A 144,179-nucleotide genomic window follows, 5' to 3' on the forward strand; every position below is an offset into this window, starting at 1 on the left:
TACATTAACCTCACGTCAGCTTCTTTCCTGCTTAGTTCACAAGGGTTGTTGTGTTAGAGGCTGACCAACAAGCCACTTTTCTGTATATTCTCTAAATGGCATATTGTCTGTTCATCAGACCTTTTACTCTGGTTAAGTCTAGGTTAATTAACTGTGTTCCTTTTTCTAAGGCAATAAATCTCAATCATCTTGTTTTTCTGTTGTCTCAGCTGTAATTTTGATCTTATAGTTAAAAATTTCTATAAGATCTTATAAAGATCTTACAAAAATCTTATAATGTCTTATAGATCTTATAGTTCCTTTAAAAGGAACTGTAATTTGGAATGCTTTTCTCATAAATAAACACAAATTAGAATTTACTTCAGATGATGACAAGATCTCAGATTGAGGTCTGTAGATAGCATCTTGAGTGTCCAAAATAGCTTTCTATGAATTCTGCATCATTTAGATGCCAGTCTTATAATGGATCACTCAGTCACATCAACGCCCGAGTCTATGCTGGGCGCTGACAGTGTTTGTGCAAAGCGGATGCCAAGTGACTGCACAATAAACGTTTCTGAGTAGTTGAAATAGCTAAGTCTTGAGTCAATCAGTGCATCTGGACCACATTCATGTGGCAAATGCTGCTTTATGGAGAGGTTTCTAACACTGGCCTGCAATAATAATTCAGCTGAGGTAAGTGAGCTCTAAATATGCAATAAAGAAATTTGATGCTTTCAGTTTTAGCAATCAATAAAATAAAAATTATTTAATGTTGATTTCAACAAAGCCACAATGCTAACTGAAACGTTAAGCAAACAAATAGTCTTTTTCGTTTTTCATGTCTTACATTGGCACTTGAAGACTGCTCGTTGGGTAAATTGTGATTATTCTGAGCTAACTGTCTTAACAATTCTGCTTTATATAGTATATGAATTTAAGACACACTTCTTACATTAGTAGGATTCGTGTAAATATACATAAACAGATCAAACATAAAACCAGATCTAAGACTATATCTGTCTGTCATCAACTCAGTATCATTGATCACATTGAATTATTAATTTGAATATTTCATTTTTTTTGCTTGATGATTCTTGGAATTTTACTTGGTTTAATGGATGCAGTTATGTTACACATTTAAAATATTCTTGGTTTTATTTGTACTTAATATTATACTTAAGGGATTTTAGTCTAAGCATTTTTTCTTTAAATTGGATCTAAATATTATTGATAAATGAAAGTTTTGCAAAAAATCCTCATGAAAACAACAACAAAAGATTCCTCTCCTTTATTCAAAGGATCATGAAGAAGAAATTTCAACTAAAAAAAATCCTTGAGAAATATTCCACCCATTCAAGCTGTAGTAACACTACTGTTAGCCAGATAAAACATACACTTTTGAAAATAAACATTTTATTTGGTGATTTCCCAATACCATAAGAGTAGGTGATAGAAGCCAATGATTCATTTTTACTGCTTATTTTCAAATGAAAGCTGTAATCTTCATATCTTATTTTAAGAAGTACTGAAATCTTGCATTATGAAATACATCCATATAACTGCTACACCATATTCTTAGAAATGTTCTTACTATAAGCAGAAATTCTTACTTTTCTTGTCTGCCTTTAGCTATGTTTTCAAAATGTGTGCCTTGTGAGGATGTTGCAATAGGAATACTAATATTATTACTGCTACTAATGCTAATGAAGTAGAGCTGATAAAGCTTTGGGATTTTGTAGGGTTGAAAACCTTATAAAATGCTTTCTCCTACGTTAATTCTCACAATGGTATTTTGAAGAAGGTCTATGACTCAATTTACGGGTAAAGAAATTGAGGCAAAGAGGCTTACCCAAGGTCATAGAGTTAGTAATTTAGCAAAGGAGACTTTATCTTGGCAACTTCTAACAATTAATTATTGCCTCTTCTTTTTCTCTTATTGCGCCAAGCCTTTCTGACAGCCATCCTTCTGTCCTTCCTACCCCCAGCTTCTCTCCGCTTCCAGATGATCCTTCATGAAGCTACAAGAATCCCTTCTTTCCTTCCTTCTTTCCTTCCTTCCTTCCTTCCTTCCTTCCTTCCTTCCTTCCTTCCTTCCTTCCTTCCTTCCTTCCTTCCTTCCTTCCTTCTGTCCATATGTGCATATGTGTGTGTGTGTGTGCGCGCGCACGTGTGCATGTGTGTGTCAGACTCTCACTCTATTGCCCAGGCTGGAATGCAGTGGTGCAATCTTGGCTCACTGAAGCCTCGACCTCCTGGGCTCAGGTGATCTTCCCACCTCAACTTACTGAGTAGCTAGGGCAACAGACACACATCACCATGTCCAGCTAATCTGTTGTATTTTTTGTAGAGACGGGGTCTTGCCATATTGGTCAGGCTGGTGTTGAACTCCTGGACTGAAGTGATTTACCCACCTCAGCCTCCCAAAGTGTTGGAATTACAGGGGTGAGCCACCACACCCAGCTACATTATTTCTTATAGAAATAAACCTGAGTCTGTCTCCCCTTCTCATTAAAGAGCCTCTGCTAGCATTAATTGGCTGAAGGGCAGAATACCACGAGCCTGACATCTCTCTTCATCCTCACCCTGTAGCCATCTTTCATTACAGTCACTGCAAGTTGCATAGGATGGACAAATAACCCAAGAATGTTCCACTGGGTGGGCAATAGGCGATTATAGCATTGAAGAATAATGGTATTGTCAAAATTACTTGAAATCAATTTCACGTATTGTTGTACTATCTCAAGCAGTTCTTTTTGCTCTCACATAAATTCCTATTTGCTTATTTAAGGTCCTCTTGTGAAGAAACTTGCTGTGATTATGAGCTAATAATGCTTCCGATATTTCAGTCAGGATACGCTTAGGCCAAGTACAGAACACACTGCCATCACTATGGAAATTACCAGGTACTTTTTATTTTTCTATGTCTGGGATGTCCTCCTTGCCACAAATTGCCTGACAAACCTATTCTTAAATTTTAGCTCAACTGTGTTGTGATGTCTTGCTAACTTCCTTGGGCAAGGTTAGGGTATTTATCTCATCCTCTTGTCTAGCATTCTGTCCATTCCTCCAGAAGATCAGCCATCCTCTTTGGAATGTTTTTAGAAAGCTGATACACGTAAGGAAGAGAAACAAAATCACCTATAATTCTATTACTTATTTAAAAATTAGTATAATTTTGGCTTTACTCGTTGCAAATTTTTCTAGGATCTAGTTGTTTTTCTCCTTTTGTTTGATAATTCAGTAATCCTACTATACGTATAAGTGCCTTCTGCTTCCTTTCGTTATTTCATGTCTTTGAAACCATCAGTTTTAATGTCTGCATACTGTTCAGTTATGTATCATCAATTATTTATCACTTCCCAAATCTTTCAAAATATGTTAATTTTTTGTTCTTCTTTAATCATATATATCTGCAGCTCCAATTCTGTCACTGAGCTTGGCATGTTAAATATTCAGTAAATGAGTGGTTAAAAAATCTTCTGGCTGTCTGGAAACTGATGTGATTTCCCTATTATCTTACTATTTTGATGATAATCTCGAATACCAATTTGGGATTTGGGACTAATTTCCCCAATATTAGTTGAAAATTTATGATGAGGTGGGAAATGAAGTAAGAAAGGTAGAAAAACTCTCTGGATATTTTAGTTTGGAAAAATGCAATATTACACTTCCTGTAGTTATCATGACCATTCTAGGTAGACGATTGTGTTTGTAAGTGTTGCTCTTTCCTGAAATATTTCCTTTGACTCTGTCAATAGCAAACATTATTTATCAATGCCACTAATTGAATAGAAAGAAGAAGATGCCAACATCTTTAAAAAAATATCTAATGGTTTATGCATGGATAGATATCAAGCATGTGGCATGCAAATATTTTTAAAAATATTAAATTAATAGTAAACTGAAAAGGTTTACTCCTTCAGAAAGGGGAGAACTGTCTTGTGGCTCAAGGAAATGTCACAGAATGAATAAATGAGAGTTAATTATAGAAAGTTGTGCCTAAGTTTTTGGCCTTTTTAACCAACATCAGGATTTGCTTCACCCATCAGTGGACAGTGAGAGTGGGGAATGGGATAACATGTGAGTGGGTGAAACACCTTCCATTTGACCATATATATATATATACACACACACAAAGGGTATGTGAAGCTAGCTGATATGGTTAGGCTGTGTCCTCACCTAGAATCTCATCTTGAATTGTAATAATCCCCATGTGTCAAGGCAGAGACCAGGGGGAGATAACTGAATCATTGGGGCCGTTTCCCTCATACTGCTCTCGTGATAGTGAGTGAGTTCTCACGAGACCTGATGGTTCTAAGGGACTTCCCCCTTCATTTGGCTCTCATTCTCTCTCCTGCCACCATGTGAAGAAGGATGTGTTTGCTTCTCCTTCTGTCATGATTGTAAGTTTCCTGAGGCCTCCCCTGCCATGTGAAATTGTGGATCAATTAAACCTCTTTTCTTTATAAATTACCCAGTCTCAGGTATGTTTTTATTAGGAGCATGAGAACGGACTAATACACTAGCTGACTCTGACAAATAATTGTTTGCTAAAATAGGTGATGGATTTGGAAAACTGTTGACACTGGTGTTTTACACATTGGCTTTCATCACATAATAAGAAACACAATATGGAAACAGTCTAGTATAGAGGAAGAAACAAGGAATTTGGATTCAGACATGGGTTCAAATTTTACTTCCATTTTTTATGACGTATGAGATCTTAGACAAGTTATTTAACCTCTTTGATCTTTAGATTTCCCATCTATAAAATTGTCAAGTTGATATAAAAGTAAAAAGAGGCAAGCATTTAGCATCTGACACACAGTGGGCATTCAAAAAGTGTAAGCTATTGTTATCATATTTTCTTACATATTGGCATATAAAAACAAATAAAAAAACTTGGGTTTTGTCTGAAATAAAAAGCAATTGACATGAGAAACATACCGGAATAGATTATCACAGGACTACTGGCATTTTTTAAATAACATTTGGAACCTAGTTTATCTGATATTGTTTTAAATCTATAAACCTCTCTATTTTGGGGCACAGTTCCCCTGAAGGACATCTGAAAACTTCCAATGCACCTATCATTGACTGAGTCAATAAACTTTGGGTTTCTGGGCCACAAAAGATAGGAATCTCCAAAATGACACCTGCAGTTGCATAAAATTGGGGGCAGTATCTGCTCTGAAATTCTACCCTTGAATTATTCCATCTGAAGGCTCTAATCTGAGTCCAGTAAAAACCTCTTGCAAATGAGATCTACCAACCAAAGAACATAACTGTGCTCAGATTCTCCTTTACACTTAGAATATTTTTCTTCCCAAAGATATCAGTAGAAAGAGCTTTGCTTATTCAAGAGAGAACAGCAAGCTCACAAATAAAGACTCTTCCTCCATGCCCTGTTCTTTTTTCTGGACAAGATACTAATGAACATATGAAAACATCAAACCCTTTTGGAAGGAAAGACATATTAATGAAAATGGGAGGAATAAAAAGGGAGGTTGTGGAAAGAAGAGAGGGGAGGTGAATAAAGTATTTAATTAAAATATATAGGAAGACTATATTTGAGGTTCATGAGATAGATATAAATTAACTACCTACCCAAAATGGAATTTGGAGAAAGTAAAATCATAGTAATTTGGCTGGGGTTTGATTAGTACTGTGTGCATGTGACTGATTCAGGAGAATGGTCCATTATTTATGCCCAAGCATAGGCAATATCTCTTTAAGAACTACCGTTTCCTTTTGCAAATTGGCAATTCTCTTTCCTAATACATTTATACCAAAAAAGAAGTTTGCTAGCTGGGATACATGGGAAGGTACAAAACATTGATGGATGAATCCTCTGTTTAATTTGAAAAGATAATCAAGTCCCCTTTTCCTGAAGAACGCTTTCTCTCGGATTTTAGTGAACAATTGGTACCGCCCCATCCTGCCCATAACTTTTCTCCAGAGTAAATAGGAAGGGTGTCATTTTCACTGTTACTGTTAGACTAATAGAGTTCTGCTGTTGTCTTCAATCAAAACTTCTCGTTTGTGAGCAGACAGAACCTTTTTACACCTGCCCCTCCTAACCATCTGTGAAGATGCTTTTCTCTATTCCATGACCGAACTAAATGAGTTCAAGGGTTTTTAAGTAACCTGTCCAGTGGCACACTATTGGTGAGTAGAATGGAAATGGAGGTCTCAAAAATCCTAGTCTATATTCTCGTGAACTCATTAAATCAATTCAATGTCATCTTGGAAGGCCACAGACAACTGTGGCAAGGAAGGCAGGCAGGTAGGCATTCATATTGGGAGACTGGCAGATAAGATGCGCAAGAAAAAACTTAGTAGCAACAAATGCTTTATGACCTAAATTGGTATAGGTAGCCAGAAGGAAGGTAATAATTTTGAGAACATCAGATCAGGACGTAGAAACAAGGTGTTAGAATGAGGGAAAGGTCACCTGGAAGAAGCAGAATATAAACAACAGAGAAGATAATCTTTGAAAACACTTCATTTTGGTCTCAGACAGGCATGCAATGAGATAAAAAGATTGCTATGGTCTGAATATCTGTCTCTCCATAATTCATATGTTGAAGTCCTGACCCCCAGGTGATGGTATTAGGGGGTGGGCCTTTTGGGAGGTGATTAGGTCATGGTTATGGAGCCCTTGTGAATGGGATTAATGACCTTATACAATAGGACCCAGGGAGTTCTTTTAACCCTTGCCACCACGTGAGACACAGTAAGAAGACGCCATCTACAAATAAGAAAGGGGACCCTCACCAGACACCAAACCTGCCAGAGCCTCAACCTTGGACTTCCTGGACTCCAGAACCATGAGAAATGAATTTCTATTGTTTATAAGCTACTTTGTCTATGGCATTTTGTTATAGCCAGCAGCCTGAATGGACTAAGACAAAGACTGTATCTATTTTATACTGTGAATGACTGTCATGTAGAGTCTTAGCGGTTAAGATGATTTTGACTCTTACGTAGTCATCATTTATTCTACATTGTATTCAAGTTTGAACTTTCTATTGAGGGCCATATCTCACAAACATCAACAATTTTTTACCACTCCTGGACATTACCATAAGAAGTAAAAACTAAAAAGGGAAAAAGTAGAGACGGGAGTGCTACGTAATGAGCTAGGATTACTCCCCAGATATGGGGCTGTCTGAATTTCCATTGTGTGATCACATTCTTTTTCTGAAGCACTGGGATATAGCCCTTGTTAAGGTCAAGTTGACTATATAACCATCTAGAATATGCACCAGACATCTCTGGATTTGTTCAATTTATATAAGGCCCTCTCTCTTGTACAAAGCACAGAGGCTCCAGGACCTATAGCAAAAGACAGAAATGAACTTCAAGACCCTATGACAAAGTCAAGGACGTATCTGCTTTAATGACAATCACCCTGCAGAGTCTATAATGAGTGCTGTATGATCAGGGAGCTGAAATTTCTATTAAAAATAGCCTCCTCTAGATAACCTATTATATATTAATGTGAAAATTACTTCCTATATCCCACTTAAGTTACTTTGATTCAGAAGATGACTAATTTCTGCTCTCAGTAACCAGACATGCTTGATCACTGAAAGACAGCCTCCCTCCCAGTACACTTCTGATGGACGGCCAGTGGGCTGTGGCCTGACAGTGCCTCCACACGGCCACCTGGACTTGCACTGACCCTAAGTAGGTCAAACTGAAGTCTTAGAGGCTTAGAAAACTAGCATATTAAATGTTTATTCATAATTTTTATTTGAAGGATATCTATTAATATGAATAAAATTGAGACACAAGGGACGAGGAATACCTGTTTTCCTAAATTCACTGTGATATAAAAAGAATTTTCTGACATGTTTTAATTCAGAGAATTGCTGTTGGTGAAGTGTTCCCTTAAAAGGTGATCAAACAGATGATGGGATTTAGAACACAATACACCCTAAAACACGATACTTTGGCATCTTGATTTTTTTTTTTAATTTAAGGAATTTGAGAAAGGACAAGTATAGAAAGGATTCTCTGACCTCCCCTGAGCAGATCATGCATGTCGGGAAGCATGTTGTGAAAGCCTGTAATCCCAGCACTTTGGGAGGCTGAGGTGGGCGGATCATGAGGTCAAGAGATCGAGACCATCCTGGCCAACATGGTGAAACCCCATCTCTACTAAAAATACAAAAATTAGCCAAGTGTGGTGGTGTGTGCCTATGGTCCCAGTTACTTGGGAAGCTGAGGCAGGAGAATAGCTTGAACCCGGGAGGTTGAGGTTGCAGTGAGCCGAGATTATGCCACTGCACTCCAGCCTGGGCAACAGAGCGAGACTCCATCAAAAAAAAAGAAAGAAAGAAAGAAAGAAAGAGAGAGAGAGGAAGGAGGGAAGGAAGGAAGGGAGGAAGGAAGGAAGCAAGGAGAGAGAGAAAGAAAGAAAGAAGGAGAGAGAAAGAGAAAGAAAGAAAGAAAAAGAGAAAGAAAGGAAGGAAGGAAGGAGGGAAGGAAGGGAGGGAGTAAGGAAGGAAGGAAAGAAAGAAAAGAGAAAGAAAGAAAGAAAAGAGAAAGAAAGAAAGAAAGAAAGAAAAGAAAGAAAGAAAGAAAGAAAGAAAGAAAGAAAGAAAGAAAGAAAGAAAGAAAGAAAGAAAGAAAGAAAGAAAGAAATGCCGCTTCTCTGGAAAGTTCACCTTTGTCAGTTGTTTGCATTGCAGACTTGTTTGAACTCTTGGACCCTAAGATGAAGATGAGGCTGGGTGCGGTGGCTCAAACCTATAATCCCAGCACTTTGAAAGGCTGAGGCAGGTGGATCACCTAAGGTCAGGAGTTCAAGGCTAACCCGGCCAACATGGTGAAACCCTGTCTCTACTAAAAACACAAAAATTAGCCGGGCGTGGTGACACACTCCTGTAGTTCCAGCTACTCAGGAGGCTGAGGCAGGAGAATTGCTTGAACCCTAGAGGCAGACGTTGCAGTGAGCTGAGATCACACCACTGAACTCCAGCCTGGGTGACAGAGCAAGACTCTGTCTCAAACAAACAAAAAACAAAAAGAAAAAATGAAGATTATTGTTTTATTGGAGCAAAAACTACTGCTGAATTAGAGGTTAATGTCTCTTCCAGGCATTTCTGGAAGCTTTTCTTCTAGTAACTTCTATGTTACTTGATGGTGAGCATCAGTTAAATGAAATCTTAAGATTCATTTAAATGTTATACGTTTCGAGAGTCCAAAAGCTAAAAGTACCTATTCCTCCTACTGCAAATGTTGACCATGGTTTAGTTCTCTTACCATGTCCCTTTGAATATGAAGTAGGAATGATATGTTTAATGAGATAAACAGGTAGAATGTGATATTTCACTTACTATCCCTGATTAACAAAGTACATGGAATAGTGTCTCTTAACTTTCTATACACTAATCCCAACAAAGCAAAATGACATATTGTGAGTCAACTTGAGTTACGTAAGTATGTGCTCCTTGCAGTGATAATCTTTTGTATCCATAGCATATCTTCTCTCTCAGATTAGAGGGAAAATGCCTTACTCCTAATTTCTTAGCTTATTTTACCTTGTTATTGAGGGCAGCAGATGATAATTCCTCAATATTAAAAATAAAGTGAGTTTCTTACACTCTTTAGGAATCAAGCTATTGCTATAAAATTACCTGGAAGATTACTTTGAAGTTCAGGAATAGATGGGGCTTTATGTTGTAAAGGGTTAGTTTTTGAACACTGTTTGAACTGAATTTGAGCACTATTTTCCTTCATAATGGGTGTGGATGGGAACAAAAACCAACTTCTCATGATGACCTCAAACATCCCAGGAATGCAGTCTGACCCTTCCCAAAGATGGGATGGCCAGCAGGGTGCATGACCATGTGGGATGAGGATTCTTTACTTCCCCAGAGGATATGAAATGAATGGTTCATAGGATTCTATTTTCAAGGGCTTTGTTTGGCTCATTTCAGGGAACTCCCTTGTACAATGATGTTGGCGTCTTTCCAAAAAATGTTGATGTTAAGATAAGTTTATAATATCTTATCCCAGGAAGTGATTTATGTCTCCTATATTGTGAGAACTGTCTGTTCGAGTTAACTGCTCCTATGTTGTTTATATGTGGGAAAAATTTTGTAACACTAGGAAAAAATTAAAAATGGCACTTTTGGATAAGCAGGGCCTTAAGAAAATCCACAAAATCCTGGTTTTGAGTTCTGTCTGCATAATAAACCAGCTATATAATCCTCAATAAATCATAATCTCTTGACCTTTCAGTATCTAATTTAAAAATGAGAATAATAAAACATACTTAGTAGATGCTGTAAGTAGTCAATAATAAAAGTATGCTAAAGAACCTATAATCTTTGGGCACAGTATACTCAATACAGCTTGATTACTAGTTTTCCTTCTATCTTAATATTTGTGAATCCATAGTTTATTAACCTATAAGTATGGATTTGGCTGAACAAAGTGGCTCATGCCTATTATCCCAACACTTTGGGAAACCGAGGCAGGAAGATTGGTTGAGGCCAGGAGTTCAAGACCGACCTGGACGACACAGCAGGACCCTGTTTCTACACAAAAATTAAAAAATTAGCCGAATGTGGTGGTGCATGCCTGTAGTCCTAGCTACTCAGAGGGCTGAGGCAACAGGATTGCTTGAGCCCAGGAGTTTGAGGTTACAGTGAGCTATGATCGCACCATTGCATTCCAGCCAGGGTGACATAGTGATACCCTGACTCAAAAAAAAAAAAAAAAAAAAAAAAAAAAAAAAAAAAAAAAGGATGGCTTTATTTTTCACTAGCATTCTCTGACATATTGAGTCATTTTAGATTTTCAAGAAAGTGATGAGGTAAGAAGATATTGAAAATAATATTTCTTTAGAAAGTTAATGTTTTTATTTCTAGAGTTAATACACATTTATATTAGACATCTATGAATAAGCACTAGAGTTATTAAGAAAGATTAGTGCAGGCTTTGAAATTTAGATTCTTTCTGTTTCAAAGAGTATCTGAGCTCAAAATGTGATGCAACTTCTGTGCATTAATCCATCGCCTACTCCCACAGAAGCCTCCTATTATGCCTTGATAACAGCTTGTCATCCATTTGGCAGAAGTTTTATCCTTTGAGAACAACCAAATTCCAAATTGTGGAGGTGTTTTTTAAAATGGTAACTTTTGTTTTATTCTTTTTTCCCTGTGTTCATAAGAGTAAAAGAAAATTCTACTCTTTAAAAGTAAAGAATTTAATGAGGCTAAATTTTATATTAGATTTAGTTATGCCTTTAAAGCTTAATATTCAGAGTACATTGATTTACAATCTTTACAACAAAGAGATATTAGATACTGAATTCAAATTGAAAAATCCTTTTTCATGAGCCTGGCAACACGTTCCTCTTTGGGAATGGTTTTGGAATTCCATGGGTTTTTGTGCAATTCTAAATTTTAAATCTTTGGTAATAATATATCACTCATCTTAGTTTCTCTCCAATTATCCTCACTTTTACACTTAAGAATTAAAGAAGCAAACACAAATACAGCAGGATGGCATGGAATAAATAAGAATACCTGGGAACTAGGTGACTTTTTAATTAGTTTTTTCCTTGTAGACCAGGCACAAACCTGCAGATCTGAAATTCTAACTTCTGAACTAAATATAGTTCTATATTTTGTCTTTGAATGGTTAATTTCATACCTATGTTACTATCTTAGTGTATTCACTTATTTTGATGCTACTGTATAATTGTGACTTCTTTGAATAAGAGAGACTGATTTTAAAACCCAAGTTAGGTAAATGGCTTAAGCTAAATGATTGAAGGAAAACATTTCAGAAATACTACTATTTTAAAGGGAAGCCCGAAGTCTCATCTAGGTTTGCCTACCCCCATTGCTTTTATTTGTTCTGCATGATCCATACTTTGACATAGACAATCAAGCTGAGAACTCTTCCCTCAAAAGACATCATTTAACAAGAAAGACAAACATGTAAACAACCATTTATAATGTACTTGTAAGCAGAATACACTTTACTAGTTTCATTGAAATTCTGTAATGGAACCAACTCAATCTGTCTGGATACCACCGAGGAAGATTTCATTGAGGAGCAGGACTGAGGAGGAACAAACTTTCAAGACAGAGTAGGAATGAAGGCATGAGAACAAGAGGAAATAGCACATGTAAATGCTTTGAAACATACAGGAATGGCTCAAAGTTAGGGAATCACAAAGAGGAGAGTGTGATAAGAACCTAGAAAAGAGGAGGATTCATGAAGACTTGAAGTCTCAGACACCATGTTAAGGAATTGAAACTCTGCAGTATAAGAAAGTAGAAGCCATAGGAGGGATTTGATCATAGGAAGAAACTTCATTTACTCAGCAAATATTTGAGTGTCTATTATTACCAGGCACTAATCTCATTCATAACTTGGAAAGATCTGACAGCAATGTAAAAGACAGACCAGATATAGGAAAGACTGGAAGCTATTTCAAAACCTTCAGGCAAAAATGATGACACAGAATTGAGGTAGAGACTAAGTCTGTTTCACCTTTGGGTAAACTATTGTCAGGTGGTAAAATAATAGCAAGTATCATTTTAGTAGCCTTCCCCTCTCATCCCCCTACCTGCAGGTCCCCGGAAGACATCTAAGGATCAAACAAGTTTGTCTTGAACATAGATAGTACCACTTGGCTTGCTCCAGTCACCACTGTATTTCACTACCATGCCTAAGACACTGTCTCCAGTGGAAGTCAAGTTTAAGAAAGGAACTGTTGAGACAGTTTAGCAGTATAAACCCCCCTGGCTTCTGCCTATAGCCCAGGGCTTCAGAGCTCTCCTGCTTCACATAGCGAAATCTTTTCCTAGTTGCTTATGTTACGAAGGAACACTGTAGGTTTGGCTTGGTTCCTGGGCCTTTTATGTACAAACTCATTAAGAAACGAGGAGGACTCTTCCCTATTTTGCCAAGCATCTTACGCTACCAACACTTTAACATATCTTTTCCCCTCTTTCTTTTTGTCCTCTTCACATTCCAGCTGTTGAATGTAAGTTTAGAAACACCAATTTAAGAAGAAAGGTAGAAATAAGCACCTAGGCAGAGTACTTCAAGTAATTGAGCTTTACTATAATGCTAGTGTAATGTATGTAGAATTTGCTTAAAGAAATCTTTATCCATTCCCCCCAGGTCTGGAACCATGTTTCACAGTGGAAGGTAATTTTTAGAATTACTATTTCTACTGGACTTTTTGTTAGAACAGTTTTAGATTCACAGCAAAACTGAGTTGAGGTACCAAGATTTTCCAAATACTTCCTGCCCTGACACATGCACAGCCTTCCCCATTATCAACATCCCCCATGAGAGTGGTACATTTGTTAAAACTGATGGACTTACCTTGATGCATCAGCAGCTCACCAGCCAAAGTTTATAGTTTTCATGAGGGTTTCCTCTTTTTATAAAATGTAGAATGCTATGTGAATTTGCATGCCATCCTTGTGCAAAGGCCCTGCTAGTTTTCTCTGTGTCATTCCCGTTTCAGTGTATGTGCTTCTGAAGGGAGCATATCATCGGTCTTTTTACTATTTCCGTAATTTTGCCTTTTCCAGAATTGAAACCATACAGTATGTTGTCTTTTCAGATTGGCTTTTTCACTTAGTGATATGCATTTAAATTTCTTCAATGTCTTTTTTATGGTGTCACAGCTTATGTCTTTTTAGCACCGAACAATATTCCATCATATGCATATACTATAGTTTGTCCATTCACCTGCTGAAGGACATCTTGGTTGCTTCCAAGATTTGGCAATTATGAATGAAACTGCTATAGACATTGTGTAGAGGTTTTTGTGTGGACATAAGTTTTCAATTCTTCATTAGTCAGAGTTCTTTTAAGAGATAGAACCCATAGGAGTAGATAGATATATACATAGATTCATAATGATAGAGAGATAGTAGACAGATTGATAGACGAGAGGAATTTATTAGGGCAATTGGCTCATGGGATTATGGAGCCTGAGCTCTACAATAGGCCCTCTGGAAGCTGGGGAACCAGGAAAGCCAGTCCAAATTTAAAGGACTAGAGCCAACAATATAACTCTCAGTCTGAAGCTGAAGGCTTTAGAAACTGGTGGGCCACTGGTGCAAGTCTCAGATGGCAAAGGCTGGAGAAGCTGGAGTTTTGATGTCCCAGGGCAGGAGAAGAAGTGTGCCTCCATTTCAGGAAAGAGAGAGAAGTCACCTTTCCTTTGCTTTTTCTTCTGTCTAGGCCCTTAGTTGATTGGATGGTGTCTGCCCACAACAGGTGAGGGCGGATCTTCCTTACTCAGGCCACTGATTCAAATGTCAGTTTCTTCCAGAGACACTCTTGCCAACAAACCCAGAAATAATGCCTTACTAGCTATTTGGACATCCTTTAATCCAGTCAACTTGACACCTAAAATTTACCATCATGAACTCTTTTGGATAAATACCAAGGGACACAGCTGCTAGATCATATGGTAAGCGTATATTTAGTTTAGTAAGAACTGCCAAACTGTCTTCCAAAGTGGCTATACAGTTTTGCATGCCCATCAGCAAGGAATGAGAGTTCCTGTTGCTCCTCATCCTTGGCAGCATTTAGTATTGTCAGTTGTCTGGATTTTGGCCATTCTAATTTGTGTGTAGTGGTATCTCGTTGTTTTAATTTGCATTTCTCTGATGACGTATGACATGAAGTATCTTTTTGTATACTTATTTGCCATCTGTATATCTTCTTTGGTGAGGTGTCATTTAAGGTTTCTGGACTATTTTAAAATCATGTTGTTCGTTTTCTTATTTGTGAGTTTTTTGTGTATTTTGGATAACAGTACTTTATCAGGTATGTCTTTTGCAAATATCTTCTCCCAGTCTGTGGCTTGCTTTTTCATTCTTTTGACACTGTTTTTTACAGGGTTGAAATTTTCAATTTTAGTGAAGTCCAGCTTTTGATGTCATATTGAAAAAGTCACATATTGAAAAAATCTAGAATAATCCAAGGTTTTCTAGATTGGTATGTCTAATCTTTTGGCTTCCCTGGCCACATTGGAAGAAGAATAATTGTCTTGGACCACAAAAAATATATTAACACTAACAATAGCTGATGAGCTAAAAAGAATCGCAAATAGAAATCTCATAATGTTTTAAGAAAGTTTACAAATTTGGATTGGCCCGCATTCAAAGTAATCCTGGGCCACATGCGGTCTGTGGTTGGATAAGCTTATTCTAGATTTTCTGTTGTTATCTTCCAAGAGTTTTATAGTTTTGTGTTTACATTTAGGTCTGTGATCCATTTTGGTCATTTTTTGTGAAGGGTGTAAGGTTTGTTGTAGATTAATTTTTTTACATGTGGCTGTGCAATTATTTCTGCACTATTTGTTTAAAACATTATCAATTCTCTATTGAACTGCTTTTGCTCTTTTGTCAAAGATTAATTGACTAATATATTTATGTGAGTTTCAGGGTATTCTATTCTGTTCCATTGATCTTTTTGTTTATTATTGCCATACTGTCTTGATTACCATAGCTTTGTAATGCATCTTAAATCAAGTAATGTCTGTCCTCTGACTTTGTTCTTCTCCGTCAATATTGAGTTAACTATTTTGATCTTTTGCCTCTCCATATAAATTTTAGAATCAGTTTAGTGCTATCTACAAAATAACTGATGGAATTTGATAGAGATTGCATTGAATCTATACACCAAGTTGGGAACAACTGACATCTTCACAATAGTGTCTTCCTATTCATTAACATGCAATTTGTATTTATTTAGTTCTTTGATTTCTTTCATCAGAGTTTTGTAGTTTTCCTAATACAGATCTTGCATATATTTTGTTAGGTTTATTCTTAAGCATTTTGTTTTTTAGATGCTAATATAAATGGTATTGCATTTTTAATGTCAAATTCATTTGCTTACAGGAAATACAGGAAAGGAAAGCAGGAAATACAGGAAAGCAATTGACTTTTTGTATATTAACCTTTTATCTTGCAACCTAGCTATGATATTAATAGCTTATTAGTTTCAAGAGTTTTTGGTCAAACTCTCTTAGACTTTTTCTACATAGACAATCATGTCATCCACAAATAAAGATATCTTTATTTATTCTTTTACAATCAATATTCCTTTTATTTCCTTTTCTTGTCTTATTGCACTAAGACTTCTAGTACAATGTTGAAAAGGAGTGGTGAGGAGGGACACTCTTGCCTTGTTCCTCATCTCAGTAGGAAGGTTTTTCTCTTCTTACCATTCAGAATAATAATTTTCATAGATACTATTTATCAAGTGAGGAAGTTTCCCTCTATTTCTAGTTTACTGAGAGTTTTTAACATGAATAACTGTTGGATTTTGTTAAAAGCTTTATCTGCATCTATTTATATGCTTATGTGATTTGTTATCTTTAGCCTGTTAGTATGATGATAACATTAATTAATTTTTGAATGTTGAGTCTACAGCCTCGCATACCTAGGCTAAATCTCACTGGTCATAGTGTATAATCGTTCTATATATTGTTGGCTTCAATTTGCTAATATTTTGTTGAGGATTTCTGCATTTACATTCACAAGAGATGTCAGTCTGTAGTTTTCTTTTCTTGTATTGTCTTTGTCTCGTTTTACTATTAGGGAAATGCTGGCTTCACAGATGAGTTAGGAATTATTCCCTTTGTTTTTATCTTCAGAAAGAGATTGTAGGAAATTGGTATAATTTCTTCCTTTAAATGTTTGATAGAATTTACCAGTGAAACCATAGTCTGGTGCTTTCTGTTTGGTGATTTAATTTTTTTAAATAGATATAGGCTCATTTAGCATTTTTATTTCTTCTTTGTGAGTTCTGACAGATTGTGTCTTTCAATGAATTTGTTTATTTCCTCTAGAATATCAAATGTATGGGCATAAAGTCATTCATAGTATTTCTTTATTATCATTTTAATGTCCATGGGATTCATAGTAATGCCCTCTCTTTCATTTCTGGTATTTATAACTTGTGTCCTCTCTCATTTTTAGTAACTTGGCCTAGCTAGAGGCTTATCAATTTTATTGATCTTTACAAAGAACCAGCTTTTGGTTTTGTTGATTTAAAAAAATTGAATTTCTATTTTCAGTTTCATTGATTCCTGCTTTAACTTTTATTATTTCTTTTCTCATGCTAACCTTGAAATTAATTTGCTCTTTTCCCAGTTTCCTAGGTTAAAGTTTAGATAATTGGTTTTAAATCTTTCTTCTTTTGTAACATGTGCATTCAATGCTGTAAGTTTACCTCTAACACTGCTTTCACTGTATCACACAAATTTTAAGTTGTGTTTTCATTTTTGTTTAGTTCAAAATATTTAAATTTTTTGTGGATATTTCTTTTTTGACTTACGAGTAATTTAAAAGTATGCTGTTTAATCTCCACATATTTTCAGATTTTTCAGCTACCTTTTTGCTATTGATTTGTAGTTTAATTTCACTGTGGTGTGAGAATGGAAATAATATAATTTCTATTTTTTGTTAATTTGTTGAGGTGTGTTTTATGGCCCAAATTGTGGTCTCTTGTGGTTTCATGTGAGCTTAAGAATATGTAATCTACTGTTGTTAAATAAAGTAGTCTATAAATGTCAATTATATCCAGTTACTTGATGGCATTGTTGAATTTAACTATGTTCTTATTGATTTTCGACTGCTGGGTCTGTCCCTTTTCTGATCAAGGAGTTTTGAAATACATACCAAAATCTCCCACTGTGTCATATTTTGACACCGTGTTATAGGCAAACACATGTTCAGGATTATTATATCTTCCTGGATAAATGACCCCGCTATCATTGTGTAATGCCCTTCTTAATCTCTGATAACTTTCCTTGCTCTGAAGTCTGCTCTGTCTGAAATTAATAGTGACACCACCTTCTTTTCATCAGTGTTAGCATGGTTTATCTGTCTCCATCCATTTACTTTTAATCTGCATGTGTCTTTACAACTAAAGTGTGTTTCTTATAGACAACGTCTAGCTGGGTCCCACTTTCTGATTTACTCTTGCCATCTTTGTTCTCTAATTGGTGCATTTAGACCGTTGATGTTTAAAGTGATTATTAATGTAATTGGATTAGTATCTATTGTATTTGTTATTGTTTTTAATTTATTGCTTTTATTGCTTGTTCCTATTTTTGTCTTCCAGTGTTTCTTGATCTGTTGGTACTGCTATAGCAGGATATCACAGCCTGGGTAATTAAAAATGAATAGGAATCTATTGGCTTGCAATTGCAGAGGCTGATATTGCCTAATATCAAGGCATCAGCAACTTTAGTATCTGCTGAAGACCTGGCTTCTGCTCCCAAAATGACACCTTGAATGCTGAATTCCCCAGAGGGGAAGAACATTGTTCTTCACACAGCAGAAAAGCAGAAGAGTTGAGAGACAGCCCACTTCTGAAAACCCTTTGATTAAGACATTAAACCCACCCATTAGAGTGGCACCCACATGGCATAACCACCTCTAAAAGCTCTCACGTCCTGATACCATCACATTGGCAATTAAATCTCTAAATACGTTTTGGAGGGGGACAAACATTCCATCTACAGCACACTGTTTTTCTGTCTTTTGTCATTTTAATTGTGCATTTTATATGATTTTAATTTTTCTCTTTTCCTAGATCATCAGTTACACTTTTTTAAAGGTAGTTTTCCTGAAGTTTGCCATATGCATTTATAACTAATTCAAATCTACTTTAAATAAGACTATATCATTTATTTTGGGTAGTATGTATATACCTTATAATAACAAAATAATCTTAATTCTTTCCTCCCATCATTTGCCTGATTGCTGTATTTCATTTAATTTATACATAAGCATAATAAGTACATATATACACACATACATATTGTTGTTACTATTATCTTAAAGACTGTTATTCTTTAGATCAATTAAGAATGAAAAAATTAAAAATTTTAATTTTACTTTCATTTATTCATTTTCCTATGCTTTTCCTTTATGTAGATCTGAGTTTCTGACCTATGTATTTTTTTCTTCTTGCTAAAAAACTCCTTAACATTTCTTGCAACATATGCCTATTGGAAACACACTCCTTCAATTTTTGTTTATCTGAGAAAGTTTTTATTTCTCCTTCACTTTTGAAGATAATTTCACAAAGTTCTAGTTCGGTTGATTTTTCTTCCCTTGAACATGTTAAATATTTCATTCCAGTCTCTTTTTTCCTGCATGGTTTCTGAGGAGAAGGTGGATGTAATTCTTATCTTTCCTTCTCTGTGGGTAAGGTTTTCTTTTCTTTTGGCTTCTTCTGGGATTTTTTCTTTATCTTTGATTTTTCTATAGTTTTAAAATGATATACCTAAGTGTATTTTTTGGGGGGGGGAGGTGTATTTATCTTCCTTAGTGTTCTCAGAGTTTGCTGGATTGGTGGTTTAGTGTCTGATATTAATTTGGGGAAATTTTCAGTCATTATTGTTTCAAATACTTATTCTGTCCCTTTCTCTCTTTCTTCTTCTTCTGGTATTTGCATTACGCACATGTTACACCTTTTGTAGTTTTCCTAGCCCTTGGATATTCTGTTCTGTTCCTGTCAGTTTTTCTTTTCTTTGATTTTCAGTTTTGGAGGTTTCTATTGAGATATCCACAAGCTCAAAGATTTCTCTATGGCCATTTTTAGTCTAATAATAAGCCCATGAAATGCATTCTTCAATCCTGTTATAGTATGATTGATCGTTAATATTTCTTTTTGGCCCTATTTTAGGATTTCCATCTCTCTGATTACATCATCTGTGTGTCCCTGCGTACTATTTACTTTATCCATTAGATCCCTTAGCATATTATTTATTGTTGTTTAAACTTACCGGTCTGATAATTCTAACATCTTGGCCATATCTGAGTCTGGTTCTAATACTGTCTCTGTCTCTTCAAATTCTGCTTTTTGCCTTTTAGGACAGCTTGTAATTTTTTCTTGATAGCTAGACATGATGGATAGAGTTAAAGAAACTACTGTGAAGAGGACTTTAGTAATATGGTGGAAAGATGTGAAGGGAGGAGAAGTGTCCTGTAGTCTCATGAATAGGTGTCAGTGTTTATTGAGCTTTTACCCGGACTGTGAACTTCACAAGGGCTTTTCAGTCCCCTTCCCTTTCTCATGAGGCACAATGGCTGGACTGGGCTGGAGTTGGGTTTCTCTTTCCCCATGTGGAACCTAGAGGGACTGGGATTGGGTATTTCTCTTCTACCTGGTCACACAGGCTCTGAGAAAACCACATTAAGTTAGTCTCTGGTTAAACAGCTTCTCCCAAGGGCAACCTTGTTAAGTAGAACAGAATGCTCTAGAATGCTCTGGTGTATTTCAAGGTGGTACCTTTTCCCCTCCCCATGCTGGAAGAATGAGATTTTTCCTCACTATTCACTGAGAGAACCTGTTAGGACTCCAGGAGGCAAAACTCACAAAATTGTGGGGACCCTACAATGATTCGGTTGCCCTAGAGATTTTATCTATCATATTTGTCCATACTGAGCCTTCAGCAATCCATAAATGTCAGTTCAGGTTTTCCTACTGGTTTCCAGGGAGATTTTTGCTCTGGTAAGCTGTGCTTCTCTATAGTCACTTGTCCATCTCTCCAATTTTAGGAGCAGCGATTTGCTCTGTGACCTCACTTTGCTTACAGACCTGACAAAAGTTGTTGATATTTTCAGTCTGTTTAACTTTGTACTTGTTAGAATGGAGTGGCAACCTCTAAACTCTTTACCTGGTATTGAATCAAAACCTAGACACCTCAGCTGAGAGGTTTTTTTTTTTTTTTTTTTTTTTTAAGTGAATTTTATTAAGCAATATCTTAGGAGTAAAGAATTAGAAATACGTGTACAATTTAGTGTCATTTGATACCCCCAAGCACCTTCAAATTTCTAATTACTTGAGAAGGGCAAGATCATGTCACAAACCATACCCCCTTCGTTCTTTTTTCTAACTCCCCTTTTCATATTCTTCCAAAAGACCACACTACTTCCTCCCCTGGATGACCCACTCCATGGCAATCAGGGACAAAGAAAATGCAGTGTAGGTTTCTCCTCTTACTAATGCTATTGCTATCAAAGAACAGTGCCAAAAATTCTGGGAATTCTGTTTCCTTCACTTTGTTACTCCATGGCATTTTATGTTTAAAGGCAAGTCTTGCCAAGAGTCGTGGCTCACACTTGTAATCCCAGTACTTCGGGAGGCAGAGGCAGGCAGATCACTTGAGGTCAAAAGTTCAACACCAGCCTGACCAACATGGTGAAACCTCATCTCTACCAAAATATACAAAAAAAAAAAAAAAATTATCTGGACCTGGTGGCATGCACCTGTAGTCCCATCTACTCTTTTATTTTATTTATGAATAAACAAATTTTATTTATAAATTTAATTTTGTTTATGAATACCTTTTATTTATAAATTTTATTTTATTTATGAATAAATATATTTTATTTATAAAGTTTATTTTATTTATAAATTTTATTCATAAAGTTTATTTTATTTATAAATTTTATTTATAAATTTTATTTTATTTATGAATAAATAAATTGTATTTTATTTATAAATTTTATTTATAAATTTTATTTATAAATAAATACATAGAAATAAAGGAGAATCTTTATTGTACTGTGGATTTGACAGAAAAAATTTAGAGATGATACTATATTGTAGGATTCCGGAAGTTTTTTTTTTATGAAGTTGTTATTTAAGGAAGGAGTTTCTAACCCCATGAAAGGAATTCAGGGTTTGTAAAATATTTTGGAAAAGTCCCTTCCTTTCCATACTCATATACCCAGAATATGTGTAGATAGTGTGCAACACTGGGGAATACTCCAATGTTAGTGTGTTTCAAACCTGTCAGGTGCTGTGGATTTGTGTGAACCAGTCCAACAGGACTTCATTGTCTGTTCTTTTAAACTTGTAAAACCAATTCAGGAGGGATATAGGAAGGGTAACTGGAGTTTAAACTGGGAAATCCTATAGCACCATTTTATTAAAAAGATTATTTCTTTCTCTGTTTAACTCTACAGTTTTGCCTAAGCCACAGGCAGTCCTCTACAATCATCCATTTTATAGGGATATTAAGTTCCAGATGGAAGTTGTTCTGAAAACACATGCAGGTCCTCTCAGGGCCTGGGCAAAAAGACGTGATGCCCCATGTCACATTCCTAAACATTTTCCCTTGGACATAGCAACTCAAAGATTTCCCCCCCAAGATCTAACCTTGGGTTCAGTGCAAAATTATACATGTTTAAGGCTGCCAACCCAGGGATCCCATGTACCAGATTCAGGCTTGGGGTCTAAGTCTTTACTTTGGGTTTGAACAGTTATTTGGGGTAGTAGTGGAATAAGTTTACGCATTAGTATCTTCTCCTAGGGGAGTGGAGGCAAAAATATTTACCTAGTAGTAGTACAAATTAAAATAATTTTTTTGGTTGATTTATATCTGAACATAGAACAAATTAAACCTGTTCTCTGTGATGCAGAACTTGGGGGAAAAGGATAGTTCACCATTCCCTCTGCCATGACCGCCACCAAAGTTCTTTCTTACTCCCTTTTCTGCCTATACTATTCATTTGGTTTTTATCATTTTTTTTTATTATCACTTAACTTCTCAATCATATGTTTCTTCATCTTTATCAGGGACGTGTGAAGAACAAGATTCACTTGGTATTCTATCTTGTGGTGAGAAAACTTCATTCTCAAAATGTCAAAACCAAGTAAACAAAGGTGCTTTAGTTACTTACACGTTTACTAAACATAACACATAAACTGAAGCCCAGAGTTCAAAATTTTCCCACCCTTCATGAGGGCGTATATGAAAGAAGCTTAGCAAAATGTCATCACTCAGTTTCTGGAATTAAAACAACTGAGCTGTTTGCCACACCCCACAGCTTGGCATGCAATCAGGAATTGAGGAATGTCAGGCTCCACTCAAATTAAGATGATGCAAAACAATTGCATTAGGGCGGTCTGCCCTCCTCCTACTCAAAATGCCTGGGAAGCAGGAAATACAAGTTCAGTTAAAATGGCCTTTCTGTAGTAGAAAAGTAATTGTCTCATGCCAGAGACAAATGAATAAATATTATTGATGATTCTACAATCAAAGGAGACTGGCTTTTGTTATTGTGACAGTCATTTGGCTGCCGCCTTGCAAATCAACACAAGTTAATAGACTGACGATGACTGAACAATTACAATGAAAAAAATAAAGCTTGCTTTTGATCCTTTCTAGGGGGAAAAAAGAAGCCAAGACATGTCCAGGGTAGAAGCAGTTCAGAGTTCTCTAAGAGGCAAATACAAGTTATCTACATTAGAGGGTATTTTAGTCAATGGTGAAGATTATGCTGCGTATAAGGATAACAACGTCTAAGGATAAGGAACTTCAGTACCCACTTGTATTTTGAGCTGGCATGGTGTCCTATTTGCAGGTAATTTCCCACCATGGATAATTCCTTTTGGAAGGCAGTATCTTACTTCCCACTGCAAAGGGCAAAGAGAATAAGGAATAGCCTGACGGCCAAGCAGTTACGATGATTTAGTTCTCTCAACTGGATTTTCCATACACGGTTTGGAATCTTTACTTCGTGATGCATACAAGAATGATAGCAATTCATTCTCAACAGCAGTGCCCACATCTGGGCCAGATGAGATGCTAAGAGATGCCGCTTCAGACAAGCCTTCTATTAATATAGTGAGCTTTGATATCCTTAAAGTATATGTATTGAAGCTATTCACAATATGTTTCTGTTACTTATTGCAAAACAACGCCTTAATTGATACAGAAAGCAAAGCAGATAGACACAAGCAAAATATTCCTGGGAAAATACAGAGAAAATGGGATTGGTTATCTGGTCTGAATGCATCCAGTTGAAGTTCCCTAATATTTTGGTTTTGGAATTCAGCAATCCATGACAAAGAATCAGCATTGTCACCACCAAAGTATGGTAGCAAAAATGGAAGACCTGTATGGTGGCATGGCTCTTTCTAGTAGAATTAGATGGTGTAAAGAAAGGGAATTATAAACCCAAATATCTAAATTCAAGAACCAGAAATCAGATCTATAGGTAGTTTTCGCCCACCTTCCACGAAGCATCTCCTACCCTCAAAAGCAGATTTCTTTCTCTTGTCTGAGAGTTCTTTCTCCATTGCTTGAGGATTATTTTGTTATCACCTCACCATAGTGATTTCCTTAAAGAAACAGTCCATTACCCACATGTCTCTCCTTATCCCTCCTTAGTCCACACCTGTCACTAGAGTTAGGTGTCAGTATAGCAAAGGGGATAAACTACAAATTAAAAACTTGCAAGTTTGGTTGATGTCATATACATAAAAAGAATCAAAGACTTGCCAATTTATATTGGGAAAAATCTGGAGGGCGTGTGTAAGAACAGATTTTAGGGTGCTCATACAAGGGTGAAACATTTTTAGATCACTAATACCAGTTGCTAAGATAAAATTCTCCTGCCATACTGTGAACACTGGTACTTATATAACTTCGTTAAAATGTTCCCAAGTGTGTTTTGAAGAAACTAATACAGTTAATCATCATCTCCAAGTGACTATATAAAGAAAGACATTTGAAAAATTATAAGTTTAATGTACGATGCAATTTTGGATATTTTATCAACTGTTCTTTTTTTGTTTCTTTTATCTCCTTCCCTTAGCTGCCTACACTTTTTTTTTCTTTTCCATGACAACTATTTGTGATATAATCAGTCTGATTAGATTATGAGAAAATATTAAGAAATTCTTAAATGTACCTTTTAGAATTCTTCCATTTGATTGTCTGAAACTGAAGTCTTTTCTCCTACTTGCAAGAAGAGAGAGCTGAGAATGAAAATGTCAAAATTAGTCTTCATATACTCATTGAACACTTGTCTTCTAGACTTCTCCATGACTAACTCACTAGTCTTCATATACTCATTGAACACTTGTCTTCTAGACTTCTCCATTACTAACTCTTCTTCTGTAACAAATTAGTTTTGTTTCCTCCCAACTAGTTGTTGCCCTGAGCAATGGCCCTAACACTCATGCCTTTCATAAATTGCGCTTAATTGTAATTCTCTGGCAACTGTTTTATAAAAATCAGCAGTATTTTTTCCCGTAGATTTAAATAACAGTTGTTTAAATAGTTCCGTGCCAATAGTTGTTTTCATGAAAGGAAAGAAGAAATTGGCCTAAAATCCACAAAGGGCCACAAGATGTCATAACTATATTGCTTTTATTTACTCAGGGAGGAAAAGAATAAGCTTTTATGCTCTTTAAGGATTAGAATGAAAGCAAAAGTAGGGTGAAACTATGGGAAGAAACCTCGGAGGGTCAAAAGAACATAACCTCCTGGAAAGTATTAAAACAGCCATCCATAATAAATGGGTTATAAGTGGCTACTATCCATTTGGTTTTAAACAAAATGCAAAGGCAATATTAAAATGCCACTCTAAAATGTATGTTAGATGCATTGAAATATTTACATGGAATGTTACAAATAACCATTGGAAACTTATTCCTTCCTTGGAAGGTGTAAGAATTAGTCAGGGTTCTCCAGGGAAACACACACGAGAGAGAGAGAGAGAGACAGAGAGAGAGAGAGAGAGAAAGAGAGAGAGAGACCTATTTTAAAGAATTGACTCAATTATTGGGACTGGCAAGCCTGAAATTCATGGGACAGGTGGAAAAACTGGACTCAGATTTCAGATAAGAGTTGATATTGCATTCTTGAGTCTGAAGGGTGGAAATTCAGGCAGAATTTCCATGTGGCAGTCTGGAGACAGAATTCTTCTACTTAGGAAAACCTCGGTCTCTACTCTCAAGGCCTTCAACTGGTTGGATGAGGCCCACTCACATTATGGAGTGTAATCTGCTTTACTTGAAGTCAGCCAGTTGTAGATGTTAATCACATCTAAAAAATACTTTTCAGCAACATGCAGACTAGGGATTTACCAAACAACTGGGCACCATAATCTAGCTAAGATGATACATAAAATTAATTACCATGGAAGGTTTGGAGGAAGAGAACATTTTGCTTATGATGTGGTTATAATTGCTTTCATTTTTTTTAAATTTCATGGTTATTCTCTGCTGATTTTACTAAAAATTTAAAATAATTTTGAATATCTTAGACACAGATTCCTGTTTAATATTTTGTACTATAAGACTTGGCTGTGGCAAATTTTACCACTGGATTTACTGGAGTATATTAAGTTCATTTTTTTTTTTCCTGCAAGTCAGCATCTGGTGGCTCAGGCTTTGCTTAGTCACTTAACAAAGTGGCCCACATGTAAAAATACTGTAAAGAACAGAGTAGACAAGTGATAATTAAAATTACAGAAATAAAAATTGTGTCCCCCAAAATGAAAGAAGGAGGACATCTTGTTCTGACATATTGGGACTCAGAGAAATGAATTAAACAGGAAGATGTACCAAAACACTTAAAGTTGAGTAGCAGATTATATTCCTCCAAAAATAGCACCAAAGCCTGCTTTTAATTATATCTTGAGACTATGTATCAAAAACTGAAAACATCCATATCCCACAAAAATCAAACTCCATCAGAGCCAGTGGTACAAGGCTAACTGTATTATTTCTTCAGAAACTGGATTTAGTTCTCTCAGCTATGACTTGATAATTCACATGTCACTCAGAATTATTTTTTGTTCTAAATCTTGCAACCAATTTCCACACATAGCACATTAGAAAAGCCTTCTAAATGGATTTTCAAGTAAAGGAGGTGTCAAAAGACAGCCAAATATATGAATGGTCCTTATTTGGCCACCAATAAAAAAGTTTAACTTTAACTTTTATTATTTTTTAAAATAAACAAAGCTGCAATGTTTTCCTCTAAATTCCTTAGCATCATAAACAAAATTCCCTTTTGCAACATGCATGGTACATCATTTTATATTTCCTTAATAGTCTCACGAATATCTTTTCTCATTGAGATTCCACCTGTGTCCAGTAGAAGGAAAACTTAGCTGAAAGGAACATGAAATAGGCTGAAATACAAAATTTCTAAATTGCTAGTAGCCTTAGAACATCTTAACTCAATTTCAGAGATTGAGCTGCTTTGAAGCTGGGCTGCAGTCTATGTGAGGGCAGTGCTGCTTGAGGTTGATTCAGAACGTAGTCTTCAGGGCCCCAAGCTTAAAATGTGGGCCTAGATTCCACCGTCTTTACCCTGGGAAGCCGTCAAAAGCCCTGGCCAGGTCCTCAGCAGCTAATGTCCCCAAGGGAAAAATTACCCTCTCAGCTGGATTCACTTTTCTGGACTTTAATCTTCTTTTGGATCTTCACCTGATAATTTTTCACCATTTTTCTGAGCTTTTTGGTGTCATTAGGCTAATGGCTTTGATGAAATGTCCGTTTTTCACCTTGTCTTTAGTAGGAATATTCGTTCAAAGTATGCAGCCCTACCTTACCAGAAGTAGAATTCATCCCCATTTCTCAACTCTTTATATGTTTCCTGTCTCTCTTAATTTCGGATGTGCACAATGACTACCATATTGATGACCCAAACTAAGTATTATATAATGTCATTTACATACCGTAATGTGAATAACGTTGGTTTTAACATTATGTATCTAATTTTACTGACTTCTAACTGTGGTTTTTTATTTATTGTCTTTGAGCCTCTAGCCGGGGCTTCTTTCCAATTTAAAAAGCCTCCCTACCTTAAGGTTATCTATTCTTCTCCTACCCACATTTGACGGTCTAGCTTGAAGCCAATTCAGTCCATGATTCCTTCTTCTATCCCTCCTTTCCATTTGATCACCTCCTTTTCCAAATACCACTTTACTTATTCTTTGTATGATAGAGATAGGGTTTACATTCCTTATGGATTGGCTAGTATGATAGTGGGCAAGATGATTCTGTTGGCCACTCTGCATTGCAAACTCCCCTAGAACAGGTTTTAAGTTCTTAGTCTTTTCGCCTAAGATGATCAGGAAAATGCAAATCAAAACCACAATGCAATACCAGCTTACTCCTGCAAGAATGGTCATAAACAAAAAAATCAAAAAATAATAGATGTTGGCATGGATGTGGTGAACAGGGAACACTGCTACACAGCTGGTGGGAATGTAAACTAGTACAACCACTATGGAAAACAGTGTGGAGATTTCTTAAAGAACTAAAAGTAGAACTACCATTTGACCCAGCAATCTCACTACTGGGTATCTACCCAGAGGAAAAGAAGTCATTATAAGAAAAAGATACTTGCACATGCATGTTTATAGCAGCACAATTCGCAATTGCAAAACGTGGAACCAACCCAAATGCCCATCAATCAATGAGTGGAATAAAGAAACTGTGGCATACACACATACACACTCACACACAATAGAATACTACTCAGTGATAAAAAGGAATGAATTAACAGCATTTGCAGTGGCCTGAATGAGATTGGAGACTATTATTCTAAGTGAAGTAACTCAGGAATGGAAAACCAAACATCACATGTTCTCACTCATAAGTGGGAGCTAAGCTATGAGGATGCAAAGGCATAAGAGTGACACAGGGGACTCAGGGGGAAAGAATGAGAAGGGGGTAAGGGATAAAAGATTACAAATTATGTGCTGTGTATACTGCTTGGGTGATGGGTGCACCAAAATCTCACAAATCACCACTAAAGAACTTAATCATATAATCAAACACCACCTGTTCCCCAATAACCTATGAAAACAAAGAACAAAAGACAGATTTCTGAAAGAAAAAAAAAGAGAAAAAAAAGACCCCTGAGGTCTGTCTGAAACACACTGCTCCACTGCCTCTCGTGGTTGCTTATGCCTAATCATGCCTTAGCCCAGTCTCCTACTCCAGATCGCAATCTCTCGAATTGTGGTTAGGTGTCTTATAACACTCACGTTTAACTCAATTATGGTACTTTATTCATTCATCCAGTAACATTTGGGTGTTTACCATGTGTGAGGTGCTTGCTGACTTCTAGAGACACACATATGAACAAGGAGACATTGTTCTTCGCTCATTCCTTGCAGTGCCATGTAGGTGAAAAGAAATATCTTTCCTTCTCATCTTAGGTTCATGGTCAGGACCATGATAACAAAAGACATATTAACCAAAAAAAAAAAAAAAAAGCATACAATTAATTTTTTTAAATTTTACTTAAAAATTTTTGTGGGTATATAGTAGGTGTACATATTTTTGGGGTACATGAGACGTTTTGATACAGGCATGCAACGTGAAATAAGTACATCATGGAGACTCCCCTCAGTTGTTTGAGTTACGAACAATCCAATTATATTCTTTAAAGTTATTTAAAAGTTATTTAAAAATATAGAATTATTATTGACTATAGTAACCCTATTATACCATCAAATAGTAGGCCTTATTATTCTTTCTATTTTTTTTTTTTGTACTTATTAACCATCACCACCTCCCTGCAAATCCCCCACTACTGTTCCTAGCCTCTGGTAACCACCCTTCAAATCGCTATGTCCATGAGTTCAGCTGTTTTTTAGATCCCACACATAAGTGAGAACATGCTATGTTTTTCTTTCTGTGCCCAGCTTATTTCACTTAACATAATGGTCTTCTTCAGTTCCATCATGTTGTTGCAAATGACTAGATCTCATTCTTTTTTATGGCTGAATAGTACTCCATTGTGTATATGTTTCACATTTTCTTTATCCATTTATCTGTCGATGGGCATTTAAGTTGCTTCCTAATCTTAGCTATTGTAAACAGTGCCACAACAAACATAGGTGCGCAGATATCTCTTTAATATAGAGATTTCCTCTCTTTTAGGTATATACCCAGTAGTGGGATTGCTGGATCATATGGTAGCTCAATTTTTAGTTTTTTGAGGAACCACTAAATGCTTCTCTATAGTGGTTGTACCAATTTACACTTCCACCAACAGTGTACAAGGGTTCCCTTTTCTCCACATCCTTGCAAGCATTTGTTATTGCCTGTATTTTGGGTATAAGCCATTTGGACAAGGGTGAGATGATTTCTCATTGTAAGGTGTTTTTTTTTTTTTTTTTTGGCGTATATCTGATGATCAGTGATGTTGCGCACCTTTTCATATTCCTGTTTTCTATTTGTATGTCTTATTTTGGGTAATGTCTATTCAGACCTTTTGCCCATCTTTTGATTGGAATATTAGATTTTTTTTTTTTCCCTACAGAGTCGTTTGAGCTCCTTATGTATTTTGATTATTAATCGCTTGTCAAGTGAGTAGTTGTAGTTTGCAAATATTTTCTGCCCTTCTGTGGGTTGTCTCTTCACTTTGTTGATTGTATCTTTTGCTATGTAGGAGCTTTTTAACTTGATGTTATCCTATTCATCCATTTTTGCTTTGGTTGTCTGTGTTTGTGGGGTATTGCTCAAGAAATCTTTGCTTAGATCAACGTTCTGGAGAATTTCCCCAATGTTTTCTTGTAGTAGTTTTATAGTTTGGGGTATTAGACTTAAATCTTTAATCCATTTTGATTTGACTTTTGTATATGGTTGGAGATAGGGACCTAGTTTCATTTTTCTGCATCTGTAAATCAAGTTTTCCCAGCACCATTTATTGAAGAGACTATCTTTTTCCCAGTGCATGTACTTGGTACCTTTGTCAAAAATACTGTAGGCACGTCTTACTTCTGGGTTCTCTATTCTCATTGGTCTATGTGTCTGTCTTTATGTCAGTATCCTGCCATTTTGGTTACTACAGCTCTGTAGTATAATGTGAAGTCAAGTAATGTGATTCCTCCAGTTTTGTTCTTTTTACTCAGGATTTCTTTGGCTGGTCTGGATCTTTTCTGGTTCCATATAATTGTTAGGTTTTTTTTTCTTTTTCTGTGATGAATGTCAATGGTACTTTGACAGAGATTGCATTGAATCTGTAGATTGCTTTGGGTAGTAGCGATATTTTAACAATATTGATTCTTCCAATCCATGAACATGAATATTTTTCCATTTTTTGGTGTCCTCTTCAATTTCCTTCATTAGTGTTTTATAGTTTTCATTATACAGATCATGAAATATTTGGTTAAGTTAATTCCTGGATATCTAATTTTATGTATTGCTATCGTAAGTGGGATTGCTTTTTTATTTCTTTCTCACATTGTTCACTGTTGGAATATAGAAATGCTACTGATTTTCATATGTTGATTTTATATCCTGCAACTTTACTGAATTTATCAGTAAATTTAACAGTTCTTATGGTTTTCTTGTGAAATCTTTAAGTATTTCCAAATATAAGATCACATCATCTGCAAACAAGGATAATTTGATATCTTCCTTTCTAATTTGGAGCCCTTTACATCTTTCTCTTGTCTGAATGCTCTGGCTAGGACTTCCAGTATTATAATGAATAACAATAGTGACAGTGGGCATCCATGCCATGTTCCAGATCTTAGAGGAAAAGCTTTCAGTGTTTCCCCATTCAATATGATACTAGCTGTGGGCCTGTCATATACGGCTTTTATTGTGTTGAGGTAAGTTTCTTCTATACCCAGTTTTTTGAGGACTTTTATCATGAAGAGATGTTGAATTTTATCAAATGCTTTTTCCACATCAATTGAAATGATCATATGGTTTTATCCTTCATTCTGTTGATATGATGTAGCATGCTAATTGATTTTGTGTGTGTTGAACAATCCTTGGATCCCAGGGATAAATCCCACTTGGTCATGATAAATAATCATTCTAATATATTGTTGAATTCAGTTTGCTGGAATTATTTGAGGATTTTTGCATCAATATACATCAGAGATATTGACCTGTAGTTTTCTTTTTTTTTGTTGTGTCTTTGTCCGGTTTTGCTATCAGGGTAATACTGGTCTTATAGAATGAGTTTGGAAATACTCCCTCTTCAACTATTTTTAGGAATAGTTTGAGTAGGATTTAAATTTATTTAATATAAATTTTATGTAACATAGGAGCCTTCAGAAATGAAGATCCCCCAAACAGGTAAGCTTGCGTATTTTAATGCTTCAGTTTGATTAAGAGTAAACAGTTGTCAAGAATTATGATTGGACAAAGAGGGCATAATCTAGTGGTAATAAACTGGGCTGGGGGGAGGCAGGAATTTAGTAAGTTCTGCTTGTTCAGATTCTTTTCTGTGTCCCTGTTTCTCTCCTCCTGGTATAGGGAGGATACCTCTGAAATGAGGGTGTAGAGAAGGTCAAAGAGTAAGCTTGCTGGGATTTGTAGCCTGCTTTAGGAGAGAAGTGTGATGGGAAAGTGAGAGTGACCTTTCTGCTTCTGCTGTTTTCTCAAAAGTCAAGGTGTCACATGTTGGGGTAACATGTCCTCAATCCCACTAACCACATTTTGTCTTGTGTTTGCCTATCTGTGTTTCAGCTTTCTATAGTTACTTGATACGTCTACAATTACTTTGAAGGCAAGAAGAGTATGCCATGTTTACTCTGTATGCAACACCTAACCAAAACTCAATAAATATTTGCTAAATTTAGAATAGCTGCATGTTCTTCAAACTCATGATTCTAAACATATCTGAATCCAAAATCTCTAGTGTCTGCACTCCAAAATGGACAGCCATCTCTGGCACAAGTGGTTTAAATAAGCTAACAAACAAAGAAGTGTTTGAACAAATTCGCAAACAAAACAAACGAAAAATGAAGTGTTACATTAATCTACATGCAATAAAAATTCAGAATGCTGTATCCAGTAGCACCATCCATGCTCCTATGGACCAAAACACCAGCTGGTTTTGCTCAGTGTATGTATCAGTCACCAAGCACAGCACGGCATTCACACAGCTAATTCCAAAATGTTTTTGAAATATACAGATGCGACTTAAAATTGTGCTTACCCCAAAAGTTTACAGAATTTAAAGCAAAATTCCCACCTGCACATGGCGTGTTCACTTTTTACAGTTCATGGTTTACAGGCCTCTAACACTAGCATTTACTTCATGACACACGCAAGAAGAGCTACAACTGTGTATTTACTCTTGGGATGGCTCAGATCCAGAGTAAGTAATGAAATCAAATTACACTACTCCAGCATTCCCCTTCAAACTCAACCTTGCAGCTCCATATTTTAATAATTGTACATTGGTCATTTTCGGTCATAAAACATTTGCAATTTGTTAGTCTTAGCGGCCATTAGATGGCAGTGGTAAACCATAATATCCGTGGCATTTTGTTTGGTTCTTGTTTTCTTAGGCATAGTGCAAATCGTTTTTCAAAAAGCAAAAGGCTGAAGAGAATTTTCAAAATAGAGATAAGCAGCTAAATCTCCTTGAAAAATACAAATTTAATTAAATCCCCCCTACTTGAAATAAAAGAAATTTTAATATATATTTTCTTCCTGAGGCTTAGATTTTTAAATAGTGGCTAACAGCACACTCTGTAGTTACATGGACAAGGGATTGAATTTTTTCCTTCAAAACTCACCAACAAGTTCATTGTAGGCAATTACTCTTTGTTTTCAAATCCATAAACGCTATTCTTATAGTGCCAAACCCTACAGTGCAGTTTAGGCCACATAATTCTCAATAAATGCAAACTCTAATAAAATAAAAATTATTTTATTACCAGAAGCTTGGTAGGTGGAAGAAAATTAAACTAAAAAGCCTTCACCTTAAGTTTAAAGATGGAGAGAGTGATCGGACACTGTGGTTCACACCTGTAATCTTAGTACTTTGGGGGGCCAAGGTGGGCAGATCACTTGAGGTCAGGAGTTCAAGACAAGCCTGGCCAACATGGTGAAACCCCATCTCTACTAAAAATATAAAAATCAGCAAGGCACAGTGATCCGTGCCTGTAGTCCCAGTTACTCTGGAGGCTGAGACAGGATTGCTCGAGCCAGAGAGGTGGAGGTCATATGAGCTGAGATCATGCCACTGCACTCTAGCCTGGGTGATGGAAGCGAAACTCTGTCTCAATCAATCAATCAATCAATAGAGAGAAAGAAGTATGAAGAACAGAAATAAAGGAAACATCTAATAGGTTTTGCAAGAGAAGCAGTGACAGAGTGAAAACATCAATTTTAGAGCTTCATAGACTAGTGGTGGAATACTGATTTTGCTGTTGACTACCTGTCACAGAAAGAAAGAGTCAAAGGAATAATCCTTACATTGCTAAGCCTCAGTTTCTTTATATGTGAACCAGGACTCATGACACTTTTAGGGGTAAGATAAGATAAAGCAAGCTAATATACATAAAGTACTTGTCAAATAGTAAGTGCTCAATGTTGCTCTTTCTTTTCCTTGCAGATTTTAATAAAAAACTACTAATAAATTTTGGACACTAAAGTTGGATTTCATTATTTTCCTCGGGCTTAAGCTCTCTCAGAAGTCTGTGGAACATACGGATCTAGTAACCCCACTCTGTGTTTCTCTATGCAAAGGTTAATGTTACAGGTCTTTACAATTTAAAAACCTTTGGCCAAGCACGGTGGCTCATGCCTGTAATCCCAGCGCTTTGGGAGTCCGAGGTGGGTGGATCGCCTGAGGTCAGGCCAACACAGTGAAACCTCGTCTCTAAAAAAATACAAAAATTAGCCAGGTGTGGTGGACACACTTGTAATCCCAGCTACTCCAGAGGCCGAGGCATGAGAATCGCTTGAACTCGGAAAACAGAAGTTGCAGTGAGCTGAGATTGCATCACTGCACTCCCACCTGGGTGACAGAGCGAGACTCTTGTCTCAAATAAAGAAATAAATACAATACATTTTAAAAAAACTTCCATCCAAACCTACAGATTATCTTAAATCTTCAACAGCTTTCTTTAAGCTTCCGTTCTCTGGGTGAGATGTTAATGGGTGTTGAGATGATAAGACAAGTCAGCCTAAGGAATTAGAAAACACACAGAGAATTAATCCCCTAAATGGAAACACAGTCACTTCATGATCTATGTTTTAAAAGATTATGAGAAATAAACTCCTTCGAAATGATGTCTATGGTTTTTCTCCAGGGCAGGGGTGGGGTTAAGAGAATTAAATTATGGATTAAAGAAAGCAAAAATACAAGCAAATTGTGTTGACTGGTGGATCAATGTTGACCTAACAGGTGATGCTATCAGTCCCCGTAAAGAATACTAACAGTAGCAATGTGAACAATGTTCTGTGTCCTTACTCTTCAATATGTAAATGGCATTTCCATGGATTAGAATTTGTGTGTTCAATAGTAGAAAAACAGATGCTATCAATTTGTAAACAGGCCGGGTGTGGTGGCTCAAGCCTGTAATCCCAGCACTCTGGAGGCCGAGGGGGGTGGATCACATGAGGTCAGGAGTGTGAGACCAGCCTGGCCGACATGGTGAAATTTCATCTCTACTAAAAATACAAGAAGTATCCAGGCAGGGTGACACACACCTGTAATCCCAGGTACTCAAGAAGCTGAGGCACAAGAATTGCTTGAACCCAGGAGGCGGAGGTTGCAGTGAGCCGAGATCGCATCACTACACTCCAGCCTGAGAGACAGAGTGAGACTCCGTCTCAAGAAAAATAAATAAATGAAATCTGTAAATAGATCCCCATTCATAGAAGAAGATATATGCCCAAGAAAGGATACATTTTCTTGGGCATATATCTTCTTGGGAATATCTGTGCTCTCTTACCTACTCATTCTTTGTTTTTAAAGAGAGCAGCATAGTTAAAAATGTTGAAAAATGTAGCCATCCTACAGTCTGACTGATTACCAATGGAGAGACTGAGGCTTTGAGAGACCAGATTTTTCCAGGCTGCACAGGTTGTTAGTGGCACTACTTGCCTAATTCCCAATCCGGTACTTTTTTTTTTTTTTTTTTTTGAGACGGAGTCTCGCTCTGTCGCCCAGGCTGCAGTGCAGTGGTGCGATCTCAGCTCACTGCAAGCTCCGCCTCCCGGGTTCCCGCCATTCTCCTGCCTCAGCCTCCCCGAGTAGCCGGGACTACAGGTGCCGCCACCACGCCCGGCTAATTTTTTTTTTTTTTTTTTTTTTTTTTTGTATTTTTAGTAGAGGCAGAGTTTCACCGTGTTAGCCAGGATGGTCTCGATCTCTTGATCTCGTGATCCACCTGCCTCGGCCTCCCAAAGTGCTGGGATTACAGGCGTGAACCACCGAACCCGGCCAATACTTTGATTTTTAACATCCTGCCTCACAGAATAGAAAAAATGCAGTTAGATTCTAGTCTTTTTCATTTTAAGTTTTAACTAATTGCTATGCCTCCTTTTAGATTGCAGACTGAAGAGTTGCTGATTATAAAAAGCAAGCAGACCATAAAATGAAAACCCTGCTTATAAATCCAAATTAAGAGCATACCTTTATTGGACAGTTTTAGGGACCTGGAGGGATTCCTAGTCTTTTAATTTCTTATTTATTCAGGAAACAAGGGTGTAAACAACATAAATACTTCAAAAACACTATTTTAACTGCTGCTAATCTTGAAAGCCAAAATGAGAGAATAGTGGAATAATAACCCTGTCTAGGGGTAACCTGGGTGAAAAGCCAAACACTTAGCTGAATTGGCTGTCCTGTCAATCTTGCCTTTCATTCCCAGGGTGGTAGAAAGGTATTGAGATGTCTCCATTTTGTTGCTTAATCCTGCTGGCCAAAAAGGCTGAGGTTTCTCATTAATTTAATGGGAGGCTGCTAAGTCCTTACCATTCTCACCATGGAATGCGCCATGGTCAGCATACCTGTCATTCCCAATTTATGATTGTCTGATAGCTCAAATGCTGCTGTGCTGGATCATCTCAGGGAATCCATTCTCTTTTGGTGCACCTTGGATAGAGATATTTCAATCTAAGAACGGCACATTTTAAATGTCAAATAATAAACTAACATGTTCGTGATTGTAAAAATAATTGTTTTCCTTGACAAAAAAGAGTTTCTTGGAACATAATCCAAATGACATTAGAATGTAGTTGAGACATTAAACTTTCTTTTTTAAAGTTGTGAGCAGCTGGTAACGGTGACTCATGCCTGTTATCCCAGCACCTTGGGAGGCTGAGGCAGGCAGATAGCCTGAGCCCAGGAGTTCGAGACCAGCCTAGGCCACATTGTGAAACCAAATCTCTACTAAAAATACAGAAATTAGCCAGGCATGGTGGCGTGCACTTGTAGTCCCAGCTATTGAGGAGCCTGAAAGGTGGGAGGATCGCTTGAGCCCAAGAGGTCACAGCGGCAGCGAGCCACGATTGTGCCATGGCAACTCAGCCTGGGTGACAGTGTGAGACCCTATCTCAAAAAAAAAAAAAAAAAAAGATTAAATTAAAAAGTGTGGGCAATGTCCGTAATGTGCAGTTTATGGATTAAATGTTAATTTAAAGAATACTTACAAAATATACCTATTCTCTTAGAGATTCCATTATAACTCAAACTAAAAAGTTCTATATTACTAGATGGTTAACCTCAGTTAAAGACAAGGAACATAAGGCTAAGAGCAGTTAAATCATCGGGCACAGGTAACACAGCCGGTCAAGTCAATGGAGCCCAGAACATCTAATTCCTCAACTGGCACGTTGTTTTTCACTAGAACGTGTTGTTCTTGTTAGGAATTATTTTGATTCTGGTTCACCTGGGAGATTGAAGGGATAAGCCAGATTGCTCTCATATCTTGGAGTTCTGGGTGGAGATGGGGAAGGAGGGGGAAGAATACCTAATCTGAGCAAGTTTTATAAAGAGGATAGCATTTGAAGCCACTGTGTGTTGAATAAACATGGAGACAGACTTGGTCCAGTGGAAAGATTATGAATCTCTCCTTGATGGTTACTTGATCACTTGACTCTTAGTTTTCCTAAGAATAAATAGGAAAAAAACCATAAGCCTTGGAAAGTTGTTTAAGGGAAAATTGGGTAGACTATGTAAAGCATCTAGCAGAGTGATTTATTCACATTTGGTGTTTAGTTAACATAAAAACTAATTTCCCAGGCTTCTAAGGCAATTAACCACTGAAACTAAATTTGAAATTAAAGCTGGGCATAGGGTAAGAAAGCAAGAAGTAAGAGAGACTTGGAGTCTGTTGTACTCTAATTAAGTGAAATGTGCAAAGGAGAAAAAGTGTTAATCTTTTCCTCACCTGTTTCAATGTTCCCAGGTAAGGCACCTGGAACAAAAGATAGATTAACAAGAGAAAAACAAATCTATTTAATATAAGTTTTGCCCGACATGGGAGCCTTCAGAAATGAAAACCCACTGGGCGCAGGGGCTCACGTCTGTAATCCCAGCACTTTGGGAGGCCGAGGCGGGTTGGTCACTTGAAGTCAGAATTTCGAGACCATCTTGGCCAACATGGTGCAACTCCTTCTCTAATAAAAATACAAAAATTAACTGGGAGTGGTGTGCATGACTGTAATCCTAGCTACTTGGGAAGTTGAGACAGGCAAATCTCTTGAATCCAGGAGGCAGAGGTTGCAGTGAGCCAAGATCGTGTCATTGCATTCCAGCCTGGCTGACAGAGCAAGAATCGGACTCCAAGAAAAAGGAAAAGAAAAAAAAAAAGAAAAAAAAAGAAATGACCCAAAGAAACAGGGAAACCTATATGTTTTTATGCTTAGGTAAGAGGAAGAGTGGAGAGTTGTGCAGAAGTGTGATTGGACATACGAGGTATGATCTAATGGTCACAAACCCCATCTTAGCAAGGCCTGTTCGTTCAGATTCTTCTCTGTGTCTCTCTGACTTCAGAGATAAGAACATTCTTTCCCTCCAGGTACAAGGAGGGCACCTCAGGGAACAGGATTTTATGACCTGCTTCCCGGGAAACTCACTGATTTTATTCTCTGCTACAGGAGAGAAGATCAGAGAATTATTTCTACGTTTTATGGCCTGCTTCAGAGGAGAAGGGGCAAGGGGAAGGTGAGGGTGACCTTCATGTTTCTACAATTTTTCAAATGTCAAGATGCTACATTCTGGGTTAGTGTGTCCTGAACCCCATCAACTGCAAAACTTTAAAAAGTTCAGGAACATACCAGTGTACTGTTCTGTTTGTTCAGGAAATACAGTGCTGTTTAATAAAGTTAACGAATCATAGGCCATCTAGTCTGTGTTTCCTAAACACTCTGTCTCACTTTGGAGTATTTCAATCTTAGCAGTTGCTAGAATCTAAAAGGATCATCTGCAGAGTCACCAAAAAAAGACTTCTGAGACCAATGCTTTTAACTGAGACTGCTTTCTTGAAAATTAGATTGTTACGTCTTTTTCCCCTTTGTGCTGTAGTTGGAGTCAAGACAATTTTCAATTTTCATTTGTCCTGTGGTGGGTGGTATTTTCTGCATACTATTGATTTGAGGCAAATAGTGTCTGAGAAGAGAGAGTTTTCTTAGGCTATTGCGCCTTTCATCAAACAAGATAAATCATCAAATGAGCAAATTTGAGGTCTGTCTGATTGTTATTCTTCACACAGTTTTGCCATGTGGATGGACGTTGAGAGAACACGTACTCCATTGGTCTTTAGAGAATTAACAACAATATATTCTCGAGTAAATGTAGGCAAACTTGCCTTCCTGGTATTAGTGAGGCTCCTGGGAAACATTACTGAATAAGACACAGTCATTATCCTTAGGGAGCTCAGAATTTACAACTTGTTTATTGAACTACTGAAACAATTTACAGAACTGAGTTTTTAGTCAAGAAAATGAAAAAGGAGCTACAAACCAGTGTTCACAGCGAAGCAGGTTTTCTGCTTTTAAAAAGCAATTCCATATGCAAATGTTTGCTGCAATGTAATACACAAGATTATTGGAAGAGAAAGAAGTAATTTAACCTTTTTTTTTTTTTCTAGTGGTGTAATCAAGCTTCCACCAAAAAGAAAAAAAAAAGTGTGAACTTTCACCTTTTGCAGGAATTTAATTTTAGCTTAAGCTATCCAAGTTCTTTCTTTTTATTCTTGGGTCATACATTACCTCAACTCAAAGTTTAGATAGACAGGCTATTAGAAATCTGAATAGAATTCCCTTCCTTCCTTCCTTCCTATCTTCTTTTATTGTCCTTTAATGACTATTAGGGCCTGAAAAAGTCATAAATGAATGAACATATACCACCTGATTTTGTGTATGGTGCGAGACAAAGAGTGTGTTAAATGTTTCAAGAGAGCATTTACAAAGGGCAATGGGCATGCAAAAGAGAGAGTAGATTGAAATTTGAGTAATTTGTAAATTGGGAACAAAAGCAGATTATTTAACCCCAAAACTTTTAACTTCTAGACTTTTGATATAGATATATCTTCCTTTTTGAGGCTGTTAGTGGTAGTATGAGGAGATTAAGTATAATAAATTCAACTTTCTACTCACATGTGAGGTGATGTGTTAGGAATATCAAGAGGGAAACCTTTGAAGAGGGAGTATTGTCTGGGGTAAGCCTTGAATGTCTGTAAGATTTAACTCAGTGGAGACAAATATCAAGGAATTTTCAAGTAGAGATAACATCATGAACAAAAAAAAAAAAAAGAGAGAAAAGTATGAAAAGATACAGGTCATTTGGAGGAATAATCCTTTACTTAAAGGATGGGGCATTTTAAACAAAAAAAAAAAAAATAAGAGTGAAACCACTAAGTAAGTTTCTCCTGAAAGGAAAAAGGGTGGAGGATGGAGTGAGGGCGACACAAGTTAAAGAGATGATAATGTGTTTGCATGAGGGAGATTTGATATTACCTGATACTTATAAAACAAATTACTGTAAAAAAATTTCTATTACTAAAATGATCAGAAATATATGGATGAAAAACAAATGATTGGAAAATATATTGTCATTATAAAATTTACAGTGGTACCACATATACAACCTGACAAAATGTGCACAATGTTTAGACTATTCCATCAGAAACACTTCTTCAAAATTCCTATACTTTCTGAGATGGGTGGAGTTTGGTATGGTAGGCAGGGAGTGATAAACTGAGGTGAGGTTGGAAAATCAGGTTGGGCTCAAAAGCTTTGAAATCCGTTCTTAGGAGTTCTAATTTTCTCCAAAAAGCAGACAAATGGCATGATTAATCAGTATTCTAGAAAAATCTTTCAGGCTGAGGTATGGATTGGACTGGGGAGGAGATTGTTAGCAATGAGATCTATTGGTCGGTTATAGATGCACCTATGAAAAGTATTGAAGGACTGAGTGGTGCTGTTTATAGAGCACCCTTGACATCTGTAACTCCATCTTAGAAAAAGACTCATCTTACATTTCAGAATGCATCATACCAACAGGGATCAGATGTTCGCCTAATCAATAGAGACTGCAATCAATCACATAAAGACATAACCAGGCACACTCTTTACTATCAATTCAGTCCTCACCAGAATATTCTGGGGCCATAAGAATAGCAAGACTTCACCAGCTCAAGATGGCCATCTTGATAGACCGAGTTATGCCGTCACTTGTAATTAGCACCTGGCACTTGAGGTTGAAGGCTCTGCCCAAATAAAAGACTCTTCCGTGCAAGTCATTGACGTCCATCAGATCAGGCCAGGACTCTCCTTGTCCATGTCACTCTCCTTGCACTGGTTCATTTGACCCCATTTTCCTAACCCTTTTTATCTTGATGTTAATTGTTTGTCTGATATGGAATGTTTAATCTATAACTTTTATATATTAATTATGCTACCATGTGTGATTTGCAATATTGACTGACTTGTGGCTTGAACCCTTGTGCCCATGGCGCTAACTACTGAGTGAATAGGTTGTGCTAAGAAGAATTGCTTCCTTGGGAACTCCATGTAGCTCGTGACTTTTATGATTGAAATAACACCAATAAAATCTGACCTTGTGGAAAGATACAAACATACACAGACTTGGTTATGTCTCATCTTTCGCTGCTCACAATACAGTTACAGTGCTATTAAAGAAGAGCAGTGGGTTCTGAACACATTTCAGAATTATGACGTCAGGTTTGGACATGGCTTTTGAGGCAGAGGAGCAAGTTAAAGAAGCTTTCAGTTAAAGTATAATAATAATAATAATTTTAAAAAAAAGAAGCATTCAGTCTCTTGGTATCCTCATTGATAAAGATGGAGGTGGAGGCAAGGTGATGTAGTAGTAATTTCTTTTAATAAGCAATAACTTCTAAAATGCTTTTCATAATTGCTCCCAATTAGATAAATGGAAATATGGAAAAAAAATTTAAAAAGGCTAATAAAAACCTTGCTAAAAGAGAACAAGGGTACAGAAGAGAAGAAGGGAAAGAAGAGATAGGGAAACAAAAACATCAAAATTTGACTGAAATTTGTGTAAAAATAATTAAGGTTAAACCTAGTTTAGGTTAGGTAAAACTCAAGAGTTTGATTTTTTGTATCTTAGGGATTTGATAATGCAGCAAAAAGTTACTAAGAGGAGTACAGAGAGATCTTTTTGGTGTGAACACCAAAGAGAACACAAAAATTGAGCTTCACATTACTTATTACTTGGTAAACTGTTTCATTGTCAATTAATGCTGTATAATAAACCTCTTTATATAGATTATTCTTCCACAACATAATTTTAAATGGGTAGATAATATTGCATTATATAAATATACCATCCCCCTCTAGGGGCCTGCCCAGACTTTAGTCTAGTTATAGATCTAGAAGCAAACAGGGGTTTGGGGGATGGTTCCTGAGGAGAATCAACATTATCCTGCCTGGCAACTGGCTCAGGCAGTCTATCACTGTTGCCTCAGGCAGTGCAAGCTTTATCCCCTCAGACAAAGGTGGAAAGGCTGATGTCAGCATGGGTTAGGGAGGGGATGTTGCCACTACTGGGGATGGGGAAGCTATTCCTTCTGGCAAAAAAGGTTCATCAGAGTTTACAAATTCAGTGTCCCCAGCTTCATCAGGCTCCTCTCACACGTCCCCATTCCAAGTTGCAGGGTCCCATTCTTTTTTTTTTTTTTTTTCTGAGACAGAGTCGACCTGCTCTGTCGACCAGGCTGGAGTGCAGTGGCACGATCTCGGCTCCCTGCAAGTTCTGCCTCCCGGGTTCACGCCATTCTCCTGCCTCAGCCTCCTGAGTAGCTGGGACCACAGACGCCGCCACCGCGCCTGGCTAATTTTTTGTATTTTTGGTAGAGACGGGGATTCACCGTGTTAGCCAGGATGGTCTCGATCTCCTGACCTTGTGATCTGCCTGCCTCAGCCTCCCAAAGTGTTGGGATTACAAGGGTGAGCCATCACACCCGACTGCAGGGTCCCATTCTTTTCCATTCAATGCCCTCACTTTAACAGTAGATAGCTGGGGAGGCTGTGCATGCATCTTTCATTGCAGGTCAGCCCCTCCCATGATGAGTTTATGTCTGTTTTTCCACAATTTCAGCTCTTTCTCTACAGCTCTTTCTCACTCAGGGCAATCTTAGTAGATTTGAGGCTAAATATCTGCTTCTGTGGCCTAGCGTTAAAATCCTTGAGTTCATCATCTTCTTTCATCACTTTGTCCAGTGAACTTAGGAGCAACCAACCAACTTCATTATGTTCCTTGATTCTCTACATATGGTCAAAGGTAGGTATAGAGTCACTAAACTCCTTGCGTCTCACGAGCGGTGAATCACGAGTGTCAGATGCACTTATCTTGCATAACTCTCTAAACAGTTCATGCCAAGAACTATCAGTTTTCTCCATACTATTAGAAGTAGAGATTTTAGCATTTTGGGGTCTAATCATATTAAGCAGACAATTCCAGAAACCCCAAAACCAATGAAAGAACTCCTTCCTTAATATTCTGTTCCTCTAGAACCACTCCTGGTTCCAAAATCTGTATTAGTCAGGGTTCTCTAGAAGAACAGAACTAATAGGATAGATATACATACATACAAAAAGGAGTTTATTAAGGAGTATTAACCCACAAAATCACAAGGTCCCACAATAGGCCGTCTGCAAGTTGAAGAGCAAGGAGAGCCGGTCAGAGTCCCAAAGCTGAAGAACTTGGAGTCTGACATTTGAGGGCAGGAAGCATCCAGCATGGGAGAAAGATGTAGGCTGGGAGGTTAGGCCAGTCTAGCCTTTTCACACTTTTCTGCCTGCTTTATATTATGGCTGTGCTGGTAGCTGATTAGATGGTGCCCACCCAGATTAAGGGTGGGTCTGCCTTTCCCAGCCCACTGACTCAAATGTTAATCTCCTTTGGCAGCACCCTCACAGACACACCCAGGATCAGTGTTGTGCATCCTTCAATCCAATCAAGTTGACACTCAGTATTAACCATCACAAAAATTTTAGTTGATTTCCTATTTTTCACCAATGAATAGTATTCCAACAAACATTCACTGTAGCCAAACTTTCAAACATGTATTGAAGAATCTATCTTTACTGGAATTGAAAAGTAACTGTCTCTGTATATTACATTTCTATAAATATCTGAGTTCCTTCTGGACTTTACATTGTGTCATTGAACTGCATTTGTTCCTCTCTATTTTAATTACTTTTTTCTTACTTATTTTAACACCTAGTAAGTCACAAAGCACACTTTATTTCCAAAAATCTCTTGGCCATTTAAAAAATTTATTTCTTACAGGTAATGTTTTTAATAACTTTGATACTAATTGGACTTATAAGATATTTATAAATTAATTTGGAGAGAGCTGATTTTAAGCAGTGCATCTTTAAGAATTAGGGTATTCCTATTCTTAGATAATTCTCAATTTTATTAAAAATAAGACTTTTTACTTTTACCTTTGATATCAGCTTTTGAACTTTAATATATGGTCTACAACATACAAGAAGCTAATTTTTTTTTTTCCTTTTAAAATCGGGAATATAGACAGCAGGGCATGGTGGGATGACCTGGCATGGTGGTTCATGCCTGTAATCGCACTTTGGGAGGCTGAGTCGGGGGGATCACTTGAAGTCAGGAGTTAGAGACCAGCCTGGCCTACATGATCTCTACTAAAAATATAAAAATTAGCCAGGTATGGTGGCATGCACCAGTAGTCCCAGTTACTTGGGAGACTGAGGCATGACAATCACCTAATCCAGGAGGTGGAGGTTGTTGTGAGCTGAGATCACACCACTGCACTCCAGCCTGGGTGACAGAGCAAGACTCTGTCTCAGAAAAAAAAAAAAAAAAAAGATAAAATCAGGAATATAAATGAAATTTAATTAGCTAAATACATTTCTGGTGTTAAACTGCTCATACATTTTCTCCCTTATATAGTAAAGGATAAATAATATTAATAGGTTCAATACAAATTATACCTTGCATTCTCAGAGTAACCATACTTGATCATGAATGACATATTATCATTTTAAGGCAATAATTGTTTTGCTAACATTTTGTTTAAAGATTTTGTTTCTGAGTTCTGAAATGCCAATTATCTTTGATTTTTTAAAAATTCTTTTTAAAGATCACGTTTCTACTGTCTTCAGGAAATGAGAAAATGAATCCAGGAAATTTCCATCTTTAAATATACTCTATAAGTGTGCTGTCCAATACTCACATAGCTATTGAGACCTGGACTATAACTAGTCTGAATGGAGATGTTCTGTAAGTATATCATACACACCAAATTTCCAATACTTAGCATGAAAAAGGTGCTCAAATATTGTACTTTTGTATTGAGTGTACATTGGAATATTATTTTAGATACATGAACTTTTATAAAATTTTATTATTACAATTAATATATAATTATAATTATCTATTAAATCAAATTTTTAAAATTTCTATTACTTATATGGAGTATTCATTTATATTTCTGTTGTATAGCTTCTCTCAATAACATTCTAAGTAGGAGATGAATGAACTAGTTCTTAGAAGTTGGAAAGGTATTCTCTGTCACAGTGATTAAATGGGTGTGGTAGCAGGGCATGAATATACACACAAATCAATGTAACAACATAGGAAATTCAGAATTTGCCTTTCTGGGGTAATGAATCTTTAATAAAAATTTTAATTTTTTGGTTATTGTTTTATTGAGCTTCTCTACCACATTTCCACCATTTTTTATAATGTATATTTCCTTAAACATTGCTTTTTTATTCAGATGTAAGAAGTTAATAGTACAGCACATCGCACTACTTCTCAACTGGAGGTGATTTTGCCTTCCCCGACATTTGTAAATGTATGGAGATACGTTCAGATTTTACAGATGGAAGTGGGAATGTGCTATTGCCATCTAGTTGGTAGAATCTAGGGCTACTGTTACAATGCACAGGACAGCCCCTTATAACAAAGAATTATCTGGCCCCAAATGTCAGTGTTGCTAAAGTTGAGAATTTTTGATCTCTGATAATATCCCATCCCCTTCATCATTTTTCAAGCTTAGGTTTTACCTCTTTTTTTTGTTTGTTTTTTTGCATTTAACATTTTCTGAGGTTTGCCTATGGTCTTTTCAAAGAACTGGTGCTTGAATTTATTTATCAGTTTTGCATTTTAATATTTTTAATATTAAATGTTAATGATAAAATTTAATATTTTATCATTATTTTAAAGTAGTTCTTAATCTCTATGAACTTCCCTTTTCTGCTTCTACATTTAGAATATATATATGTATTACTTTTTACACCTTCTTGAGTGACATTCTTTTGTTAAGCACAAAGTGCTCCGTATTTTCCTATTAGTATACTTTTAAATCTGTTCCCATAGATTTTTAAAACATTTTATTGAAAGATAATTAATATAAAAGAGAAAAGTGCAAACACCATAGTCATAAAGCTCAATGAATTTTTACCAACTGAACACACTTATACAACCATCACCAATGGAATAAACCTGTGTAATCTGTACCTAGATCAAGAAATAGAATGTACTAGCTTCCCAGAGCCCTTCTTTCTAGTCACAATCCTCCCAAAGGTAACTAATACCTTAACTTTCAGTAGCATAGATTAATTTTGCCTTTTCTGTTCTTTGCGTAAGTGAAATCATAGTTTGCAGTTTTTGCATCTGGCTTCTTTGGCTCAGTATTATTTGTGAGCTTCTGCCATATTGTTATGTATAATTATAATGTATTCATTCTTATTGCTATATATTATTTTATTCTGTGAATACATCACCATTTGTTTATCCATTCTACTCTTGATGGGTCATTTCTAATTATAGAGTATTATAAATATTGCTGCTATGAACTTTCTAGTAGATGTCTTTTGGTGAACATATGGATGCATGTCTGGTGGGGATATACTTGGAATATGTATTTTCAACATTAATAGTTTTGACCAGTTTTCCAAGTTGGTTGTACTAATTTCATTTCTACTAGCAAGATATGGGATACTTGGTTACTCCATATCCGTGACAAAATTTAGTATTGATTGTTCTTTTTAATTTTGGCCATTTTGGTGGGTATGCAATGGTCTCACTTTGTGGTTTTAATTTGCATTTTTCTGATGATATGCGAAGTTATTTTTTCATATTTTGTTGGCCATTTAGATACTTCTTTTGTGAAGTAACTGTTCAAGTTTTTTGTCTATTTTTATTTTGTATTTTCCTATTGATTTTTAAGTGTTCTTTTTTTCTGGATCTGAAGTCTTTGTTACACATGTACATTATGAGTATCTTCTTTCTCTATGGGAGCTGTTTTTTCACTTTCTCAATGGAGTCCTTGATTAACATAGTTTTATAATTTAAAAATTGTCCGGTGGATCACTGTTTTTCTTTGAAGAGGTGTGTTTTATTTCTTGTTTAAAAATTCTTGTTCTAAAGTTGCAAAGATGTTATCTCCTTTGTTGTATGGTAAACCTTCGATTGTATTAATATAATAATCACCTAGGTTTGATAGATAGACACTTAATTGGTTACATTCCAGAATCTAGAATACAATATAGAATTAGCTAGATAATTTAAAGCACAGTTTTGATTTCTCTTGTTACCCAAAAGTTTCTTAGGAGGGTGTTTTAAAATTTCTTTGTTGTATGATTTTTTGTTTACTATTATTATTAGAGTTTTAGTGTATTTAGATATGTGGTCCATATAATTTCCACATAAAATAATTTATTGTGCTTTCCTGTGGCATATTACATTACTGATTTTGGTAAAATATCCCTAAGATATTTGGAAAGAAAGAATATTCTCTAGTGGTAAAACTCAGAATTCCATATATGTATATATATAAGCGCATCATTAGTTATTATAGCAGCTCATATTAACTATTTATTATGGGCTGGACACTAATTTTAGTACTATATGTATAAACTTATTTAATCATCATTTCAATGATGTCATCCATTTTATAAGGGAGGATAGAAGGAAACTGAGGCAGCAAGATGGTAGGTGTATTATCTAAGGACTGAACTAGTTAAGAGGAGGAAATAAGTTTGAAATTCAAGTTATACAGCTCTGTAGCCAACGTTCTTGATCACAACTCTGTTTTACATGTATCTCTACATTGTTATATTATTATTTTCATATCCATAAAATTAACATACTAAATATGCAGTTAGACCTCTGTGTTCATGGATTTTGCATCCTTGGATTCAATCAACTGCAGATGAAAATTAAAAAAAAAATTCATATAGAAAATATAGCACAATAATAATTTACATAGCATTTACATTGTATTAGGTATTGTAAGTAATATAGAGATGATTTAAAGAATGTGGGAGCAATGAAATACCATCTCACACCAGTTAGAATGGCAATCATTAAAAAGTCAGGAAACAACATGTGCTGGAGAGGATGTGGAGAAATAGGAACACTTTTATACTTTTGGTGGGACTGTAAACTAGTTCAACCATTGTGGAAAACAGTGTGGTGATTCCTCAAGGATCTAGAACTAGAAATATCGTTTGATGCAGCCATTCCATTACTGGGTATAAACCCAAAGGATTATAAATCATGATGCTATAAAGACACATGCACACGTACGTTTGTTGCGGCAGTATTCACAATAGCAAAGACTTGGAACCAACCCAAATGTCCATCAATGACAGACTGGATTAAGAAAATGTGACATATATACACCATGGAATACTATGCAGTCATAAAAAAGGATGAGTTCATTTCCTTGTAGGGACATGGATGCAGTTGGAAACCATCATTCTCAGCAAACTATCGCAAGAACAGAAAACCAAACACCACATGTTCTCACTCATAGGTGGGAAGTGAACGATGAGAACACTTGGACACAGGAAGGGGAACATCACACAGCGGGGCCTGTTGTGGGGTGGAGGGAGGGGGGAGGGGGCAGGGATAGCATTAGGAGATATACCTAATGTAAATGACGAGTTAATGGGTGCAGCAACCAACATGGCACATGTATACATATGTAACAAACCTGCACGTTGTGCACATGTACCCTAGAACTTAAAGTATAATTTAAAAAAAAAGAAAGTAGGAGGATATGCATAAGTTACATTCAAATACTACACCATTTTATATAAGGAAGTTGAGCATACATGAATTTTAGTATCCAAGATGGTCCTGAAACTCATCCCATTTGGATACCACGGTACGATTTGTAATAGTCAATTATTTTATATACTGAACTTTTGTGTTGATTGGCCAAAGACTGAGAAAACATTAAATGCTTTTTGCCATGACTACAATGTAAGTTTTTATTGTTTCATTGGATTTTGCTGTTTTTTTGAAGTGCCATGGTACATAGCACATACAAAGTTTTTATGTTTTACAAATTCGTTCTGGATTTTCCTTTTTATGAACAGAAAATAGTTCTGTCTGTCCTGTTTATGTTTAATTTGAAGTTTACCTTTTCTGAGATTGACACGTGTGTTTTGAAATTTGCATTTCCCTGGCGTATATTTACTTGTCTCTTTATTTCCAGCCTTTCTGTGATTTAAGTTCTTTACACTGCTGAAGAGTCATATAATTCTTTTTTCAAAGAATTTTCCAGCTTTATTGAGGTATGATTTACAAATAAAAATTGCATATACTTAAGGTGTATAATGTGAAGATTTGATATACACATGCATTGTGAAAGGATTCTCAAAATCAAGTTAATTAACATATCAATTCACATAAGTACCTTTCTTGGGGGTGGGAACACTTAAAATCTACTCTCTTGGCAAATTTTAAGTTTATAATACATGATTATGAACTATAGTCACCACAATCTACATTAGATCTTCAGAAGTTCTTAATGTTATAATTGAAAGATTATACTCTTTAACAAGTATCTTTCCTTTCTCCCCATCTCCCAGGCCCTGGTAACCACCCTTCCACTCTCTCTTTCTCTAGGTTTGACTTTCTTGGAGTCCACATATGTGAGATCATGCAGCATTTGTTTTTCTGTGCCTGGCTTATTTCACTTAGCGTAATGTCCTCCAGGCTCATCCAGGTTGTTGCAAATGGCAGGATTTTCTTCTTTTTTAAGGCTTGGAGAGTCATTTGTTTTCATAAAAGGTATGTATTTCAATACTTTTGCTATTGATTCATTTTTAATAATTATTTTGGAGCTTCCTCCTTCACATTTTCTGTTTTTGATCTCCTTTCATTTTCCTTTCGAGGAGCTGGGTAGCCTAGTGGTTAAGCACTCAGATGTGGTACTCAGACTCTCTGGGCTTAACTCCTGGCTACACCATTTTGCTAGCTCTATAACTGTGAACAAGTTCCTTGATTTCTCTAGAATCGTATTTTCCTCTGCAATGGGTATAGCAACAGACTCTATTTCATAGGGTTATTGTGAGGTTTGAGCGGGTTACTAAATTAAAGTATTTGGAACAGTGCTTCGCCCGTAGTAACCACTGGGTAAACACTGCCTGTTATTATACTACTGTCTTCTCTCTTCTTAGATTTCTGATATTGCTTTTGTCTCTGTCAGCTGTTCCCTTCTTTTTGTAATTTTTTGGAAGGGGACATAGTTATTATAGTTTGTCTTTTCTTTCCTTTTGTATATATGTCAGCCCAATTAGATATGGAATTCTGGTTTTTAAATTGATTTTCTTAGACTCTGAAGGCAACTCTCCATGATTCTTTGGCATTCAGTATTGTGAAAAACTTGATGCCAACTTGAGGATTGCTTTTGTAAGTCACTTGCCCTCGCCCTTCCCTGCTGGCACCCCCGTGCTAAAGCTTGTAGGATTCTGTTTTTAGTGCTGAAATGAAATATTTCATCAAGATATATCAGGCTTAAGTCTGCTTTAATTAAGTTTACCTGACATTAAACATGTCCTCTACACTTGTAGTCAAATGACTTTCTTCAGCTCTGCTAAATTTTCTATTGCTTCTTCCTCTTTTTTTTTTTTTTTTTTTTTTTTTTTTTTTTTTTTTTTTTGCTGCTCTATCTGCCAAGTTCTTTCCTTCTAGACCTCTATCTTTTTCAACTTTTATTTTAAGTCCAGGGGTATATGTGCAGGATGTGCAGGTTTGTTACATAGGAAAACGTGTGTCCTGGTGGTTTACTGCACAGATCATCCCATCACCCAGGTATTAAGCCCAGCATCCATTAGCTATTCTTCCTGATGCTCTCTGCCCCACAACCCCACAGGTGCCCAGTGTGTGTTGTTCCCTGCCATGTGTCCATGTGTTCCCCTCAATCAGCTTCCACTTATATGTGAAAATATGTGGTATTCGGTTTTCTGTTCCCGTGTCCTTCTAGACTTCCTATAAAACTTATTTGAGATCTCCTGGATCTTTCTTCTAAATTTTTACTTCTCTGGCAGCATTTTTTACAGTTTTTTGGAGTTCTGGAAGAAGTTTTTAAGCTTGTTTTTCTAATCCGTTGATTCAAATTCTACAGAATCTCCTCTTGTATTCATAAGTTCCATTACATTAGAAATTTCATGGTCATATTTTTCATCTCAAAGCAACTTTTTCTGCTCTCAGGTTCTACCTTTTTAATGACTTATTGGGTTTAGTTCATACACACAATGTTCTCTTGAATCTTCTTGAAAGTACACATTGGATATTTTCTATGATTTTTCCTAGCTTTTATTAATAAAACCATTCTTAGGAAATATTTTGTCTGCCTTCTCAGCTTGACTGCCTTCTAACTATAGACTCCCTTTAGAATTTTCTCTTTGCTTCTTGCAAATAACACATGGATGGGATAGGGAATGAAGGAGTGATTGGGTAAGTAGAATGATGGAGGACATTCTAGGTTTGCCCATATTTGGAGATTTACGTGACTTCTTTTAAACAGATGTAGTTTGGGACAAAATAAAAAATAAAGCAGGAATAAAGAGGAGGGAAGAGAAGGAATAAAGAAACAGGTAGAAAGTAAATACAAAAGGAAGGAAGGAAGGAAGAAAAAAGAATGAAGGAAATTAAAAAGGAAAAGGAAGGAAGAGTTAACGTTATTGTAGTTTTACATTGAAAAATTATAAGATGGTGACCTCTGAAGAATAGGATATAAATTAAGGCTGGGTGAGGGTCTGGACAGCAACATCAAGAAGTCTTGTTCCTATGCCGAAGAGATTCAATTCACTCTCTTACTGCTGGAATAATGTGCCTGTTCTCTGACTGTCTTTTGAGACCAGATGTAGCATTGCCCCTATTCTGTTTGGCTTGCTGTGTGATTCAATAGTAAACTGGGGAAAAATTATGCAGAGTAATCCCATCCCTGTCAGCTCCAGATTTGCAATTTCCCTCCAGTACCTGCTACTTCGTCCGAATGCCCTGCTGCTATCAACTTCGAGTCAGTGTGGGAATTGTGACTTGGTCAGCAATTTTCTCAGTTTTCTTGCTTACAACATATTCTGCAGGAATTGCTTTACTTTTTCATAACAGTTTTTTGTTTCCTTCTATGGTTTTCAGAGCTGATGCAATTTTCCCACAGGTTTTGAATTCCTTTGGTCATTTCATTGGGGATTTTGGAGAGTTAGAAGTGAAATGCAAGTATTCAGAACAAAGTCTGTGTTTTAAATGTGTGAGTAGATTATTATTATCAGGTATGACATGACAATTAACACTTTAACAAACTATTGGAAATATTTAAACATCCCTCAGTTTTGTGGTTCCCAAACTCTGGTGACAGATGAGTTGCATCTGAAATACCTGGAAACTGTTTTGCGAATGGTGAGGTGACTCTCAAGAGTTCCAATTTAGAAGGTATGTTGAGGGTCCTTAAAATATGAGTTTTAAACCTCTTTCCAAGCAATTTTTACGATCAGCTAGGTTTGGGAGTGCTATGATGTAAATGTGTCCTTCAAAAGTTCATGCGTTCAAAACGTAACTGCCGTTGTAACAGTATTAAGAGGTGGGGTCTTTAAGAGGTGATTAGGTCAGAGGGTACTCTGCCCTCATGAATAGATTAATGTTGCTGCCTCGGGAGTGAGCTCATGATAATAGAATCAATTTTGCTCTATTTCCCTCTGTCTTGCAGATTCACACCGCAGGTGATGCCTTCTGCCATGGGACGCCCCTCACCAGATTCTGGTGCCGTGCTCTTGGACTTCCTAGCCTCCAGAACCACAAGCCAAATACACTTTGGTTCTTTATAAATTATCCAATCTGTGATATTCTGTTATAGCAGCAGGAAATGAACTAGGACATCGAGTCACTTCCCTAATCTAGAATAGCCAACTCTTTGCAATTATGATCTTATTATTCAATTTTTGATTTTAGGAACTCTTTCTCCTTCCTACTCCTGAGGATAATAGCATACATTTTAGTCTTTTGCTTATGAGAACAAGTATACATTAATTTTTTTTCTTTTAATGTTTTATGACGTTTGTTAACATAACTGGAGACCCCCTGAAGTGTGGCAAGAAAAACATTATCGCTCTAACTGTAGGGTGGTTGTAGCTACATCCGAATGAGGCACATTTTGAAAATGAGATAGTAATCCCCTACAAATTCTTTGCTGGAGTTCTTAGATCTGGAGAAGTAATTTCATCATGCATTGTGATTATTTGAGAAAGTCCTATTGTGCCTTTTTAAGATGACAGTGTGGAGCTGATGGGGGGAAAATAAGCAGGAACAGCTGGAGGCTTTGCAAGTGCTTTCATGAGCAGGATGTTCCATGCCAGGAGGGAATGCATTTTACTGGAATTTTTAAATAAAAATGTTCTACTTCTTGAATACATTTTTTAAAATCAGTATTATTTAGAAATTTCAGTGCTGGCTTTATTTTCTGTAATAACAAGGACAGACATGCTTATTGCTAAAGATGTAGTTAACACAGTTTGGTTTTATTTGGGGAGTGGTTGGCTATTTAGATTAATCCATAATCAAATCCACTAATATCAGTGAGAAATATTCATACTTAGAATGACATATGCAAATACATAAAAATAAAAGGCATTTTTAAACTTTGTTTTTAACCTAGGAACTCTGCTTCCGGTATCTAAACATCTGGTTTCCATTCTCTTCGTCAAAGCTAACAGCCAGAGCCCTTAAGAAGAGAGATTAGATATAAAATCCTGATAAATCCCATTCAGTTTGAGCTCTGTACCAGTAACAGAACACCATTTGTTGTCCATCTGTCTTTGGGTAAAATGGGGGAGCTTTGGAGCTAATACCACAATGAAAAAAAGTGATTGGAGTTTATCTTGCACTGTATTTTATTCAGACTGCAATCTGATGACACAGATATATACCACACTATACTCTGAAATCACCAGAATAAAATTTTTTTAGGCCCTTATATAATACTGTGCTAACTAAACAATAACAGCCACATTTAAATGGTCTGCAGGTTACACAGACAAACTGCAGGTTTTCTTTTAGGTTTACCACTCCCCTAGGAACTTTAAATCTCTTTGTATCTAATCTCTGTCTTCTTCTATCTCTCATTCTGTTTATAAGTGCAACTTGGGACTCAAAACAGAAAAGCATTTGCAAGGTTTAAGGGTTTAGAACTCTACCTCTCAGGACAAAACAAATTAACAAGCAAATCTCTTGTGTAGGTTATTGCATTATCATCAAGATGAGAATCTTAACAATTTATTTAATTATAGAAGATGTGTATGAAAGATGGGTAGTAAAAGAGCTATTTAGATATAAAACATAAGTCAATGATAGGTATGCAAAAGGCATATAGAATAACAGCAAGAATACATGTTAGGTCCTGCCCGTGTTTCAAAGCCACCAAGTTCTCTTAGGGCACACAAAGCTATGCATGCACACACACACACACACACACACACACACACACACACACACACACAATGGCATTTGCCACTGTATTAGTTGTATTAGTTTTCTATGTTGGATAGAAAATAGCCACTAACAGTGGCTTGCAACAATATTAATTTATTATCAGAAATCTGGCATGCTTTGGTTGGGTTCTCTGATCAGTGTCTCCTGGTTGCAATCAAGGTGTCTGCTGGTTGCATCTTCATCTGGAGGCTCAGTTAGGGAAATCTGTTTCCCGGCTCTCTCAGGTTATTGGCAGGATTCATTTTCTTGAACTTGTATGACTAAGGTCCTCATTTTCTTACTAGTTGTTGGCTGAGGGTAAACAAAATATGATATATCCATATAATGGAATGTTATTTGGCCATAGAAGGGAATGAAATTCTGATACATACTACAACAGAGAAGCTCCTTGAAGACTTTATGCTTTTCATATTTTCATAAGTGAAAGAAGCCAGACACCAAAGACCACATATTATGATTCCATTTATAAGAAATATCCACCCAGCTACTCGGGAGGCTGAGGCAGGAGAATGGCGTGAACCCGGGAGGTGGGGCTTGCAGTGAGCTGAGATCCGGCCACCGCACTCCAGCCTGAGCGACAGAGCCAGACTCCATCTCAAAAAAAAAAAAAAAAAAAAAAAAAAAAAAAAAAAAAAAAAAGAAATATCCAGAATAGGCAAATCTACAGGCACAGAAAGTGGATCTGTTGGTACTCTGGATTGGGGGGATAAAGTGGTAGGAAAATGATGGCTAAACAGGGTTTCTTTGACGGTGATGAAAATGTTCTAAAATTAGCTACAGTAATGGTGTACACCATTGTGAATATACTGTGAATCCTTGCATTACACACTTTAAATAATAGAATTGTATGGTGTAAGAACTATATCTCAGTAAAACTCTTAATAAGGAAGTTATAACTGCTGAAAGGAAATCATGTTAAGTAAACAGAGGTAAAGCACAAACTTCAGGCCCCTTTCTCAAAGCCTAAGTAAGAAAGGGAACCTCTTTTACAACAGAGTAACTTTCCCCTGGCAAAATCTTTCCAATTCACTGAGAATATACATTTTTGTCTACCTTTTCATCCAAGAAGTTCCAGTGAGGACGTGTTTTTTAATCATACTGAGAAAGCTCTCGGGAAGGTGTAAGAGTGGACTCTGATACTGAATTTCAGGAAGAACAACATCTTGTCTTTGCTTTTGAGATTGTTTGCTAGTTTACTTATGCAAAGTACCTTCATCTGGAGGGTTGGGAAGTGGGTGAAACTTGGGAATCGTTAAACAGCTTCAAGGAAGCAGGACTGCTTCCGCGTTGTAGCTGCAAAGTCAAAGATCCAGGTTTCCTAAGAGAGAGATAAGAGGAGAAATGTTGCTCTGGAGTTTGGTGGAGCTAAACTGGACTAAGAGCTTTGAGGGAGAAGGGAAGAGATAAGAGGCCCATAGTAATGGACACTTACAAAGGCAGGCACTTTGAATATGCTCTCACTTTAAGAAGTGTTTTCAGTATTAAATAATTGCCACACCCATTTCGTGAATTAGATTATGTCATGTCCATTTCTCAGATGAGACTACTGGGGTCTGGAGACATGGTCACAGTTAGCCATGGAATTGTAACTGAATGATGGGTCTGTATGATTCCTTGAGGCTTCATTCTCCGCCCTCTTCTCTTTTTACTCCATACCGCTGGTTCTCAACTGGGGTCACTTTTGCCCCCACTATCCCCCAGAGGACATTGGGTAATATCTGTAGACATTTTTGGTTATGACAACTGCATGTGGGAATGCTACTGACATCTAGTTGTGTAGAAGCTATGGATATACCTAAACATTTTACAATACACAGCGCAGAATTGGCTGGCCCCAAACCTCAGTAGTGCAGAGGTTGATAACCCCAGCTTTAAACACAGCTTTGTAGCTCATCAGCTCGTGTGTGTTCAGCAAGAATTCATAGTTGATTCTGACTTCCACATATATTTCCCCAGTCCAGATGTCTGTCAAGAACTTTGGATTGATGTATGCAACTGCCTCCTCTCCTCATTTATTCCTAACTCAAACTATTCAGTCATCATATATTGAGTCAGTATTTAGGTGTGCAATTGTGACGTAAATATCACAATTTTGGTGTACAGTTGATTTCTTTAAATCAAGGTATAAATAAGGTCCACACATTGTGATTGATAGGCATGTCTCTGATTACTCTTCTAATCTGTAGTCTGTCTCTATTTCTTTTTTTCATTTTATTTTTGTAATTTGTTTGTTAAGAAAAGTAGGTGATTTGTCCTGTTGATTTTCTGATTGTAACCTGTATCATTCTATTTTTTTTTCCTCCAAATTCCTGGTTTAATAAGGACTTGTTTATTTTGAGGAAAAAAGGTCCCAAACATCAGGCTGTTCACAAAAATAACCCACAGTATCAACTTTAGAAAACAAATCTTAAGACTATAACACTAATTATTTTTCTAGAGGATGCATTTGACATGCCAACTCTCATTCACAAAAATACATTGTTACATTTGTGTTGAACTGCCCCACACAGCACACTAATGTGGGGGTGTAACACACATACTTCTAACTCAAAGCTGCTTTCAGGAGCTACTCAACTAAATGAGATTGCCTTTGCAGTTAGGGAAGCAACTACTGAACTTATGTATGAATGAAAAGAACTGTACTCCCTGCATAACAAGAGATTATTTTGGAGACAGTTGATAAAAACCATACATCCTTTTTATTGTTAAGTCATAAAGAGGTATCAAAATTAAAAGCAAAAATTACAGGGTAAGACTTAACAAAACTACTAGGAGCGTCAAAGGAAGTGAAAATGGGACTAGGCGCGGGGCAATATGAATTAATGAACATGGGAAGGACAAGGATGGGGAGAACAGTGAGCATGTGCTGAAGATACTAGGGGAGAGGATCTGGTGAAAAATTTGATCTTAGACAAGCGCCTAGGTAAAGAAATAATGGGATAAGATTTCTAAACCCCACTATGTGCTTAAGAGTCATCCTCGCCATTGGCGCTGTCTCTGTCATCCTCTCCTTCCTCAGCCTCTTTTTCATCATCCTTGATCAACTCCAGCTGGTCATCCCCCCGATCTTCGTTATCATCATCATCCAGTAGGTCCCCCTCCTCAGCAGAGTCATCTGCACCCTCCTCAGACTCCATCTTCACATTAGTCTCATCTTTCTTCACGGAGCTGCTGCTCTGCTCCTCTTCTGACTTATCGTTCTTCATCTCTACTGCTTGTTTGCTCTGTTCCTTTTCAATTTTTTCCAGGTTTTCCAGGAGAGAATCCACTTTTTGTTTTATCTGGGTCAACTCCTTCTTAATGGCCTGAAGGTCATCTCCTTTCAACTTTCCAGACTTGGAAGATCCCCGCTGTCCACTCTTAGAATTGAAGCCACTTTTGCCCCTTCGTGAGGTGTTTCCTGATACACGCTGACGTTTCGAGGGCACTACAGCCCGAGCAATAGGAGGAGGAGGAGGTACACGTGCTGGGTAACTGTACATCCTATCATAATAGTCCCGTTGAAAGTCATAGTCCAAGTCAAAAGAGGAGCCGTACATCTCCGCTGCAGATCGTTTCACACCTGCTTTTCCTCGGTTCACTTTTGGCTCTGCAGCCAGGTTAATATCTAAAACCTGGCCAGCAATCATTCTGCCATCCTCTCCTGCTACAGCAGCCCGGGCTTTTCTCTCATTAACATATTGAACGAAGGCAAAGCCCTTATGAACAGAGCAGCCCACAATTTTGCCATACTTCGAAAAGATTGCCTCCACATCAGATTTCTTGACCACAAGAGTGTTGAGATTCCCAATGAACACATGGGAGTTCATGGAGCGAGGATCTGTCTTGTTGGTAACGTTGCTGGCCATTGTGTTTGATGATAAGGTTTCTCACAAAGCTGAAAATGTAGCTGAAGATCAAAAAAATCTCACAGGAGAGAGGAGGGAGAAGAGATTCGATTCTGAGTCTCCTACTCCCGGATTCGGCGTGGAGAAACCGACTGCTGGTCGAGGTCGGCAGCGCGGCCACAACCGCTCAGTCTTCAGTCTCTTCACAAAATCGTAACCTGTATCATTCTAAATTTCCTGTAATTGATCTGAAGGTTTGATTAGATGTTTAATTAGATTCAGGTTTAACTTTTTCTTTTAGCAAAATTAATTCATAACTAACATTGTGTTCTCCTGTTCAGAGGCACATAATGTCTATTGGGTTTTCTTTTGTGGCTTTAGCAGCTATTGCTGATCAATACCTACTCCATTACCTCATTTATAATTGCAAAATGGTTATGCACTAATTAAATTATTCCTTCCTCATTTATTAGCTGAAGTATTTCTATAAAGAGAAGCATCCCATCTAGTACTGTTTACCCTTTGGTGCAGTTCATATAGAAAAAGCAAGATAAATGCTTCAATCTTTCCCTTTATTTAACAGTTTTAAAACAATTTATTGGTATTCTTTGGTGGCAGCTAATCTGTGTTATCAGAGTATCATTATAGACTGAAGCTTATGTGATGCACTTCAATCTATTGTAGTTATCATTATTGACACTCAAATTGCCCATCTTTAATGACAGCCCATGGAAGTTGACTTGTTAGTCCCCTCAGATCTGGGAGTGAGGAGGTTAGGAGTAGAGGCCGACCTGCTCAGCTGCTCTAAATAGATTTCCTCAGTGTTCTGCACTGATGTTTGCCCCGTATCTCTTCTGCATAAGGTTGGGATACCCTTGGTTCTCTCTTACATCTTTTTCTCTCTTGTTCATACGTTGGCCTGTGACTTCTTTGTCCATCTGATTCTGTTTAATTTCTATTTTTATGCAAATCTTCCATTTCTGAATTCCTTATTGTTTCCCAAGGCTGTTATTTATTTGGTCTTTCAGATGATGGTCTTCATCCCTGGGGGAAAAGAGGTATTTGGTAAGAGTCAGGAATTGATGGAGTCTGCTGTCTTGATGGAATCTGAGAGATCTTTCAAAAATGTGAATCAAACAATGCTGCTTCCATGACTGAAACTCTGATAGCCCACACCTGCTACAGACCACGTCCAAATTCTTTAAGGAATTCTGTTATCCTCTAAATCCTGCTTAACTTTGCTTCTTGCCTGACACCTTCTGCTCCCAAAATTTCAGCCATGTGAAATCTCTTTCAGTTCTCCAAACATGGCACACTGTTTCTCCAGCTTATTGTTTTCTGCTGACTATGTTCTTTCTGCCTTGTCACCTGGAGTACATTCCCTTCTTTCTCACCTTTTTCTCAACTTCCCTTCCTCCTTTATGTCTCGGTTTAGATGGTATTTCTTCCATTAGGTCTCCTTTGAACCGGGTGCATATGTCTCCGACTTTTCCTGGGAAAGTTCTAGATTATGCCTGCTGAAAAATAATTAGTGCCTTTAAATTATTTTTAATATACCTTTTCATTCTTACAAGGGTCCCTATTTGAATAATACATTATATAATCACTCTATCTCTGAATTTACATTTCCAGAACTGTGTTATATTTCTTTTGTATGGATTTCCATGATATTTCATAATTGCATCTAGCATGTTTCAGGTGCAATTATACTTTCCTATTTACTTGCCTTTGTCATGGAAATAATCGTGTCCAGCTCAAATTCATACGTTGATGCCCTAACCCTCAAATGTGACTATAATGGAGATAGGTTCCTTAAAGAGGTAATAAAGATTAAATGAGGTCATAAAAGTGTCATCCTGAACCCCTATTTACTCCAATAAGGATGGTGCTGTGTCTGAGAGGCTGAAGAAGAGACCTGGAGGCAATGAATAAGACATAGGGCTCTTTGGGGGAACTTGCTTACAGGGACAGTCCAGTGGCAGTGAGCTGGACAGGAGAAGTGCTACCATTTGTAAAAGGCAGGCAGTTTACACAGTATTTTCACACAGTACCATCCATCTAGCAATCACTATTTAACCCAAAACAAAGGACCTCGATCCACTGGACAGCCTGTGTTCAAAGGGAAGGGCCAGGGATTCAGAAGTCTGAACACACTTCTTCTCAGACCACAGGGTCATTCTCAGGGTATGCTTAAGTTATTGCCAACAGGTGTATCTGCTGTAGAAAATGTGAGTCCCTAATCCAATAGGACTAGTGTCCTTATAAAAAGAGGAAAAGACACCAGGAATGCACAGACACAGAGGAAAGGCCATGTGAGGACACAGCAAGAATATAAGCATCTGCAAGCCAAGGAAAGAGGTCTCAGGAGAAGCTAAATATGCTGATACCTCGAGCTTGGACTTCCAGCCTCCAGAGCTGTGAGAAAATAAATTTCTGTTGTTTAAGTCACCCAGTTTGTGGTATTTTATTATGGCAGTCCTAATAAACTACCACAGCCTTCTTCACTAGATTGGCTTAATTTTTGTATCTGTACCATCAGAATATAAAATTAATTTTTATTTTATATCCATATGATCAGTGCTAGGTACATGGTGGGCATTGAATAAGTCAAGGTTCAGTCTGACAAAACAGAGCCCTTAAGAGTGACATGTATTTGATCTGTGTACCCAGTTACTGTCACCTAGCTTCTAAAACCACAGGAATTTCCTAGGTAATTAGAGTGTCTTTTGTTATTCATGGACCTCCTTTGATCATACCTGTATTTATCCTAATACTGGGATTTAGGAAAGGGCCCTTGGATAGCCTCAAGATGCTGCCAGTTATCAGAAAGACCAAGTGACTAGAGAATTAAGGGGTTGGAACTTTCAACCCCATCCATTGACCTGATGGAAGGTGCTGGAGATGATAGTCTATAAAAACTCTTGAACAATGAGATTTACTGAGCTTCCTGGTTATTGAACATGTGGAGGTGCTGAGAGGGTGGCAAACCCAGAGAAAGATGAAAATTGTGACACCCCCCCACCCCAGACTTGTATCCATCTCTTAAATCTAGCTGTTCATTTATATCCTGTATAATATCCTTTAAAGTAGACCAGTAAATGTAAGTAAAGTCTTTCACTCCGTTCTGTGAGTTGTCTTAGCAAATTATAGAACACAGGGAGGCAGACCTTGGGAATTCCAGTTGATACAACCATTGGTCAGGATTACAGGTCACAACCTGGGATTTGTAATTGGCATCTTAAGGTAGGGGGGCAGTTTTGTGGGATTGAGCTTTTAACCTATGGGATCTGACTCTTAACCTGTGGGATTGATTTGAGTTATAGGACATCCAACTGGTGTCTGCTAAAGAATTGCTTGGTGTGTTGAGGGGGAAAAAACCCCACGAATTCGATCACAGAGGCATTCTGTGTTCAGTGTGAGAGTAGAGAGAAAAATGTGGTTTTGGTTTTGGTTTGCCTTTTATAAGAAAAAATGTATAATAGGGAGTTGGCCTTATGTAATTTTGGAAGTTGCTTAAATGGTCTAACAGAGTCTATTGTGTTCGCGCCTGATTCTGAAGTCTGAATCAGGAGACACCCACCTGGGAAGAAAAGATGAAGGCAAAGTGGTGAAGAGCAAGAAGAAATTAGAACCCACGAGAATGAGCTGGAACTCCAACGGGTGAATTAGAACTATGTCAGTCTTTCCAAACCTCCAGTTTCAATGCTGAAGGGGCGACCTTCAATCGAAGTTTGAGCCCTTTGTCATAGAACTAAATATTCACCTGATCAGGGAGTTGAAGAAGCTTGTCAGAGAGTTGAGGGGGTGTCTGATTGGAGCAGAAAAACTGGGACTGAGATATGCCCTATGCTATTCTTGGGGCTTGGAAAATAAAACTGCAAAGATTGGCACTTTGACATGCTGACAGGCCTTAGAAGCTGCCTCAGAATCAAGGTCCCTCTAATATTGTCTTCTTCCCCCTATGCTGCTTCCTCCCAAGCACAAGAAGGGATTCTCTGGAATTTTCTTATTTCACCATGAAATCTTATTTCCAAAATGAAAAAGACTACCTTCTTCCTCTCCCTGAAGTCCCCCTGTCTCTCTCAGAAAAGAAGACTGAGGAATGCACCTAGGATGGATTTTTCACAAGAGAATGCCTGCCTTTCTGGCTCATTCAAATTCAAGTAGAATCATTTACAAGTTAATTTCTGTCAATTTCTTCTCCTTAAGAATCATTTGCTGCCTCTGAAAAGCATTGTCCACATTCCCCATCTCCCCGCTCCCCTGTGAAAAATGATATAAGCTTCTGTACCTCATTGGGTTATTGGGTAATCATTCTCCTGAGATTCACCTGTGCTATGCATGTTAAAATAAAATTGTGCAAGCCTTTTCTGCTATTGATTTGCCTTTTGTCAGTTGATTTTCAGTGAAACTTCAAAGTGCAAAGAGGTCATTTTCCTTTGGCTCCTACATCTTCAAGGCAAGCCAGCAGACGGGCACAATGTACATGAGTTGCAATGGTGCCCAGTGGACCTGTGCAGATCTTCCAAGTATTTGTATTTGTATTGTATTGTATTGTATTGTATTGTATTGTATTGTATTGTATTGTATTGTATTGTATTGTATTTTTTTAAGGCTGCTGTTTCACTTCCACTTCTCAGTTTTTGCAAATGTCATTTGTGGCCCATACTTAACTTGGAGTTATGCAGTGAAGGGAAGTCTGAAAACTGTGGTTACACCTTAGCTAAGTTGATATGATATAAGTCCACCACAGCTTCTCAATATTATTTGTTAAATAAATAAATGATGCTGAAATTATTGACTTTATCATAGTATCATGATCCTTCTCCTAGAATGGGAAGAGCCCTTCCGACCCATTTAAACTCTAGTATCTTCTCAAGGAGCTTTATGTGTCAGTTTGGTCCTGCACATTTTGAGACTATTACAATTTTATTATGAGTGTGAAAGGAAAATATGGGACCCCCAAATCACTAAGCCAAAGGGAAAGGTCAAGCTGGGAACTGCATCAGGCAAACTTACCTCCCATTTTATTCCTAAATAAGATAGCTACAAAAATATAAAGTATATACCTCCCTCACAATTTGCCCACTAGGAAATTCCCTGTGGGCTTCAAGATCTTTACCCTACAACGGTTCTGTTGAGTTTTACTCTGACAGTGAAATAGACAGCTTATCTTTACAGGTGCAGGACAAAGGACAGAACTCTAAGTCATCCCTCTGATCACTTGAGACAAACACATATCCGATTGCTTCCTCTGATGTAAAAATGCTGATTCAGTGAGCTAGACGACAACATAAAGATCTATTCCTCCACACCACCCACGTGTAAACTGTGTATTCAGTGAAAGGCTGATCAAAGATTCAAAAGAATGCAACCGTTTGTCTACTGACACCTTTTGAAAATTTCTTCCTCTTTCCCAAATACTCATCCTTTCACCTTTAAATATTGAAGCCCTCAAAACTATCTTTGGAGAAAGGCACAGACCTGCCTCTCAGGCGTGCATCCTTAACCTTGGCAAAATGAACTTTCTAAATTGATTGAGACCTGTCCGAGATACTTTTTGGTTTCCATGAGGTTGGCATGTTATTACTAAAACAATAGACATGAATCAGATGTATTAGACATAATGCTTATGAAACCTGAATCATGAGAACCAGCTATAACTTTGTTTTAAAATTAACCAAATGACAGAGGTAAAGGAGATTACCAAGTAGTGGTCTTTATTGCTTCATATTTACCCTCAAACTAATGTAATTACAGATGTAGGTGAGGAAAAAATAGTTTTTTCTACCCATCTTAGATTCTTCAGCTGGGGCTCTATAAATTAGACTGTCCAAAAACAGATTAACAAAAGAAAAACAGAAGTTTATTAGTGAAGTGGCATCCTTGTCTGGGGTAAATACCCAGGGTTCATCATCTTGCACCAAGAAGAGTAAGAACATGGACACACGTGGATAGGTTAAGGAGCAGAAAGTTTAACTGGCAGAAGAAAGAAAAGAGGACAGCAGCGCTCTCTCTCTTGCGACAGAGAGGTTTCTGAAAGGGAAAAGCCAGCCTGCAGCGGCCGCAGCAGATATTACAGGCAGGCGTGAAGAGGCAGTGTCTGATTTACATAGGGCCCACGATTGGTTCCACCAGGTGTGACGTTTACTTAGCAAGGGGTGGGGGCAGGGAAGGCTGGTCGCACCACCTGAATCTTATTATGCAAATGGCTTTCCACTTGGCCAGTGCCATCTTGCCTGCTTCTTACTGTACATGTTCGAGAGCCGCCATTTTGATTATGCCTAGCCATAGGTAGCCTTTTCCTATTGGCACAACTGCTAGCATTCACCCATGTAAGCTTCCAGCTTGTTTGTGTATGTCTGCAGCTTGATTTTACAGGCTGCTCTTTCTTAGAAAAGAAAATGATTTGAGGGCTGCATTTCTTTTTTTTAAAGGAAAACCTTCTTTAGCCTCACTATCTGTCTAAATAATTTCTTTTTAACTGCTATATCATTAACACATGTGTTGTGCTTACACACGCGAGTACCCAGAGATGTACCTATGGGGGTGGTTAGAATTTAGGATTATATACCATCTTAGACTAAAGAAAAAGGGTTTCATGTTGGGAGTGGAAGGAGGCAAGTTATGGGAAGGTGACAAGATAAAAGAATGGCAAACAAGGGTTATTTATTAAGATTTGTTTGCAGATTTAAATTGGTGCTTTCTCCATTGGTAAGAGTTAAGAGTTGTTAAGAGTCCTCCTCTTCCTGGTATGAGAGAGGGAAACACCTCTATAAATGGAGATTTCCCTAATAAAAGGAAAATCCGTGCTTTATTTTTAGAGCTTTTCCTGTTGCTGGTTTTTAATGGCTTTTAGCTCAAAATAATCCATAATCCAAAGAGGCATATTTTGAGGTGGCATACTCTGGTACCCCTCACAGATTCCCTGGCTTGTGAATTAGCCAATTTCATTTCTTCATTGTCTATTTACCTCCTCCATTTACTGATTGCCGTTTTATTCATTCATGTAGAATGAATGTACATGAATGAATTCATGTAGAATTTCTGAAACACATAATGTACTGTGATATTAAGAGATTTTGTTCTATAGATTTTCCAGAGACCAACAATTTGAAGTAGAACAAGAAACACCATTGCTGTTGATTGCTTATATTGAAGGACAATATATGCTTCAACACATCAGCTCACAAAAATGATTTGTTGCCATAGTATCTAAACAACACTCTGTAACCAATAACTGTAGTTTTTAGATAAACGATAATTAGCATGAACAATGTTCAGTCACGTTTTCTCTGGGATACTTGAAGCAGCTCAGCTGTTATACAGAAGCACCCTGAACATGGGAGATTTTTCTTTCCTATTTTCCAGGGTTGTTTGAGAAACTTGCCCCATTCTTAAGATCTTCCACTTGGTCATTGTTGGAGGGGACAGAAAATGCATCCTTGGGCTTAACCAACCAACCCTGCAGAGGTGGAATATCAAGCATGTTAGCTACTTTGGCTAAATGTCTGCAGTAGGATTCTTAGTTAAAATGTTACTGACATATAGGCAGACTTTGTTTAGCCAATTAAATCTCAGGCATCTTTTTAAAAAATGTAAATAATTGCCGGTTGCTAGTGTTCTTCTTTTAATTGATTTTGACTATGCGGAATGATTTTTTAAATCTTTCCAGCTGCTTCATTAGAATTGGAGAGAGAGAGAGTGGCCCATCCCGTCACCCTCCTCTCTCATTGTAATGATTTTGACTATGCAGAATTAATTTTTAAATCTTTCCAGCTGCTTCATTAGAATTGAAGAGAGAGAAAGTGGCCCACCCTGTCACCCTCTTCTCTCACTGTAATGAAGTAAAATTCACAAAACCAGAAATGCAAATGGATTTTCTTGAGTCTTTCCTTCTAATACAGTGATTAGCATGATAACCAACTCTTTTTCATCAACTACTTCCATATAGAATCATGCGTGGAAGCTGTACGTGGACTTGGCAGTGTGAGGGAAATTTGCTTCCTCAAAAAGCAATGCAGATAGCAGAAAAATGAACTGAAAGAACAGAAATGAAAAAATGGGAATAAATCATAAATGATAATCAGAAAGATCCTGATAAACCAGTGGCAAGGATCTTACAAGTCTCTAAAGGTTCATAAAATTCCTTGATTGCTGCCAACATAGCAAAGAAAGGTACTGTATGAGTGTCGTCAAGTCATGCTTCTTTGTGTCTCCTATTATTGCAACTCATCTCTTTCTCCTCCCAGCTCGTCAACTCTCATAGCTCTTTGGAAATTAAAAGAGCTCTCTCTCCATGTTCTCATTTGGTTACTGAAAAACAGAGACTCACTCAAACCACTAGAGGGATCTCTCTTCTTTGAAAAGAGAGAGAGAAAAAAAAGTAAGTTGCATAATAAGCTATAAAGTTGGAATGACACAGGAAATCACCAAGCAGGACAGAAAATGAATTGTTGCAATTTTCAAAGACATTTCAGGGTCTGTGGAGGGGACTCTTCCCCTGTGCAGCCTAGCCTTGCCAAGGTCTTGAGAGAGATCTATCTGGCAAATACGGATTGTGTTTCACCAACACACTTTGGACGACTCTAGTGGCCTTCAGTGGTAGCTGGGATTACAGATGCCCGCCACCACACCTGGCTAATTTTTTTATTTTTAGTAGAGATGGGGTTTCACCACATAGGCCAGGCTGGTCTTGAACTCCAGACCTCAAGTGATCTGCCCGCCTCGGCCTCCCAAAGTGCTGGGATTACAGGCATGAGCCACCGCACCTGGCCTTCGACTTCTATATGATAAAAATTTAAAGCTACAGAAGGAATTGCCACCTCAGAAAACTTTCCTCACTGGTCTTCCAGAATGCCTTACCATTCTGTGGCTAAAGACATAGCAAACATTTCCCTGATTTATTTGCCATCTGGCCTCCTGTTGGGTTCTGCCAAGAAGCACTAGAGTGACTGGAACACAGGAAGAAAGGAGGAAGGGACCTCCTTTTTCCTATTTGTTATTCTTGCTCTCACCTGCATGGTGACAGTTTTCTCCAGCAATAACATTTCATCCCTGTAGAAACAGTTGTCTTGACAGTGCCAGTTGGTTTCGATGTCCAACTGCCTTCAAATTCCCAAACCAGTTGGTTGCTCTCCTTCATAAGAACTAACCACCATCAAGCATTGCCTATTTTTTAGAAGTCTGAGTCCTGCCAGTTGTGGTGGCTCATGCCTGAAATCCCAGTGAGGCAGAAGCAGGAAGATAGCATGAGGCTGGGAGTTGGAGACCAACCTGGCAATGTAGTGAGACACTGTCTATAAAATAATGATAATAATAATTAGCCAGGTGTGGTGGTGCCTGCCTGTAGTCTCAGCTACTCAGGAGGCTGAGGCAGGAGGGTCATCTGAGCCCAGGAGTTCAAGGCTGCAATGAGCTATGCTCATGCCAGTGCCACCCAGCCTGGGTGACAGAGCAAGACCCTGTTTGAAAAAAAAAAAATCCAAGTCACAGTTATATAATTCTCCTTTTGTGAGATCCTAAGCTTTAACAGTCTAACCTCTTATTTTTTATTCTTCCAGCTCTATGAGAAATAGCTGCTTGTTATCTCTTGCTAACCTTTAGTGTTTTCTGTTGCTCTTTCATCCCTCAAACATCTGTATAACCAGCCCCTATATTAAATCCTCCTTGTTGGAGTACCTAGTGTGGTTTCTGTTTTTTTCTGACTGCACCTGACTGATAAACTGTGAGAAGACTATAGCAATTAAAGATCTATATAAATAGAGTGGGGGTTCCCCAATAATTCAGTTGGAAAGATCTGGGAAGAATTTATGAAAAAAATAGGATTTGCAAAAGATCATGAATATAGGTAGGATTTAGAGGTGTAAAGATGGGGTGGAAAAAGACTTTCAAAGCAGGAAAACATTATAAAATTATTTAATAACAGGAAACAGAAAATATTGTAATTTAGCTGGAAATCATAATATGTAAAAGTTAGTATTTAATAATAAATTACGAAAGGTAAAATTGAATCAGATCTTCGTGTAAGAGTAGAGGGAGGGATCTTTAACACCAGACTCAGAATTGCTGAACTATTTAAGGCTTTTGAGCAGGAAGGTTGCAATATTAGGAAGTCAGAGAAGGAAAGGAATAAAACATATTATATATTTTGAAGATACGTAGTGGGTATAAATATGTTCTGTGTTATGGTGGCAATAATAAGAATGTCATATTCTTCTACTTTTCCAAATCAAATGTACTCTGTGTCTGAGTTCCCAATTATCTGACCGGCAGGACATCCAATATCAGTCATTACTTGAACTCATTTCTTACCTTCATGTAAGAAGCTACGTGAAACTTTATTCCATATTAATTCACATTATTCCATGAATATAGGGGAGGTCCCTGGTTCTTAGTTTAAGATGGCCAACATTGCTTTCTTGTTCCTTTTATTTCTGGGTGCCTTGGTTGACAACTGCAAAACTGTTCTGGTTCGGTTCCAGAGATGCCTTGTCATATGGTCCTCTTTGATACAAGAAATTTACACATGTTTACCTATGTAATAAACCTGCACATCCTGCACACGTACCCCGGAACTTACTTAAAAAAAAAAGTTGAAGAAAAAAAGAAATTTGTAGCTGCTCTCAAGGTCAGGGTGTTTACGTTTTAGCCTCTTTGGGTCTCTACATTTGTCCCTCATCAGAGGTTCTGCCACCTTCTAAGTTCTGGTTGGGAGTAAAATACAGATTTATGCATGTTCCTTATGGTAGGTAGAATAATGGTTTCTCAAAGATGTTACATCCTGATTCCCAGAACTTGTGAATGCTATATGATAATAAAAAGGGGAATTAAGATTGCAGATCAATTAAGATTGCTAATCAATTGATTTAAAGCAAGGAGATTATCCGGAATTATTTGGGTGGGCTCAATGTAATCATAAGAGTTCTTGAAAGTGGAAGAGGGAGGCAGAGAAAAAAGTTGCAGTGATGTCATCTCAGAAGCACTGGACCTGCTGCTGGCTTTGGAGATGGAGAGAGAAGACCATAAACCAGGAAATGTGAAGCTGGTGAATTCAAGGAAAGAGACTTTCTCCTCAAGCCTCCAGAAGAAACATAATCTTGCTGTCATCTTGATTTCAGCCCAGGGAGAACATTGTTGCATTTCTAACCTATAGAACTGGAAGGTAATAACTTTGTGTTGTTTTGAGTCACAAAATTTGTGTCAATTTGTTACAGAACGTATAAGAAAGGATTGGAACAGTTATGACAGAGATCACATGGTTGACAAGTTCTTAAAAGTTTATTATCTGGCCCTCTTCAGAAAAAGTGTACTGTCTTCTGTCTTGGAAACAAAATTATCACTAATCTTTTTTTCTTTCTTTCTTTTTTTTTTTTTGAGGGGGAGTCTCCCTCTGTCGCCCAGGCTGGAGTGCAGTGGCGCGATCTCGGCTCACTGCAAGCTCCGCCTCCCGGGTTCACGCCATTCTCCTGCCTCAGCCTCCCGAGTTGCTGGGACTACAGGTGCCGCCACCTCGCCCGGCTAGTTTTTTGTATTTTTAGTAGAGACGGGGTTTCATCGTGTTAGTCAGGATGGTCTCGATCTCCTGACCTTGTGATCCGCCCTTCTCGGCCTCCCAAAGTGCTGGGATTACAGGCTTGAGCCACCGCGCCCGGCTTTTATCGCTAATCTTAGGATGAGTATGTGACTAGGTAGGGGGGCACAGACTTTTTTTTTTTTGAATTGTGGCAATAAGCATGACAGACAATATCACAATAGAATAATGCATAGTTGTTGAGGTAAGCTACATTGTGGCCCCAAAGATATCAAGTGGTAATGTCTAGAACATGCAAATGTTGTAAATGTTACCTTACTTGGATAAAGGGTCTTTACAGGTGTGATTAAGGATCTTGAGATGAGAAGATATACCTGGATTAGCTGGTGGGCCCTAAATGTCATCATGAATGTCCTCATAAGAAGACCTAAGTGGTGGAGGGAGATCTGCTATACACATAGGGAAGGCAATGTGAAGATAGAGGCAGAGATTGGAATGATAGGGCTGGCAAGTCAAGGAATGAAAGGAATGCTAGCAGCTGCCAGAAGCCAGAAGAGGCAAGGGATGGATTATCTCCAAGAGCCTCAGGAGGAAGCACAGTCACTGTTACTTTGATTTTGGACTTCTGGCTTCTAGAACTGTGAGTAAATAAATTTCTGTTGTTTTAAACCACCAAGGTGGCTATGATTATTTCCCATAATTTGTGGCAATTTGTGTTTATTTGTTACGGCAGCAATAGGAAACTAACATAGGTTGGAAGACCATTTTGGAAGATAACAACCTTTTCATTGGCCCATATGATTGAAGTCAATAGAAATTTTGTCTGCTTATGAATTCCAGACTCACATAATATCTGACTTTGGTGGAAGAAATGCAGGGAAATGCAAAAGAACATGCTCTGGGGACTTACGGACTTCGTGGGTATTCAAATCATTTAGCATTGTGTAAATGATTTCACAGTAATGCAGTCAAAGTTCTCAGAGTAAATCACTTTGACTCTCACTTCTGTCTGGCACAAAGAAGTAATCAGCACTTCAAAATGAGCCCTTGGCTGTTGTATCGTTGCCTCAATAACTGCTTACAGAGCACATGTGATGCCAGCTTACTTCTCCTCTGTTTTTATTATCAGCATTTCAAAGTCAGTAGTAATGTACATATATAGATTATACTACACTATTTTACAATGCATTATGTCATATGTGTGTGTATATAGATTTGAGATGGTTCTCCCACTTCATTACCGTATTTAATGTATTAAATATGCTAAATATTTAAATATTCTGCCATGCATCAGTGAAAACTATTTACGACTGGCTTTCTTATAGGTTGGCATATATTATTTGAACTCTTAGCATCTATAGTATAATGTTCTAGGTTTAATATATACTGTACTCTCCTGAGGAAGCTGTGTATCTTGGTAAAGACAGTAATCATAAAATTACCTATTAAGGGTTTGGCTGTTTAATATCAATCTTCCCGAAATGAATCCGATGATTCATTTTATTGTGCCAAGTCAAAGGCAAGTTCTACAACTCACATCAAGTGTTAATAATCCCTTTTCAGGGGTAGCATACAGCTCTCTTGCCACATATCAAATTCTCCCTGCCTCCCCTCTTTGTGCAGCCACAGATATGAAAGGTAATTCTGCATAGGCTTGACTTCTAATCCCATGGGTACCCTAGCAGAACAAGGACACGGGTATACCAGCTGTGCCACTCACTTCCTGCCCTGGGGTCTCTCTGAGGCCGTGTCTGTTGCTGAGGTTCATTTCATCATGATGTGAGCAGCCTCACGTGGTGGCCAACTCAACAATGCATCTTTGTGAAGACCCTCTCTTATTTCCTGTTTACCACCCTCCCTCCATCACACTTCTGAGTAGTCCAGTCAGGCAGCATCTTTTCTCTTAGTCTTCACTTTTTGGGAAACCCAGGCTAAGGTGATAGGATACCACGGTCAAGAGAAAACACCAGCAAAGATTAATTTTTAAAACCTTTCATTGTAGATATTTATAAATAAGCACAAAAGTATAGAGAAGAGTAAAAGCAACCCTCAGGAACCTTTCACCCCATCTACCCTTTCCCCAGTGTTATCTTTGAAAGACATTCCTAGACATGGTTATTATAGAGGGGAGATAGAAAAATAAATACACATATAATTTTGTTGGTTATAACTAAATTCTGCATGGTAAAGATTATATCATTGTAGATTCTTCTTACCAATGAAGTCTAAGAGAGCCTTTTTCCCTTTAGTCACCTTAATAGAGTACGTTGTCAAACTTTTGGATTTCTGCCAATCTCATCAGTGTACTTTTAATTGCATTCTTTTATTATATTAGAGATTGAGCATATTGTTGTGTTTATTTGTGGGTTCTTTCCTGGTATCTTTTGTCCATTTTTCTATAGGGCTATTAGCCTTTCTCTTCTTGTTTTCCAGAAGGTCTTCAACATAAGAGGTATTAACACTTTATTTGTGATATAATTTGAAAATACATTTATCCAGTTTTTATCATTTAACTTTTACCTTTTTTGATGTTTTCTTGAATGTTTTTGAGCATGTCTTTACAATGAGGGCCTTACAAAATAATCACTGGAGAAGAGATTTGCATGAGAGATTACGCTAAATAAATATTGAGTGAATTAGTTCGTATTAGACCATTTTGACTTCATGAAAGGATTTATAGAAAAGGTGGTGGATATGATCAGAACTGTTTTTTGGAAAGGTCAATCTGACTTTTGTATGGAAAACAGATTGTAAGAGTGCCTGAGTGGGAAGAAATCCAGACACGAGGTAGGGTCTATGATTTGAGAGAAGACAGTGAATGTGATTAGGGTGGGTGATAGCATGAGTATACCTGGTGCATTTCACAGTGGAGTACCTAATTTTTTAATACCTCCCCATGTGACAAATTATTTTCAGCAATCATCATGTGAAATAAACAGCTTCTAACAATAATGGCTAAAAAAGAAATACAAGGAAGGATTTTTTCATTGAACTTTGTGTGTATAATCATGCCAATTTTTAAAAAATTAAAAAATAAATAAGCAAGCACAAAATAGGAAAAAATAATATTCATTCAATTATTTTTGTTTCTATTTAACATTTTGAACTTTAATGTCAGGTTATAGAGCTATTATAATATCTTATGTAAATAGTGTTTTGATAATAAGTGCGTTTTAATAAAACCAAAATGTCTGCAAAAAAATACAATTTGGGAACAACGAGTTGATAACACTGATTAAATATTTTGTTTTCTTGATTATTTGGCTTTAAGATGTTTACTAATTTATTTTTCTTAATTTTAAAGGTACTCTTCATTGGGGTAAACTAAAATTTGTAGTTAAGAAACAAAAATATTACATCTCATAATTCACACTTTCACTTTTTTGTCCTGCCATGACTTGGATATGGCCTGTTTGTCCCCCAGCAAGTCTCATATTGAAATTTAATCCTTAATGTTGGAGGTAGGGCCTGGTGCACGGTGTTTGGGTCATGGGGGCAGATCCTGCATGAATGGCTTGGAGACATTTTCTTGTATGTGAGTTCTTACTCTTAGTTCCTGCAAGAACTGATTGTTGAAAAGAGCCTGGCAGCTCCTCTTCTCTCTCTCACTTCTCTGGCTGTGTGATCCCTGCAGGCCAGCTCTCCTTTGCCTTCGGCCAAGAGTGGAAGCATCCTGAAGCCCCCACCAGAAGCAGATGCTGGTGCCTGTAGCATCTTGTACAGCCTGCAGAACCATAAGCCAAATTAACCTCTTTTCTTTATAAATCACTTAGCCTCATGAATTTCTTTATACAACACAAATGGACTAAGACAGGCTTTAAGTGGTCAACATAGAATGACAGAATTGAAGTAACTCAAATTCTGCTTCCTTGTCTTCACAATCACTGTGCTGTCATCATATATTCTGAATCTACTGTTTAAAAGAAACAATGAAAATTATATACAATATCCAAAATAAGCTCAAATGATTTCTGAACCATTAACATTTATATTAAAATGAAAGCATGTGCTGAACCAATAGGTATTAAATGCTGACTGTACAACTAATTAATTAATTAAACAATTAATTCTCTGAATTAATTTTCCTGTAAAAATATAATAGTTGTTAAAGGATACAACAGTTGTTAAAGGATAAGGGATAAAAATGTGCTAATTTAAAACTTATGTATACATTATCAAAACTTAATAGTAACCAGGAATATTATCTAGAAATTAGATCCACAAAAGATTTGGAAGAGGAGAAGTATTTTTATCACTGATAAAATGATAAAATTGTTTAGAATCACCAGCATATGATAATCATAAAAACAGATGCTTTAAAATGCTCTATAAATAATGTACCTCTTTTAACTGCTTGCACCAGAGGAAGAGCTCACCTACCATTTGATCTACTACTGGATGGCAGTGAATGTGGAGAAAAATTGATAAATTTACAGGGGAAGTAGTTCAGAAGTATAATAAACCTAGTTTCTGCTCTAAGAGAGCTTGTGCTATAGGTGGAGAAGACATTTAACTCTGATTTTAATGGCCTTCTTATACTTTCTGATAGAGAGGATAGCTAGTGAGAGTGAGCTGAGAGTGGACTTTGGCTGGAGACTGACAAAGATTCTCTCTTTGACCAAGTTCTGACCAGGCTTCTTTGATCCTTACTGTGGACTAGGCCTCAACCTTGGCCTACAAAGTCTTATAACATTAACATAGTTTCTAACAGCTTATGCTCTCATCCCTAGGACGATCCTAACCCCCCTTAAAGTACTTGACTGAGAAAACTCAAGGCTGGCAAGTTAATTTACTCTTTGTTTCAGCCAACACTTAAAGATAGGGTCCCTTTTGCCCAGCCTTCATGAGAACCTAAATTCAGTAAGTGCCAATTAACAAACCCAGGTGGGTTTCACATGGACCTATACTGCTTCCCTGTTTTGGTAACTTTTCACCTTCTTGACTATATTGAGGCCCTGATCACCTACTCCCTGTTTCTTTTTTATTTTTATTTACTGAAATAAAAAAAAAAATTTTTGTGAGTACATAGTAGGTATATCTATTTATGGGATATATGGGATATCTTGATACAGACATATAATGTATAATCCTCACATCAGGGTAAATGGGGGTATCCATCACCTCAAGTGTTTATGCTTTGTATTACGAACAATACAATTATACTCTTCTAGTTATTTTAAAATGTACAATTAAATTATTATTGACTATAGTCACCTTATGGTGCTGTCAATTATTAGATCTTATTCATTCTTTCTATTTCTTTGTACCCATTGATCATCACCCCTTCCCCCACCATCATTCTACTCTCTATCTCCATGAATTCAACTCTTTTAATTTTTAGCTCCACAAATAAGTGAAAACATGGGAAGTTTGTCTTTCTGTGGCTTATTTCACTTAATGTAATGACCTCCAGTTCTATGTTGTTGTAAACGACAGGATCTCCTTTTTATGGCTGAATAGTAATCCATTGTGTATATACACCACCTTTTCTTTATCCATTCATCTGTTGATGGACATTTAGGATGCCTCCAAATCTTGGCCATTATGAATAGTGCTGCAATAAGCATGGGAGTGCAAATATCTCTGCAATATACTGATTTTCTTTATTTTGGGTGTATACCTAGTAGTGGGATTGCTGGGTTGTATACAAGCTCTATTTTTACATTTTGAGGAAGCTTCATACTGTTCTTCATAGTGGTTGTACTAATTTATATTCTCACCAACATGTGCAAGGGTTCCCTTTTCGCCACATCCTCGCCAGTATTTGTTATTGCCTCTCTTTTGGATATAAGCCATTTTATCTGAATTGAGATGATATCTCATTGTAGTTGATTTGCATTTCTCTGATGATCAATGATGATAAGCAATTTTTAATTTGCCATTTGTATGTCTTCTTTTGAAAAATATCTATTCAGATATTTTGCCTATTTTTAAATGGATTATTAGATTTTTTTCTTATAGAGTTATGAATCCTTTGTCAGATGGGTAGTTTGCAAATATTTTCTCCCTTTCTGTAGGTTGTCTTTTCACTTTGTTGATTGTGTTCTTTGCCGTGCATAAGCTTTTTAACTTGATGCGATCATATTTGTCCATTTTTGCCTCGGTTGCCTGTGCTTGTGGAGTTGTACTAAAAAATAATTGCCCAAACTAATGTCCTGGAGATTTTCTCCAATATTTTCTTGTGGTAGTTTCATGGTTTTATGCCTTAGATTGAAGTCTTTCATCCATTTTGATTTGAATTTTGTATATGGAAAGAAGAGTCTAGTTTCATGCTTCTGCATATGGATATCCAGTTTTCCAAGAACAATTTATTAAAGACACCATCCTTTTCCCAATGTGTGTTTTCAGCACCTTTGTCAAAAATGATGTCACTGCAGATGTATGAATTTGTTTCTGGGTTCTCTATTCTGTTCCATTGGTCTATGTGTCTGTTTTTATGCTAGTAGCATCCCGTTTTGGTTACTATAGCTCTGCAGTATGAGTTGAAATCAGGTAATATGATTCCTCCAGCTTTGTTCTTTTTGCTCAGGATAGTTTTGGCTATTCTGGGTCTTTTGTGGTTCCATATAAATTTTAGGATTTTTTTATGTTTATATGAAGCATGTTATTGGTATTTTGATAGAGATTCCATTGAATCTGCAGATTGCTTTGGGTAGCACGGACATTTTAAATATTGATTCTTCCAATCCATGAACGTGAAGTATCTTTCCATTTTTTCTGTGTCATCTTTAATTTCTTTCACAATGTTTTATAGTTTTTATTGTAGAGCCCTTCCACTTCTTTGGTTAATTCCTAGGCATTTAATTTCATTTGCAGCTATTGTAAATGGAATTACTTTCTTGATTTCTTTTTCAGATTGTTCACTGTTGGCATGTAGAAATACGGCTGATTTTCATATGTTGATTTTGTATCCTGTAACTTTACTAAATTTGTTTTTCAATTCAAATAGTTTCTTGGTGGAGTCTTTAGGTTTTTCCAAATATAAGATCATATCATCAATGAACAAGGATAATTTGACTTTTTTCTTTCCTATTTAGATGACCTTTATTTCTTTCTCTTGTCTGATTGCTCTAGCTAGAGATTTCAGTACTATGTTGAATAATAGTGGTGGAAGTGGGCATCCTTGTTGTGTTTCAGACCTTCAAAGCTTTCAGTTTTTCCTAATTTAGCATGATATTAACTGTGGGTCTATCATGTACAGCTTTTACTATGTTGAGGTATGTTCTTTCTACACCAAGTTTTTTGAGAGTTTTTATCAGAAAGGGATGTTGAATTTTATCAAATGCTTTTTCAGCATCAATTTAAATGATCTTATGGTTTCTGCTGTTCATTCATTCTGTTGGTTTGATATATCTCATTGATTGATTTGTATATGTTGAACCATCCTTGCATGTCACGGATACATTCCAGTTAGTCATGATGAATGATCTTTCTAATGTTGTGTTGAATTTTGTTTGCTAGTATTTTGTTGAAGATTTTTGCGTCAATGTTCATCAGAGATATCAGCCTGTTGTTTTCTTTTCTTGATGTGTCTTTGTCTGGTTTTGGTATCAGGGTAATACTGGCAACAAAGAATGAGTTTGGACGAATTCCCTTCACCTCTATTTTTTTTTTTTTTAAACAATAGTTTGAGTAGGATTGGTATTAGTTCTTTTTTAAATGTTTGGTAAAATTTTGCCGTGAAGGCTTTGGGCCCCAGGCTTTTCTTTGTTGGGAGATTTTCTTTAGGCTTTGATCTCATTATTTGTTATTGGTCTGTTCAGGTTTTTTATGTCTTCTTGGTTCAGTCTTGGTAGGTTGTTTGTCTAGGCATTTGTCCATTTCTTCTAGATTTTCCCATTTATTGGCATATAGTTGCTTATAGTAGGCTCTAATGTTCCTTTGGATTTCTGTTTTATCAGTTATAATGTCTCCTTTCTCATCTTTTATTTTATTTATTTTGATATTCTCTCCTTTTTTCACCACCACTGGGATTGTGCTGCAGCCAGCACAGCAATGGGTCTTGCCTGAGGCCTGCTGTAACCACTGCCTGTACCACCTATGTTCGCTCAAGGCCCTAGGGTCATACAATCAGCAGGTGGCAAAGTCAGCCAGTTTTGTGTCCTTCTCTTCAGGGCAGTTAGTTACTCTGGGCCCCTGGCAGGTCCAGAGATGCTGTTTGGGAGCCAGGGCCTGGAGCTGGAAGACTTAGAAATCTACCTGGTGTTCTTTTATACTGCGGCTGAGCTGGCACTCAAACCATGAGATGCAGTTCTTCCCACTCTTTTCTCCCCTTTCCACAAGCAGAGGAGCCTCGCCCCAAGGCCTATGGTGTGTACTATCTAGTTACTGCTGCTGATTATTCAGAGTCCTAGGTCTCTTTAGTGAGCAGGTGATGAATTCTACCAGGTCTGGGTCCTTCCCTGCAGGGCACTAGAGTCCCTTCTGGCCCACGGTATGTCTGGAAATGCTATCCAGGAGCTAGGGCCTGGAAGAGGAGACTCAGGGCTCTGCCTGATGCCTTATTCTAAAGTGGCTGGGCTGGAATACAAGCTGCAAGACAAAGTCCTCATTACTCTTCCCTCTCTTCTCCTCAAGTAAAAGAAAGGGGTCTCTTTTGGAGCTGCACACTGTGCTGCCTGAGGCTGGGGGAGGGGTGATGCGAGCACTGCCTTAGCCATCCTAACTGGTGCCTCAGTAGGTCATGTGCCCCTCCAAGTCCACTGGCTCCGAGGCCAGCACGGCAGTAGGACCTGCCTAGGAGTTGCAGTCCTTGTGATCTAGACAGGCTTTAGAGTTAATTTAGGGCTGTGCGTGGTGGCTCATGCCTGTAATCCCAGCACTTTGAGAGACTGAGGTGGGTGGATCATCTGAGGTCAGGAGTTCAAAATCAGCCTGGACAACATGGTGAAACCCTGTCTCTACTAAAAACATAAAAAATTAGCTGACTGTGGTAGTGGGTGCTTGTAATCCCAGCTATTCAGGAGGCTGAGGCAGGAAAATCTCTTGAACCCAGGAGGTGGAGGTTGCAGTGAGCCAAGATCGCAACATTGCACTCCAGCCTGGGCAACAAGAGCAAAAAACTCCATCTCAAAAAACAAAAAAGTTATTTCAGGACCCCAGAGCCCCTTAGCCCATGATGATGAGGATTGCTGAAACTCAAGCTCCAACTGCTGAAATGGACAATTCTTCTCCTGATAGAGCTGGTCTGAATGCTCCCTTTGTGGGCATCCACTGAGCTCTGCCTGGTATTGGCCGCACTGAGTTTCAATGCAAAGTTGCACAATCACTGTGCTCTCCCTCCCACAAGTGCACAGATTCTCTCTCCACACCACACATCCATTGCTGGGGGATGGGAGAGAGGTGGCTCAGCCATTCAAGACCGTGTTTCCCACCTTCTTCAGTTCTTCTTTCAGCAATATGAAGTTAAAACCAGGTACTGTGATCGCTTTCTTGATTGTCGGTTCTTATGTAGGTGCTTTTTCTGTGTGTAGAGAATTGTCAAAGTTGGTGTTCTTACAGGAAGAACAATTGGTGGAGGCTTCTATTCGTTATCTTGCTCTGCCTTTCCACCTCCCTGTTTCTTAATTCCCCCTTTAAAACACTCTGTTGCTTCTATACAAATCAAATCTGAGTTCAAGTCAGGCTGGACTTTTTATTGCAATAATATACTAGTGATTAAATCTATCCATACTACTTTAACAGATTTCCAACTTTGCTCATATTTGGCAAGATTTATAAATCAATCTAAATATATATTTGAACAAAGGCAGGCACATGAATCAAAGGCACCATTGGGATTAGATCCACAGGAAAATTCTACTACAAATATGGTCCTTCAAATGGAACACATTTGACTCTGTTGACTGTAGCTAGAAACAGAAGTCGGACCAGACATAGGACTGGTGGAAATTGAAACAGTTTGTCCGTCGGCAGGAACTAGCAATAGAGATGAAGATTCTAACTAAGGGCTTTGGAGTTGCCAGATGGAGAGGTAATGGATGGATGTCCCAGATGGATAGAGAACTTGTAGAATATACCGGGTTAGTGATAATTCTTAAGACGTCAATTTGTAAATAATTTGGAAATGTTTAAATTACAAGAGCCTTCAGATCAAACAAAAGCTTTCAGTTTTCCAACAAACTGTATGGGATGGGATGAAAGGGATAAGGCACAAATGAGAATTATTAGAGAAGGTCAAACACCATAATACTTGTGTGTGCTATTTTGACAAGTTATAGCTCCACTATACCAAGAAATGTGGCAATTTCATAGGAAGTCATATATACACAAAGAAGCACAGATTTTCTGATTATTAAATGCTGACATTATATTTGCTAATAAATCATTCATTTATTCTGTAAAATATTTATTGATGCTTGATGAATGTTAGCCTCTGGGCTATGCAGTGGTCCCCGTCTTCACAGAACATATAGATGAGTTATAATGGAGGTAGAAGTTCTCTAAGAGCCCTTAGGTGTGGGTGTCAGTCTTTTAACCATTGGTTCTTGAATCCATTCCTTGCCCTACTGCAGCTCTGCTCTGTATCTCAGAGACATAAACTTTCAGGCTACATTTCCCAGGCTTGGCACGATTTTGGCTGAGTTTGACAGAAGGAAGGAATCAAAAGGAGAATGAAAGATGGGAGGATTGTAGAAACCAATGTACTTGTCCTCTTGCTCTACTCAGGCAGCATTTTGGAAACAGCAGCCTCTTTTGCACGGCTCCAAATTCTGCTTGACAGGCTCAGCTTCTGGTTTCTGGTGTGTGAACTCATAAGAGCTGAATCTCTTCATCTCTTCCCAGCTCTGCGTTTAGTGAAATGTTGGTATCTTGAAATCAGCCATGGTATGATATTAACACCACAGAAATTGGCAGTAAAGTTTTGTTTATCCCCAGACAGCTGGGTGTTAAGCATGAACCACTATACCATTGTTTCTAGTAATGATACTTCTACTGGTTCCTCAAACTCTAGAGGTGGTAGTTTGCTCTCTTGTGTTATTCACTCAGTTGCCTCGACTTCTCAATTCTTTCTTCCTCTGTACAGTTATTTCCTTGTATTAAATCCCTTAGGCTGGAATACCTAGAGTAGTTTTTCTGATGAGATTCCAATGGATATTATAGGACACCTAACCTGGACTTGAATATTTAAATCTTGTATATACAGGAAAAAATCTTCAGAAGAAATAAAATATCTACTTTTAAAAATTTTATTTTCTTTCCTTGTAAGTTCTAGGATACATGTATGGGACATGCAGGTTTGTTACATATGTAAACATGTGCCATGGTGGTTTGCAGCACCTATCAACCCATCACCTAGGTATTAAGCCTCTCATGCATTAGCTACGTATCCTAATGCTCTCCCTCCCCCTGCCCCCCGCAACAGGCCCTAGTGTGTATTGTCCCCTTCCCTGTGTTTATATGTTGTCATTGTTCAGTTCCCACTTATAAGTGAGAGCATGTGGTGTTTGGTTTTCTGTTCTTGTGTTAGTTTGCTGAGGATAATGGCTTCCAGCTCCATCCATGTCCCTGCAAAGAACATGGTCTCATTTCTTTTCAGGGCTGCATAGTATTCCATGGTGTATATGTACCATATTTTCTTTATTCAGTCTATCATTGATGAGCATGTGGGTTGATTCCATGTCTTTGCTATTAAGACTAGTGCTAGAGTGAACATACGTGTGCATGTATCTTTATAATAATATGATTTCTATTTCCTTGGTTATATACCCAGTAATGGGATTGCTGGGTCAAATGGTATTTCTAGTTCTAGATCCTTGAGGAATTGCCACACTGTCTCCCACAGTGCTTGAACTAATTTACATTCCCACCAACAATGTAAAAGCATTCCTATTTCTCCACAGCCTTACCAGCATCTGTTATTAAAATACCTATTTTTTTTTTTTTTTGAGATGGAGTCTCGCTCTGTTGCCCAGGCTGGAGTGCAGTGGCGGGATCTCAGCTCACTGCAAACTCCGCCTCGTGGGTTCCCGCCATTCTCCTGCCTCAGCCTCCCCAGTAGCTGGGACTACAGGCGCCCGCCACCTCGCCCGGCTATTTTTTTGTATTTTTTTTTAGTAGAGACGGGGTTTCACCGTGTTAGCCAGGATGGTCTCGATCTCCTGACCTCATGATCCGCCCGTCTCAGTCTCCCAAAGTGCTGGGATTACAGGCTTGAGCCACGGCGCCCGGGCCCAAAATACCTATTTTTAAAAGATAAAATGAACATAAGTTGGTAATAAGATGCAGGGATAGAAAAAGGGATGATCCAGCATCAGGTCTAGATTTTTGGTTTAGGAATGTAGGTGGATAATGGTGCAATTTTTCAAGAAAGAAAGCAAAATCCGAGGGTTTGGGGGTGGAGGTGGAGTTGATGAGTTGAGGTGCTTATAAGATCCCCAAGGATAAATACGTCCAGTAGGGTTCAGTGAAATCTGAAATACAGAGGGGATATCATTTCCTGAAACCCTCCTCCTCTTCCTAATCCCTTAGTTGCCTTGCCCAGTAGATTATCTTATTTCCTTTCTGTACTTTCAGAGTGCTATTCCAGGTTTCATTCGTATGTGCTCAATTCTCTCCTATCTTAAAACAACAACAACAACAACAAAATACTTTTCTTATTAAATTCCATATTTCCCGTCAGCTTCTGCGGAATTTCTTTTTTCCCTTCATGGGTAATTTTGTGTCCATAATAGCTGTTTCTACTTTCTCCTTTCCCATTCCTTCTTAATCCATTGAAACCTGGCTTCTAGCCCCACTCTCCTGAAAGTGATCTTGGCAAACAGCAATGACTTGCTTGTTGCTGAAGCCAGTGGATTCTCAGCTCTGAGTGGGCCAGATGAGTGGCCAGTGCATAGTAAATATTCAGTAAATGGGAGTTGTTATTATTATGATTGGGCTGAATTAATTTTTTAGTGTCACTGCTAAATTTACTGTATCTCAAGAGAAATTATCTTTATAATTCATCACTTTGTGAAACCATTTTATTTCTTAGTGAATTTTTCTTTCTAATTACCTATCATTAAAACAACTGGAGAATTCAATGAGGAAAAATAACATCAATTACTTAGCGCTCCATGAAAAAAACAAAAATGTAAACTCTAAAAAACTGTTTGAGTAAAATTTTCACCTTCCTACTAGTTGTTTGTTTCATTACACAGAGAGAGCTTCAAAGGATGCAAATTGCCTTAGGGGAATGACAGATTAAAACATTTTTCTCCAAACTTTCTATGTTTTCTTGTGGTTTCCACAAATAGCTAGTACTCTTTAATAAGGAACAGAAATGAAGAATAAGGGTCGTTTACTAAGTGGCATGTTTGATTTACAGTCTGGTAGTTGCAAAGAATTAGTGGTGTATTCATATTTCAATAGCTCACAGCATAAAAGGCATGGCTATAGTGACGAGCACGCTCTTAAATCATATCTTTGCCTAAATGTAAAAGAGAATATACTTTAAAACAACTCTGCTACCTAAGCTTTCAGTATCTTTCAGAGGAAGGAACAAGATCTATAAATGAGATATGATACTTTATTTTTTACTTTTTACTTTGGCTTTCAAAAAATAGCAGTTTCTACTTTGTAGACAATTTGAATTTTGAAAGCCAAGCTTTGCCATGTGGACGTTTGTAATCATATATCCTCAGGTTTAATCCTGTGTCACTACCAATAAATCTCATGCTCTGAAGCATAAAAACCACAAGGCAATCTTGAAATCGTCAGTAAACTAACTTGCTTTGTAATGTAACACCTGTCGTTGAAATCCAGGAACATTTTTAGGGTTCATTTAAGGGTACACTTAACATAGTATTTCTAATTAAAAGATTTTGATGACCCAATGATGCATCTCTGTTAGATCTCAAATGAAACGTTAAAGTTGATAAACGAATTACAGATACAATCCTATATTAGTCTTAAATAAATAAACGATCCATTCTTTTAATAAATAAAGAGAGAGGAGGAGACCTAGTACCATGTTTATCTCAAATGTTCACCCATAATCTCTCTTTCATCACATGGAGAAGCTCTAAAGGAAATAAAATGCAGTGCTAAATGGAATCTGTCTTACCCAGATTACAGAATTTGAGTAAGAAAGTTCAGAAGAAAGAAGCATTTTAATTCAACATCGGGCACATTTTTTCTCATGTCTTCTCCTGCATTGTTCTTGTTTTTTTTATGCCCTTATATTCACCCAATAAGGTTATACTTAACTGCAGGATTTTAAAAAGCGAATGACCAATCAGGTAAGCTTACAAAAGAAAGAAAGCCAAAAAAAGCATCAGTGCATAGTCACACACACGTGCACACACACAGATTGTTTTGATGATCTCTTGAAAATTTCTAAACTGTCCCTGTTTTGCTGACCACTATTAAGATTCCTTTGGTAATTTCTCCTCTTTAACAGACTTGGGAAATAAGTCACCTTTTCTAACACATGGCGTTATTTCTGTAGGTCAAAAACATCCATTCTGCTTTAAGGTATTGAGGCAAAGAACAGAGCCTTGCTCAAGTCATTGTGTGCCACAGGTTTTTCTCAGGACACATATGTAGGAATCAAGAAAAACTGAATCTTGGGAATTCTGGAAGAGCTGTGCACCCCAGGACAAGAGCTGAAAATCTTCCTGACATTTCATTCTCTTTCAAATAACCTGAAATTTTGCATAGTAGGCATTCACAACTTTAACCAATTTTCATTTGGCATTTTCAGTCTGATAAATCAACTGATTAATGAATACTTTCTTCTTCTGTTCATCCCATCCTACCTCCTTTTCGTTCTTTCCTTCTTTATTTCCTTCTTTCGTTTTGCTACCTGGAAGTTGTGCAATCTTGAGTAAGCTACTTAGCTCTTCTATGCTTTGGCTTCTTCTCTAATTGAAATAGTAATATTAACATTAATAATAGTAATATATTCTCTAGGGCTGTTGTGATGATTAAATGAGTTAATACATCTGTAATGCTCAAAGTATTGCCTATTATAAGAGCTTCAAATGTCATTTGTTATTATTAGTAGTTACTTTTCTTTCTTTTGTTTCATGAGAAGTATGTAAATTTATTCTTGTAAAAACATAAAATGAATACAGAAATATGTACAGTACAATGTCAAAATTGCATTTTCTTACTTCCAATAGGCACTATCCTTGGCAGAGATAACAATTTGATATATATAATTTTAGTTCTTTAGATAATTACATGCATGTGTGTGTCAAACACATACACAGTCCTATATATAAATAAATACACACATATTCTTAACATAAATGTGACTATATCATTTGTGTCTTTTTGGCAACACCAATAGATCTTAGATATTTTTCTATGCTAAAATACACAGTTCTATCGTATATGTTTGTAGAATAAATGAATTTATCAAACATACATTTATTCTTTACAAGATATCATTCTAGGCATTGGGGATTTAGTGATGAATAATAGATAAATTGTTTGCCCATAAAAGTTTTGATTCTAGTGAAAGATCTGGACATTAAAAAATGTGGCTCAATATTTAATATAATGTCAAGAGAAGGTAAATTAGACAAAGAAAAATAAAAAGAGATAAAATGTAGAGAGGTTTGAGGTCAGGTTGGTGAGGAAAGTTCTCCCTGGGGGTGACATTTAACCAGAGACGCTGGAGAGAATGAATCAGCCTTGAGAATGGCTGGAGATATAACACGAGCAGAGGAATAAGTAAGGGCAAATGCCAGTGAGTTCTGAGGCAGGTGAGTGGTGGGGAAGGAGAGAAGAGATGAGTTCAGAAATGCAGGGACCAAATTATATGGGACTGCAGTTCAAAGTAAGGATGTTGGGTTTGATTTTAACTCTGTTGAATCCCTGCCTTTTTTTCTAATGAATGAAAATAGCATATCCTACTTCACCCTTCTTTCCTAATGATGGAAATATGTCAAATGTATCTCCTATGAACATTACAACGAAAATCCTTGCCTCATCTTTGTGCACATGTGGCTAATTTTGCAAGTTGTATTCCTGGAGTAGACTAACTGGGTTAAAAGGTGGTGAGCATAATGTAAATGCAGATAGATGCTGTCAAATTGCCTTAATAATTTTTATATTCCCACCCATGGGGTGTGGAGGTGACCATTTCCCTTTATTCTTTTCAATATGAGATATTGTCACCCTTCTTATTTTCAATAATGAGACTTGTCACTCCTAATTTTCAACAATCCAATGGGAATAAAATCATGTCTGTCTCTTTTTTTAGCTTGCATTTTCACTGCTAATAAAGCAGAAAAGGTTCTACAGGTTTATTAACCAGTTTGATTTTTTTTTTCTCTTATGAGTAGCCTATTGATCACATTTGCATTCCAGGTCATGCTCTGGCCATGCTTTGGATTGGCTGCCTTTGAGTCAAGTATTCACCCTCAATACAATCAGCTGTGTCTGGAGATCGGGGTTATATATTACAAAACATAGCTCTTTAAGGCTGCTCTTCAACATGGGCTATAAGTAGCACATGATAACCTATAAACTCTACGGGCAAAGCAGTTACAAAGCGGTTACCCTGACTAATGCCCAGTACAATTCGGTGGTGAGTGAAATTAGACATGTAACACATTATTTATTAAGCACACGCCAAAAGCGTCTAAGCTCTACTTTAGGTGTTATAGGTGACAAAAAATTATATGAGACAGTGTCACTATCCTCAAGGAGAGACAAATTCAAAACTAATTATAATTCAGAATCCAATGTATTCTGAATTCCCCAAAATGATACTCACCAAATGATAGAGTAATTCTGAGAGAAAGGAAATTGCATTCAGTCAGTAACCCTTGTAAGGTTTAGTGGTAGTAATCGTCTTTGCCCTCGATTTTGAATAGGTATAAGATTTTTTAAAGGCCTATATTGTTTTTGTACAATAATTTCATGCTAATATATGACATAAAAGACCAAAGTAAAAATCAGCTATAGTGCCCCGCTGGGAGAAAATCGCTATATTTTTTAGTGAATGACTCAATATTTTTTAGAAGGTCTCACCAGACGCCTGTGTGTGTGTATGCATGTGTGTTCATATGAACATATGTCAAGTTTTACACCAATGGGGACTTTTTTTCTGTCAGTATTTGGTACATTGGCCAATGCAGATACTCAGTGTATATTTTTTGAATGAATGTATGTTTTATAGCTTGTTCTATGTTAATCAAAGGCATGTCTAATTAGTCATGTTTACTGACTGCATGGTGTTTCATGACATGTATAGCTGATTTAACCAGGATTCTATGCAAAACTTTTAGCTTTATATTCATCTGCTTTATTTTAAAAAAAACACTGATAAAATAATCTCAGGCTAAATCTATTTTATATGTATATAACTATCTCCCTAGGGATACTTTTTAGGAATGCATTTTCTATAGGAAGGATAGAGCATATTTTAGAGCATAAATGGTGCACATAACCAAACTTCTGTCCTGCATAGAAATGTGAATTAAATTTTCAACAAGATTGGCAGCACATGGTTTCACAGACTGGCCAAAACCAAGTTTTAAAAACCTTTCGGTGAAGAGAAAAACAACAGATATTAGCATTTAACTGAGCAGGGAGGGTGAACAGGATCAGAAAAAATAACCACTGGATACGAGGCGTAGTACCTGGGTGATGAAATAATCTGTACAACAAATCTTTGTGACATGAGTTTACCTGTGTAACAAACTGTACACGTGTAACCCTGAGCCTAAAATAAAAATTAAAAAAATGGATTACATTCTAGTTACTTATGTAGCAAAAAGAAATAGATAATTGAAAGTTGATTCGTTTTTTAAAGTGATGAACACGTGATAAGAAAGTCAATAGGCAGATGTACTTAATTATTTATTATTATAAATTATGGTAATAAATTTTTTGGTGTAGTGGAAGTTAGAAATTCTAGTTGCTATTAAGTATGTGTCAGGAGGTAGAGGGACATTGGGAGTGGGTATATTGTTTAGAAATATCATTTGCGATAAGGTTTATTTGGTCTGATTTGGAGGGTATGAATGTTCTAATTTTGTGTCTTTTACATGTTTGTCCATTTATTTTACTAATTTTATTTTTGGAAGCCACAAGCTGGTTCAGTATTTCTCAAACAAGAATCAAAGTGGACTTTTGGATGCACAGTGTATCTCCTTGTGTTCCATAATGAACGGGGAGTGGAAACTGAATTCTTATCTCTTTCTCTTTGTTAAAACGATGAGACTATGCTGAATTATACAGCTTCTTAGCAAGTTACAAAACTACATAAGCAGTTTAGCTATGCCATAGTGTAACTAATCATGAACCAATTTTCAGTTATTTCAGAAGACTTTTCTGTGTGTGGCTGTGCCACTTACTCAGCTATTGTCTCTCGGCTCAAACCACATTTCTAAAATTGCTTCATGATGCTGAAGCCGGAACTCTGCAAACACTATTTCTTGCTTTGCTCCCTGATTTCCCCGTTATGCTCTGCCAAAAGGGGGCACAAGAGGGAGACTAGGACTGGAGGAGAAAGAAGGAACCAGGTCTTTCTTCTTTACTCCGTGTCGACTTCCTGTCCATTTGCAGTTCTTGTAAGCATCGTCTTGGCAGTGCTTCTTCACCCTGGCAGCAGTAGTTATTCCGTATGCGGTAGCTGAATTCAGTTGACAGTTTTTTAAACACTTGTGAAACAAGTCGCACTGTGTCACAGCTAACAATCACCAGCATCTGCTAACAGTATCCTGTTTTCTAAAGTCCGGGTCTCAGCCCCTTGGGACTGCTCTTCCAAGCTCAGAGACACCAGTGTCTGTTGGGCAACTGAACCAGTAGCCCTCCTCAAAGCCCTGGGTTTCAGTTATGCAAGACCCCTCCTCCAGGTTTCTAAATTGTAATAAATCCAACCATGTCCCTTAGATTTTTTAACCATAAGAACGGTATCTGCTTCCTACATTTGCTGCCTCCATGATACATTAGCGTCCTCTTTTTATCTTTTCAGTTCCTGGTTCACAGTTTCATACCTGGTTGACAATTATTTACATTACATTCTCCCTGTTCAAAATCTCGTATGTTTTCCATCCTCTTACCAGACCCCGATGGAGACAATGGTCATAGAAGAACTGTGGGAGTTTTGTATTAAGTATATGATAGTAGAAACCAAGTTTTGTGTTTTTAGAGAAGCAATGTTAATTCACAGCCACTATCTCTCTCTCCATCTCTCTCTCTCTTTCTCTCTCTCTCTCTCTGTATGTGTGTGTATATATATATATCTCCCTAGAAGAATTCTATGAGACAGGGAGAATGAAGAAAACCAAGGAGTGAGACTCATTCATTAAGTGTGATTCAATAAAATGTGTCCATGGAGCACTACCTTCACCACAGAGACTCCAGAAACCTCTTTGCATGTTTTTTTTTTCTTCAATGTCATGAAGTCACATCTCCACAGCAGTAGCAGGATGGATTTTTTTGATGTAATCTGTCTAATAATGGGTTGTTTGTAGAGCCAAGGTGTTTCAGTGACCTGGGGTTATTCTGGAAGCTGCAATTACCTACAGAGAATAACCGTTGACATTCCTACGTGGAGAAATCCAGGGAAATGTCATGGAGGTACATCTTTGAAATGGCCATGTTCGTAAATTATGGTTGAGGGCAGGATTTCGCGATTTACAGCAGAGAGATAAAATTCCTATCTGCAGTGACTGTGGTCATAACAGATTCTTTACTTTTGGTATTCATTTTCTATAAAGTTTTATGGTTTTAAAATTTCAAATTAACTATTAAAGCTCAACTATTGTTAAATAAGCATTAAGAATCAAGCTCATAGCTCTTCTGAAAATCAAAGTGATTGGAGAACTACTTTTTAACTGTGTTCTAGTGAAACAAGCTAATTGACCTGCTTATAGGCACAATTTCTTTTGTGCAATTAGTTCAAGGCTGTATCCATTCACCTGGAACCTTCTAGAAGTAAACCCTATTAGACTTCTTCAGTCATTGATGATTTTGGATGCAATTTCATCTGCTTTTGAAAAAAGGTTACTAAAACATTTCAGATACATTCTTCCTATCTTACAAAAGTAGACACAGCATAGCATCAAATTTATTTATGTCTGTAGTAACCTTTGTGATACATACTAATTTTCCATAAAGCTATGTTTGGGGGTTTTATGTAGATTATCTTATCAGTCGCAAATAATTACAATTTTGTTCCCTTCCCTGCCAGTCATTTTCCATTTACTTCTTCAGCTCCATTGCTTCCAATGCAATGTTGTGTAGAAATGGTGGGAGGGAGCATGCTTTCCTCACACCTGATTTGATGAGGAATAATTTTAAAGTTTCACTACTGAGCATGTTGTTTACTGCACTCTTTTGATAAATCGCCTATATATCTATTAGAATTTAGTTCAGGAAACAAAAATCATTCTAGATATTATAAGGAGGGAAGCATGTAACAGGCACTTGAAAGGTCATTGGAAGGGCTGGAGGAGAGCATTTTGGGGATGAGGGGTGATGCTGAAATTTCATTTCATGATCACCTACCTCAGGTGTCATCAGAGGTCAGATATATAAATTTGCTGGCACTGTCACAGCTGCCTCAAACCACAAATCTAGTACCAAAAACAGAGAATAATGAATGAACATATGTTATTGGTTCCCATTTGTTAGTAACTTTTGCCAAAGGAAGATGCCTCTGCTCTTTTATTAGTCAGCATCCGAAACAACCACAGAAGTTATTTCAGCACATGTGATTCCATACAAATATTTAAAAAGTGGTTGTTAATGTCACTCAGAAGAGGAAAAAATATTTAAAAAACCATTAGGTTGTGGAAATAGCAATCGCAGGCAGCAGTGACGCCCTCCTAGCCTTAGTGAAGAAAGAGAAGGATTAGAATTACTAAAATAAAAAGTTTTTTTGAAGAAACTTGTGGAGGTGAAACCAACCTTTCAGGAGATGAAGCTGGTTGGCTGGTGATCAGTTTCTCTGAGGAGGACTTAGGCCATTTCTGCAAGTTTTAGGAAAAAAAATCCAACTAGATTTAACTGCAGCTAAAGAAAGGAAGTGCCTCCGCTATGGTGTAAGAAAGAATTAATGTAGCAGGTCTGATGTTGCTCTTCCAAGGGCTTGCTAATCCTTGGCTGGTGTGTGAAAACTTGACTTTGGAATTTTCCCTTTGTTACTAAAGAATCCGGCTGTCTTGTATGCCTCGGTCACTGAGCCCTCCTTGCCTAGACTGTGCAAACAGTGTGATTGATGGTAAATACCTGCTTTCCTCCCAGGAGCCTAGAACTTTGATAATCATTCCTGGCTACACCGGGAGAAAGTTCTGATGTGACCAGTCCGCCAGTAAAAACCTTGAACTCTCAATCTCAAGCGGGCTATCCCGGGCAAAATCACAGCACACATATTGCAGCATTTTGTTGCTAGAACAAAGAATGAGTTCTATGCCATCTATTCTAAGACCTACCTGGAAGGGAGCTTTTGCCTGGACTTTCTAGACTTTGATGCATTTTTTTTCCCTTGCTGATCTTGCTGTAAAATCAAATGAACTCCCTTGTAAAGCTGTCTGGATTCTGTTTCCATTTTTAAGTTTTAGAATTTCTTTCTCAGTGTTGTTGAAGGAATGCAACTTTATGAAATCAAACTCTTCATGATTGAAGCTCTATTCAGGTTTTCTATTTCTTCTTCACTCATTGTTTATCAAGCTCGTCAATTTAAACATTTAATTTTTTTTTTTTTTTTTTGCATTGAGGTGTTGTTTACTTACAACAAAATTAAAAAGTTTGAAGTATGCACTTTGAGTTTTGAAAAATATATACAGTAGTACAATTAATGCAACAAGTATGATATAGAACATTTCAATCTTCCCCAAAAAATTCTCTTAATGCCCCATTGAAGTCAATTCGTTAACCCACCCTACCCTTATGTTATTATACTTTGTTGTCTCCATAATTCCACATAAATGGAACTATACAGCATATAGCCTTTGGGTCTGACTTTTTTCACTTAGCACAATATTTTTGAGATTATCTGTGTTGTTTATACATAAGCAGTTTTTAAAATTGCTAAATATTATTTCTTTCTACATACCACAATTTTAAAACTTACTCACCAGTTAATGGGCATTTGGATTATTTATACATTTGGTTATTATGAATACAGTTTGCTGCAAATATTTGTTTGCAAGTGTTTGTGTGGATATGAGTGGGTTTTTTAGAGAGGCTAAATTTCTAGTAGTAGAAATGCTATTATATGGTGTATTAGTCTGTTTTCCCACTGCTATAAAGATACTACATGGGACTGTAATTTATGAAGAAAAGAGGTTTAATTGACTATCAGTTTTGCATGACTGGGGAAGCCTCAGGAAATTTAGAATCATGGTGAAAGGCAAAGGGGGAAGCAAGGCACATTTTATATGGCAGCAGGAGACCGAAAGCATTCAGGGAAAACTGCCAGACACTTATCAAACAACAAGATGTCATGAGAACTCCCCCACTATCATGGGGACAGCACAGGGAAACTGCCCCCATAATCCAGTCACCTCCCACTAGGTTCTTCCCTCAACATGTAGGGATTACAATTAGAGATGAGATTTGGGTGGGGACACAGAGCCAGACCATATCCTACAGTAAGTTTTCAATTAGCTTTATTATAAAGAATTAAACTGCTTTCCAAAGTGACTATGAAATTTTACATTTTCACCAGCAGTATATGAGCATTGGAGTTGCTTCAAATCCTCTCCAACATTTAGTATTGTCAGACTTGTTAATTTTAGTAATTCAAGTAGATATATATTAGTAACTAACTGTAGTTTTAATTTGCATTTCGCTGATGCTTTGTTTATTGACATTAGTGTATCTTTACTGACATATGTGCTCAAACTATAAAAACAAAAATTGATAAAATGGATTCTAACAAAATTAAACCTTTTGCTTTTCAAAAGATACTATGAGGAAAAGTAGAAATATAAAAAGCAATTGGAAAACATATATCTGATAAAGTATTTGTATCTAGAATACATAAAGACTTCTCAATAAGAAGACAAATAACATTATAACATAGGGAGTTGTATTAGTTTATTCTCATACTGCTATAAAGATAGTACATGAGACTGGGTAATTTGTAAACAAATGAAAGAGTTTTAATTGACTCACAGTTCCGCATGGCTGGGGAGGCCTCAGGAAACTTACAACCATGGTGGAAGGGGAAACAGGTACCTTCTTCACAAGTTGGCAAGAGGGAGAAGAGTGTGTGAAGGAGGAACTGTCAAACACTTATAAAACCATCAGATCTCATGAGAATTCACTCACTATCACAAGAACAGCATGGGGGAGACTGCGCCCATGATCCAATCACCTTCCTCCCTCCACACGTGGAGATTACACATCTCACCTTCGACACATGGGGATTACAATTCAAGATGAGATTTGGGTGGGGACCTAGAGTTAAACCATTTCAGGGGACAAAGATTTGAGCACATACTTTTGTATTTTTTACTTAAAATGTATCTTATTTACAACATATAGTTTGTCCTGCATGTATATAGTTTGTCTCACCTTCTTGAAAACCCAGACTAATGATTTCTGCCTTCTGATTGGCATGTTTAGTACATTTATATTTAATATAATTAAAGATAGAATTCTATTCAGGTCTGCTATTCAACATTTGTTTTATTTTGGTTTATTTGTCTTATTCACTTTTTTATTAGTTTACCTTTGTTTTCTTCTTTTTCTGTTTTTTATGCTAATTAGGCAATTTTAATATTCTACTTTCTCTCTTAGCCCCCCTCAATATAGCTTTATTTTATTTTATTTATTTATTATGATTTTTTCAAACAGAATCTTGCTCTGTCACCCAGACTTGGGCTCGGTGGCATAATCTTGGCTCACTGCAACCTCCACCTCCCAGGCTCAAGTGTTTCTCTTGCCTCAGTATCCCGAGCAGCTTGGATTACAGGCCTGAGCCACATCTACTAGCTACTTTTTTTGTATTTTTAGTAGAGATAGGGTTTTCCCATGTTGGCCAGGCTGGTCTCAAACCCTTAGCCTCAAGTGATCTGCCTGCCTTGGACTCCCAAAGTGCTGGGATTACAGGCATAATCCACCATGCCCAGCCTCTTTGTATTTTTTAAAGAAGCTGTTCTAGACATTATGATATGTATCTGACATATATCCCAATTACTTAGAGTTGAAGTTGAATTATTTCAGGTAAATGTTAGAAAACTCACAACGGAATATTTTTTATTACCCTGGGGACAGATTCATACTTTCCTGATTTTTTCTTTTTTTTTGTACATAGTTTAATTTTGGATTAAAATCTGGATATTATAGGTAACACACTGTAGCAATTCTAGAATCATCATATTGTTCAGAAGATTGGATTTTCATTCTATGATTGTGTTATATTGCCTAGAATCAATCTAGAAACTTTGCCCCATACTCATTTCCCATGGTAGACAGCTGTTTATCATTCTAGCTCACTCTAGTGTCTTCCTACTGTTGCTTTTAAAGCTTCTCCCCCTTTCGATTTCCTCCATGCTTGCTAAATTTGGGCAGAGATGAGGAGCTAGGCAATGATTAGCATCATTCTCTCTGTTGTTTTCATGTTTCTATGAATTTTCCTAATTTTCAGCTGTTCTGTTAGGTTTGTCTTTAAACTTGGACACTTTAGGCTGCACATAATTGGAAAATTCAGTTTAAGAAAGAAAGAAAAGCATGTAGCTCACAAATTTGGATCCACATTGCTCTAGCTCTAAGGAGCAGATTTCTCTCTGGTCTTTGCCTGCTTTTTCATAATGCTCCCCTCTGGTTTTCCAGCACATCAATAGTTTTGCCAAGGATTTTGGCAGTCTATCTGAATTTGGGTATCACGGCTCCCCACACATTCCTACAACTTCCTTCCTTTACTTGCTTCCTTAGTTAAGCATCATAGAATTTTATAACTGGAAAGTATCTTAGAAAGAATGTAGTCACCTCGTTTGATATGGGAAGCAGCAGCGGTCTCAAAAGGTGAAATGAGTTGTCCAGGGTCACGGAACCAGTTAATGGGTTGAATTCCTCATTCAGTCCTGATGAATAGCTGTGATGGTGGCACCGGGAGCACTGTCTGGTTCTAATGCAATTGGGCAGTGCAAAAGAAATGGAAGATACCATCCCAGTCCTCAGTACACTTGTATCTTTTTTAGGGAGATCGAATGTACACAAGAAAGCAAATCGTTAACAATTACAAAACCAACCTCACTTCTAGTTCAAAATAATATAGTACTAACTAAATACAAACTTGAGTAATAAGGCTTCAAGCTCAGGCAACCAACCTAGACTGCATTTGCCTTAGAGCCCTAGGAAAGACGACATTTTAATACATCAGAAATCCATGTAGTATTACTGTATTTCTTCAGACTACAAATGCATGATGCCAGTAAATGCATGATTGCTGTGGCACTGGTAAGTGTCAGAAGGGTTCTGAAATTTTTCCACTTTGAAATTTTGGCAAATTAAATTTGTTTTAAGTGCTTGGCTTTCAGTGTCTCTATTATGAATTCACTACAGATCTCTTTTGATAGAATGTTAGGTTACATTTCCAGGCATATAAGGACTAATTTTTAGGAACTTTCAGTTTCTTCTTCATCCCTGCATCTTTACATCTACTAATGGGAAAGGCAAAACTTTATCTAGAGTATTCACTGTATCATGCAAGCTCTTGTTTGTGTATGAAGAATAGAAAATTTTTCTAATTATTTTTTCTAGGTAGCCTACTTGTTATAATGAAGTGACATAAGCATAGAGTTAAATTGTGGTTCTAAAACATGTGAATTGATGAATTAATCAAGAAGTGGATAAGTTAAATAATGATATAATTTTACATAAATATTTAATTTTTGATTAATTTGTAGCATATAACATAATTTTACTTAATTTCAAGTTTATATTCAAGGCTAGTTGTTACTCTTACAGGTATACTCCATTTAGTTTTTGTGTAAAGTCTTTGAATGGTTTATAATATGAATTGGGTAAAAGTAATAGCATATTATAAAAACAATCCCTTTCAAACTCTAGGAGCAATTAAAGCTGCGTTCGTTAACCAATTTGTTTATCTGAATAAAAGTCTTTCCGAATGAAGAATTTTATTTTGCAACACTCTTGCAAAATTCCTCCTTGGTTTTGGCTAGACTGCAGGCAGGCAGCATTCTGTTGCCCTTGTCAAATTGTCAAATGTCTTTTGATTCACAGCAATGGAAGGAAACGACTTTACCACCTTCTTCCTCTGGAAAGAAAGGAAGGATGTTGAAGCTAGGAGCAGCAATGTATTGGGCTGATACACTGATTGAACCAAAAGCCTTGTTTGAAGTGTGATATTTTGGCAGGCAGAGAGTTGTAGGGGGTGTTACATAATGGGTTCTGCAAGTGGCCACAAACTTATTTAAGTAAGCACTTACTGGAATTAATATTTATTGCCTGGGACATAAAGTGATTGCAAAATGCTCACATGAGTCTGAAATGATAAAGGCTTTCTGTATCCTGGGCCAGAGATTGGAAAAGAGAAGTTTGTCGATGGTATTTATACCCAAGTATTATGCGTAAGGATCAAAAAGCAACTATTATGGTTAAAAGTAATTTAGCTAAGACTTTTTTTGTTTGTTTTTTTGCAGCGAGCAGTTGAAGTGAAAACAAGATCACGGAAAATGAGATATTTTGATAAATTCAAGAATCCATGTTTGATAGAGTCTTCACTGAAAGAGTCAAAATTGACAACATGCTTATTGCTTTGGCTTTCGATGTCTGTTGGGAACATGGTTCTTGAACATCCACACTTCAAAGTAGATCTTACTTTTTGGAAGAGTAGAAAGCTCATTACATTAGTTAATTTGAGAAGTAAGACAAGGGCTCAGAAAGGTACTAGTTATTAGGACCTTATACACTAGCCTGCCTGGCATTCTTACCACGACAGTGAATTGTCATGGTAAGAGTTGTGGTTTTAAACCTCTTTTCCCCAGACATTGCATGGAGTAATATGTGTATCCACATACATATTAAAGTAGGGGGTAGATACTGTATTGACTGGGGACTTGTGGACATGAGACACAAAATAGGTGATGTTTGATGAAACTTGAAATGAGCCAAGAAAGGACAAATCTGGATAACACACTGTAGCTTTGGTGATGAGAAAGGAGAAAGGAAAGATAATGAAGATGGATATCATATTGTTTTGCCTTGAATTTGCAGAAAGAGATATTTGGATTATGATGTTACCTTAAAAAGGCATGTTGATACTACTCAGTGATAAGTTAAGAAGCCAAGAAAACTATGTGTGTGTACATATATGTATATATATGTACATACTGTATTTCTTTTTTAAAAAAATTCTTACCTACTTCTCTACTATAACAAAATTAATTTCATTCCTTTTTGTTGCATTTAAACTTTATCTTGGTAATATTTATATTACAAATTTGCCTATATATTTGGTATTTTATTGTTACTATATAGATGTATTTGTAAGCATAAATGTGTGGTATTCGAATGTTTAACTGGTAATATTCATATTATAAATTTGCCTATGTATTTGGTATGATATTGTTACTATATTATATATTATATTATAATAGATATATTTGTAAGCATAAATGCGTGGTATTCAAATGTTTAACAACTCTCCATTTTTTCTCAAGTAACCCTCTGACAAAAGGCTGTATTTGTATAAAACTGACAGACTTTTATGGTGGATCATTTTTCTTACATTAATTACATAGGTAGTATTATTTTAGTTGGAGGTCAAATAACATACTATCAATGACAATTTAGAGATAAATTGCTTTGAAATCCTGATATGGAAGAGCTATAGAAATAACACGGGCAACCTCACGTTTTTAAGAGCCTCTGTGCACCATATGGCTAGTCCCAAATGGAGACCAAGAAAGCAAGGTCTTTTAAATCTCTACATACATCTTGCTTTCCTGGTTTAACACTAATCATTGATTGTATTCTGCATATTGGAAGGGAGCAGATGAAGGATACTAAGAATTCACTTTGAAAATATGTACTCAATGTTTCATATCCAAAAGCTCCCAGGGATTAAACAATCAGAAAACCCTACATCATTTGCATTTTAATAGATAAAAATAAAAGTTGAAACATTTCTTTACACTTAAACTACCATGAACAAGCTTATGTAGCTATTAGGAGTGAAGTTAGGGAGAGGAGGAAGAAGGGGACTCTGAAATTTAAGGAAAATTCATTTCTTCTACAGAATTGAAGCTAGGCTGATTAAGTCAAGGTGCCTGACTCCGCTAGAGACACATTTTCCTAATGAAAAATACTGTAACTTCAGACCTTTCACATTTTCCATGAATAGATGTCATTACTCATTATCACATTTATCATTACTTGTAAAACAATGAGGTGGCAGCAGGGGGAAAAGGACTAAAATAGAATTGAAAAAAAATTGATACTAGCTAAGGTAATTTAAATGAAGCTTCTTTTTCCAGAAGCAAAGGCGACCTCCATGATTACCCCATCATACCTTTGGGAAACTGACATAAGGTAGTGGACAACTATGATGGAAAGAATAGTGGCTACGGTTTCTCTCCAACCTCCTCTAATTCTGCATTAGAAATGAAAAAAGCTTGACTGGTAAAATTCTGAAACAGATAATGAGTTGTTTAAGTGATAATTACTGAATCTCATTTTTAGAAGCCCATTAACAGGTATCTCTTTAGTCATGAGAAAATTATTCATAAATATTAAATTGTGTGATCACATGTGCAAGTTTCTTTCAAATTATACTATCTGACTAATTTCACAGTAACTGTTTGCCATTAATTGGCTTTAAGATTTAATCAAGTAAAGACATCATTGATTAATTCCAATTTGTAAAGCCAAAAAAAAAAAAAAGTGTAACATTATTATCTTTAGTCAAACTTCTTCAAATGTTCATGCAAGGTAGAAATTGAAAACAGGTACTCCTGTGCTTACAGTTTCTTCAGTTCAAAGAACGGAATTCATCAATGGGAAGCTGCAGTGGATCGAAGAGTAAAATCTTGCTGCCCAATTAGAGAATAAAAAGAGTTTGACCAGACTTGTAACAATGACATAATGGCCATTTTGGTGAGTTCTTAATGAGTTTAGTAGGTAGTGAAATGGGAAAGTTCCCTTGTCCCCCTTGCAGCGTGTGCGATGGGGGTGTGGCTTGCTTCTTCAGTGCCCCGCTGCTCAGACTTCCAGGGGAGCATACAGACGGGCAGGCTGTGGGGCTCCGACCGCACGGCAGTGTCCAGGGGTGGATATTGACAGCTCCTGAAGCCCCGGTGGGAGTGTGTTACAGGGTGCTCTCTTAGTTTGCCCTCTCTAGGCAGCTTGTGTTAACCAGCTCAGTTGGACCCTCTACTTTGTCGCAAGGACAGAGGTCCTTCTGTATCTCGGGGTTCTTGCCTTGGGGTACCAGAAGAATCAATCACACGTGGTCTTGGAGAATGAGTGCAAAGTTTTATTGAGTGAAGGTAGCTCTCTGCTGCTCTTCCACCAGCGTGCTCTCCACAACCAGCCGCTTGTGTGTTCTTCCACTGATGTGTCCTCTCAATGTCCAGACACTTCTGTCTCTGCTTTGCTAGGGTCTCGGGTTTTTATAGTCCTCGGACGGGAGGTGGTGGACCAGGGTGGTCTTGGGAAATGCAACATTTGGGCATGAAGTCAGGAGTACCTGTTCTTACCTAGGTCCACGGGGATAAAGCCCTAGCCAGGGACCATGCCTTCCTCTACCCAGCACTTCCCTTCCCCCATCACTATCTTTTAAAGGGACCACACTCTTCCTTTCCCAGCACTCCCATATCAGTAAGAAGAGAGAAGGAAACTCTAGATCACCATCAAGTTCAAGTAGTTTCACATTTTCAATGAATATATGTTCACTGTGTTCTTCAGGTACCAAGATGTAGGGAAATGATTAAAAGGCCCTGAGATATACAATACTGAATGGTAGGGGGGAGGAGGCCTTCTAGGTTGGAAAGTCCCATAGCTGACTAGCTGCTAAATGTTCTATCAGCTATTGATAAGACCGCGTTCAGAACATATGGAAATTATAGGATATAATTTTTGTATGTTACTTGTCACCAGCTGCTCAATATTATGGATTATACCTGAGACATTACAGAAGTTGAGAATGAATTGCGCCCATAAACAGAAAACATATTAATCTATAGAATGCACTCGTTTGCCATGTAGAGACATGAATACCTCTAACTCAAGGAGTTGATATGTATAAAATAGGCAACTAGGGGTAAGCAAATATTGTAGAAATGGTGTTTCTGATTGGCACTGGCAGATTTATTATTCAAAATAATCCTGTTGGCAAATAAGGACTTTTTTTTCCATGTCACAAAATCTGATTTCAAAAACTTGCTCCTTTTTGACTTTCTCTATAAGTTTTTAAGTCTGCATTCTTCTCTCATTTTTATTTCCAGGTTCTATTGTAATTTATCTGTTGCTAAACAGTTTTCAATAAAATATATAATAAATAAGATTTTTGGTTTTTATTTTTCAATTATTCAGTTATTCATAAAGCTGACGGGAGATAGGAAATTAAGGTTTCCAGCAAGCATTCTTATAAGACTGTGGTTGTGTCTGTAGTCTTATATTTTTTGATGACTGTGAACATTAATTAAGCTATAACTATGCAGGTTGGAAGGTCTGTTATGGTCTGAATATCCACAAATTTATATATTGAAATCCTAACTCCCAATATGATGACATTCAGATATTGGATCTTCGGGAGGCAATCATATCATGAATTCAGAGCCCTCATAAATGAGATGAGGTCCCTTAAAAGAAGACGCCCAAGGGAGTTTGTTTGCCACTTCTGCCACATGAGGACTCATGTAGAAGGTGCCCTCAATGAACTAGAAAGCAGGGCCATCACCAGACTCTGAATCTCCCAGTGCCTTTGTCTTAGAATTTTTAGTTTCTGAAACTGTGAGCAATAAATTTCTGTTGTTTAAAAACTACTCCAGAGAAGACACAAACAAATAGAAAAATGTCCTGTGCTCATGGATAGGAAGAATCAGTACCATTTAAATGGCTATACTGCAGGCATTCAGGGTGGCGCTGACATGCCAGCCCCCTGCCCCTTCAGCCCCCTCTGGACTTTGGGCACTGACAAGCATGGAAGGGAGGTCGAGGTGGGGATAAGGGTGGCTTGGCACAGGCCTGCAGGGGACCCTCAGCACAAGCAGCCTGGATGCCATGGGCACTGTGGATGGCAGCTTAATGGCAGCAGGAGGCAGACAGGCTCCTGGCTGGAAAGGGGCAGGTCCCCAGTGAAACACCAGCTTCAGGCCAGGGATGACCTGAGTGGCCTGTGGGTCGGGCTGTCAGTTTCATGGACCAGAGTGAGAACTAATGGGGCTTTTTCAGGGCTTGCCTATAATCACCCATGGACCAATCAGCATGCACTTCCTCTCCTCTGAAGCCCATAAAAATCCCAGACTCAGCCAGACTCAGGCAGATGACAGGACAAACATGCCTGTGGAGAGAAGCTATCCACTGTAGGTCTCCTCTCTACTGAGAGCTCAGTAGAAGACAGGATGGCCTGCCTACATAAAGGAGGTACCCACTCCAGGGTCTCCTGTCTGCTGAGAGCTGCAGATTCATCAGGACGACCTGCCTGAGGAGAGAAGCTACCAACTACAGGTCTCTTCTGAACTGTTCTGTTGCTCAATAAAGTGCCTCTCTGCCTTGCTCACTTGTCCACATACATCATTTTTCCTGGATGTGGGACAAGAAGTCGAAACCTGCCAAATGGTGGGGCTGAAAGAGCTGTAACAAACGGTGCTGAAACATGACCCTTGCTCGCCTTGTTGCAGGTGACAAGAAGGAGAGAAGCGAGAAGGAGAGAACTGTGGCTCCTAGGGGAGCCCAGACTTAGAAGCTCCCCAAGCCAGGGCAGTGACACCCTCTTTGGGGCTCTGTAGTTCCTGGCGTCTCCAAGCTTCCAGGCACCACTGTGTTTCCTGGTGCCAGCCGTGGAAGCTGTTTGCCGTACACCTGGTCCAGCCATAGCCTTGCAGTGAGCAGCCACTCGTGCCAGTACCTGGAGCTGCCTGCCCTGCCACAGCCAGAATGTCTGGCTATGCACAGTGACCAGACCCCACACTCTCTCACCCACCCCTCACCACTCCATGCCTGACTCACCCTTGGCAGGCAGAGGATCCAAGTGTAGCCTGCCAGGCCAAGTGGGTAGAAGAAGCCCAGAGGGCCTGAGCAAAACTCAGGCAAAGGTGCCACTGGCCACAGAGGTTACTGACTGGAAATGTGACACCCCAAAGATCCAGTGACAGTGTGGTGATGCGTACTTGCATTTTCTGAAACCCATATTTTGCACCTCCAAACTAGAGTCTGAAAGCTGAATATTTTATGCTGTGGACAATTTTCTGTAGCTTAAGGAAATATCAGCTACTTGGGAGGTGGGGAGGAAGCCATGCACACAGGAGAGCTGAGATGAAGTGGCATGAAATCTTTATTAGAACTCTGAGCTCTTCTGTCTCCTCTGCCCTATTCCAGGGTTCACTCCACCTTGTGGCAGACACTCTGGGGAAGGATTCTTTGTCCGTGTAACCCTGGAGCCTCTATTCCTATCAGAGATGTCTTGTAGTTTATTTTCCCTAAGTTCACCCACTTCGCCCCTGAAGCACTTTCCACTCATATTCAATCAAAATAAAAACATGCCAACATTTATATGGCATCAGGGAGGATTGACTGGCTCTTTTCCAGGATGAGGGCATGGTTGGGAGTGTCTTCCTTTTCTTCTGGAAACATTTGTTGCTTTCTTTGGACTGGCTTATTAAATTACAGTATGTTATTCTCTTGTTCGGGTTTGGTGGTTGCTGTTGAACATTTGCTGATTGGTTTTATTGCTCTGGTGTTCTTTTTTGTTCGTTTTGTGAAATTTTACGGGAGAGAAATTAAATTTTTGAACTCACGATCTTAACATGGAAGCTTGTAAACAATATTTTGCTGGCTCCCTTTATTCATCACTTAGAAAAGAAACTCAATCTACCAAAATTATACTTCAGATATAGGATTAATTATTTTGATGAAGTGAAATTTATTATACATATGGTGAGACCTAACTTGTGTTTTTAATATCCTTTTTAAAGTGCCTCGATTGTGTGGTGATAGGAGCAATAAACATCAAATATAAATAAGTACTTTCACCTGACAAGTAATTTATAAACATTTTGCATGTACTATGACCATACTTATTTATGTACAGAGAATGCATAGTCAGACTATATCCACAAATAAAAATGCTGACCATATAAAGTGGTAATTCATAGGTATTACATGTCTCTTCTCTCTTGGTTTGTTTTCCCCTGCATCTTTTCCCATAATTATTTCCTTAACTCATGGCTGTCAGTTCTTTTTCTTTTTTTTTTTTTTTGAGACAGAGTCTTACTCTGTCACCCAGGCTGGAGTGCAATGGCACGATCTCAGCCCACTGCAACTTCCACCTCCCGGGTTCAAGCAATTCTCCTGCCTCAGCCTCCCGAGTAGCTGGGATTACAGGCACCTGCCACCATACCCAGCTAATTTTAGTATTTTTTATTAGGGACGGGGTTTCACCATGTTGGTTAGGCTGGTCTTGAACTCCAGCTGTCAGTTCTACTTTAAGGCAAAAGGCAAGGAAATGCAGTTTTTGAGTTTATGCCAGAAAGCTTTTTCTGCCTTGAAGAAAAATAATATTTCTAGCTCTACATTCCAGTTTTTAATAATCTGATGTTCCAAGTTAGCAACTGTTGTCTATTCTTGTTAAACTTTGTGTAAGCATATGTGAAATAAAGAAACTAAGTAAAGAAGCTATAGTCACAATATTATATGAAAAATAAATGCTCAAGAGAATTAATTCAGATGCCAACACTGTGTATAACCCATATTTAATTCTCTTCAGAGTTGCCACATAATCTGCTTATAGTTGATACATCCTTGAAATGTATAGATATTTCAACAAAAATTCAGTAGGATTCAAGAGAGAATATTTGATGGGATCATGAAACAGAGCTATAGCATACACACAAATGTACATAACACACACACACACACACACACACACACACACACACAGAGTAAGTTAGATGCCACAGTGGCCTAAAACGTTTACCAACTACTTTAAAACAAGGAATTCAGGTGACTGTATGATATGGTTTGGCTGTGTCCCCACCCAAATCTCATCTTGAATTGTAGTTTCCATAATACCCAATGTGTCGTGGGAAGGACCCAGTGAAAGGTAATTGAATCATGGTTGAAGTTACCCCACGCTGCTGTTCTTGTGGCAGTGAGTTCCCAGAAGAGCTGATGGTTTCGTAGGTTTTATAAGGGGCTTTTTCCTCTTTTGCTTGGCACTTCTCCTTCCTGCTGCCATGTGAATAAGTATGTGTTTGCTCCCCCTTCTGCCATGATTGTAAGTTTCCTGAGGCCTCTCCAGCCATCCTGAACTGTGAGTCAATTAAGCCTCTTTCCTTTATAAATTATCCAGTCTTAAGTATGTCTTAATTAGCAACATGAGAACAGACTAACACACTGTAATACAGCAATGGCTTGTAACTCTGTAAGTGACTGTCATCCCGCCCTGATTCCTGTCTCTAGCACAAAACAATTTCTATATATTCTAATATCTCATCAGTTCTATAAAGGAATAACTAATAAAAAATCTTTAATTTATTTTTCTTGTTCCAAGAAGCAAAAGTGCTAAAGGTAAGTCTAATTTATTTCATTAAAATTTATAACCACACCAACATACTTTAAACTGACAGTATGTGTAGAGTACAAAAAAGATCATAATTTTATTCTATCCTCTGTTTGTTCATGTCTAGAATTATTAATAAGAAAAATCAGGAAGCCTAATAACTTTAGACACTATAATTCAGCTTATGAGATATCAATGAAGAGTCAATAGGTAATTCCAGATGCATATTATGTTGAGATGCATTTTCTACTATTTATGGGTCTAGGAGTCACTTGGATTAAGGTTATTCTTAAATTCCCAAGACAGCTCCTTCTCATTTCATTCTCTTGGAACAGCCTGAGTATACAACTAATATTCTCTAAGTGAAGCTATACAAAAAAAAATGCAATTTGATAAAGATTTGTACTTTTTTCATCTTACTGTTAGAGTATTGCTACGCTGGTTTAGAATATGTTAGTTCCAGTGCCCAAGCCCTACCAGATCTGCAAACATTCATTTATCGAGGCACGTTTTTGTGTGACTCTTCTATATGTTAGCCGTGGCTGAAATATCCTTTGACATGATAAGCTATGTCAGCTATAGCCACTACCCACATAACCTCTCTGAAATCTTTCTCTATGGTCTAGTGACTCACTCAGTGTTTACCAAAATAGAGCGGTAGGAAATAGTATAACTTGGGCACTATACATTTTCACTAGAGAATGTATATGAATGCTCTATAACCTCTGCCTCGTAAGGCTGCAGAAAGGCCCATGAACCCACTCCACTCTGCCCCCACTACCATAAAGCTACAGATGTCTCATTATACACTGACCCAACACACTCTCCAAATTTTTTCAGGTTAATTCTGAATAACCAATTTGTAAACTCATGCAGTTTAAGCAGACAAAATAATTTGTTGATTCATGACCAACTTCGTGGTCCATTGGGCCAAGAATTAGAATAGCCGAATCCCACAGAAAAAAAGGGAATGACTAGTTTGGTCCTTTTTGCTAAATGAGCAGGTACTTATGTAATTATGTATTGCAGTAAATAGTCAATAAAGTCACCTTTTGCATTATCTTACTCTATGAGGACTCTGGACATTGACTACTAGAAAAGAAAATTGTCTTGCATTTTGTTTACCAAGGTGCGGTCAGTAAAATTTCCTACCACTTTAGTGAAAGTTTATTTGTTTTTCTGTCTAACTAAATAGTCACATTATTTTAGGAAGAAACTTCTAGAGACCATCTACTTAATAGGACTTAAACATTGTTACACAATATATGAAAGCCTCTCTAGTTTACTCAGTTCATTACTTTGAGTGTATTTCTTTTTAAGATTTTTATTAAAGTATAACTTACATTAATTGTGATTGTATAGCTTGACAGAAATTTACATATGTTTACACTAATGTAACCAACACCCTAATGAAGGTGTTTAAATTTCCAGCGTACTAGAAGTTATGTATATTTTGTAATTTTTCTGAACTTCAGAGAATAATGGGTAACAATTGGCTTTGCCCAAGTCCAAAGCACTGTGAAGTCAAATGAAGCAAATTAAAATGTCATTGGAAAACTATAAATTCCTACTCAAAGAGAAAGCTTAGCAGTAGTTGTCGTAATAGATAGGTAAGATTTCCCTTAACCTGGAGATCATTCTGTCATACTTTGTCCTTCCTATTGTATACAAACTCGCAAAAACTGATGGCTTAGCTATCAACAGATTAAATATTTCAAAGCTAGTTTTTCAAAAGCAAATTTGAAAATGATGTTTAAGCAGTCAAAAGTATTGCCATGGCATGGTTCATTAATGTTTCATCTATACTTACTTAAGTGTAAGCAGTTTAAATTATGTAATTACTGCTTCTCCTTTACTCAGGCCAAATTGTATGTATGTTTGTATCTGTATTAAAAACCATTGCCAAACTATGCAATTTGATCAGTATCTACTGGTGACAAACCAAGCAATAGGCTCGTATGGTTTATTCAATTTAAAAGAGAAATAAAACAAAACAAAGCAAAACAAAGTAGTTGTTGATATTCTCTTTAGGCAATACTAGGATATTACAACAGGATTTTTTGTTTCTGGTTTTATTTTTCCTAAAAGTTACTTGTCAGCATTAACACATTTTTTTTTTTTTAACATTCTCTAAAGACTACATACATAACCAGAAAAATCAGCAGATTTGAAACAATAGAAAACTGTACAATTTTTTCAATGATGGATGGATTTAGTTGGATTATTGGCATTAATTTTGTAGTCATACATATTCAGTTTTTCACATACATAAATATACATGCCTACTGTATTTTTCATATTTATATTATTATAATCTATTATTTTAACTCTCTAAGGACAAGTATCACTTTGACTGTAACAGAACTTTCACCTCTTTGTTGGGCTTTAGCTAATATTCCTAGGACAGTCACAAATACAGCTCCGGAGAATTATGGGTAACTCTGAGAGAGAAATTGTTGTGTCTGCAGCCCAAGCTAGGAAACAGGTTGCCCATGGTGAGATTTATTGACTTCAACTTTCGTTTTCTAAAGTAACTAAATTAAACTCATATTGACTCTGAGTGTCCTCAGCCATTGAAAACAATGTATACATTTAGGAAAGAATTACTGTTGTGACTATCGTAGTAAATGTGATGGTTTGGAACTGAATAGTTTCATTGCTCTGGGGCTGTCTTTGACAACTCAAGTAAAGAGCCTAATATTTTCTGAAAAGTTTTAGATAGTAATTTACTGTATATGAGAGTTGAGGGAGAGGCAGGAGCAGACTAATAGCATTAGTTTGAGTGGCATAGCCAAGAGGTTTGAAACATCCTCCTCAGAGTTCTTTTAATACTCTTCAGGCCTGACCTGAACACACAGTACTTGTCCATTGACAACAATGCAGACTGTTAATCTTCGCCCAACCCTTTCCAGTTACTGAAGAGAAACGTCCAAAAAGTAGAGTGATGCCCCAATTATTGAAACAGATTGAAAATGATTTTGGAATTTAGACTTCCTAATATAATTATTTAAAATGTTGAAATAGATTATATCATAGTTAGAATATCAATCACTGTCACTGTCATTATGTTTAAAAAATCCTTATTGTGATAGAGAAATATAATTAAGCGTTTACAGGTAAAACGTTCTGGTGATTGAGACTTGCTTTAAACATCGGTGATTGGGGAATACATGAAATAAAACTGTCAAGATGTTAACACATGGGAGTCATTATTTATTGTCTCTACTTTTAAGTATGTTGGACAAATTCCATAATAAAAATGTGAAGAAGTCAAAGGTGATGATATGGATACCAGCACATTTGGGTTCTAGATAGAATGGAAACATTAACTAGTGGATAATCTCACAAGAGATAAATTATTTTGGTATATTGTGCTGTTTACATTTATGAAATAGGGAAGTAAGCAGCTAAAATGCCTTTCTTAAGATCTCAGAGAATTAGGTTGAGGGCGCTGTCTTTCCCAATGTTGACCAATATGTGCTGAGCAGCCTTATGTGTGGACAGAAGAGTGGCCCCTGATCCTGCTAATGTAAATAAAGTCTACTGCAGTCCAGGGAGGAAAATATTCACACCAACAGAGAATTACAATACAATGCTATAAATGCAAAGGAAGGCCATAGCATGTTTGAAGTGGTGTTAACCACAGGAGCAATAGTATGATGAACAGGAAATACATGCACTGCTGAAAAGCAACAAGCAGTTGAGTGTTGCTAGAGTTTGAAATGTAAGGTAGGAGAAAATGAGAGTGATGGAGGTGGGGCAGGCAGGGATCTTTATTCTGCGGATGGTGGGGAGCCACTGAAGAGATTTAAGGTGAGGCAGCAGGATGGAGGATAGGTTTGAGCAGACAACATCAGAGTCAGGGAAGACAGAAGTCTGTGATACTCAACCAGGCGAGAGATAATGACTTGAACTAGATCCAGACTTTCATGGGGAGAAGAGTAGGGAGGAAAGAGGATCTCAGATTAGGGTACTTTGGTAATAGTGGGTTACAATAGAATGTTAAGTGTTCCCTGCTTCTCTCTTCCTCCCCTCTCATCTCCTCTTTGTTCCCCATTTCTTGTCCCTCTCTTACGTTTCTCTTTCTCTTTCTTTTGTTGCATCTTGTGCAAATATTTAATTAAAACAATTTTTAAAATAGGTAATATATGTGAAGGGAACACAACCCAAAATTCAAAAGACACATAATTTAAAATATCTGTCTTCCTTTTCCCTTGCTCCTCAGCTGCTCAGTTCTCTTCCTTCAGTGGAACCAGCCATTGTTCCTTCCAAGGTTCTTGTGTATTGCTTCAAAGGAATGCCATGCAGTTGCAATCAGACATAACACACTTGCAAAGACTTTCAGCAATAACGTGCATGGAGAATTTGTGTACATACTTGACAAGTTAATTAGCATGCTAACTGCACTAGATTAAAATTCTATTCATTAATTTGATGGGTCATTTGATTATATAGCTCTAAAAGGAAGCGCAGGCTTGTTCTTGAAGACAACAATGAACTCATCAAGGATATTCACATGAATAATCTTTGGAAGATGAAAAATACTAAATTAAACTATCTGAGCCCATCTTTTTCTAATGGATCTGAAGACTGTTAATCGAATGTCTATCCGGAGTATTGATTAAACTTCATAAAACCTCAGTGAATACTCTTTTTTCCTGTTAAAAATCTGCTCATGCAACAACATATTACCCTGCTGAAAGGTCTTTATCCTAACTGAGCAATAAGTGAGACGCTAAATAAATTTGTTTTAGTTTTTTAAAAAATCAAAGAAAAATCCTTAACGTTTCTTCAGGGGTAGGTTGTGGCACATTCACGTGTGAAGCATTCCAACTTTTATTTTCACCTTACGTGCACTGCAGTGAAACTCTTACCGCAATCACTCATGGAAGAGCAGAATATACGATGCTTTCATAAATAAGCATTAATGCATTAGTCTTCTTCCAGTCCAAGCCAGAGTTTCCTGGCCACTTATTTCCCCAGGTGACCAGAATAATACAATCCCTAATAGAAAAACTGAACTGCTTCAGATACATATCTGATGAGAAGTCACACTTTCATAATGTTCTTGCATTTCTGTTGGTGAAATGTGGTGAGGTGTTTATCTAACACGCAAAATAAAATAGCCACACGCATGATTAGAGCAACCGTGTCTTAATTTGTGGTTGTATTTTACTTTTTAAAAAGTCTTCCTTAATAAGCACTTGCTCAAGGAGTAAGTCCTTCAAATACAGAAACATTTAGACAAAAAGAATGATTATGGCATGTGTGAATAGTTTCATTGCTCTGGGGCTATCTTTGACAACTCAAAACCAGCTTTTTCCTAATATGATTTTCAGTACTTAGAAGCATGGTGATGGAATTAAAGAGAATATAAATTCCTAAAAATATTAAGAACACTATTATCAAATTATACTTTTCCCCCAATAGGAAGCTAGCTAACATTCTCCAGGATGTCATAAGTCTCTTATATTTCAAGCAGATGCACTCCAATTTAATTGAGTACCCAAATAATGTTTAATGTTATTTTACAAAATCAGTTTGTTTTTATATGTTGGGTCTGAAATTATGTTATTGAACACAATTTCAATGTTATGCTGAATTATTTAACAATACTCTCTGCATTAATTCTCTAGAACATGTTTATTTGTTTCATTCACTGTTGTGTCCCAAAGACTTAGAACATAGTACGGGTTCAATCAATATTTTAAAAATGAACAAACATGACATTAACTATAACCCATATTTCCGTTAGAGTATCTTCTCAATCACCCATCGTACATCTTTTTCCAACCTCAATTTTATGCTTTGCTATTTCAAAATAAAACCTCTATAGCATAGGATTAAAAAATAAGATTGAAAAAATTTTGGCTTCATTAGCTCATTATATTCCAGTTGCAGCAAGGCTAGTTTAGAAAAATATTAACAATTTAATGGTTTAATTGTTTTCCATACTTTGTTTTCCTAGGTGATGATAAATATGGAAAAAGCTATGGATTCTAAAAAACAAACAAATAAATAAACAAAATAGAGATAAAGAGGGAGGACTAGACAGCTAGGTCGTGAGTCACAGAGGCAGACATTGGTACTGGGAGGGAGAATCTTGCTTATGTGTCATTAGTGGGCCTTTTAAAACAAGGTGTCCCACACTACTCCACGCATTCCATCATGTGTTCATGAAAGAGGTGCTTTAATTAGGAAGATAGTAAGTGATTCAGAGGGTGAGAAAAGAAAGCCAGGATTCCAAACCATCGGAGCTAAACACATGAAGGGTCAGCTGCCAAGGGGGAGAAGGCCTGTGGCACAGGGCAGAAAGCAAGTAAGCTGCATGACATTGCAATAGCAGGGACTGGGAGGCAGCGACATCGTCCTCAATGAGAACTCACACCCGCACGGGTTAGAATATCACAGGGCCATGCTGGGCCTCCACCCTGACACACAGTATTAAGCCAATTTACCCTTTTTTCATTGTCAGAAGAAAAGCAGATTATCTCGAATTTTGGAAGGAGTCACTAAAATAATCTTACACTTGTTATTCACACTATTGGTTTAGTCTTAAGATCTGTAAAAGTTTTTTGACATTCCTTAGAGAGTCAATGGTCTGTCATTTGATACAGGAGAAAAAACAACAGTCCTGCTCCGAAGGAAACGTTGCCAACACTTTGACTATCAGGACACTGATCATTAGTAAGAGCTGTGCTCGTTTAGAAGAAACAGGTGAAAAATGGCATGTAAATGTGACATATGACCATAAATCACCAATACAGCATATCTCCTAGGTCTCCTTTTTCATTCCGTTCTTACTCATGCTTTCTTCTCCTAGACACCCAGAGAAGCTATTTGGTGTAAGAAGGGAATACAATATTAAGGCATGATGAATACAAACAAGATTTCTATTTTTAAGAGGGAGATATTGACTTTCATCAGCATCTTAATTTAATTTTTGCTCTGGAAAACAAAGGTCTCCATAGGAATTAGTAGTGACCCTCTAGAAATGCATTGGATGAAGACCACTAAGCCAGTGCTACTCAAAATGTTAATCATAGCCTGATGCCTGCCTCTGAACTGTTACTGGATAGAAATAAGATAAGTACAGAAATGAAAATAAACATTTAAAAATTTTCACAGTAATTTGGCAAATTTTTTGTGTATTGAACTTAATCATAAAGAGTTGAGACATTTTATGAATGTCTTTCTTCATTCTTTCAGGGAATTTTCTCTTGCATAAATACTGTATTAACACTTATCTATCTTTTGATTACAAATATAAAATATCTTGCCACAGACCTTCTTTTGAATGCCTCTAAATATGCACAACTTTGAATATTATGAATTTCTGTTTCTTTATAATTTCTCTGCTATTTTACAAAGTAAATACATCTTAAATCTGGAATGCCTTTATATATTTTGGAAGGATTTTTAAAAATTCAGTCTTTGAAAATTAGAATTGAAATCATACCTGTAAGGAACATTTCACTTTTGTATCAATAAACATTTTTAGGTGATTGTAGATGGAGATAGTAGTAGAAGAAGAGAGTCTGTCTGTACTACTCTTAGTAAACTACTAGGTTTTAAATTAAGTCATTGACAAATATCGACTGTGCCAGGAAAAATTTCTGCGCACTAAGTCATTAGATCATGTTAAGAGAAACAAATAAAACTGCAAATAATTGTGAACCAAGGCCATTTTGTCAAGTTGGACACAGGAGTACTTGAGCTGAAGGAACAATTTCAATAGTTTACAGTCATAAAACGGAGGTGTGAGAATGGACACATGTTACCAACAAATGTGAGACACCTTCAGTATCTACAGATAACTGCCAAGGCCCACGTCCTCTGCCTGAGCTACGTTCAGTCTCCAGAGACTGGGCAGCAAACCACCAGGAACTGCTAGAATACATTTTTTGAAAACTTCGCATACTACCTACCATCCTTGTTAGCTTTTTAATTTAATTTATTTAATTTAATTTAATTTTTTATAATTGACGTACAATAATTGTACTTATTTATGGAGTACATAGTGATACTTCAATCCATATAATGTATACAGATCAGATCAGTGTAATTAACATGTCCATCATCTCAAACATTTATTATTTATTTACAATGGGAATATTCAGTATCTTTCTTCTGAAACGATTTTTCTTCTAAAACTATCTTCTATTTGAAACTATATAACATTGTTGTCACATTTCCCCTCTTCTTCTTTTTGGCAGATTTTCCCCCTGACTACTTACATATTGCCTCAAATCCCCCTTTCAAGGCAAACAAAACAAATCCCTCTTTTCACACGTTATTGAACCTCTTCTTGAGATGACAGGAACCAGCCTCTTCCATAAGAACATAACTTTGCAAGTAGGAATTAGTTTTTTCCACATGTCCAATATGGGGACATGACATATCAGCCATCCTCCTAAAGGCTGCTTCGGGGCATTATTGCATTAGCCTTATGTAAAAATCCCCACTAATTGAGATTATTTCATCAGGTTATACTATTCTCTAGCCTTCATTTTTACTGTCACCTACTGATCTGAACACTCATTCTCATGACTTCAGTAATTTAGCGACTAACTCATTTTTTAATTAATTTAAAAAAAATTATTATACTTTAAGTTCTAGGGTACAATGTGCATAACCATTTTTTAATACTCTTAACTTCACATCCTACTCCTTTAACCACTCTATTGCTTGGTTACTTCATTTCCAGCAATGTTCCTGTCTTTAGTAACCCAGTACTGCGAGCACCCCGAGATAGTGTCATCATTTGAAACTGTCCCACCTCTGAAGCATTAACTCTGAATGCCCTGCTTTGACCACAGTCCTCCTCTGCCTGTCCTCTCTCCCAGTTATTCCCACCATTCCTCTCCTTGACTCCATGGAGCTGATGTCCTGTGATCCCTCTATTGGCTCCATCTTGTCTTTTTCTTTCTTGTCTTGCTTTGATGTCATGGACCCTCACTGCAATCATTCTTTTGGCAATTTTTAAATAAACTAGCTCCATTTCTGTTTTATCCATCCTCCTGGCAAATCCTCCATTCAAGTACCCTGTTTCTGTGTGTCTAACTTAGCTTCTGTTATTGAAGAGGTTTACACAACCGTACACATTGATAACACTATTAATTTCTGGTGGACAAACTCAACTAGGCCTTAACACTTTTCGTATTTCCCTATTCAGCTTTCTCTTTTCAAATCTTTACTGTTTTCCTCGCTATTGCCTGATACACTTGCCTGTTTGTTCAGAGAGAAAATAGAACTCCAACTTTCTGCCACTGAATTCCCAAACAGAAGCTCCAGGAAAGAGAAATTATTTCCCTGACTGAAGGTTAAACCCTGCATCTGTACTCACCGCCCCATCTCCGGCTTTCCCAGGAGACCCTTTCCTTTGTCTTCACTCTTTATTTTTCCTTCTTCTCCTTTTCATCAGCCCAGAAACAGACTCAATGTCCTCACATTCTAATAATGTGTCCCCCAGCTTCACACCTTCTGCCAGCTTCTCTACTTTCTGACCACTTCTTGACCACTGTGTCTAGTTCTCAGTTCTTTTTTATTTATTTATTTATTTATTTATTTATTTATTTATTTATTTATTATTATTATACTTTAATTTGTAGGGTACATGTGCATAACGTGCAGGTTTGTTACATATGTATACTTGTGCCTTGTTGGTGTGCTGCACCCATCAACTCGTCATTTACATCAGGTATAACTCCCAATGCAATCCCTCCCCCCTCCCCCCTCCCCCCTCCCCCCTCCCTCCTCCCCCCTCCCCATGATAGGCCCCGGTGTGTGATGTTCCCCTTCCTGAGTCCGAGTGATCTCATTGTTCAGTTCCCACCTATGAGTGAGAACATGCGGTGTTTGGTTTTCTGTTCTTGTGATAGTTTGCTAAGAATGATGGTTTCCAGCTGCATCCATGTCCCTACAAAGGACACAAACTCATCCTTTTTTATGGCTGCATAGTATTCCATGGTGTATATGTGCCACATTTTCTTAATCCAATCTGTCACTGATGGACATTTGGGTTGATTCCAAGTCTTTGCTATTGTGAATAGTGCCGCAATAAACATACGTGTGCATGTGTCTTTATAGCAGCATAATTTATAATCCTTTGGGTATATACCCAGTAATGGGATGGCTGGGTCATATGGTACATCTAGTTCTAGATCCTTGAGGAATCGCCATACTGTTTTCCATAATGGTTGAACTAGTTTACAATCCCACCAACAGTGTAAAAGTGTTCCTATTTCTCCACATCCTCTCCAGCACCTGTTGTTTCCTGACTTTTTAATGATCGCCATTCTAACTGGTGTGAGATGGTATCTCATTGTGGTTTTGATTTGCATTTCTCTGATGGCCAGTGATGATGAGCATTTTTTCATGTGTCTGTTGGCTGTCTGAAAAAAGTGGGCAAAGGATATGAACAGACATTTCTCAATAGTTCTCAGTTCTACTCACTCTTCAACCCCTTCCGATTTGGCTTTTGCTCTCAACACCCATAGAAACTGACCTTGCCAAAGTCTTCAACGATTGTCTTGCTGCTAAGTCAGTGAAGCCTTTCCTTTTTGGTCTCCCTGCTCCTCTTTCCATTGTTGAGTATCCTTTTTGTTCCGTAATGCCACACTCTCTCTCCATCCTATCTAATTGCATTGAAATCACAGATTGCTTTGTAGAATCCTGGAATTTTGGTATTTCCAAGGGTTCTATATGAAATAGTCTTATTTCAATTTGCATAATTTCTAAGGATTGTCTCCCTCCTTTCCTGTTGTGGTTTCAAAAACCCTCTATCTATCCAGTGAAGACTCCCCCACTTTATCCTCTCTTCTCAATGTTAGAACTGGAAATCCCTCTTCCCACAAGATGCCTCTCGCATGTTCAATGGATTCATCAAAGTCAACAGTCACATAACTGGGATCTTCTTTTTCATTAACCTGCTCCATTTCGCCTCTTGCCCACTGACAAAAACTGGCACTCCAAGCATCAGTCTTGACTGCTCCCTTTCTTCTGTGTTAAGATTCCTAGATATGGACTAATCCATCACCCTTTTCTTTATTCCCTCTGTTACTCACCTCATTCAGTACATCATGTTATTTTCAACACCTATTTTCTCTATCTAGGTGTCTTAGTTGGCTTCCTGCTGCTGTAACAGACTACTACAGACAGTGTAACTTACAAAAGCCAGAAGCTTATTTCACTCACAATTCTGGAGGCTGCAAAGTCTAAGATCCAGGGGCCACATCTGGTGAGAACCTTCTTGCTGCACCATAAGATGGTGGAAGGCATCACATGGCAAAACAGCACACGTGAGAGCAAGGGAGGGTGGGAGAGAGCAAGAGAAAAATGGGGCCAAATTCATCCTTTTTACCAGGAACACACTCTTGTGATAACCACTCTCGCAACGATGGCATTAGTCCATTTATGATGGTGGATCCCTCATGACCTAAGCATCTCCCATTAGGCCTCACCTACTAACAGTGTTGCATTGAGGATTCAGTTTCCAACACATGGATTTTGGAGGGGACAAACGTTCAAAAGACAGTACCTGTTCTCTCTTCAACTTATTCCTTACATTGTAGATCGTGACTTTTCTAAAACATGAGTGTAATGTTCGTGTTGCTGATAGGCTTAAAAGTGTTCAATCACTCTTCATTACACTGGGGGTAAAGTCCAAATTCTTTAGCAGACCTCTGATGGTCCTTTCATCTTCTGGGCACTCCTTGCTATTCTTCTTTTTACCTTTTAATGTTTAAACCAGATTGCACTTCACCTAGATTTTCAAATATCTCATCTCATTTCTCTTACCCCAGCTGTCTTTCTCCCTCATGTCTTTGCATAGCCTCTTCCTTTTGTTTTGAATTTTACACACACGTGCACACACACTACACTACATGCTTTCCCTGGCTAAATTCTACACACCATCCAAGTCTCAGACATAATTTCCTCTGGGAAGACTATCTCGATACTATAACACTGGTTTGGGGATCCTCCTTTGTGCTTCCACAGCAATTAATATTTCATTTACATAATACTTATCACAATCTATTATACTTTTCTATTTTTGCCTTTTTATTCCCCATTAGCCTGTCAGCTCCATTAGAGCAAGAATTGTTTGCTTGTTTTGACTATAATGTTCTTGGCACATAGTAAGTTCTAATAATTATCCAACTCATAAATGCAGGAGGAAAAGAAAAGGATGATGGAGGCAGAGTCAAGCTAATAGAGGCAAGAAACTAAAGAGATGAAAACTAGATGTATAAGCCCAGGTCAGAAACTTAGCAAATTAGGGTTGGAAGAGTTAGGAGATGTACCTCTTTAGGCTCTCAGGTTGTAACAGGATCAGGACAAAAAGGCAAAATCCCTGCACCAAATACTTCTCTGCACTTGGACTTGTCTTTTTCATCGGGGTTGGCCCCATAAGTCCTGTCTACATGCTTCCCCAAGGGGTCGTTTCACAGTGTACAAGTCCATAGTTATTCAAAATTTCATTTCGACTATTATTGACAGTACCTGAGCATTCACTGATCTGCCTGGGATTGTTACCTAGGCATGATCCCTGCTCGCTCGAAGCCCTATACTCAGTCAAATGCAAAGCAGATACATCTAGTTGAGAAAAAATAAAATGAAAAGACTAAACAAAATTTATTTAACAAATATATACAAGGCAAATATGTTGTACCAAGTGACAAGTGAGAAGGAATCACAGGTGTTGCATGATTTAACCCACTCCTCTCAAAGTGCTCTGTGACTTACATGAATCTACTAGCCTTCTCACAGTTGTTTCCCAAATCATTCCTTCCCCACCCATTATTTATGATACCACATACCTGCTAAAGCAAATCAAAATTCCTTACGTAAACTAACTTCTCAGGATCCTGTCACTCGAGTCATCAACATGTGCAAAGGGATTTCTAAATTCTAATTTAGACTTAAACTTATACACCCATAACACTGCTAAGTTCTAAGTTGTAGATAGAGCAACTTCTTGTTTTGCAATTGATAGAACTAATAACAGTATTTCTGAAACATCAAAATTACAAACTGTGCTTCAAAGGTCATAATCAACAGAGTGAAAATGCAACCTAAGGAATCAGAGAAAGTATTTGCAAATTACATATCTCACAAGGGATTAATATCCAGATCATATAAAGAACTCCTACAGTTAAACAACAACAAAAAACAACCTAATTTAAAAGTGGGCAAAGCAGACTTCACCATTATGCAAAATATTCATGTAACAAAGCTGCACTTGTACCCCCTTGTATTAGTTCATTTTCATATTGCTATAAAGAACTACCTGAGATTGGGTAATTTATATTAAAAAAAAAAGGTTTAATTGGCTCATGGTTCTGCAGGCTGTACAGGAAGCATGGCTGGGGAGGGCTCAGGAAACTTTCAATTATGGAAGAAGGTGAAGGGGAAACCTGCACATTCCACAGGACTGGAGAATGGGAAGAGAGAGGGCAAAGGGAGAAGTGCTACACATTTTCAAACAACTGGATCTTATGAGAACTCACTCACTATCACAAGAATAGCAAGGGGTAAATCCACCCCCAAGATCCAATCGCCTCCCACCAAGTCCCTCCTCCAACATTGGGGATTACAATTCAACATGAGATTTGGGTGGGGACACAGAGCCAAACCACATCACCCATAAATCTATAAAAATAAAAAATAAAGATAAAGACAGCAGCAACATGAAAAACAAATAGGCAAAGGACTTGAATAGCTATTACTTCAAAGAAGATATACAAATGGCTAGGAAACATATGAAAATATGTTCAATGTCATTAGACAAAGGCAAACAAAACTGTGGTGACATAACACCTCATACCCATCAGGATGGCTACTTTAAAAAAACAATAACAAGTATTGGTGAGATTGTGGAGAAATTGGAACACGTACACACTGTTGGTGGAAATGTAAAATGGTGCAACTACTATGGAAAAGAGCATGGTGGTTGTTCAAAAAAATTTTAAAAAGGCCAGGCAGGGTGGCTCAGGCCTGTAATCCCAGCACTTTGGGATGCAAAGGTGGGTGGATTCCTTGAGGTCCAGGAGTTCGAGGCCAGCCCGGCCAATGTGAAACTCCATTTCATCACTCTATTTAAAAATAGAAAAGTTAGCCAGGCATGGTGGTGGGCACCTGTAGTCCTACCTACTCAGGAGGCTGAGACAGGAGAATAGCTTGAACCTGGGAGACAGAGATTGCAGTGATCATGCCACTGTACCCCAGCCTGGGCAACACAGCAAGACTCTGTCTCAAAAAATAAAATAAAATAAAATAAAATAAAATAAAATAAAACTATGATATAATCCAGAAATTCCACTTTGGGATATATACCCAAAGGAAGTGAAAGCAGGAACTTGAACAAGTATTTGTACATGCGTGTTCATTGAGGCATTATTCACAAGAACCAAAAGGTAGAAGCAACCAAGTTTCTGTTGATGGATAAATAAAAAAACAAAGTGTGGTACAATGGCGTAGTACTCAGCTCCGACACGTGCTACAACATGGATGAACTTTGAGGATATTATGCTGAGTAAAATACGCCAGTCACAAAAAGACAAATACCGTATGATTCCACTTATATAAGTTACTCAGAGTACTCAAATTTATAGAGACAGAAAGTAGAATGGTGGTGGCCTGGGTCTGGGAGGAGTGAGGAATGGGGAGTTGTTTAATGGATATAGAGTTTCAATTTTGCAAATGAAACAAGTTCTGGTGATTGGTTGAACAACAATGTGAATGTACTTAACACTACTGAACTGTACACTAACAAATGGTTAAAAATGGTGAGTTTTTACATAATATATGAGTTAACACAATTAACATTTTTTAAAAGGAGAAAAAAATATTTCCAGAATGGTTGTACTGTGCATTTCTACTCAAGACCAACATTTCATGTAAATATCAAGCAAATTTGTAGATATTAAAGAATTGCATGTAGATCTCAAGCAATGGATTAAACCATTCCCTTGCCTCTACTCTATCACAAAAAAAATCATAAAATTTTTTTGGAGAAAAAATTTGCTTTCTTCTTACTAAATGTTCTATTACTCTTTTAATTGATGTATAATTTTCTTTAAAAACTAAAGCAATATATCATTATCAATGATGCAAAATATCATGATATATTCCATTAGAATATTTAGAAAATAAATGTGGAATGTTATTTGGGGTGCATCGTGTAAAATCTTTCCTGTGCTATAGTCATAGTTACCTCAATTTTTTGTTTTCTAGAAAATATGGAACTTTATTGTAATCAAACTTCAGAATGAATGAATGTGTGCACTAAGAACAATTACTAGGTATTGATTAGTCAACAATACAGGTAGAGTAAAAATTTTAAATTCATTTAGTTGTCAGAGAACACCAATTATCTGAGAGTTTCGTAAGTCTCATGTAGCTACTATTTAGTGGCCCATTATCTTAATTCTTGTGCTATTGAGTGTACCATGGCAGGGAATCTCAAAGATGGCCCCAGTGATAACCTTCTACAATTCATGTCCTTGTATAATCAATCGCCTTCCTTCTCTAATTACGGGGCTTCTATTGAATAGAATATATCAGAAATGATGGTATGTCACTTCCCTAATTAAGTTACAAGAGATTGTGTCTTCCATCTTGGATGCCTTTTTTCCGGTCTTTGTCTCTCTCTGTCTTTCTCTTTTTGCTTCTCTCTATTTCTGTCTTCTCTTTCTTGGGAGAAACAAGCTATCAAGTTGTGAATAGCCTTATGGAGGAACCACTGAGCGTGGCAGCAAAATCTGGAGATGACTTTGAGCATCTGAAGCCTGCCAAAGCCACATAAGTGAGCTTGGAAGTGGATCCTCTCCGATTTGAGAACACTATACCCCAGGCAAACATGTTTACTGAAACCTTATGAGAGACGTCAACCCAGAGGTACCCAGCTAAGCTGTGTCTGGATTTCTAGTTCACAGAAGCTATGCAATTATAAGTGTTTCTTTTTTAAAGTTGGTGAGTTTTGGGGGCAATATGTTAAGACACTGATGGATACCTAATACATTCCCAAAGGTATGAAATATAATGACCTTTTAATAGTAATATTTTATATATAGTTTTTATACATTTATAGGTAAAGCTACATACTATAATTCTCTTTATTATAGTTTCTGTGCTCCTAGCTTGTCCCTAGTCTAATCCTATTACCATAGTCTAGCTTTGATGTGTGGATCACATGTGTTCAGCCTGACTCGATCAACACATTTTTCTAGTCCTATCATCTTTTCAATGTTCTTAGTAACCCCTGTCTTTTTTCTCTTGTCAATGTGAATTATAACATAATTTTTTCCAGTCTGCCTCTAAATCTTTAAAAATATTAGAAAGAAGAATAGAAAATATTTATGAGCTATAGGTGTGCTTGAGTAAGTGATGTAGTTTAAAAGGACAATTCCAATTGTTGACTAGGTCCTCAAATGCTTCAATCAGCAACAGAGTGATCCTTTGGTTCCTATTCAGAATCTGATGATTTCTCATCACCCAAAAAACCCACCATCACTTAACAGAATTATACCAATAGCTTCCGAATTGTTGTTCTTTCTTCTACTCTTACTTCTTGCTATAACCTGAATATGATGTTCCCTCAAAAATTCATGTTAAAACCCAGTCAACAAGGTGCTGGTATTGGAAGGTTGTGCTTCTGGGAGTGATTAGATCATAGGGGTTCCTCCCTCATGAATGAATTAGGGTCCTTTTAAAAAGGGCTTTGAGAGTGGATTCTCCCTTTGAGAGTGAGTTCTCTCCCTTCCATCTTCTGCCATGTGAGGACACAGAATTTCTCCCCTCTGAAGAATGCAGCCCTCAGCAGAGAAACAAACCTGTCTTGATTTTGGACTTACCAGCCTCCAGAACTGTAAGAAGTAAATTTCTGCTCTTCATAAATTACCCAGTCTCAGGTATTTTGTTATAGCAGCACCAAATGAACTAAGACACTTTCCTTCAGTCTGTTCTCAACATAGAAGCCAGGATGATGCTGTTAAAACAAAGGTAGGGTTATGTCTCTCTTCTGTTCAAAGCTCTGCTGCAGCTTCTCATTGCACTAAGAATAAAAGACATTAGAGGCCTCAAAGTGTCTTCTAGCCCCAATTCTGTAATCCTGTACTCCATGAACTCCTTACCTACACCACAAGAACTCACTTCATTACAGCCACACTGTGCTCATTGCTAGTCTCCCACTTTCCAAGGATGCTGTCACTTCTGGGTGCTTGCTCTAGATATTTCCACTCCTGGAATCTTGTTTCCCCAAGTATGTTCTTGGCTAACTTATTACTCTTCCTTCTAGTCTTTATTTACAATTTTAATTTACAGGGACTTACCTTGACCCCTACCAAATATAGTAACTCCTCATCCCCTGCTCCAGCCTTCTGAATTCACCACTATTTATTTGCTTCTAACATACCAAATAATATGCTTATTATTTATTGCATTTATGGTTTATTAACTGTCTCCTTCCACAAGGGATAAGTGCCATGATAAGAAGAATTCTTGTTTTGTTTACTGTTGTATCTCAATCACCTAGACCATTGCCAGGCACATAGTAGGTACTCAATAAATATTCATTGAACTGAACCGTGAACTGACTTGAATAGATGTGCCCTTTTAGCTCTCAAAATGTGAAAAGAGGTAACAAAGTATAACGATAAGTAAGTGGAAATGCTGAAAAAGTGATAGTAAGGGAAACGCTCTGGCAGCAGAATCTTTGTTTTCTCTCAAAATAACCTGATGGAGCTTATTAACAAACAGGGGCACGATTTATTCATCGCCATTTGCAACATCTTGACTGAGAAGATTAAATTGTTTTGTAGATGCTTGATACACTCGGAGACCTCTTCAATGTCTTCGCTGTTCTTCCCTTGCTAATTCTTCTTGTTTTCTTTAAAAGACTACAGGCAAGTAAGCAAAATTCTGCTCCTTTGGCAAGTAATTGATCACTTGGCCTCTTGAACTCCTTCATGGACAGTATGTCTCTGCAGGTTTACTAAGCATCCTGAGCTGGGTGATGGAATTAGAGAGGGATTTCTTACTGGAAACCATGAAAAAAAAAGAAAAGAGTCAGTGTTGCTTATTTTGGCCACAGTGCAAATGAAATAGAGAACCAGCAAAAGGCACTTTCCAACATCACTTTAAAGAGTATATGTTTCACTCGTCTTTGTCTCAAAGGAAAAAAAAAGCTTCCCAATTCACCATTCCTGTTGCTGTCCATATTAGCATTAATATCAAATCACAGATTTGAAGTGGAAAGACACATTAGGTCTCTGATTTTAAATGAGAAAGTAAATTACGAAAATCAAATCAAATTCCTTTGCACTTAATATTAGCTAAAACATGATTAAAACATCATAGCTCGATTCCTTTCTAAAATATTGTTATAATGAGGATGTATGTATCTAAATAAAAATACTTCCCAAACCTAGCTTCAGATCTAACAATTGTAAGTAACGACATCTAACACAACCAAATTTTAGAAAAGGAGTTAGTAAATCATTACTTTTTTTGTAAATAAAGTTTTATTGGAACACATCTGTGTCCATTCTTTTATGTGTTGTCTGTGGCTGCTTTTGTGCTACGAAAGCAGAGTTGAATAGCTGTGCAGAGATTGGACCGCCTAAAACACAAAAATATGTACTATCTGACCCATTACAGAAAAAAAATTGCTGACTCTTGTCCTAGGAAAATAAAACATTGGTGCAGTTCCTTATGTTTCATCACACAGAAGTTAATCTCCATGTCCACTTCTTTCATTTAAGAGGGAAGGAGAACATGGAGAAATTTCTGAGTTTCTGAGTCTGGAGAGATGGCTGAAATTGATTAGGAAAAGACAGAAAGAGCTACTGGCTCATATGAGTCTCTCAGGCTGGCCACACTTATGGCTTCCTATAATCCCTCAATTTTCTTCCAAGTCCTCTCACTAAGTGCCTGAGGCACATGAGTCTCCCTTCAGATGCTTACTTTGAACAGAAGTGTTTAAGTTTTCCATCATGACCTTGCCTTACCTTCTTTCCTCTATCGATCTTCTCACTTTAGATTGTGGCTGGTGGTACGTGTCCACTGATTTGGCCCCAATGCATTCTACAGCTCTCAGCTGCTGCATGCCCCAGTTCTGCCTCTTGGTCTTGATTGCCAAGCCTTAAACATATGTAACAATTTCCAACTTCTGATTCTTAGATTTCCGTCTCAGGCTACCCTTCTTCTTCTGCTCCCTGATCAAACAAGAGAGAGTGACTGATAAAGAATTTATATAGCATTTTGAAATATCTAACGAGTCATCTGCGAAAAATAGTAGGACCTAGAATTACTTAATCTTAAGGAGAGAGGGTGAATAGAAAATTATGATGCTAAATTCTTAAATTCCACAACTATATTTCATCGGGAGGAAGAAAATCATTGATTTGTATATCCATGGATACACAAATGTGAAAAAACCTGATAAACACGAAGAGTGTGATAAAACAGTAGAACAATATGTGCCAGGAATCACAAAATTTCCGGGATAGAAAAATTTCATAAACAAGATAGATATCAATTTCTTTGGATAGTCAGGTAGATATTGTAGTTTACATTCAGAGGTCAATATTGATCATCTATAAATATTTCTTCTAACTGATTGAAGCAATAGCTCTTCCGTCATTTTTACCAAGAAATGGTCAGAGACAAAGCAGAAAAGTCATGTTTTATAACATTTAAAAGAAACAACTATCATGAAAAAATATAGTTTTGAAGCATAACATTTTACTTATTTTTAGCTACTCAAACTAGTCTTCTTCTTTAAGGCAATTGATCTTCAAGTTGCACTAAGAAGGGATTTCTTTATGCAAATTTAATAAAAATAAAAAATTTCAAGTACTTTTATGGTTTTATATTTACATGCTAGCATTTAATCCATATGGGATTTATTATATTTTTGTTTTCAGGTGGGAAGCTGAGCCTTCTTTTATCAAGTATGTATGTGGCTTTTCTGACCCCTTCGCTGAAGACTTCACCCTTACTCACTGATTTTTAAACACTGCCTTCAGAGCGTCTCTAATTCCCCTTGTCATTCATGGAGTCTACATAGACCTAATGGACTGTATAAAACTTCATATGCCTCTAATACACAGTTCACCTTAAGAGATAGTATATTCTTACTATTTGTTATGGCAGGTCTTTATTCATCTTTTTGTTTGAAAGAATTCAGGCTACCATCCTATCTATATTCTTGCTGATCAGCTTTATAATATATGTAATCCAGTTTTGTAAAATGTACACACTGCATGCAGTGTCTATAAATACTCTGAAAAAAATTATTGCAGGCAAAGATTAAGCTGGGAAAGTTGGTTGTCTCAAGGAGGAGGAAGGAAAGGAGGGTCATGAAGTTTATGGGACCTGTTTACTGTGAGAATGGGGCTAATCTTCTGACTCAGCCTCAGGTGTCAAAGAAGGCTTTTTAAGAGTAGTCATTTGTGGCAATGGACGGTGCATTGGGCTTGTAAGAGTAGTCATTTGTATGGGATTTGAATACAAATAGAAATTGGTTGATGTGAAGAAGGAAAGGAGAATATTTAAAACAGAGGAAAAAATCATATGTAAAGTGGCATGTCTTCAGAGGACTGACTGCTAACTATTCAGAATGGTTTTAGTTCTGGGGGGTGTCTGAAGATTTGGTGACATGTTTGGGCAAGAGTCATATTATAAACAGCAATTATACCTACATCAGGAGCTTCAGTGTTTTGTAACAGTTTGGATAAATCGCTTAAAAATTCTAAACAAGGCATTGTTATGATCAGGTCTGCATCTTTAAAATGTCACTCTGATATCCAAGTGGAAGTTTGAAGGGAGTATTGAAGACATTAGAGAGAAGGTTACTGCAATATTCAACTGTGGACCGTGTAAACCTTGGTCTTCATGTGCACCGATCTCTTTGTGATGCCATAATCAAATAAACACAACTTTTGCCCTTGAAAATATTTAAATGCAACATAAGCCTTTATTAGAATTTCAGGAATAGTATTGGATCATCTTTCTTCACTCACCTTTCTATTTCTATCAAGCCCTAGCACTATGCTGAAAACTTTTTTCCATCCTTAGTTCAGGTGTAAACTTTTTTAAAAACTCTTCTCCTTGCTTTCCTGGATGTGTACCTTCTCCCCACCACCTTTCTTTCTCTCTTTCTTGGCCCTATTTATAGTTATTTCCAATTTTCAATTTTTTTAAACCATTATCACCACAGCAGATAGTTCTTAAGTAAATCCTGCAAAGGGAAGAAGGACACATAGCAAATACTTATGCAGAAGTCATTTTTATCTTCGTTAAACAGGAAAAGGTGATTAGTGCCGATTTTCACAGAGTAGTCGTAAGGATGAAGAAGAAGGCATGGATGTGAAAGTAATATTGGAAGCAGAATGGCAGACATTGGGTCTTAGATGTAGAATGGCAGAAATTGGATATAGAGGGAACAAAAATGAGGGTTGTCTAGAAATATCTGCCCGGTTTGTGGCTCGGAAAAGAGGATAATTGGGGGTACTACTGACTAAGTAAGATACTACAACAGGAAGAGAAGAATTAGGGGAAATACATAATGCATTCTACCTTATGAAGATTGATTTTGAAGTGTTTTACTTTACCCAAGTGGAGCTTTCCAGAGACAGAGGGATAAATAAAATTAGACCTTAGAAGAGGAATGAACTTAACATTCATCACTGTAAAGGTGTTAGTTGAACCAGAGAATAAGGTTTAGAGGTGTCAGGACAGAATGCCGAGTAAAGAATAAGATAGAAGGCAAGGCACTTCCAACAGTCTGCAAAAATTAGAACAGAGAAGTGGGGAGAAAGTAAGGAAGTGGAGGAGGAAGATACTTCATACAGCAATGCCTAATATTACAGAGAAATTGAGAAACACGTGAACTGAGACTGGAAGTAGCCGGAAATAGTCCCAAGAATTGTCCATTGCATTTGACCCTATTAAGGGTGATTTCAATAGAAACAGGGACTGAAAGCTGATGAGGACTGGAAGGTAGACTGCTCTTTCCATAATCTTGTCTGCCAAGGAAAGAAACTGAGTTGAAATGGGGATCCAGAAGTATTAATAGACTGATCTTAGGTTCCAAGTAAAAGGAGCTGTGAGAAGGAGCAACCTTGTTTCAAGTGGACAAAATAGGAGGTCTCATCTTAAAGAAGAATCAGGTTAAAGAGGTGATTAGATGTAGGGAGAGCTGGGTGAAGTGCTTGAATGAACAGAGGAATTTATTTACAGGGAAATAAGGTTTCCAGAGAGTCACTATAGAAAGAATTTAATGTAATTATCCAGCCATATATGATAACCAACTATGTGCCAGGAGCTATGGGGTAATGGGGAAAGAAGACATTATTCTTGCCTCCAAGAAGCTAATGGTCCAATAGAGAGGCTTATCTCATTAACAAATATTTGGTAAGAACCTGCCATGTGCTGGAAGATACTGTTCTAGGCACTGAGGATATGTTTGTAGGTACAGAACTTTCTAGGCCCTTAGAGGGATTCGATTCTAGTGGCAGCAGACATGCAAAAAAATTCTTTAACCGTTTATATCACAGCTGCTACACCTCACAAACTGGCAGTCTTCTCCATTTTTACACCCTATATGGAATGCAAACATAGAGGGGATTGTCAGTTCTATGAGGTGATGCAGCTAGCGGGAGGCAGGTGATGGTTCTCCTTTGCAGAGTTGACTGTGATGAGTCTTGAAAGGACAGTGGATTTTCACCAGGTGGAGCATGTAGTCAGGGCAGGCAGAGGGAGCAATGAGAGCAAAAGCCAGGAGGTTGGCGGGAAGTTGAGTGGGAATGGAAGGATGAGTCATAGGGGAGGAAACCGAGTAGCGTGAGGATGAGGATGTAAGAGACCAGATGATGCTGGGAGTGTGCATTTTGGGTGGAGGCCAACGATGGCAGGAATGAAAAGCTCTGCGGGATTAAGTGGCTCCAAAATTCTGAAAGACTCTGGCTTAGAGTGGTGTTCACTATGGCACAAAGAAAATCACTGATGAACGCTACAGTCTGCAGCCCAGCCCAGTCAGCAGGCTTGGTCAGGGTTCCAGAATAAATGCCTGGGCAAGGTAGTCTGTGGCTCTGTTGGGCTAGGCCCAGCATGGCTGGAAGGACAGAGGTGAAGTGGGATCACAGGCCTGATGGAAGCCTATGGGAAGTGAAAATTTCCACCAGTCTCATGGATACACAGCTATGGGGAGGCATCCAGACAAGGACTCTGGCAGGCCCATCATCGCGAGTCAGGGAGTCTCGCTTCCCTGTGGAATCCAGTTCTCATCCAAGGACTCTGGCAGGCCCATCATCGCGAGTCAGGGAGTCTCACTTCCCTGTGGAATCCAGTTCTCATCCAAAATTAAAAAGGTCAGAATCAATGAAGTCTTAGGTCCTTTTTAGCTCTGAAATTCTAAGAATCTACTTGTGAGCACAATTTATTGAGACAAAGAAATGTGCTTTCCTTGTTTTTATTTTTCTAATTTTACTTTGGTACAACCCCTTTCTCAAAAAAGGCAAATGACTTTTTAGGTAAAGTGCTCGCCACATAATAGAAGTACAATTAATAAGTAATTAATCGATTCATTTCATCATGACAGGACATTTTTATTCTTCACATTAAAAGTTAACCAGTCGTTATAAGTTCCATGTGCGAGTATTACGAATTGTATTTTCGTTGTAGTTTTTCTCCTTACCTTTTACTTTGGTTGACTGACTACAAATGCTTCCAAGTTTTTACTCTTTGAGATTTTCAGCTGTCAAATCAGCATGCAAATTAACCTGCATCCAAAAATCTGGGTCCCAAAAGTAGGGGGGTTGGGGATGACTAAATATCATTTTTATAGAGATTTTCAAACTTAAGAATATTCACTGCCATAAGTTCTATCATTATTTTGTTCAAATAAATATTGGAGCATAACTCAAAAACTTGAAAGATGATAAAACGACAGGCAAACTGGATTGTTTACATTGATCTACAGGTGTGGTCTAAATCTTTGAAATTTGGGAAGATATCTCTCAGTTATTTTCATATCAGTAACTTTTCAGGTGATTTTCCACTTCTATATTTCTAGCATTCTTTTGACTCAATGTAATTTTCCTTTTATTAATTTTACCCTCCTTCACATTGAGAGTCGGCTGTGATTTTATTCATATACTCTTGATTCCTTTGTAAGTAACACAGCTACTGACCAAAAATGAACTCGAATCCTGACGCATGGAGCCTCTCTGGACACTGTCTTCTGGTGGAAAACTCATCTACTGGCGCTTGATTGCACTGACATTTGTCATTACCCTTTGTTTACAGTCTTTGAGCCAGTTTTCAATCCATGCAACAGCATTTCTGTCCAAATCCACTTGTACTACTTTTTCAGTTCGGATTTCACAAGGCATTGGATCAAATGTATTGTGGAGGTCCGGGTATATGACATCTACACGTTTCCTTCCTCCAGTCATTTTGTAATTAGATTTTTTTAAAAGTCGGGGTGGCATGAGTGAGGGGAGATCGAGTTTCACTGGCGCAACCTGCCTGCGCTGTGGCACCCCCTGGAGAAACCGCCGTGTGGAAGTGTGGACGCCGGCATGAGCTGAATACCCACAGTAAGCTGGAGGGGTTTTCAATGAAACCGAAATGCCAGTTGCTCCTCACATTCCCCACGCCATATTGTCTAATGAAGCAGCCCCTTTTTCAACAGCTCTAGCCAGGAATCTTTGAGTCATTTTAGATCCACTTTTATCCTTTGATCAACGTTTGATCTATGGGATGAAGCCAAATTGTGAGTCCATCAGCTTCCCTCACTTGCGCTGTTTCCCTCTCTGTTTTATGCACTCAGCTATTAATACAGCCCTGAACTCATTTCTAACCAGCTGTACCTCTGCAAAGCTTTATTCTTTGGTTTAAGGTAGTCACTTAACTGTTGCAGGCTGTTTTAGTCAGCTGGTCAAGTTGACCCTGGTACCATGGGCACAGTCCTTATTACTCAGGCACTTCATGTTCTTAAATGAAGTTGCCCTGAAGTGTTGGCTTATATTGTCTCTCATCTTCAGTGGGCTGAGAGCAAACACGGCTATCTGGATTTCATTGCCATTTGTTTTTCTTTTTTAAGTCTGGAGATATTTAATCCCCAATAAAAAGTCAGCAGAGCTTGTGTGGTTGAGGTAAAGTGGTGAGCAGGGGAGGAGGCGGTGAAGTCCTTGCCTGTGCTTTCTGGGAGGGCTCTTAATACTTCTGTACAGCCTCGTGCTGTTTTAAAACAAAGGCAGTTTCAGTGCAGCTCCCTAAGTTGGGCCCCCACCCCCTTTTTTGGCAAATCACCCTGATGCAAAACTCTCAAAAGGCTAAAAAAAAAATACTGACAATAAATGATTGTAAGTGGCATGCTCATCTCCTTGTATATATTAGAATGTGTCTCTAGTCTCTCCTTCTCCAATGAAATTAGCCAATAGTTTTAATTTTTTTTCTCATTTTCTAAAGTCTTGCTCTTCTCTGACTGTTTGAACTTTGCCCTGTGCAACTTTCTCAAATCTCTGCACCAAAATCCAGTTTTTAAATACTTGACCTTTTAATCTAGCAAATCAGACCCTTTTGTAATTAAATTAAACTTTTCATAGGATGAACCAAACTATCAAATGTCATCTTATCTTTAGCTGCAGAAGCTGATGCAGAAACATCAGACACTGTAGACAAGAAAGAGTCAAAACAGATCATTAACACCAGCATAAATGCCTTTAGACTGTTTTACAATGTCTTCGTGCTTAGCTGTTGAAAATAAGCTGTCAAAAACTATGTTGCTGTCTGTTCAAAGAATACAAAGTAACATACTAAGTACATTTGCTCTGAAGCTGTCTGGAGCAGCTTTGAGAAAGATCAGAAATTTAGGATGGACATGTGAGTGCTGAGGCGAATGGAATTGCCATCTTGGGGATAAGAAGCACTAAACGTAGAAGTGCTATATTATGCTTACAAGACTGCCCTTTGCTAATAAAAGCTAATGGAAAATGAGAAAGAACCAACTATTGATAGAATACATGGAATAAAAATAAACATTAGAAGATAGGGGCTAAACTGCCATTAAACATTAACATATACTTGAAATCCTTCTTAACATTTGAAAACACATTTATATTTATAATGAAAAATTCTTTCAAAAATCTATGAATAATAAACAGGTGAAGTTCAGTCACAATTTTCAAACTTCAAAAATAACTGCTGTCTTATTCCAGGCTCCAAAAATATTTAAGCAGATCTAATAAAACCAGCAAGACCTCTGAATAAAATCTGCCACATCTTCTCCCCTTCATGATCTGTGAGGATCTATTTTCCGAGTAACCAAGCTGCTAGGGGATTTATTTTTTTTCATTTTTCATTTTTATTTTTTAGAGACAGGCTGTCTCTGTGTTGCCTAGGTTGAAGTGCAGTGGCATGATCATAGCTCACTGTGGCTTTGACCTCCTGGGCTTGAGTGATCGTCCTGCCTCAGCCTCCCAAGTAGCTAGGACTAAAAGCGCGCACCACCACACCCAGCTAATATTATTTATTTATTTATTTGGGGAAGAGATGGGGTCTTACTAGGTTGCCCAAGCTGGGCTGGAACCGCTGGCCTCAAGTGATCCTCCTGCCTGGGCCTCCCAAAGTGTTGGGATAATGAGCATGAATACAGGCATGAACCACCACACCTGACTGCATATTTGTTACAGGCATATAAATATGTTCTTCTGTGAGGTCGAGAAGAAGCTGCTGACACCCTGTTTCTATGAACAGTAAAGGAAAGAGGTGTTGGATACAAAGCACATAACACTGGGTTTGGCACATAGTAAGTGCCCAATAAATGCCTTTCCCATTAAATAAACCTACTCAGCCAAAGTGTGATCAGATACTGTTGATAATACTTGGTGACTGGTTTGACAGCTACAAAATAAGATGCTTGCTTAGATAGGTATCTGCCTTTTCAAAGCTTAAGAGAACACAGAAATGCTCTGGTAAAGCTAACGCAGGTGGTGGTTACCCCTTGTCTCCAAAGACAAGAACGCAGAGGTCTTTGCAGCTATGTAGGCCAAAACATCTGTTTTCTAATCCAGGCCACAAGAGATACACGGCTTCAGGTCTCTCTGAGATTCAGATCTCTCATCTGAAAACTCTGAATAACACTGCCCACTTCACAGAGTTGTCATGAGCATCAAATGAAATCATGTTTGTAAAATGTGTATCAAATTGGCTAGTTATAGCAGGTGTTCATTAAATATCTTTAACAGATTAAATGTTCTTTTCCTTTTCTTTGAGGGAGTGAGTTGGCAAGAGCACAGTAGGGTGTCAAGGTGCTTGCTCAGCAGGCAGGAACAACAATTACATGGACCGAACCAACACAACTGGGGATGGTAAAGTCCATGGCAGAGTTGGCCAGGGCAGCCCATATCCCACTCTAGACCTACCATTAATTTTGTTAGCAGTAACAAAATTAATCTCAAATTACTTCCTGTTGAGCCTGCCTTATCCTTCTAGGGTCTGCATGGAGTACCAATTAGTGGTACTCAAACACATATGTAAATATCAGAATCACCCAGGGAACTTGGTAAGAATACAGAGGCCCGTATCCTATCCCTCTTCTACAATCCAGGGCCTCTGTGTTCTTTAATAGTTCTCCAGGTGATTCTGATATTCACCTGGAGAATTTTTTGTAAACAACTACAACTGGCATAGGTAAGATAGATGCAGCAGACATGGCTGAGGTCCCTTCTCTGGCTCCAGCCACACCTGGAGTAGAGAGTTCTAGTGCACTGTCCAGTTTTCTGACAGCAATGTCTTGGACTTCTGCCCTAGTTCTCTTTTGATGCCAAAGACTGAGGCCAGAGTGAGCTTCAGCAGAATAATGTTTGACCAATGGGGAATATAAGCCAGGGGATCAATGCTTCCTACCCACCCTCTGGTAGATAGTTTTGGGAAAAGCATTCTGTGGACCCTCAAGAGGTTTCAGTAGAGTAATTCACCATTCTCCACAGCAGCAGTCTCGAAAAAATATACTCATATTGGATTTTTATGCCCAATATGAGATTATATGTTCTTATTGGATTCCTCCCCGACCCCGTATTCATCCCACACTTCCTGGAAACTCGCTCCTGTTTCTTAGAGCCACCTCCCAAGTGAACTCTTGCACACAAGCCCTTACCTCAGGTGCTGCTTCGGGGAAGCCACAAGCTAAGGCAATGATGCAGTGGTTGAAAACATGTCTGGGACTGAGCAGAACATCTAGCTTCCACCAGGAAGCTTGTATCGCATGCAATGCAGTGACACAGCAAATTAAAAATAAATGAAGCTCCAAAGGGCAAGGGAGTTTTTGGTCAGAACTGTACCCAGTGGTACACTGTGGAAAAGGGAAGCATGCACAAAACTGGACCAAGTGTATATGGTCTGTTTGAGCGGACAACAGTTCAGGCCCCGGATTCTCTTACACAGATGCCAACAAGAGCATCTGGGAATACTGATAGAATATTTGATGTGTCCAAAAAACCACATCCTTGGAACAAAAATCATCTTTGCTGGTGTGCAGTAAGAATTAATTTTGTCCAAAGAAAGACTTGGTCTTTTTCCCTGGGCTCCTGGGAGGTGAATCTCTAAGACCTTGGAATGTCCTTGCCTTACACGAGTTCCTTTGTTTTCCTGGAGACCTTGGGCCACATGAAATTATCTATGCTAACAATGCTATTTATGGTGGAACAACATGTTATTTATTCTTGGGCAACATGTTACCGTTCTGACCTCTGGAGGGACTGGAGACTATGATCAGCCATGTGGTAAGTCATGTCAGTGTGACCAAGTCCCCGTAAAACTCAGGACACTAAAACGTAGGTGAGCATCTCTAGTTGGTGATCCTCCATGTACACTGTCACTCATCATTGCTGGGAGAAGTAGGCACAGTCTGTACCACTGCACTGGGAGAGGACAACTGCAGCTTGCACATTTTGATGTCTCCCAGATCTGCCTTATGTGACTCTTCCCTTTATTAATTGTCATCTGTATTCTTTTGCTGTCATAACGTACAGCGAATATAATGACTTTTCTGAGTTTCTGTGAATACCTCTATCAAACTAGCAAGGATAAGCATAATCTTGGAGCTTCCTGAATTTGCAGTTGGTATCAGAAGTGAGGATGGTCATGGGGACTCCAAAACTTTTCAGCTGGTACTTATAAGAAAGAGAGTGCAGGCCGGGCGCGGTGGCTCAAGCCTGTAATCCCAGCACTTTGGGAGGCCGAGACGGGTGGATCACGAGGTCAGGAGATCGAGACCATCCTGGCTAACACGGTGAAACCCCGTCTCCACTAAAAAAAAAAATACAAAAAAACTAGCCGGGCGAAGTGGCGGGCGCCTGTAGTCCCAGCTACTCGGGAGGCTGAGGCGGGAGAATGGCGTGAACCTGGGAGGCGGAGCTTGCAGTGAGCCGAGATCCGGCCACGGCACTCCAGCCTGGGCGACAGAGCAAGACTCCGTCTCAAAAAAAAAAAAAAAAAAAAAGAGAGTGCAAACTTGATAGCAGATCTCAAAACAAACAAACAAAAAAACCTACTAATGAATAATAATAAGCCACTGCTTTACTTATTACAAAGGACAAATGCCCCATAACTGCTTAAAAGCAGGTGCTATATTTCAATTAATCTGATAAACCAGAATTCAGATCACTAATGGCTGATAGAACATTCTTGTTGAACAGTCCTGATTTAAATGAAATTGGCTGGTGGTTAAATGAATGTGATCATGCTCTTTGAATTTTGATAGTAATTCAGGTCCAGCAAGAATTATCACAATTTCCTCTCCTAAAGGCATAATTGGAATTGAGGTTAACCTGGATTAGTTAGGTCCAACTTTTCACAAAGCTGTTGATTGCCATCTCATAACTAGAGAAGATTGGTTTTCTATTTAGATTTACATAACTGGTTATATGAATATACTTTAATATGATGGTGAAATTCCTTCACTGTCTTATAAAGTAGAGTAATATTCACCTGTATTTAAATTTGCGTTCACCAGTTCATCTAAATGTAAAGGGTGAAGATTTGATTGCCATTTTATTTTATTTTATTTGGTCTTTTCGATGTCAGTTTCACAAAAATTTCTTGCATCTAAATTATTGTTTTTTACATAGTTTATATATAATATCAAAAAATATTTAACACTTTTTACATTTTATAGATAATCTACAAGATCTGATGATTTTAAAGGTCAAAATGACAAACTATGATAGCAAGTGAGAACTTGCTTTTGAATTGTTTACTATTACACTAGGTTGTAATTCAGGCTTATGCTTATGTAGTTATTAAAAAATAAATAAAATTGTAGAAACGCTGTAACGCATGATTAGTAATGGGGGTTTTATAAACTCATTAGAATGTAGAGAAGTACCATCAGCACAGATTTGTAAGTGATGTCATATTAAGGCTTTAAAGTTTTTTAAAATTTTTAAAAAACAAAAAAAATTCCCGGTGTGGTAATTCCTAAGATGGCTTCCAATGAGCTCTGTATCCTGGTATTTACACCTTTGTTTAATTTCTTCCCCCTGAGCATGAGCTGGAGTTAATGGCTTGCTTCTAAGAGACGCCACTTCCAAGATGAGGTTGTAAAAGTCAGTGACTTCTATTTTGCTCACATTCTGGGGCTGTCTTGTTTGCTCATTCTGGAAGCCAGCTGCCATGTTCTGAGCCACCCCGTGGAGAGCCCACAAGGACTGCCTCCAGGCAACAGCCTGCAAGGAATTGAGGCCTTCACTCCAATAGCCAGCGAGGAACAGAATCCTGCCAACAACTATATGAGCTTGGAAGCAGATCCACTCTCAGTTGAACACTGGGGTGTCTGCAATTTTCTCCTAGTAAGCAACCCAGAGCCAGAGGACCCAGAGAAGCTATAAGGAATTGTGAAATAGTAAATGCTATTGTGTTAAGCCACTAAGTTGTGGAATAATTTGTTATGCAGCAGTAGATAATATATCTAGGCTTAAATCTCAGCTTCATTCCTTTGGAGTAGTATGATTGTTTATAGGTTATTTAAGCTTTATATGCCTTCATTGAATTGTTTGTAAGCTTTGGGAAAAGAGTAGTACCTACCTTATAAGGATATTGTAAGAACCAGTAAAATATATTAATCCATGGGAGGACAAAATAGAAGAAGTACAATGCATGTTAATTTTCATTCACACTGTCTCAGGAACTGTGTGGAATGACAGTGACTGTTACCTGCAAGGTGACAGGGAGTGGGGTCTTCCAAGCTGAGACAGAGTCACTTCTTCAACGATGCCATCTAATGAGACTATCAGTTGGATCTGATATTATCCAAATGATTAATTCAAATAATTTGGGGGGAAAAAGAGATGTTGAAATTGAGTACCCAGTTTTCTATTTTGCACTAATGATTCAAAAAATAATGATAAAACCAAATATTTAAACATTTAGCACCAAATATTTAAAGTATAATTGTGACATCTGATAGACATATTATGTTCCTAAGATGTTAGCATTTCATTTTGAATACAGGCTGAAGTCAGAGGTCAATATTAGTGGTAATTAGAAAATATATATAAAGGAACTTAATATTGTCTCTTTCTTGTTAGTTTTGCATTTTGGACTATTTAAGTATCCAAGAGTTGTGAATTAGGATTTATGTTTGTCATAAAACAAATGAAATAAACTTATTGAATTTATCAGATTATCATCTTACTGTAACACATTAATTAAATATTACCTGTTGCATATTTGTGTCTATAATTACTATCCAGTAAGTATTAAACCAAGTCTGGTATTCTTGCAAATCAAACTATACAGTGCAAGTAAATTTTTACCTTCAAATCTTTTTTCTGGCCATTTGTCTTTCTCTTTTAATCATACATTTTCTTTGGAGTTGTAAAAAGAGCAAAGTCATACATTTGAGTAAGCGCAGATGGCCAAGATTAAGAGAACATTCAGGCTAGGGTCCCTCCAACATAATTTAATTTAGGGGTTCGAGAGTTCCATAAACCTTTCTGCTGGGGTAGAAAGGCATTTTAGGAGGACGTGAGTAACTGGCAGCCTTTGCCGAAGTAATTTGTATTCTCTTTCCAGCCAACTGCAATAGCATCAACTTCAAGTGATAAGAATACTGCTAAATTTGCTTTAATTAATGTCAGGTTCCTGAGTAATAAATCACTATTAATTCTTGAGTTAGTTTTTTGGAAACGGCTTAGCGTTTTTGGCTGTCGCTGAAATTTGGCTGGGAAAGTCTTCACTTGTGGAGGCCTACCTGCTCAATTATTTACTTTACTGTTCTTAGCTTTTCAAGGTGAAGATTTCATCAGGGCTGAAGGTCCATGAAATTACTCTCATTTTCTTTTGCAATTTTCCCGAAGAGTAGAATTTCATAACCTAATGTGGAATTCAAAAAAGGAAAACATCTATATGATTCTACTTTTCTGATCCCGAAGAGTAGAATTTCATAACCTAATGTGGAATTTGAAAAAGGAAAACATCTATATGATAGAAAATAACTGAACTTCTGACTTCATTTTTCAATATTTTCTGGAGATGGCAAGTAGGATACACAAAACCTGTATTTTCTTCCTCTCTTCTCCGTATAATTTAGAGATGCATTTCTGAGTTGCATAATTTCTAGAAAAGAATGTGCGTGCGTGTGCATGTGCGTGTGCATGCGCTTATGCGTGCGTGTGCGTGGGTGTGTGCACGTGGGTGTGTGCGTGTGTGTGTGTGCATGCATGTGTGTGCACTTGTGTGTGCGTGTGCCCACGTGTGTGTGCGCATGTGTGCTTGCATGTGTGTGTGCGTGTGTGCATGTGTGTGTGTGAGCGTGTGCACGTGGGTGTGTGTGCATGTGTGTATAAGTTCTCCTAGCTATTTGGTCTATCTTTAATTCAACTTCGTTGAGCTGGTTGGTCTCATCTAGTCTAACCTTGCAAAGAACCCGCTTTTCAACCAAGGATCCATCTTGTGCAATAGCTTCTTGCTTCTGAAGCTTCCTAGAGTTCTATTTTCAGTTGAATTTTGATTCGTATTTCTTGCTCCCACTGGGTGACTTTATTCTTTGTAGTGTACACTGTCACAGGCATGCAGGAAATATACACAGGCAAGTCCTAGTCTGGGCTGATCCTATAGATGTTTGATATATTGTGTAATTATGCCTCCTTGATATGTAACCATAGGCCATTTCAAATTTTGTTAAATTTGAAAGATACCAAGTAGCATTATTGATTAGTTAATCCATGGACATCATAAATTCTGAACTCTTTTAATTGGCATATCTTGTATTGGTTCTTCAGTTCTCAGAGAAATGTGTCTGAACCAGGGGAAGAAAGAAACGACTTTCTTAATGCATTCCATTGCAATTCAGTGAATATGTTAAGCTACCACATTAGGAACCTGGCCAAGCTCTTTAGTCAATTTTCAATTAATTTTAAGTGGGGGGAGGGGCAAGGGGTGCTGAAAGAGAATTGGGCTAAGAATTAGAGAGCCTGACACTGACATCTGACACTTACCACAGACAATTTACTGAACCTCATTTTCACATCCATTAATTCAGTGAGAGATGGATGGTTGGGCTAGGGAGTTCCTCATGTCCTTTCCACCGCTAACTTTCTATGAATAATTCTTAATGTCCACCTATAACCAGTCCATTGATTATCAATTTCTTTATTTCACAGGGAGTAGGAACAAAGTAAGGGTATTAAAATTCAGAAGGTTGGTTTTTTTTGTTGTTCTTACAACTTCTGGCATATAAGGTTAGGTTTGAAGGAAGAATTAAACCATTTACAAAAATAGAGAAGGAAATTATCTGCAGATTTGTGAACATACACAGCATCTTCTCATTTAGCATATAAAATTTAGAACTGGATTTTTAAAAAATAGAATCTTTGTGAAACAAATGCATATTTTTCTTTCAACTTTTCTTTGGCTACAAAAATTTCTGAATACTATTCCCCTCAATCATCACTTACAGTTCTTATGAAGCTACTGGCTTCTTAAAAGCTTTGAGTTTACTCATCTCTTGACAGTGATTATAAGAGCCTCATTTGCACTCAATCAAAAAGTATGCCTATTTCAATATCTTATTATACTTCAATGATTTTCTAGCTTCACCTCAGCAGTGATTTTGCGGGATAAAAGTGGAAACCACTGGAAAATAGAAGACTGAGCAGAATTGTGTAGCACCGTATAAGATATAGGTATGTGATGTTTTAATGGACTCCTCTTTACCCCATTATTGAGGAAGGGATTTCTACTCTAGGGCTGAGGTGAGGGCCAAATACACAATACCTGGCACTGGACAGATGGGATAGACAGCAATTTATTAGTCACATATACTCACAGCCCAGGAGAGGAGGACACTGCATGCCAGGGAGTATATCACCAGGAACAGAGTGAACAACCAGAGACTGTGGGAGCAGGTTTTGTAGTATCAAGAGGGCATGATGTCCTGGTTCCCATAAGATGATGTGATTGGCTTGTTTGAATAATTCCATAGGCTAGCTGGGAACTGAAACCTACTCCCCAATAATAGGCAGAAATTGTGCCAGGTCACCTCACTAAGGAGAGTTATTCAGCTAGGGGGCTTTATTCACAGGAGGAAAGTGAGGAGGGGAACTTGCAGTTAGACCATTTGAGACCCTCCATTTTTAGCAGATGTCAAGCAAAAATAATACTGAATTTTAGTTTTAGTTCTAATGGCACATGGATACATGAGGTTATATGTTTTTTAAAAAATTTTATCCTAAAGCAACATTTTGAAAATCAAGAGGATCACATTTAAATAAACTATGGGAAACAATTATTAGTGAGAAATACATACTATTTTTTTTTTGGAATAATACGTCAGAAGATGTATTCAAGCTTTAATAAATAACATCAAAATCCTGGAGAAAATGTTTTGTTTGGATAGAAAGGGATGGGTGAATTTTAGAATCTTCCAGTTTTAAGCTTTTATCATTTATTATCACCTGATTGATAGCTTGTCTTTCTCGGGGATTTCTTTAATAAGTATCTTTTTCTGGTTTGAATTACCCCTTTTGTTCTAAAGTTTCTCTGCATAGGTAATCTAAGCTCTTTCTGCATCTTACAAGCTTGAGGTTGCCTTTTCCAGTATTTACTGTCCTTGGTTTTCACAGTGCAAATCTGAATTTATGATATTAGGTTTGCTCAGCACTTTTGTATATAAGAAAATGCTCTGCAAACAACAATTCAATAGATTAGTTTATATGTAACTTATAAATTGCAACACATTTTTAATGAGAAGAAACTATTCAGAAGAATAGTATTAAGGATGAACCTAATGCTATTGAAAGACTATTTTTCAATAAGTGCTAGTGTCGTTTACAATCTTCTATGGTAGGAAATGTATTTACCGTGAGCAACTCCTTCAGTTTTCCTGCTACTTGTTTTGGTACTGAAAATATTGCATCCTAGGAAGCCCTTCAGTCCTGAGAAAACCAAGATGGGTTGGCCACTCTAGTTGTATTCCCATTAGAACTTATATTTCAGCAGGTCTGAAATAGATACAAGGTGACTGGCATATATCTTTATAAAAGTATTGTATTTCTTGCTATATCCCCGACACTTACAGGATTTCTGGGTGTGTATCTGGTTTTCAAAAAATATTTGATGGCAAAATGATTGAGAATATAGCCTACCAGTCAATGTCTAATTAATTCAGAAGGAGAAGGTGTATCTCACTGGAATATCATCTTTATCTGTTAGGAACCATCTCTTCTAATTCATGTGAGATAAAAATAGTTCTCTGATTGGAGAATACCTGGCGAAGTGTGCTGAATCAGTCGAAAGGAATTAGTGTTCCAAAATGTGAATGCTAGTCAGTTTCTAATGAGTTATCATTGAAAATTCCAAGTTAAAAAGTCAGATGCTTGTTTACCATGTTACTCAAGACATCTTTAGTAACGTACCCAACCCTCTAAAATCATCAACTTCACCTAACCCTTTGTGAAGATTGCACATGTCCACTGAGGTCTGATGGTGTAGGAGAGGCGCTGCGGGAAACCCACGCTTGAGAAGGGACTCTGAGGCTACCTGCTGCAATCTGTCCAGCAGAGGGCGGTGGCACACCTCTGCAAAGACCAAGGCCCACGCTGGGATGCCCGAGCGTGGTCAGCAAGATGCCTAACGCAGGCCTGCAAGCGCTGAAAAGTAAGAGCAGCGGGAATATTCTATGCAGGAAAGCTCTGAGGTCACTTGATACAAGCACAATGCTATCGTGCGCAAGTTGTGGGCTCCCAGTGAACAGTCTTAAGTCACTCACAAATATATGAAGTCTCATAATTTTACTTTAACCTAAAATAAAGCAAAAACAATAAATAATCATTCCTGAGGGCCAATGTACTAACTCCAAAGCTTATTAAAAAAAATTCAAACACTAAATACTCAAAACCAAGACAAAACACAAATGTATAAAGTTTAAAGCAAAAATCCTAATCATTTTTTCTAACTTCTGTTGATATCGAACATGTTTAGTGCCTTAAAGTTTCTCAAACTTACGCTGGCATTCTTTTAAACATACAGGCTTTTTGAGATCTTTAGGACTCCACTAGTTTTGTGTTTCGTGCCAAACTCTTGTGGCACAGAACAGTTAAGTGCTTTATTTAAGGACACATAGCTAGATGGAGTAGAGCCAGTTAGTTTGAAAATAAGTCTACTTCTGTCTGCACTCACCTATGGCACTCTCCAATTACATACCACATATTAAATAACATTATATTTATCATTAATGACTACCCATGGGTTTTCTTTCTTTTTTTTTTTTTTTGAGACGGAATCTCGCTCTGTCGCCCAGGCTGGAGTGCGGTGGCACCATCTCGGCTCACTGCAAGCTCCGCCTCCCGGGTTCCCGCCATTCTCCTGCCTCAGCCTCCCGAGTAGCTGGGACTACAGGCGCCGCCACCACGCCCAGCTAGTTTTTCATATTTTTTTTTTAGTAGAGACGAGGTTTCACCGTGTTAGCCAGGATGGACTCAATCTCCTGACCTCGTGATCCGCCCTCCTCGGCCTCCCAAAGTGCTGGGATTACAGGTGTGGGCCACCGCACCGGCTGATTACCCATGCCTTTAACTGAAGACATGTATTTCTTACAAATATTATGGTGATTTCACCAAGACTAAACTTGATAGGTAATCTGATTTGTGTCCTAAAATGTCAACTTGCCCTGTAAATAATAATTCAGAAAAAAAAAATTGAGTGAAGTGTTACTTTCCAAAGAGCAGGAAAAGTTCCGGGTGCAAGAAAGAAACACTATTTCTAGATATCATTAAGCGTTTCTTTAGTACTTTTAGAAAGGACACAAAGAATCTTTGGAAATGAGAAGATAATGGTGAAATGAGGGAGGTTCTGTGCTCGCCAGTGACATTCAATTTCCTTCGCTGAGGATGAAGAGGAAGATGAGGTGTCTGGGGGCAGCTCCTGACACGCTTGCAGCAGGGTGACACTGTTGAATGCTTTTTCTCACTTCCATTTCAGGGTAGTGACAGCTGTTTGGCCTCTCCCCCTGGAATCTGCAGTCATTTGCCACCCTACAGCAAATCTGGGTGATCACAGTTAGGGAAAACTGGGTTCTGTGACTTGACATTTACATTCTGCACTAGTGTTCCTGGCCTCCATTATTTAAAAAAAAAAAAAAAAAAAAAGACTCTCAGGGGACTCCCTTTCTCTGGCCTTAGAAGCTACATGGCAAATCTACAGCGAAGCTATTTGAAGTGTACGTGTACTTGTGAATGACAAGTGGTCCGCTCACCATCAGGAACAGATCTTGTTCAAGCACAGTCATCTAATGTGAGCTGCTTGGCTTGGATCTCAGGAGTTGAACTGCATATACTGTTTGGATTTGTTTGTGTCCCAATATATGTTTAACAGTAACTAATTTCTTTTTTAATTGAGACTTCGCAACGGCAATAAAGAGTATTACTTCAGAATGACCAATCTGTGATTTACAATAAACTATATTTAATTTATTCTATTATGTATATAAAGCATATCTATGCATACATGTATGAAATGCCCAGAAACAGTGCTCAGCTTTAACTAAAATGAGATCCCTGGGTCCCCTACTAATCTTTTCTACGTTCTTTTTTTGTTTTGAGACAGAGTCTCACTCTGTCGCCTGGCTGGAGTGCAGTGGCACGATCTCGGCTCACTGCAGCCTCCATCACCTGGATTCAAGAATTCTCCTGCCTCAGCCTGAGTAGCTGGGACTACAGGCACTCGCCACCACTCCCGGCTAATTTTTGTATTTTTAGTAGAGACGGGGTTTCACCATGTTGGCCAGGATGGTCTCGATTTCTTGACCTTGTGATCGACCCGCCTTGGCCTCCCAAAGTGCTGGGATTACAGGTGTGAGCCACTGTACCTGTCCCCTACTAATCTTTTCTAGTTATGCACCATTTAGGGGGAAGGTATCTTCAGTTTTGACCCTGGTCCTCTTACTGTGTCATTATTTGAATTTTTTTTTTTTTTTTTATCATGGGTTGACTTCCCTCTGTGTTCTCTGTTTTTATGTGGATTTGACTCAGTGTAGTCACTTCATTGAGTCAAGACAGATGTGCTAATTGGAATAATTCTCAGTCTCCCTCTGTTTGCAGCCATTTAGAGTTCAGACTTTAAAATACAGTCTTTGCAGCAGAATTTCCACAGCTTGTATTTCTGTTCTTATTTACTACTATGCATAGCCCCGCAAGGGCTGGATATGTGAAACTGCTCCATTTCTGTGAATATGTCTATTGTAACTCTTGATTATATAATTCCTCTTCATCTCTACTATAGTGGCCTCTTCGAATTGGAATTCAGTATCCCTCTTATGTTTGCCTGTAGCACGCTACACTTGTCTTCTCACAGAACTCATCAAACTTTCTTCAAATTGTCTATTTATTATCTATTTCCCATTCGACTGTAAGGTCTGGGGACAGTAATAGTGCTATCTTTATTGGTTCATTCATGCAACCAGTGAGTTGTTTACTCCTGCGTTCATGCCACTAGTATTTGTTGAGCAGCTACTATGTGCTAGACATGTGACACCCACGTGTGCATGCACATGCACACATGCTCAAACACACAAGATCAAAGCGGACATTTTCCTTGCAATCATTATGTCATCACTGAGCTTATAGGCTAATGAGGCGGGCAGAGGTTAATCAAATCATCAAACAGACAACATGAATTATCCTTAAATGTGATGAAAGAAGGAAAGGTACGTGATACCATGAGATTAATAAAAATGTAGCTGGGTGGGCAGTAGGTGAAGTGACTTCTGAACTAAAATTTAAATGATGATGAAGAGTTAACTAGAAAGAGAAGTGGGAAAATAGTATTGCAGGCTACAAAGCTGCGAGGCAGAAAGGGTAAGTTTGAGAAATGGAAGAGCACTGTGGT

General features: G+C 37.6%; 1 long non-coding RNA gene, 1 other non-coding gene and 1 pseudogene across 6 annotated transcripts; 1 reads left to right on the forward strand and 2 right to left on the reverse strand.

Annotated features, from left to right (window-relative positions):
* The first annotated feature begins 473 nt into the window (after nt 1-473).
* LOC107129041 (uncharacterized) lies at nt 474-100,565 on the forward strand. 5 transcript variants are annotated; one of them, XR_010585435.2, is made up of 7 exons: nt 474-675; nt 2,771-2,885; nt 38,629-38,695; nt 45,138-45,277; nt 49,509-49,587; nt 49,922-50,086; nt 53,007-55,436. It is a non-coding gene; the product is annotated as an uncharacterized lncRNA (long non-coding RNA). The 5 variants fall into 5 exon arrangements; XR_012433167.1 differs by lacking the exons at nt 38,629-38,695; nt 53,007-55,436 and adding an exon at nt 96,703-100,565; XR_006696927.3 differs by lacking the exon at nt 38,629-38,695.
* On the reverse strand, nt 13,410-13,516 carry LOC123572593 (U6 spliceosomal RNA). The gene has a single exon (XR_006697158.2). It is a non-coding gene; the product is annotated as a U6 spliceosomal RNA (small nuclear RNA).
* LOC135970029 (heterogeneous nuclear ribonucleoproteins C1/C2 pseudogene) lies at nt 57,465-58,690 on the reverse strand (annotated as a pseudogene).
* Nucleotides 100,566-144,179: the final 43,614 nt, after the last annotated feature.

This window comes from Macaca fascicularis, chromosome 3, assembly GCF_037993035.2.
Source record: "Macaca fascicularis isolate 582-1 chromosome 3, T2T-MFA8v1.1".
NCBI lineage: Eukaryota > Metazoa > Chordata > Mammalia > Primates > Cercopithecidae > Macaca > Macaca fascicularis.